Source organism: Macaca mulatta, chromosome 1, assembly GCF_049350105.2.
Source record: "Macaca mulatta isolate MMU2019108-1 chromosome 1, T2T-MMU8v2.0, whole genome shotgun sequence".
NCBI lineage: Eukaryota > Metazoa > Chordata > Mammalia > Primates > Cercopithecidae > Macaca > Macaca mulatta.
Window position 1 is genome coordinate 31,087,563 of NC_133406.1, and position 111,678 is coordinate 31,199,240.

Here is a 111,678-nt window from a genome sequence, read left to right on the forward strand (position 1 = left end):
CTTGCTTCTGTGAGTACACTTTCTGCATCACGTAGCTCGTGGCCACTGACTGCTTAAAAGGTGGCTGCTTTCTTTGTCCGGGGCTCAAACTTCCCTGGATGCTACTCCTACTGAGCCAGGTGATCACCTTTTAATAAAGACCTTTCCTGAACTCACTCTGTTCAGTCTCTCCCATCTTTGATTGTCTCGCCACATTTCTGGCGGCCTGTCCGGGATTGGAGACGGCAGGTTTCTGTCTCCTCTGCTTGTGGGCTAGGGCCCCAGGACATGGGAGTTGTGGGACCCTTGGCACCACTGGGTAAGACTTAGCCCAGAAGGACAACGACTCTCCTAGGTCTTGGAGCCTTCCCCTGACAGTGCAAATGGAACCAACTCGGGAGTTGCAGGACAGTCACAGGAGCAGCGCGCAGGCAGACTACTGAACTGCAGTAAGGTTGGGCCCTAGGAAAGTCCATCCCATAAGGACGGAAGGGAGCTTGATCACCTCCCAGGGAACAACCACTTATCCAACAGAGGAGCTGGGGGTGGTAGGAGTGGCTTGCCAATTTGGATGAACCTCATGTCCCCACTAACATGAACTGGAAGAACGGAGAAAATGGGCCGATAGAGCAGCAAGTGCAGCAAGGTAGGGCTTGCTGGCAGGGTGACAAGAGTGGCTTGCCACCCCAACTGGGAGTGTGTGGGTTTGTGTGCACCTACCTGGGACACAAGAGAGGCTCGTTTCATCCAATGAGGAGTCCTAGGTTAGGAGTGGTGTGTGTATGTGTGTGAATGTGGGAGCCTAACTAGGCTTACCTGGGACATGAGAGAGGCTCGTTTCATCTGATAAGGAGTCCTGGGGCAGGGGAGGTGTGTGAAAGTGTGTAAAAGAGATGGTCTTGGGAGAGGCCAACACAGGGAGTGATGTGGGGAGGTGCAGATCTCTTAGTCCAGACTGTGTCCTCCGAGCTGAGTGTGGGACTAGCCAGACCTAGGTCACTGCGTAAGGCTGAGAGGATTAGCTTCATAGCTTCACAGCAGTAGTTGACTGTGACCTGGCTAAGCAGCATCCTAACCTCCAGTAATAGGACCTGGTCTGGTGAATCCAAGAGTGAAAGTGAGAGTGAAAGTGTGCCGTGAGGGAGGAAATTGGAGGAAAAGTGTCAAAGCCAACTCCATTAGAATATATGTTGAAGAACTTTAAGAAAGGTTTTTATGGTGATTATGGAATGAAGTTAACACCACAGAGGCTAAGAACCCTTTGTGAAATTAACTGGCCCTCCTTTAATGTAAGGTAGCCAGTCAAGGGAACCATAGATAAGGAAATAATTGGCCGAGTGTTTCAGGTTGTCACTGGGGTCAGACAACAGCCTGGGCACCCTGATCAGTTCCCAAACTTAGACTCCTGGCTGAGTGTGATTCAGACCTGTCCAAAATGGCTACAGTCCTGCTTTGAAGATTATTGTAAGACTGTAGTGGCTTGTACAAAACAAGGAACCATAGAAAAGACCCAAATCAGGCACAAGGGCTGCTGAACTTGCTGAGATACCGAGAGGCTCTAATACAAGGAATAAAGGCTAGAGGGAAAAAGGCAATGAACATTGCAAAGGTTTCAGAGGTTCATCAGAAACCAGATGAAAGCATCAGTGAGTTCTATGAGAGGCTTTGTGAGGCTTACCGGCTCTACACACCTTTTGACCCAGAAGTGGCAGGGAATCAGTACATGGTTAATGTGGCATTTGTGAGTCAGGCACAAAATGACATTAAGCGAAATTGCAGAAGCTGGAGGGGTTTCAAGGTATGAACATTTCCCAGCTTATCCAGGTGGCAATCAAAATGTTTGTAAATCAAGATGAGGAAGCAAAGTGGGAGGCCAAGCGTAGAGCAAAGGAAAAGGCAGAGTTCTTGGCCACAGCCCTGGTTGAAAGAGAGACTGGATTTGCAAGAGGATGTGGACGTGGTCGTGGACGCAGTCACAGAAGAGGACAAGCTAGCCCAGGTCAGGAGACCAGGACAGGTCAGGAAGATTGGCCTAGACTAGAGAGAGATCAATGTGCAAGATACAAGCAAAGAGGGCTTTGGAAAGATGAATGTCCAGAGAAAGAAAAGGACAAGGACAACAACCAGGGACAGAATGACTGGACAGGGCCTCCTTCCACTGCCAGGCAAGGTGTAGTAGGATCCGACATGGATCTAACTGGGCTGGCAGGAGCCAATGGCTACCTTGAAGACTGAGACAGACCAGACTCCATCTCACTAGGCCTCAAGGAGCCTATGGTCTCAATGGTGGTAAGGGGCCAAAAAATAGACTTTATGGTAGCCACAGGTGCTGAACACTTGGTTGTGACTCAAACAATTAGGCTGTTATCAAAAGACTATGCTAATATTATAGGGGCCACAGGTCACAGAAAAGACATCTTTTTTCAAATCGAAAAGATGTATGATTGGAGACCAAGAGGTTCAGCACGTGTTTTTATACTTACCAAACTGCCCAGAGCCACTATTGGGAAAATACTTATTACAAAAGCTGCAGGCTCAGATCTCCTTTACACCAAGTGGAGACATGACTTTAAGCCTAAGGCAAAGAAAGGCTATGGTATTAACATTCACGTTCCTGAAAACAGAGGAATGGAGACTTTATGAAAGCAGTTGCCAGGAGTGTGGAAAAAGATAGAGTGTGACTGAAGGAGAAAAACTATTCACAGACTTACTTCTTAAGTTACCAGGAGTCCAGGCAGAAGACAATCCCCCGGGGCTGGCAGTGAATCAAGCAGTTGTCATAGTAGAGCGACTACAAGGAACCTACCCAGTGTGGATCCGCCTATATCCCATTCCCATGGAGGCCAATTGAGGAATTGAAAAACACTTAAAAAGGTTCCTTGAGTTTGGAATAATAGAAAGATGTGTTTCCTCATGGAATACTCCCCTATTGCCGGTGTTAAAACCTTCTGGTGACTATCCACCTGTACAAGACTTAAGGGCAGTCAACAAGGTGGCAGCTATACTGCATGCTATTGTGCCTAACCCGTACACTATGCTTGGACAAATACCTGCTAGTGTTGCTTGGTGCACATGCTTAGACATAAAAGATGCATTTTTCTGCATTCATTTGGCCCCTGTAAGCCGAGATATCTTTGCCTTTGAGTGGGGCCCATCTCAGTATACCTGGACTAGACTTCCCCAAGGATTTAAAAACTCCCCAACTATCTTCGAAGAAGCACCTGCCTCAGACTTAAAGGCTTTCACGCCACCTAGGACCGATGTGTCTTGCTGCAATACATAGATGATTTGTTGCTAGCTGCACCCACCAGAAAGGAATGTATCCAATGACAGAGAGTCTCCTTCAAGTGCTGTGGAAAGCTGGCTATAAAGTATCTAAGGAAAAGGCACAGATCTGTGGCCAAGGAGTCCAGTATCTTGGATTTTACATCTCCCAAGGGTGGTGTGCGCTTGGGCAAGAGCAAAAAGAGACTATAGCATTCCTCAGCCAGACACAAGGTGACTAGTGCAGAAATTCCTAGGGGCAGCTGGTTTCTGCCACATGTGGATCCCCAACTACTCACTCTTAGCAAAACCTTTTAATGAGGCAATGAAAGGTGGGAGAAAGGAGCCCCTCCTTTGAGAAAAGAAACAAGATATGGCTTTCAAGAAAATTAAGAAAGCCTTAATCCAGGCACCAGCACTAGGGCCGCCAGACATGGCAAAGCCCTTTTACCTGTATGTTCATGAAAGAAAAGGAATGGCTACAGGGGTCTTAGTGCAAATGCTAGGGTCGTGGTATCAGCCTGTAGCCTATTTGTCTGAGCAAGTAGACTTGGTGGCTATAGGATGGCCACCCTGTTTCAAGGTGCTGGCCACCACTGCCTTGTTAGCTGAGGACGCTAACAAACTCACATTTGGACAGAAGCTGATAATTTGGGTGCCCCACACAGTTGTCACCCTGATGGAACAGAGAGGACACTGTTGGCTCTCTAACCCTTGGATGCTAAGATACCAAGGCCTCCTATGTGAGAATCCATACATCACCTTAGAGACTGTGAATACCCTAAATCTGGCCACACTGTTACCAATAGAATATGCGGAGCATGGGAAGCCCCCGTTATATGCCCCAGGGTACCACTGCTGTATAGAAACAGTGGATGAGGTCTTTTCAAGCCAAAAAGACTTGAAAGACCAGCCTCTAAAGGACTCTGACATTGAATATTTTACTGATGGAAGCAGCTTCATATCTGAAGGTATCAGAAAGGCCAGATATGCTGTCGTCAGATTAAGCTCAGTGACCAAAGCCTGCCCTCTACTGGTCGGAACCTCAGCACAGAAGGCAGAACTAATAGCTCTCACAAGAGCACCATTTCTAGTGAAGGGAAAGTCAGTGAACATCTATACTGACTCAAGATTTGCTTTTGCCACCTTGTATGCTCATGGAGCCATTTACAAAGAAAGAGGACTGTTAACTACTGAAGGAAAGAAAACAAAAAACAAAAAAGAAATAGAGCAGCTCCTAGAGGCTGTATGGGCTCCAAAGGAAGTAGCAGTTATCCACTGTAAAGGACATCAAACAAGAGGAAGTGATAAGGCTATAGGAAACAGAAAAGCAGACAAGGAAGCAAAAAAACGGCTGCAATGACAGAAATAACAAAGAAAGAAGAGACTTATACTATGCCCTTACTAGAGCCTCCCCTTGCAGAGACTCCTAACTACTCATCCAACGAGAAGGCATGGTTTGCGCAGGAAAATGGGAGTTATCAAAAAGGAGGCTGGTGGAAGTTTTCAGATGGGAGGCTTCCATTCCAGAAGCCATTGCTCCCGATTTATAAAGCAGTTTTACCAAGGAACACACATGGGGAAAACGGCTTTAGAAATTCTTGTAGGGCAGTATTTCTATGTGCCACGCCTAACTGCCATCACTCGAGCCGTCTGCAAGCAGTGTGTTACTTGCGCCCAGAATAACCCAAGGCAAGGGCCTACTCGGCCCCCAGGAATTCAGGAAACAGGAGCAGTGCCATGTGAAAACCTACTTGTAGACTTTACTGAACTGCCTTGGGCTGGAGGTTATCAGTACATATTAGTGTTTGTCTGCACCTTTTCAGGATGGGTTGAGGCATTCCCCACCAGGACAGAAAAGGCATGAGAAGTAACCAGGATATTATTAAAAGACATTATTCCTAGATTTGGACTGCCTCTAACTTTAGGCTCAGACAATGGACCAGCTTTTGTGACAGAAGTAGTACAGCAACTAACTCAGACGTTAAAGATTAAATGGAAACTGCATACAGCCTATCGCCCACAAAGTTCTAAAAAAGTTAAAAGGATGAACCGGACACTGAAACAACTGTTGAAGAAGTTTTGCCAAGAGATACATTTAAGGTGGGATCAGGTATTGCCCATGGTCCTTCTCCGAGTCACAAATACCCCTACTAAATTAACCAGGTATTCACCCTATGAGTTAGTGTATGGCCAACCACCCCCACTTATATCTCAGGTAAAAGGAGATTTAAAGGAAATTGGAGAACTGATCCTAAGAAGACAAATGCAAGCATTAGGTGAGATAATGCAAGAAGTACAAGCATGGGTAAGAGAAAGAATACCTGTTAGCCTTACAGATGCAATACATCCCTTTCCACCCAGGGACTCTGTATGGGTTAAACACTGGAATCCTACCACCATCGGGCGCTTATAGGATGGTCCCCATATTGTGATCCTGTCTACACCTACCGCTATTAAAGTTACAGGTATTACACCTTGGATCCATCACAGCCTACTGAAACCTGCAGTCTCAGTCCAAGACCAGTAGACGAGTCAGCAAGATCCAGATCATCCAACTCGAACTTGCAGAGAAATCAAGGCGCAGCAGGAAAAGATGACTACCCTGCTCCGACCACACCAGAGGCTGGTCAGCCAATGTACGGCTGAAGCTTGAGAAAACGTCAAGCCCTGATCTAGTCACGCAACCAGAAACTGACTAGTCTATGCACGGCCAAAGCCTGAGGAAGTTGGTGCCAGATAAGTAAATGTAGATTGAATTTGCAAGTGTAGTTATACTATTGCTTATACTGATTGTCTTGCTGTCATGCTCTTTGTAATTGTTATCAAACTTGTTGCCTAGGAGGATGCCCGTGCATAGTATAAACTTGATCACACTAATAACAATAATGTTAGCAGTCACAGGAGGAAACCAAGATAACTGCCATTATTGTATAATAGAAGCTTGGTCTGGTAAAAGTATAACTAAGACCCTGTTATATGAAACTTATTATAAATGTACAGGACAGGAACTCCCCTGGAGACACGTGTTTATAATCAAACCAGCTACTCAGTCTGTGACCCAGGAAATGGGCAACCTCAAGTGTGTTATGATCCAGGCCTTCCACCCTATGACTTCTGGTTTGAAATCCAAATAGGGAAACCTTTGTTACCCTCATAGGCCAATCCTAAAGACGCTGGAACTAGAAAACTCATAAGCAAAACACAGGTGTTCCCTTATTCACATAAAGGATCTGTTTCTATATATTTTGATGCCTGTCAGGCTGCACACCTCAGCATCCTAACCAATCTAGGATGAGTCTGCAAGAAGTTAAGACAAGAAAGAGTCAGCAGTAAAGCTGCTAAGATCATAACAGGAGATCCAGAAGAACAATGTCCTGATTGTAACATTCAACGGACCACACATGAGTTCAACCAACACCTATATACAGGGAGAATACCTCTGCTTGCCAGCCAAGAAGCAAAGATTGGTTGTACGACTAAAACATGCAACCCCCTTAATCTGACCATATTAAAGACAAACATAACTTTTTGGACTAAAGGACATCAAGGAGAGCTAAGCTTTGATCAAGAAGGAGCAAACCTAGGTGTTCCATTAGTCATTATTAAAAAGACTCAATGGGCCGAGCGCGGTGGCTCAAGCCTGTAATCCCAGCACTTTGGGAGGCCGAGACGGGCGGATCACGAGGTCAGGAGATCGAGACCATCCTGGCTAACACAGTGAAACCCCGTCTCTACTAAAAATACAAAAACTTAGCCGGGCGAGGTGGCAGGCGCCTGTAGTCCCAGCTACTCGGGAGGCTGAGGCAGGAGAATGGCGTGAACCCGGGAGGCGGAGCTTGCAGTGAGCTGAGATCCGGCCACTGCACTCCAGCCTGGGTGACAGAGCGAGACTCCGTCTCAAAAAAAAAAAAAAAAAAAAGACTCAACGAGCTAAAGTTCAAGTCAGTCCAATGTCACAGTCCAGATTTTTCAAATCCTTCAATAAATATTTTAACCCCAAGGAGCCAAAAGTTCAGATTCCACCAATGTCAGCCAAGAACCTATTCACTTAGCTAGCTGAAAGTATTGCTACTAATCTTGGAGTCACCTCTTGTTATATATATGGAGGTACCAGTGTAGGTGACCAATGGCCCTGGAAGGCTAGAGAACTAATGCCACAAGATAACTTTACCATACTGGATTTGTTACAAAGTTCAATGCAAACCCAAGGGTCTGGCTATTAAAAACCCCCATCATTGGAAGATACTGCACAGCATGATGGGGAAAAGACTTTCAGACTCCAGTAGGAGACACAACCTATCTAGGTCAACAATATTTTAAAGAGTCTAAGAACAAGAAACAGTGGAGAAGCTTCATAGACAATTCCTCTGTACCAGATTTTAACCCTCTCTCTCTCAGTTTCCAGTGCTGAATCAGTCGTGGTATCAACTAGATGCTCCAAACGTTTGGAGAGCACCAGCAGGACTATACTGGATCTGTGGGACGAAAGCCTATCAACTATTGCCCAAGAAATGGACCAGAGCCTGTGTGTTAGAGACAATAAGACTATCCTTCTTCTTGCTCCCACCGAAACAAGGGGAAGATTTAAGTTACCCAGTCTATAATGAAGAAAAAAAAAAGGACCAGAAGAAACATCTTTACTCAGATAAGTACTGTAGAAAAGATAAACACAAACATAAAAAAGGACATTAAGATAGCTAGCTGGAAAGATAATGAATGGCCTCCTAAAAGAATTATCAAATAATATGGGCCAGCTACATAGGCCCAAGATGGATCATGGGTCTTCCACACCCCTATTTACATGTTAAACCAAATTATAAAATTGCAAGCAATACTAGAGATCATAGTCAATGAGACAGCTCGAGCCTTAGATCTGTTAGCCATACAGGCCACTCAAATGAGAGATGCTCTATACCAAAATAGACTAGCATTAGACTATCTCCTAGCCTCAGAAGGAGGAGTTTGTGGTAAGCTTAATTTAACCAACTCTTGCTTACAGATCAATAATAATAGAAGAGCTGTTATGGAAATTACTGCCAGAATGCAGAAGTTAACCCATGCCCCAGTCCAGACTTGGTCCGGGTGAAGCCCAAACTCACTTTTTGGATAATGGTTCTCATGGTTTGGAGGCTTTAAAATCTTGATAACAGGTTTTATAGCTATAATTGGAGGATGTCTAATATTGCCTTGTCTTTTACCTCTCCTCATCAGAAGCATCCAGTCTACTATTGAAACGATAGTGGACCAAACAACTACCACCAAAATGATAGCATTACAAAAATACCCACCAGTCCCCCAGGAAAAATATGTGCCTACACAAGAAAAAATAAACTATTGTGGTGCTCTTTATTAATCTACATTTGTGGTGAACACCAAAGGGGGGATGAAGAAAGAATTCATAAATTTTACAAGCATAATCAAAGACAACCAAAAATTTTTACTTTTTCCTTCAAAAGCTAAGTGTAGTGTAGCTCCCCCATAGTCTAAGAGTCTAAGTTAGAAAAGAATACTAACAGCCTGTTTTTCCTTCTGTGCTCAGCTAACCTTATATGTACTTGCTAGTTTCACATTCCATGAGGCTCAGCGAGTTCCTGCTTCAGCTCTCTAGCGCAACTGCAAAGTTACAAAGTTAATACCAAAATATGGTTTCCCAGGAATGTGGAACATGCAGAAATGTGGAAATGTAAAAGACTGATCAACTGCTTTTGTTCTCACTTCCGTAAGTAGGCTTCCTACATCATATAGCTCCTGGCCACTGACTGCTTACAAGGTGGCTGCTTTCTTTGTCTGGAGCTCAGACTTTCCTGGACACTAGTCCTACTGAGCCAGGTGATCACCTTTTAATAAAGACCTTTCCTGAACTCACTCTGTTCATCTCTCCCATCTTTGATTGTCCCACAACAACATAATAGCTGAAATGGTCAAAGATATTAATGTAGACAGAATCTCCTTCTATATTTTTAATATATACTCTGTATTTCTTATGCCAACACTACCTGGGTCAGCCCTAACCCTCTTCAACACAGTCTTATCTCCCCTCTAATTCTTTTTCAGTCATACTGTTTCATTTTCTTTTTCTACCTCTCCTTCCTTTTCAATGTTTCTCGCTTCTATTTTCCTAACTCCTATCCATCACTGGTTTCTGGTCCTTAATTTGAAGAAACAATGTTACCCATTCTTCATGGGAGGACAAATGCATTCCAAATTCCATGATGCCTGACTTACATACTTCTTGCCTCATATATAATTACTAAAAACAAATACAGTATAAATATTAAACAAATGAACAATAATCATCAATTGGTGGATTACTTTCAAAGAAGAGTTGTTTTGTGACAAATTCTGCTCTCTCATTCCTATACCACATTCATTAAGGTCGCTGCACATCATTGTCCCAAGGGCACCAAGGAGAACATCACAGCAGTAAAATTACACCTTCACTATGTATCAAGAAACCTCTGACAAGTGAGTCTCAATTCCTACTTGATACTAAACACAATTCTAGTCAACAGCTCTATGACTGTGACAAGCAACATTGGTGCCCACATACTAGCTCCTAAAATATTCTTTATGACTTCCTTTTTTGTATAAACTGGTGTGGTTACTTTAAGTCACTGAGCCCATCCCTACTACAATGCCAAGGACTATGTTAAAAAAAAATTGTCTTATTCACAGGTCTGCTCCTAAGAGACCCATTCCTTACTCTTCCCTCTTCTGCCTTTACTTAACTCACTTCATTACCAAGTTCACTACCCTCCCGTTCTGATCTTCACCTAATCTATATACTGGTTGTCACCTTGATTCCTCTCAAAATTAAGTTTGACTCCCTCCTTAGTCAAACTGATCTCAGCACTGCCTCAGATCAGTTTGAGTAATGCCCTTCCAGGTTCTACCTAGTTCCTATCCTACCGCAGTCCCCTCAGACTCACTCGGTTCACCTAAGCCCTGCAGCTAAGACTCCTGTAGATTGAATCTAAGTTTCGAAGTTCAGATTCCCCATGGCCTTTAGAAAAATTCTCAGACTTCAGGAAAACTTGGAGGAAATCCATAAAGTCAGCTAGCTTACACATAGTTCTGAAAACTAAAGAAAGCACTTAACTAAAATATAGAGGTGATCAAATTTTTTATCCTTTCCCATGGAGCTTTTTTTTAAAGCAATAATAAAGTTATATTTCACCATTTTTTATAAATCCAGCTGAAGGAGATTCTGGTCAATTTGGGGAGTTGACTGCTGACAGGCTGCCCAGTGTGTTTTCTCCTAACTCCATCTTCTGAAAAGAGATAATACCATTTAACTGAGATAGACACATAACATAGGGGGGTTAGTCAGTTTCCCATCCTCCTAACATTATAATGGTTCAGGAGTGGACATGGACTCAGACAATACCAATTAGATGGTTCCCTAGATTGGTATATTACATTATTGGGAGACAGCTATTCTCTCTCCACTTAGGTTTAGTGGTGATGATGGCTGCCCAGGGCAGCTAGAGGCCACCTTCCCAGCTGCATGGAGAAAGCCCACCTAAAGTCTGAAAGGTCCTATAAAGCATGACCTTAGATATTTCTGAATTCTTAACAAATGACTTTATAATTCCACCATAGATTTTATCTTTTCCCAGAAACCATTCCTTAGGTGGAGAACTTTTTGCCATCTAGAAAGGATAGGAATGAAAAGCAATTTTATTTTCAAAGCCAGTGAGCACTGGCTCTTTTCTGTATCTTCTAAATTTTATTTGCAAGCTGAAATGTTCCTTCTCAGTTTCTCTCTCTCCTCTCATTTAGTAGAAGCCAGGTGGTATTTGAACACTCAGTCTGGAAATATCCTTAGCAGGGTCATCGAGTTCATTACTTAGACAAAATGTGGCCAAACTTACCGTCTCCTAACAAAGGTTTCTCCAGTTTCCAATAGCATTTTCCTCTCTTTACTGTAAACTCACCAATAGCCTCCTAGAAGGCCCTAGGGCTTCTGCTAAGACTGTACTTGAAGGCCTATAGCTTTCACCCACACCCTCCTCCAGGCCTTTCTGTCCTCTGCCTACCATCCAGTCCCAAAGACAATGACACATATTTTAGGTTTTGTTATGTCAATTTCTCACTTCCAAGTTGTAAAACTTGTGATTTATATATTGTTAAGTAACAAACAAACACAAAACTGAGTAGCTTAAAACAACAACAATCATTTATTTCATTCACAAGTCTGCAATTTTTTGCATGGCTCAGCACAGAAGGCTTGTGTCCACTCCATACAGCATCAGCTGGGCTGGCTTGACTGGAGGATCTGCTTCTAAGATGGCTCACTCATATGGCTGGCAAGTTGGGGATGATTGCAGGCTGGAGCTCAACCAAGGCTGTGGGCTGGGGCCTCAGTTCCTCCCTGTGGATCTTTCTATAGGCTGATCAAGAGTGAGCATCTCAAGAGAAAGCATTTCCCCTAGTTAGGCAGAGGCCTCATCACCTTCTATGATCTAGCCTCAGAAATCACACAGAATCACTTCCACTGTAGTGACAAGCCTGCCCAGATTCAAGAGGAAAGAACAGAGACATCTCTCTCTATGCAAGGAATGTCATGACCACATTGTAAGAAGAGCACGTGGGAAGGGAAATGTGGCCATCTTGGAAAATACAATCTACCACATATTAGATTGAACATGGGCGTAACTGTCAGTCCTTTACAATCTGGGGGCATCATGTTAATCTAAATAGCAACCTACTTAGTCCAGAGCAGTCGTTCTCAAAGGCTGGACCACTGGCCAGTTCTGATTCATGACAAAAGTTCCATCATATATGACAAAATAAGAAAAATAAATATAACATAAAGATATATAATAACACTTAATTTATTTAACTTAAAGGGCAGAGCCCTACACTGAGATCTCTTCCCTTTTCTGGTGTTAAAATGTCTTTTGTTAAATGATAGCGACAGTAGATAGTAGTTGTTTCCTTAATGATGTCCTATCAATCTCCTCCCCTTATTTTTTTACATTTTTTCTGGTTAATTAAATACAGAAGTCTAAAGAACTACTGTCTAAAAGTTATAACATTGAATTTAGCCTTTGATTGACTACTTCCCAAATAATCTGGAGGCTTCATTGATTTATTAGTATGCACTTTGAATAGTAATTACTTTGTGGATGTTCAGAAAAAGCCATGCAGCTACCTATGTAACAGCTCAAACTCAAAGCCTAAGGGCATTTAAATTCTCCTATGAATATATCTATAATTCAGTGCAACAATATGTAACAAGATATACTATATCTCTCAAAATTGACTAAAATTATAAATCCATAGCTATAAATAAATGTTCAGATTCTCACATCAAAGAAATCTTTGACATGAGATCTAGGAATTTGTTGGTAATCACTTGGTTCACATGCCAAAAAGTAAAGTGACATTCAAGGTGAAGGCTCAGAAAATAGAAAGTCAGAGGAGAAATTAGGCATAGAGTTACAATGTTGGATGTATGTATGGCTTATCTGCTAGAGGAGTAGGAGTTAAAACGGGGCAAAATATGGAGATCAGTGTTGGCAGTCATTTTTATAAAGGTGCGCAAGCTCTATAAATTAATGAAGAGGTAATGAGTTCTATGTATAAGGTATTACTAAAAGGTAATTCATTAAGTTATTTACTAACTTACTATCTTACAGACTTTTTAGGTATAAAAAAGAACAAAACAAAGTCCCTACCCTCAAAAAGCTTACAGTTCACACAGAAAGACAAACTTGTGAACAATTAAGTGGAATACAGTATGAGGCTATTTGCACTATGCGTGCCCTAAAGAGGGAAGGACTCATTCTTCATAATACTGGTGACAGGGAAGGTCATGGAATAGAGAATTACAGATTGCTTTACCAAAGGTTAGGATTGAATTTTGAGAAATTCCCACAACTGGGGGCAAGAGGAAGAAGAGGAACTGGTGAAGGAGTTAGAAAAGCAGTTTTAAGAGAGTAGAGGAATCATAACTGGCATAAAAGTGCCAACACAAGGAGTTTAAAAATAGCATCAGCAAATGTATCAAAAGCTATACAAAGTTTGAGGATAAGGATTGAAAGATTAATAAAGAGGGAAAATAGGTTTATTTTATACTAAGGGGTCTCCAGAAATGCCTTGGTCTAATTTAGAAATCTTTGAAGTAAGAATCCAGGAATCCCTCCCTAATCTGGAACACACTCCTGGAAAGTAATGTTGTATTCAAAATCCAAGCTCAGAAAATGTAGAGTTAGAATAGAAAGGACAAAAATGGCACCTGGACTTTTCCTAAATTATTGCAGTGCTTAAGGACACTGGTCTTCGCACAATATACTGTATTAAGAGAATGGGCTAGGCGTAGTGGTTCACAGCTGTAATCCCAGGACTTTGGGAGGCGAAGTCAGGAGGAATGCTTGAGGCCAGGAACTCAAAGACCAGTCTGGGAAACGTAGCAAGATTCTATCTCTGCAAATTTTTATTTGTTTTTATTATTATTATTTTTTTTTGAGATGGAGTCTCACTCTGTCATCCAGGCTGGAATGCAGTGTTGCAATCTCGGCTCACTGCAACCTCCACCTCCCGGGCTCAGGTGATTCTCCTGCCTCAGCCTCCCAAGTCACTGGGATTACAGGTGCATGCCACCACATCCAGCTAAATTTTTGTATTTTTAGTAGAGACAGGGTTTCACCATGTTGGCCAGGCTTGTCTCAAACCCCTGACCTCAGGTGATCCACCTGCCTCGGCCTCTCAAAGTGCTTGGATTACAGGTGTAAGCCAGCACCCAGGCTGCAAATGTTTATTTTTTAATTACCCAAGCATGGTGGGAGGATCACTTGAGTGCAGGAGTTACAGGTTACAGTGAGCTATGATCATGATAACTCCACTGCATTCCAGCCTGGGCAAGAGAGGGAGACCCTGTCAAGAAGGGGTTGTGGGGGTGGGGAGAGAGAAGAGAATAGAAGAGAAAAGAAGAGAAGAGAAGAGAAGGAGGAAGAAGAAGAAGGAGGAGGAGGAGGAGAGGGAGGAGGAGGAGGAGAGGGAGGAGGAGGAGGAAAGAGAAGAAGATGGGGAGGGGAGGGGAAGGGAAGGGAGAGGAAAGGAGGGGAAGGGTGGAGAAGGGGAGGGAAGGAAAGGGAAGGGGAAGGGAAGGGGAAGGGAAGGGGAAGGGAAGGGAAAAGGGAGAAGGGAGAAGGAAAGAAGAAAAGAAAAAGGAGCAAACACAGGTCTTCTTTGTACTGCTCCATAAACACCCACTGGGTCGGCCAAAAAGGTGGGTGAAAGTTATTGCAGTATTCTTTTGCTTTAAAAAATTGAAACTGAATTGCTCATACATTAAAAAGATAAAAAACTTAAAATTTTGGGAGACATTTAAAACAGAGTTATCTCAAAACCATGGTTAAATACATGTCAACTGACCAAGTATTACTGAATTACCCATTCCTTTTCCTTCTCCCATAAGGGAAAACTGGCTTTCAGAACAGGACAAAGAAGAGAAAGTCATAAGAACAAACAATAAATGCTTTTTAAAAACCATTTTCTTTTCTACAAAACTTTTCCATAAAGTCACAACGTAAGAGAAGGTTGAGGCGCCTGATTAAATAAACTAGAAAAAAGGCTTTCCAAACCACCAATATGAAACCAACTATGGTACTTAAAACCTAGGAAATATAAAACAGAATGGGAGGGGAAATGACCTTCAGTCCAGTTACAATATCTGTATTGCCAGCCTTATAGAATAGGAGAACTCTTCTAAATCTAAAAACTATACAGATTTGTGTTAATTAATTGACAGATAGAAGGAGGTCAAAGATAAAGAGGAGTTTTACTCAGAGGTATATCCCACCTCACAGGTGAATTTTAATTTGGACATAAAAAGTGATAGCTGTACCCAGAGGCTCCTAATCTACGCCAGTCTTAATATTTCCTTGCTCCAAGTGTCATTCCATAAGATTTCCTTTTTAGAGAGGGAGAACAATTTTTTTCTCTGGAAATAGCCAAATATGTCCCTTTATATGGAATGCCTCAATTACACAGAAAATCATTAGATTCTCTGAGTAGTTCTTAAAGCCTAATGATTTATACCCAAGTGCTTTCCTGAAGGAGCACGTGAAACTCACATGGGGCTGGGCTTGGAGGAGCAGAGGCGAGGCCAGAGGGTCCAGACATAAGCATGCTGAACAGGTCAAACAAAACAAGGGTGATGTAATGTTGTACTTAAATACTTAAAGAAACCCACATCTGTTTTCTCAATTTCAAATGGCATGAATAGGTTTGTCTTTCAGATACTAGAAGAAAATGTGGCCTTTTACAAAGCGTATGTTCAGTGGGAGGTATCATCTTGACTTCTCTTCTGGTCATGGCTTGTTATAGATTTAGCACTTTTCACTTGACCTGAAAGGAAACAGATTTTAAAATTACATTTAATTAGTTTGCAATATGAAACAAAATGAAGCCACTTTTTAAGACAATAAGCATGGAATAATTAGATTGTCCCGGCCTGAACCAGCTACTAATTCAACCCTGGTGTTGTTGGTATGTCATTCAAATAGTCTCTCCTTTTCATTATATTTAAAGCTGTGAGGTCACATTTCCCATATAATCAGTATTATTATCCTTAGTTCTGCCATTGACGAGAATAATTTTGAATAAACGCTAAACCTCTGTCCTCTTCACTTTCTTCACTGCGAAGTCAGGGTTCATTTCAGAGGTTCCATCAAGATCTAACATTCTATGATGTGAAGATGCTTAGAGAACATGTGATATAGAGGGTTGGGGGGGAGAGGTAAATCTTCATAGGTGAGAAGGGAAGGAGGGGAGATTGCTGGGCCAGGTTAATGGTACTGGTAGAGAGGTGGGAATAACTGTATATCAAACAGTCCCAGCTACTTAGGAGGCGGAGGCAGGAAGACTGCTTGAACCCAGGAATTCAAGTTCAGCCTAGGTAACATAGCAAGACCCTGTATCTAAAAAAATAAAAATAAAAAAATAAAAAAAGTAATTGAAAAACAAATTAAGCAAAACACAAAATCTTAAAAAATAAAAAATAATTCAGGTCTTAATTATCTCACTCCTAAACTATACTCATCTCACTTTCTCTAGTCTCCTCTCCCTCCAATCCATTTTACAAACTAGGCCAGATTATCCTCCCCTACTTAATCTCTCTTCTCTCCCACCCCAAAGCCTTTAAATGGCATCCCGCTGCCCCAAAAAATAAAGCCTAAACTTCTACGTTTACAATTTAGTAGTTTCAATAAAATGTTCACATGTTAACTTTTCAATACCTCTATTTTCTACATTTCTAATGTACCTTGACACAGACTCAACTACAATCAGCCAGATGGGTACTGGCCACTTCCTTATTCCCACATTTCCACTTTTGATCATAATATTGTGTTTTCATTCCAGAATTTCCTTCCTACTTCACGCTGGCTACCCATCCTTTCAGGAAACTCTTCTTTCTTCGTGATGCTTTCTCTTTATACTTAGGCTTCTCTGATCATACAGAGCACTTAGATTATCTTTTCAGGTATGTTCTACTCACAAACTAAGTGGTAGGCTCCTAGGTGAGTGCTATGGGTGTGCTCAACAGATCATATAATTCATATTAGTTCTAGATGGCAAGAAGCATTCTGTCATACTGTAATACCTGGACTGGGTTAAGTGTCTTAACCTTTAAAAATCCACAACTCCTTTTGATAAACATAAAAATCTTAGGTACTGATTATACACATGCAAAAGAATTAAATTGGACCCCTATGGCCTAATACATATATATATACACACACACACATATGTACACACACATTATACATATATGTATATATATCTCAAAATATATCACAGAACTAAACATTAGTGCTAAAACTACAAAACTCTTAGAAGAAAACATAGAATTAAATCTTGGCGACCTTGGATTGGCAATGGTTTCTTAGATATGACACAGAAAGCAGAAGCAACAAAGGAAAAACAGATAAATTGAACTCAATCCAAATAAAGTTTTTTGTGTTCCAAAACATAATTAAGAAAATGACAAGACAATCCAGAGAATGGGAGGAAATAGAATCATATTTCTGATGAGAGACTTGTATCCAGAACACAAAAAGAGCTCATACAACTAAAAAATAAAAAGACAATCCAATCTAAAGGTGGCAAGGGCAGGTGTGGTGGCTCACACCTGTAATTCCAGAACTTTGGGAGGCCGAGGTAGAAGCAAATCACTTGAGCCCAGGAGTTTGAGACCAGTCTAAGAAATATAACAAATCCCTGTCTCTACAAAAATGTAGAAAAATTAGCCAGGTGTGGTGGCACACCCCTGTACTCCCAGCTACTTGGGAGGCTGAGGTGGGTGGATCGCTTGGGCCCAGGGAGGTTGAGGCTGCAGTGAGCTATAACTGTGCCACTGCACTGCAGCCTGGGCAACAGAGTGAGAGCCTGTCGTAAAATGAAAGAAAGAAAAGAAAGAGAGAGAGAGAGAGAGAGAGAAAGAAAGGAAGGAAAAGATTCTTCCCTTTAATGACCAGGAAAAGAAAAAATAAAAATGGGCAAGCAATTCAAATATATATTTCTCCAGAGAAAATACAGAAATGGCCAGTAAGCATGAAAAGATGCTTAAAATTGTTAGTAATTTGGGAAATGCAAATCAGAATACATTAAGATACCACTTCATACCCACTAGGATGGCTAATTTTTTTAAAAAAGATAATGACAAATGCTGACAAAGATGTGGAGAAATTTGAATCTTCATGTACTGCTGGTGGGAATATAAAATGGAAATCAGTTTGTAACTCAGCAATATACCAAAGAAAAAGGAAAACATGTGACCACAGAAAAATTTTCATACAACAGTTCATTGCAGCATTATCTATAATAGCCAAAAGAGTGGAAACCCAAATTTCCATCAATTGATAAACAGATTAAATTTGGGCCAGGCACGGTGGCTCACACCTGTAATCCCAGCACTTTGGGAGGCCGAGGCGGGCGGATCACGAAGTCAGGAGATCAAGACCATCCTGGCTAACACGGTGAAACCCCATCACTACTAAAAATATAAAAAATTAGCCGGGCATGGCGGCAGGTGTCTGTAGTTCCAGCTACTCAGGAGGCTGAGCCAGGACAATGGCATGAACCCAGGAGGCATAGCCTGCAGTGAGCCGAGATCACACCACTGCACTCCAGCCTGGGCAACAGAGTGAGACTCCATCTCAAAAAAAAATAGATTAAACTTGTAACCACAAAATGGAATATTTAGCCATAAAGCAGAATGAAGTACTGATACATGTTACCACATGGATGAACCTTAAAAATATTATGCCAAGTGAGAGAGGCCACCACGAAAGTCAACAAAATATTATATTATTTCATTTATAAAATGTTGAGGGGCATGTCCTGAGGGCAGCCATCCTAACCCAACCTGCCCTGCCCCCAGAAAAAAAAAAAGTTAAAAAAAATGTTCAGAGAAGGTAAATTCATCAAGAGAGAAAGTAGATTAGTGGTTGCCAGGGCTTGAGGAAGGGAAGAATAGGAAGTGACTGCTAATAGCTATAGGGTTTCTTTTCAGAGAGGTAAAACTCAAAAGTTAGATAAGGGTGATAATTACACAACTTTGTGAATATACTGAAAACCACTGAACTGTACTCTTTAAAATGATTACTTTTATGGTGTGAGAATTATAGCTCAATAAAGCTATTATTTTTTTAAAATGCTAGGGGTGTGCCTGCCACCAAGATTCTGATATGTTCACCTTCCTGATTCTTAGGACAGTATTCCCACAGTAGGTTTTTCCCCAAATATAGAATTATAATACTTAAACTGCTTTTTAAAATGCTACCAAGAGGAACTGAGATGGCCGACTAGAAAAAGCTGCAGTCCATGGCTCTCATGGAAAATAAAAACGGTGAGTGAATTCAGCACTTTCCAATGAAATATCCAGGTTCTTCCATTGAGACCAACTAGGCAAATGGCTTGACCCAGAAAGAATGAAGAAAAGTAGAGTGGGGCAATGGCCTACCCAAGAGTGGCACAGAACCAAAGGAACCCCCAACCCCAGCCAAGAGAAGCAGTAAGTGATTGTGTGACCATGCACAATGTATGTGTGGCTTATCTGCTGCAGGAGTAAGAAAAGTGAGAAACCACACTTCTCACACAGATCTTTGCAACCCACCGATCACGAGATCCCCTCATTAGCCTATGCCACCAGAGCCTTGAGTCTGATGCACAGACCTACGCGGAGTCCTGGCAAAGCAGATGCTCAGGCTCACACAGAGACCCAGGAGTTTTACATACTCTGGCCCCAGGAATCCCAGCAAGGCAGGAGATCCATTTGTACACTCCCCTAGGAATAGGGCTGAATCCAGAGAGCCAAGCAGTGTCATTCTGTGGGCCCCACTTCCGCGGCACTTCACAAGTTAAGAGCCACCACCTTGGAATTGCTGCCAGACAGCACAACAGGCTGGAGACTGCCTGAGATGGATGAGTTCCCGGGGGTAGAGGCAGGTGCCATCCATTTCTGCAGTTTGTTCAACTCAGTCCTTCTAGCCTTCCATCTCTGAGACGTTCAAGAAGTCCTCATGAGGAGGAGTACTGCACAATGCAGCACAGCTGCTGTGCCAGATTGTGGGCAGATTGCTTCTTTAAATGGGACCCCAATGTATCCCCCTTCACTGGGTGGGACCTCCCTGCAAGAATTACAGCAACTCTAGCCAGGGTTATACAGACATAACTCTGATCTCTTTTAAGATGGAGCCACTGTGGGGAGGGATGACTGATGTCTCTGCAGTTCAGTCAACAGCCTTTCCAGCCTGCTGGCTCTGGAGAGTCCAGGCAGTCTGGATGAGGAAGGGCTATCCCCAACACAGCACACCTGCTCTACCAAAAAGGAGCCAGATTGCTTCTTTAAGAAGGTCCCTTATCCCATCCCTCCTGACTGAGTGAGACCTCCCAACACAGGTCTTCAGATACCTCCTACAGGAGCTTCCAGGCTGGCAACAGACCAATACCCCACTGGGACAAAGCTCCCAGAGAAAGGAGCAGGCTGTTGTCTTTGCTGTTTCACAGCCTTTACTTGCTGATACCTCCAGGTAGAGGAAAAATCAAGGCAACTTCCAGTTTTCTGGAGCCATCCCCCAGCAAACTGCAGCAGCCCTACAGAAAAGTGGCCTGACTTTTAAAAGAAAAACACACAAACAGAAAGCAACAGCAGCAGCAGCATCAACAAAAAAAGACCTCAAAAAAATTCCATTCAAAGGTCAGCAACCTCAAAACTCAAAGGTAGATAAGCCCACAAAGATGAGAAAAAAATCAATGCAAAAATGCTGAAAACTCAAAAAGCCAGAGTGCCTCTTCTTCTACAAGTGACTGCAACACCTCTCCAGCAAGGGCACAGAACTGGACTGAGGCCAAGATGGCTGAAATGACAGAAGTAGGCTTTAGAAGGTGGGTAATAATAAACTTCACTAAGCTAAAGGAACACATTGTAACCCAATGCAAAGAAGCTAAGAATTATGATAAAACAATACAGGAGCTGATAACCAGAACAGCCAGTTTAGAGGACAGCATAACTGACCTGATGGAACTGAAAACCACGATGCAAGAAATTCACAATGCAATCACAAGTATCAATAGAAGAACAGATGAAGAGGAAGAAAATATGTCAGAGCTTGAAGACTATCTTTTGAAATAGGAAGACAAGAATACAGAAAAAAAGAATGAAAAGGAATGAACAAAACCTCTGAGAAATATAGGACTATGTAAAAAGACCAAACCTATGACTGATTGGGGTACCTGAAAAAGACAGGGAGAATAAAACCAAGTTGGAAAACATACTTCAGGGTATTATCCAGGAGAATTTCCCCCAACCCAGCAAGACAGGCCAACATTCAAATTCAGGAAATCCAGAGAACCTCAGTAAGATACTCCATGAGAAGATCAACCCCAAGACACATAATCATCAGATTCTCCAAGGTCAAAATGAAAGAAAAAGTGTTAAAGGAGGCCAGACTGAAAGGCCAGGTCACCTACAATGGGAAACCCATCAGACTAATGTGGACCTCTGAGTGGAAACCCTAAAACCAGAAGGGATTCGGGGCCAATATTCAACATTCTTAAAGAAAAGAATTTCCAACCCAGAATTTCTTATCCAGCCAAACTAAGCAAAGGAGAAATAAGATCCTTTTCAGACAAGCAAACACTGAGGGAATTTGTCACCACCAGTCCTGCCTTGCAGGAGTTTCTGAAGGGAGCACTAAATATGGAAAGGAAAACCCATTACCAGCCACTACAAAAACAAACTGAAGTACACAGACCAGTGACACTTTGAAGCAACCACATAATCAAGTCTGCAAAAATAACCAGCAAGCATCATGATGACAGGATCAAATTCACACATAACAATATTAACCTTAAATGTAAATGGGCTAAATGCCCCCCATTAAGAGACACAGAATGGCAAGCTGGATAAAGATCCAAGACCCATCAGTACACTGTCTTCAAAAGACCCATCTCATGTGCAAAGACACACATAGGCTCAAAAGAAAGGGATGAAGGAAAATTCACCAAGCAAATGGAAAACAGGAAAAAAGCAGGGATCACAGTCCTAGTTTCTGACAAAACAGACTCTAAACCAACAAAGGTCAAAAAGGACAAAGAAGGGGCTGGGCACGGTGGTTCATGCCTGTAATCCCAGTACTTTGAGAGGCCAAGGTTGGTGGATCTCCTGAGGTCAGGAGTTCGAGACCAGCCTGGCCAACATAGTGAAACCCAGTCTCTACTAAAAATACAAAAATTAGCCGAGTGTGGAAGTGGGCACCTGTAATCCCAGCCACTTGGGAGAGGAAGGCAGGAGAATCTCTTGAACCCAGGAGGCGAAGGTTGCAGTAAGGCGAGATTGCACCATTGTACTCCAGCCTGGGTGATAAAACAAGACTCCGTCTCAAAAAAAAAGCAAAGAAGGGTGTTACATATCAGTAAAGGGTTCAATTCAACAAGAAGAGCTAACTATCCTAAATACATATGCACACAATACAGGAGCACCCAGAGTCATAAAGTAAGTTCTCAGAGACCTACAAAGAGACTTAGACTCATACACAATAATAGTGGTAGACTTTAACACCCCACTGACAATATTAAAAAGATCATCGAGACAGAAAATTAACAAAGATATTCAGGACCTGAACTCAGCTTTGGATCAAGCACATCTGATAGATATCTACAAAACTCTTCACCCAAAAACAACAGAATATGCATTCTTCTCATCACCACATGGCACTTACTCAAAAATTGATCATATATGCAGAAGTAAAAAACTCAGCAAATGCAAAAGAACTGAAATCATAACAAACTGTCTCTCAGACCACAGTGCAATCAAATTAGAACTCAAAGCTAAGAAATTCACTCAAAACCACACAACTGCATGGAAATTGAATAACCTGCTCCTGAATGACTCCTGGGTAAAAACTGAAATTAAGGCAGAAATCAAGAAGTTCTTTGAAACTAATAAGAACAAAGAGACAATGTACCAGAATCTCTGGGATACAGCTAAAGCAGAGTTAAGGGGGAGATTCACAGCACTACATGCCCACATCAAAAAGCTGGAAAGATCTCAAATTAACAACATAACACCACAACTAAAATAACTAGAGAACCAAGAGCAAACAAACCCCAAAGTTAGCAGAAAACAAGAAATAATCAAAATCAGAGCAGAACTGAAGGAGATGGAGACACAAAAAACCCTTCAAAAAAAAACAATGAATCCAGGAACTGGTTTTTTGGAAAAAAAATTAATAAAATAGACCACTAGCTAAATTAATAAAGGAGAAGAATCAAATTGACACAATCAGAAATGATAAGGATGATATCACCACTGATTCTACATCAAAACAACTGTCAGACAATACTATAAACAATTCTATGAACATAAAGTAGAAAATCTAGAAGACATGAATAAATTCCTGGACACATACATCCTCCCAAGACTGAACCAGGAAGAAACTGAATCCCTGAATAGACCAATAATGAGTTCTGAAATTGAGGCAGTAATAAATAAACTACCAACCAAAAAGAAGCCCAGGACCAGATGGATTTACAGCTGAATTCTACCAGAGGCATAAAGAAGAGCTGGCACCATCTCTACTGAAACTATTCCAAATAATTGAAAAGGAAGGACTCCTATCTAACTCATTGTATGAAGCCAGCATCATCCTGATACCCAAACCTGGTGGAGATACAACAGAAAAAGAAAACTTTAGGCCAATATCCCTGATGAACATTGATGCAAAAATCCTCAATAAAATACTGGCACATCAAATCCAGCAGCACATCAAAAAGTTTATTCACCATGATCAAGTTGGCTTCATCTCCAGGATGCAAGGTTGGTTTAGCATATGCAAATCAATGAATGTAATTCATCACATAAGCAGAACTAAAGACAAAAACCACATGATTATCTTGATAGACAAAGAAAAGGCCTTCGAGAAAATTCAACATCTCTCCATGTTAAAAATTCTCAATAAACTAAGTATTGAAGGAATATACCTCAAAAAAATCAGAAACCTATATGAAAAACCCACAGCCAATATCATACTGAATGTACAAAAGGTGGAAGCATTCCCCTTGAAAACCAGCACAAGACAAGGATGCCCTCTTCCACCATGCCTATTTGACATAGTATTGGAAGTTCTGGCTAGGGAAATCAGGCAAGAGAAAGAAATAAAGGGTATTCAAATAGAGAGAGAGGAAGTTAAATAATCTTTGTTTGCAGATGACATGATCCTATATCTAGGAAATCCTATTATCTCAGCCCAAAAGCTTCTTAAACTGATAAGCAACTTCAGCAAACTATCAGGATACAAACTCAATGTGCGAAAATTGCTAGCATATTTATACACCAACAACAGGCAAGCAGATAGCCAAATCATGAATGAAATCCACTTCACAATTGCTACAAAAAGAATAAAATACATAAAAATACAGCAGACAAGGGAAGTGAACAACGTCTTGAAGGAGAACTACAAACCACTGTTCAAGGAAATCAGAAAGGACACAAACAAATGGAAAAACATTCCATGTTCATGGATAGGAAGAACTAATATTATGAAATGGCCATACTGCCCAAAAAATTTATAGATTCAATGCTACTCCCATTAAGCTGTCATCGACATTCTTCACAGAATTAGAAGAAACTATTTTAAAATTCATATGGAACAAAAAAAGAGCCTGAATAGCCAAGACAATCCTAAGCAAAAAGAACAAAGCTGGAGGCATCCTGCTACCCAACTTCAAACCATACTACAAGGCTACAGTAACCAAAACAGCATGGTATTGGTAATAAAAACAGACACATAGACCAATGAAAAAGAATAGAGAACTCAGAAATCAGACCACACACCTACAACCATCTGATCTTCAACAACCCTGACAAAAACAAGCAATGGAGAAAGGATTCCCTATTTAATAAATGTTGTTGGGAAAACTGGTTAGCCATATGCAGAAAACTGAAACTGGACCCCTTCCTTACACCTTACACAAAAATTAACTCAAGATAGATTAACGACTTAAATGTAAAACTGAAAACTACAAAAACCCTAGAAGAAAATCAAGGCGATACCATTCAGGACATAGGCGCAGGCAAAGATTTCATGCATAAAACACCAAAAGCAATTGCAACAAAAGGAAAAATTGACAAATAGGATCTAATTAAACTAAAGAGCTTCTGCACAGTAAAAGAAACTATCATCAGAGTGAACAGACAACCTATAGAAAATTTTTGCAATCTATTCATCTGACAAAGGTCTAATATCCAGAGTCTACAAGGAACTTACACAAATGTATAAGGGAAAAAAAAAAAAAAAAACTCCATTAAAAAGTGGGCAAAAGACATGAACAGACACTTCTCAAAAGACAACATTAAAAAAAAAAAAAAAAAAAAAAAGGCCGGGCATGGTGGATTCATGCCTGTAATCTCAGCACTTTGGGAGACTGAGCTGGGTGGACCACCTGAGGTCAGGAATTCAAGACCAGCCTGACCAATATGGTGAAACCCCCTCTCTACAAAAAATATAAAAATTAGCTGGGCATGGTGGCACACATGTAATCCCAGCTACTCAGGAGGCTGAGGCAAGATAATCACTTGAACCCAGGAGGCGGGGGTTACAGTGAGCATTGCATTCCAGCCTGGGTGACTAGAGTGAGACTCTGCCTCAAAAAAACAAACAAACAAACAACAACAACAACAAAAAACACATTCATGTGGCCAGTAAACAAACATGAAAAAAGTTCAACATCACTGATCATTAGAGAAATGCGAATCAAAAACACAATGACACACCATCTCATGCCAGTCAGAATGACAATTATTAAAAAGTCCAGAAACAACAGATGCTGGCAAGGTTGTGGACAAAAAGGAATTCTTATACACTGTTGGTGAGAATGTAAATTAATTTAACCATTGTGGAAGACAGTATGGCAATTCCTCAAAGATCTAGAGATGGAAATACCATTTGACCCAGCAATCCCATTACTGGGTATATACACAAAGGAATATAAATCATTCTATTATAAAGATACATGCATATGTATGTTCATTGCAGCACTATTCACAATAGCAAAAACATGGAATCAACCCAAATACCTATCAATGATAGACTGGGTAAAGAAAATGTGGAACATTTATACCATGGAATACAATGCAGCCATAAAAAGGAACAAGACCATGTCCATTTAAGAGTCATGGATGGAGCTGGAAGCCATTATCCTCAGCAAACTAATGCAGGAACAGAAAACCAAACACTGTATGTTCTCACTTGTAAGTGGGAGCTGAATGATGAGAACGCGTGGACACATGGAGAGGAACAACATACACTGTATGGGTTGGGGGAGGGACAGCATCAGGAAGAATAGCTAATGGATGCTGGGCTTTAATACCAAGGTGATGGGTTGATCTGAGCAGCAAACCACCATGGCACACGTTTACCTATGTAACAAACCAGCACATCCTGCACATGTACCCTGGAACTTAAAATAAATGTTGAAAGAAAAAAATAAAAATAAAAATAAATAAAATAAAATGTTGCCACCCTATCTCCCAGGAGGAGATACGTCCTAGATGAGAATCAAAATCAAAGACAGGCCCAGTGTCGTGGCTCACACCTGTAATGCCAACACTTCAGGAGGCTGAGGCAGGAGGATTACATGAAGCCAGGAGTTCAAGACCAGCCTGAGTAACATACCAAGACCCTATCTCCATAAAAAATTTAAAAATTGGCTAAGCATGGTGATGCTCGCCTGTGGTCCCAGTTACTCAGGAGGCAGGAGTATCACTTGAGCCCAGGAGTTGGAGGCTGCGGTAAACTACAATCACACCACTGCACTCCAGCCTGGGTAACAGAGCAAGACTCTGCCTCAAAAAAAAAAAAAAAAACAAAGCAAAGCGACAGTAATCACATAAAATTTAATGACTGATAATGGTAACATTAAGATTAGTATTAGACATTTTCTGTAGGAAGAATTCAGTTATTATTAGTTATTACTAATATTGAAAATAATGAAACTAGGGAACTATATCATAGATTAGTGCTTGTAACAATGTTAATGACTACTTAATGAAGATTGTTAAAATCAGAATATCTCAGAAATAACAACATTGAACTTAATTTTCATCCCTTCTGACATTCAAACCACCTTTTATCCAAAACTTACGTGGTGTAGTCATTTTTGCGAAGATAGGAGTCACAGTATCTTCTAGTTGTTGTCTCTGCTCTAAAAGCTCATTAATGGAAGCTTCTGTATGAGTTTCCAACCACTCATTTTTTGCACGGCATGCACTGAGGATGGTATTCTAGGGACAGAAATACAGAGTTTGCTCTCCACTTATTTACTGAAAAATAAAACTCAACAGTATCTCTAAACCAGCACGTGTTCTGCTGGTTTAAAACCAGCAGAGTTCTAAACCAACCAAACTTTCTGTGATGATAGAAATATTCTGTACCTGCATTGTCCAATACAGTAGCCATTAGATATAAATAGCTATTGGGCACTAGAAATGTGGCTAGGGTGACTAAGGAACTACAATTTTAAATTGTAATTAATTTTAAATAATTCAAATTTGAATAGTCACATGTGGCTAGTGTCTATTATATTGGACACTGCAGCTCTAACATTAGTGGAATATGAGCACAATAAAACTCACCATCAAGAGTCATGAAGCCTGGTACCATTCTACACTTTCTCCCTAATTCTTCATTTTTGGTAAGCCCTGTGACTAAAAGAAGTACTTGTAAAGACCAGAAAAGAATAGGTGGATGGTATGAGTTGCATGCAACTCAAAAGACAATGCTGATATTTTATTCCCTCTCAAATGGTTCACAGGAGGAAGTTCAAGAAATACAAGAAAAGTTCCACCTTACTGAAAATCTCTCAGTTTGCACTGTAAAATTATCTCATTGCACATATGCAGCAAATTTCTGATGTCTGATTTAAGATGTTTATTGTACTATGATCTGTAATAATAAAGATAAATAAATACATTTGTGATATGTCCTGTCCACACTGTTAAATAACAAGCAGTAGAATATGCAGAAGTATGTAGAAGGAAGTAGACTTAGAGGTGTCCTTAATATCTTATGAAGAAGAAAAAAAGTAAAATTGAATAATATATATAAGTGTGATCTCATTTTTATAAAAACAAAATCTTTCATAAAATTCCTATTATGTGTATGGATACATATGATTATATAAGTGAAAGGAAAAACATAACACAAAATTGTTATTAGAACCACAGAGTGCGTAATAAGAATAGAAATAGAAAAGGAAAAACTATTAGGCTTGCTTTAGACATTTTGATTTTTTTCTAATTATTACTATGTATACATAATAATTTCTAGTTCAAATAATCAAATTTTTAAAAATTAAAATAAGAATGTTCTAGTAACTAGTTTGACAAAGCACTATTTCTTTGTGTCAGGGAAATTTTGCTTTTTGCAGATCTGATAGCTCCAAAAGCTATTCTAACAGAATTTTTCCTACATTTTATTTGTTTCACAAGAGATTTTGTAGAGTACTCTACAAGACACAAGAGAAAATGTGTAACTTATCAAATGCTTAGAGTTGGTGATATCTTATACTTTTAGCAATACCCAATTCTTTTTCATCTGAATAATAGGTCACAGGAAATTCACAGAGCATCCTGCACAAAAATATAGGAAATAATTTAAAACCAAAACACATTTCTGATACCCTCAGTATATTTTTTAAATGTACATTCGGAGCACTAAACTATTCCACAGGGAATGCTTAGATAGTACTTAGAGTGGGCAAGTGGGCTTTAAAATTACTATGTTTATATCTGTGTATTTTTTTCCCATTCTGGAAAATTTGACACATTAAATAATATGCAATATGTTTGTACATGTACATATATACCAAAATATATAATGTATATCTCAGTTTTGAAGCAAAATAATGAAATGAATATTTCCATTGTATTATTTTGGACCCTACTACTCAACAGAAGAACCAGAACACTACCAGTACTATTAATGCAGCTTCTGTCCCTCCCCATCCCAGCCCCCTGACTGCCTTCAAGAGATAACTATGATCTGTGCTTATCCCTTCGCTTGACTTTTTAAATAGTTTTATTCCCATATGTAGGCATCCCTAAATTATATAGTTTGTAATTGCTTGTTTTTGAGCTTTATAAAAATCTATGTAGTCTTTGATTTTTTTTTTTTACTCAATATTACATTTCTAAGATTCAGCCATGTCGCTGGGTTTGATACTTAGTACATCTCTATGTCACTCTTTAATACTATTTATTTTAGTTTTGATCAGACTATCCTCTATTAGAGGTTTATAAAGAAAGGAAGGGAAGGTAGGAGGGAAGAAGGAAAGAAAGAGGGAGGAAGGAGGAAGTAAGGACCACTACGTGCCTTTAGAACATCAGTGCAAAAATTAAAATATAAGACAAAATTCTCAAAACACCACAGAACAAGCAATAATCACAATACAGTACCTTGTCTTCCTTAAGGAGTTTCCCTGATCCCTTTTCAGTGTCAGTAACAGCTAAAGAGACTTTTGCAATATATTTTTTCAGAGTCAGTCTTGCATCTGAAAGAATGGACAGAAACACACACATGACAAGACAAAGACAAGAGGCAGAGCAAGATAGTCAAATGGAAGCCTCCACTGTCCACCCCACCCCACAGAAACACCAAATTGAACAACTATCCATACAAAAAAAGCACCAACATGAGAACCAAGAATCAGGTAAGCAATCACAGTACCTCATTTTAACATCATATTAAGGAAAGAGGCACTGAAGAGGGCAGGAAAGACAGTTTTGAACTGCCTACACCACATTTCCCCCATACCCCTGGCAATGGCCACACAGTGCAGACAGAGAATCTGTATGCTTGAGGGAGGGAGAGCACAGTGATTGTGGGACTTTGCACTACAGCTCAATGCTTCTCATCATAGTAGAAAGCAACATGGGGCAGAATTCAGCTGGCACCCATGGATGCAGCATTTAGACCAGCACTAGCCAGAGGGGACGCACATCCCAACAGTTGGAATCTGAGTTCCAGCAGGCCCCACCACTACAGGCTAAAGTGCTATGGGGTCCTAAATAAACTTGAAAGGCCATCTATGCCACGAGGTCTGCAATTCCTGGGCAAGTCCTAGTGCTATGCAGGGATCAGAGCCAGTTGTCTCGGGGTGCACGTCACCTAGTGAGACACTAGCCTGAATGGCCATGAGAGTGCTTGCCACCCCTCTGCCAATCCCAGGTGACATAGCTTACAGCTCTGGGAGAGACTCCTTTCTTCTGCTTGAGGAGAAGAGAGGGAAAAGTGAATAACACTTTATCCTGCAACTTGGATACCAGCTCAGCCACAGTAGAACAGGGCACCAAGCAGAGTCCTGAGGCCCCCATTCCAGGCCCTAACTCCAAGGTGATATTTCTAGACATATCCTGGGCCAAAAGGGAACCAGTTGCCTTGAAGGGAAGGACCCAGTCCTGGCAGGATTCATCACCTGCTGACTAAAGAGCCCTTGGGGTCCTAAATAAGCATCGGTGATACCCAGGCAGTACTCACCGCGGGCCTTGGGTGAGACTCAGAGCCATGCTGGCTTCAAGGGTGACCCAGAACATTCCCCAGCTGTAGTGACTATGGGGAGAGACACCTTCTGCTTGACGAAAGGAGAGGGAAGAGTAAATGGGACTTTGTCTTGCAACCTGGGTACCAGCTCAGCCACAGTGGGGTGGCACACCAAGCAGGATCCTGAGGTCCCTGGCTCCTGGAGAGCATTTCTGGGTCTTGCCTGGACCTGGAGAGCCCACTGCCCTGAAAGGAGAGACCCATGCTGGGCAGTATTCACCACAGGCTGATTGCAGAGCCCTTGGGCCTTGAGTGAATATCAGCAGAAGCCAGGTGGTACTTGCTGTGGGTTTGGGCAGTGGTTGCCGCAGGGAGAGACTACTGTGTTAGAAGAAAGGGGAGAGGAAAAGTGGGAAGGACTTTGTCTTATGGCTTGGGTGCCAGCTCAGCTGCAGTAGAACAGAGTACCAGCTAGATTCCTAAGGTTCTTGACTCTAGGACTTGACTCCCAGATGGCATCTCCGGACCCACCCAGAGCCTGGGGGAACTTGCTGCCTTTAGGGAAGGACACATGCCTGGCTGTATTTGCCAACTGCTGACTGTAGACCACTGGGCCTTGAATGAATATAAGCAATAACCAGGCAGTGGTCACCACAGGCCTTGGGCAAGACCCAGTGCCATGCTGGCTTCAGGTCTGACCCAGGGTAGTCCTAGTGGTGGTGGCCACAGGGGTGCTTGTGTTACCCCCACCCCCAGTTCTAGGCAACTCAGCACAGAGAGAGAGACTCTGTTTGTTGAGGGGAAAGTAAGAAAAGAAAAAAAGCGTTTCTGCCCGATAATCCAGGGCATTTTCCCACATCTTACCCGAGACCACCAAGACTGTATCTCTACAAGTCTGCAAGAGCCACAGCGTTACTGAGATTGGGGTGCCCCCTAATGCAGATACAGCCAGAGTAACCAAAAACTTAGACCACAACACCCAAGTCCCTTCAAATACTTAGAAAGCCTTCCCAAGAAGGACAGGTACAAACAAGCCCAGACTGCAATACCTACAATAAATATCTAACTCTTCAATGCCCAGATGCCAATGAATATCCACAAGCAAGGAGATCAGTCAGAAAAACAAGACCTCATCAAACAAACTAAATAAGGCCCCAGTGACCAATCCCAGAGTGAAAGAGATATGTGACTTTTCAGACAGAGAATTCAAAATAGCTATTTTGAGGAAACTCAAAGAAATTCAAGATAACACAGAGAAAGAATTCAGAATCCTATCAGATAAAATTAACAAAGAGTTTGGAACAATTTAAAAGAATCAAGCAGTAATTCTGGAGCTGAAAAATGCAATTGACGTACCAAACAATGCATGAGAGTCTCTTAACAGTAGAATTGATCAAGCAGAAGAAAGAAAGCCCAAAGACAGGTTATTTGAAAATACAGTCAGAGGAGACAAAAGGAAAAAGAATAAAAAACAATGAAGCACTCCTATAAGATCTAGAAAACAGCCTCAAAAGGGCAAATCTAAAAGTTACTGGCCTTAAGGAAGAGGTAGAGAGAGATCAAGGTAGAAAGTTTATTCAAAGGAATAAATTTATTCAAAGGAATAATATTAATAAAAAAGAACTTCCCAAACCTAGAGAAATATATCAATATTCAAGCACTAGAAGATTATAGAACACCAAGCAGTTTTAGCCCAAAGAAGACTACCTCAAGATTTAATAATCAACCCCCCAAAAATCAGGGATAAAGATCCTAAAAGCAGCAAGAGAAAAGAAACAAATAACATATAATGGAACTCCAATACCTCTAGCAACAGACTTTTCAGTAGAAACCATATAGGCCAGGAGAGAGTAGCATGACATATTTAAAGTGCTAAAGGAAAATAACTTTTACCCTAGAACAGTATATCCATGAAAATATCCTTCAAACACATCAGAGAAATATTTTCCCAGGCAAACGAAAGCTGAGGGATTTCATCAACACTAGACTTGTCCTAGAAGAAATGCTAAAGGGAGTTTTTTAATCTGAAAGAAAAGGATGTGGTTGAGCAATAAGAAATCATCAGAATATATAAAACTCACTGGTAATAGTAGGTACACAGAAAACCACAAAATACTATGTATGACATTGTAATTACAGTGGGTAAACTACTCATATTTTGAATAGAAAGACTAAAAGATTAACCTATCAAACGTAACAATTTTCAAGACATAGATGGTACAATAGGATATAAATAAAAACAACAAAGAGGTAAAAAGTTGGAGGGGAATGAAGTTAAAATGTAGTTTTTATTTGTTTTTCTCTTCGCTTGTTTATACAATCTATATTAAGTTGTCATCAGTCTAAAATAATGAACTATAAGATACTATTTGAAAGTCTCATGGTAATCTCAAATCAAAAAACATACAACAAAGCTGGGCATGGTGGCTCACATCTATAATCCCAGCACTTTGGGAGGCCAAGGCAGGTGGATTACTTGAGGTCAGGAGTTTGAGACCAGCTACTCAAAATATAAAAATTAGCTGGCATGGTGGTGCATGCCTGTAATCCCAACTACTAGTGAGGCTGAAGCAGGAGAATCACTTGAAGCCAGGAGGCAGATGTTACAGTGAGCCAAGATTGTGCCACTGCACTCCAATCTGGGTGACTCTGCCAAAAAAAAAAAAAAAAAAAAAAAACAGAGACACAAAAAATAAAAAGCAAGAGATTAAAACATACTATCAGAGAAAATCACCTTCACTAAAAGGAAGACAGGAAGGAAGGAAAGAAGGAATATAAGACCACAAAACAACCAGAAAACAAATAGCAAACTGGCAGGAGTAAGTCCTTACTTACCAATAATAACACTGAATGTAAATAGACTAAACTCTCCAATCAAAAGACATAGAGTGGTTGAAGAGATAAAAATCAAAGATCCAATTATCTGTTACATATAAGAAACACACTCCACCTATAAAGACACACATAGGTGGAAAATAAAAGGATAAAAAAGATATTCCATGTCAATGGAAACCAATAAAGAGCAGGAGTAGTATACTTACATCAGACAAAATAGATTTCAAGAAAAAAACTATGAAAGATACAAAGAAGGTCTTTAGCAAGAGGATATAACAGAGGATATAACATGCATGTATATTCATACATGCACCCAACATTGGAGCACCCAGATATTTAAAGCAAATATTATTAGAGCTAAAGAGAGAGATAGACCCCAATACAATAATAGGTAGAGACTTCAACACCCCACTTTCAGCACTGGACAGATCATCCAGACAGAACATTAAAAAAGAAACATCGGACTTAATTTGCACTACCGACCAAATGGACCTACTAGATATTTACAGAACATTTCATTCAATGACTGCACAAGGCACATTTTTCTACTCAGCACATGGATCATTCTCAAGGACAGACCATATATTAGGCCACAAAAAAAGTCTTAAAAGTTTCAAAAAAAGTTAAAATTATATCAAGTATTTTCTCTGACCACAATGGAATAAAGCCTGAAATCAATAACAAGAGGAATTTTGGAAACTATACAGCACATAGAAATGAAACAGTATGCTTCTGAATGAACAGTGTGTCAATGAAGAAATTACTAATAAGAAGGAAATTTTTTAAATTCTTGCAACAAATGAAAATAGAAACACAATATACCAAAACTATGGAATGCAATGAAAGCAATACTAAGAGGAAAGTTTATAGCAATAAACGCCTACATTAAAAAAATACAAAAACTTCAAATAAACACCTTAACAATACATCTTAAAGAACTAGAAAACCAAGAGCAAACCAAACCCAAAATTAGTAGAACAAAATAAATAAAAAAGATCCTAACAAAAATTAATGAAATTGAAATTTTAAAAAAATTTCAAAAGATCAATGAAATGAAAAGTTGGTTTTTTGAAAAGATAAACAAAATTGGCAAACCATTAGCCAGACTAAGAAATAAAGGCCCAAATTTTAAAAATCAGAAAAAATGAAAAAGAAGACATTACAACCAATTCCACAGAAATTCAAAAGATCATTAGAGGCTACTATGAGCAAATATATGCCAATAAATTGGAAAACTTAAGATAAATGGATAAAGTTCTAGACACAAACAACCTACAAGTTTAAACCATGAAGAAATCCAAAATCTGAATAAACCAATAACAAGTAACGAGATGAAAGCTGTAATAAAAAGCCTCCAAGCAAAGAGAAGCCCAGGACCCAATAGCTTCATGCCGTTTTACCAAACACTTAAAGAACTAATACCATTCCTACTCAAACTATTCTGAAAAATAGAGAAGGAGGAAATACTTCCAAATACATTTTACAGAGCCATTATTACCCTGATACCAAAACCAGATGAAGATACTTAAAAAAAAAAAACAAAAAAAAACCCTCAAAACTACAAGCCAATCTCCCTGATGAACACTGATGCAAAAATCCTCAACAAAATGTTAGCAAACTGAATTCAATCACACATTGAAAAGATCATTCATCATGACTATCATCATGACCAAGTGACATTTATCCCAAGGATGCAAGGATGTTTCAACAAATGCAAATCAACTAATGTGATACATCATATCAACAGAATGAAGGACACAAACCATATGATCATTTTAATTGAGGCTAAAATTTAATATTGTTTCATGTAAAAGCCCCCAAAAAACTGGGTATAGTAGGAACATACATCAACACAATAAAAGCCACATATGACAGACCCACAGCTGGTGTAATGTAGAACAGGAAAAACTGAAAGCCTTTCCTTTAAGATCTGGAATAAGACAAGAATGCCCACTTTCACCACTGTTATTCAATGTAGTGTTGGAAGTCTTACCTAGAGCAATCAGAGAAGAAAATAAAGGGCATCCAAATTGGAAAGGAGGAAGTAAAATTATCCTTGATTCCAGCTGATATAATTTTATATTTGGAAAAGTGTAAAGACTCTACCAAAAAAATTATTAGAACTGATAAACAAATTCAGTAAAATTGCAGGATACAAAATCAACATGCAAAAATCAGTAGTATTTCTATAGGCCAACAGTGAACAATCTGAAAAAAAAAAAATCAAGAAAGTAACCCCATTTACAATACATACAAAGAAAATAAAATACTTAGGAATAAACTTAACCCAAAAAGTGAAAAATCTCTATAATTAAAACTATAAAAGACTGATGTAAGAAACTGAAGAGGACACAAAAAATGGAAAGACATTCCATGTTCATAGATTGGAAGAATCGCTATTGTTAAAATGCTCATACTACCTAAAGCAATGTACAGATTCAATACATTGGTATCAAAATACTAATGACATGGTTTGCAGAAATAGAAAACACAATACTAAAATTTTTGTGGAACCAAAAAGACCCAGAATAGCCAAAGACATCCTGAGCAAAACAAAAACAAAAAAACTGAAGGAATCACATTACTTGACTTCAAATTATACTATAGAGCTATAGTAACCAAAACAGCATGGGACTGGCCTAAAAACAGGCACATAGACCAATGGAGCAGAATGAAGAACCTAGAAATAAATCCATAAATCTACAGTGAACTCACTTTTGACAAAGATGCCAAGAACATACATTGGGGAAAGGACAGTCTCTTCAATAAATGGTGCTGGGAAAACTGGATATCCATAAGCAGAAGAATGAAACTAGACCCCATCTCTCACCACATACAAAAATTAAATCAAACTGAATTAAAGACTTAAATATAAGGCCTCAAACTATGAAACTACTATAAGAAAACATTTGAGAAATGTTGCGGGAAGTCAGGGACCCCCAACAGAGGGACCAGCTGAAGCCACGGCAGAAGAATTTAAATTGTGAAGATTTTATGGACATTTATTAGTTCCCCAAATTAATACTTTTATAATTTCTTACGCCTGTCTTTACCGCAATTTCTGAACATAAATTGTGAAGATTTCATGAACATTTATCACTTCCCCAATCAATACCCTTGTGATTTCCCATGCCTGTCTTTAATCTCCTAATCCTGTCATTTTCTTCATAAGCTGAGGAGGATATATGTCGCCTCAGAACCCTGTGATGATTGTGTTAACTGCACAAATTGTTTGTAGAGCGTGTGTGTTTGAACAGTATGAAATCTGGGCACCTTGAAAAAAGAACAGGATAACAGCAATCTTTAGGGAACAAGGGAGATAAGACTTGGAGCCTGACTGCACAGGTGAGCCAGGTGGAAGAGAGCCATATTTCTCTTCTTTCAAATGCAAATAGGAGAAATATCGCTGAATTATTTTTCTCAGCAAGGAACATCCCTGAGAAAGAGAATGCGCCCTGAGGGTAGGTCTATGAACGGACCCCTTAAGGCGGCTGCCTTTTATGGTCGAAGCCAAAGGGATGAACTAAACCCAGGTCTCCTGTAGTGCTCCCAGGCTTATTAGGAGGAGGAAATTCCCACCTAATAAATTTTGATCAGACAGGTTGTCTGCTCTCAAACCCTGTCTCCTGATGTTATCAATGACAATGCGTGCCCGAAACTTCATTAGCAATTTTAATTTCGCTCCATCCTGTGGTCCTGTGATCTCACCCTGCCTCCACTTGCTTTGTGATATCTTATTACCTTGTGAAGTATGTGATCTCTGTGACTCACACCCTATTCGTGCACTCCCTCCCCTTTTGAAAATTGCTAATAAAAACTTGCTGGTTTTATGGCTTGGGGAACATCACGGAACCTGCCAACGTGTGATGTCTCCCCTGGACACCCAGCTTTAAAATTTTTCTCTCTTGTACTCTTTCCCTTTATTTCTCAAACCAGCCGAGACACCTAGGAAATAGAAAAGAACCCACGTTAACTATTGGGAGCAGGTTCTCCCAATAGGGAAACTCTCCAGGATACTGGTCTGGGCAAAGACTTTTTCAGTAATACCCTACAAGCAGAGGCAACCAAAGAAAAAAATCAACAAATGGGATTATGACATTAAAAAGCTTCTGCACAGCAAAGGAAACAATCAACAAAATGAAGAGACAACCCACAGAATGGAAGAAAACTACCCATATGACAAGGGATTAATAACCAGAATATATAAGGAGCTCTAACAACTCAATAGGAAAAAAATCTAATAATCCTATTTTTTAAATGGGCAAAAGATGTGAATAGACATTTCTCAAAAGACATACAAAATAGCAACCAGTATATGAAAAGGTGCTCAACATCACTGATCATCCAGAGAAATGCAAATCAAAACTACAATGATGTATCATATCACCATAGCACTCCACAGATACAGACACATAGATTTAGATAGATACAATTATTTTCTGTATCCCCCTACTAGAAAGTAAACTCTATGAAGGTTAATGATTCTGTTTTGGGCTACACTGTGTACGTATTCTCAGCTCCTAGAACAGTGTTTAGCACACAGTCAGCACTCAACAAATATTTGTTATATGAATGCTTACACAAAATGTCTTTGCTTACTATGTTTCCCCAATCTTAGATAGCCTCTCTACACTGCCACCTACAAAAATTCCACTCATTCTTTAAAGCCCACTCACATATCTTTTTCTGCAAAATTTCCTAATTCCCCCAAGTGGAACTCATTGCCCTCTCAACGGTTATGTGTTTATAATTTTATTTACTTACAATTTGTTATATTTATTTTTATAATATTTATTTTTTATAATGAAATCAGAATCATTTTAATTATTACATTGGTTTTTGCTTTTACCTCTAGATTGTACACTCCTTAAAGGCAAGGTCTATGTCCCATCTTTTCATCATATACCATGCCACCTTCCTCACCCCTTACCCACTACCTGATAGGACCACATCACCACCACAGGAATATATTATAAGGGATAGGCACTCAATATTTGTTGAACTATTTGAAGGGAAGGACATTCCCAAACAAAAAAATAAAAGCAGATACTAGGTTATGTGAAGTGGTATACTATTTTTTAAGTAAATGTAAAACTGCAGTGCTTCAGAAGAAAGGTTAGAGGTGATATGAGTAAATTATTTCCATAAGATTCTATTAATATGACTGTAGTTGAATTTATTAGCTAACAAAATATTAGTAAAGTGTTCATTTTAAGGAAAATTGAAGAAGCTGAAACCATTCTGGCAAAACAACAACACAACAACAACAAAAAAGTATCTTTAAGAAACTCAATGTGATTGGTCAGGTGACACCTTTTAGTTCCAATGTGGTTCTTTATGACGTCACTGAACTTACCCCTGAGTCACTATGACTGATAATGTTACAGTGATCATCAGTGTATCCTTTGCTGGGCATATTTTGCTGACTGGCAAGGTTATATGAAGTGCTTTTATTGAAGCACCATTTTAGCTAATAGCTCATTAGCTAAATAGCTCATTTCTGCTTCCCTTCATAGGGAATTTAGCTATTTTATTTTATTATTTAGCTAATTTAGCTATTTTAAAATAGCTAAATTTTAGCTACTTTTTTTTCAGTTGACAAAGAAGGATGTCTAATCAAGGACTACCACTGATTTTTTCTCTGTTGCTTATCTGCTTCTTTGGGGAGAGTTTCTGCATTTGTGATGGAACTATCTGGACAAAGGTTGGATGGGAGATTCTTCCAGAAGAAGTACATTATTGGAAATTTAAGGGTTCTCCATCTCACCGTCTGCCTTATCTTCTGGATAAACTATGCTGTGACTTTGCTAACATGGATATATTTCAGGGTTGTTTATATCTCATTTATAATTTATTGCAAGCTCTCTTTTTCATCTTATTTGTTTTGTCTGTGCATTACCTGTGGATGAAATGGAAGAAACACCAAAAAAAGGTGAATTCATGATACAAGTAGTAATAGTTACAAAATCTCTAAGGGTTTAGAAAATAATATTACTCGTTTCTTTGAGAGAGGGTACCGTGTTTTATTCCTCATTGTAACCTTCCCCCAACTTCCCATCATCCTCAGCGTCTAGCACAGTGTCTTGCTCATACTAGGTATTGAACAAATGTGTATTGAATTAGGTCCTTAGAATCATCTAGTTCCCTCTACTTCAAGTTACAAAACACACCAAAAAAAGTAGTGTGCTACCATTTGGAGAATGTATGGAAAATCAAGTTATCTGTCTGGGTCCTTAGGTAAGTCATTTGCTCTTTCTCAGTTGCCTCATCCATAAAAGGATCTGTAACAAGAGATCTCTTAGAACTCTTCCAGATGTATCTAAGAAATCTAAGTACAAAAGTTGTCATGTAATTTTTATATGGGCTATAAACTAATTGCTAATATTAAAACAACTTTCTGGGAAAAGGAGTTTTTAAACTATTACATAATTTCCCACTTTGCCAATAGATGACACCATAGTTTCAGAGGCAACCTTAAAAGCTCTTTGATCAAAAAACAAAACCTCATTGACCTTCAGAAGAATTAGATATTTATAAATGTTTTCTTATTTTTAAAATGACTGTTACTTTATGGTATTGTATCTTGAGGTTCTTTAGTAAAGGAATACATTTTGCTAATCAAATAATTTCTCACAAGAGAGTACCCTAAACATAGAACACACTAATTATTTGCTGATGGTGATAAGGATCATATATGTGGCATATAGATAACATTTCCTCTGCATTTATACCTTTCTTCTATAGTAACCTTCCTTTTGTATAAATAATTGATGTGTGCTGTTTTAACAAAGTTTCTTTACACATTTAGAACACAAATTGAATTTGAACTATATTATTAACTCTGCTATAGTATTGAACTCTACTATTTTATGTAGATAAAATCTATATTGTTTTTCCCCTTTTAGCTGAAAAACCAAGCCTCATTAGAAAAACCTGGTAATGATCTAGAAAGCCCATTCATCTACAACATTGACAAAACACTCTACAGAGTGGCAACCACAGCATCAGCGATATACAAGATCTGGGATCACAGGTCTTACCATCCTTCCTCTAAGAAAATTAAGCACTGCAAATTAAAGAAGAAGAGTAAAGAAGAAGGAGCCAGAAGACACTAAATATATGCATATGCAAATGTAGCTTAGTCAAATATAGAGATCACAAAAGAAATCTATCATCTAAGGATAAAAATGGTTCTTTGGAAACCTTTATAAACCTTTATAAATTTTTTGCCACAATCTTTACTAAAATTTTCCAAAGAAGCCTGGGTTGAAATGTTACTTCCATTCAATTAAAAAAGAACCCGGACTTACTAAAGTACTAGAGAATAAATTGTATACTGTAGAAAATGAAATAGAGGTTCCTCTTCAAAGGGACTTTCCTCCAAGTCTAACTCCAAATAGAAAGTAACCTCTCTTAGAAGCAAAATTTACTCAAAGACCCGAGCTAATATTGTTAAATTCTGCTAATTGTAATAAAGAAATCAATATACTCCGTTCTTAGCTCCCACATTTTAGCCTAGATATTTGCCCTGGCTTGCCTGAACAGGTCCAAGCAAGCATTAGGTCATAGCCTGTTCCTCTTTCCTTATTTGGAAGTGGTTTTGCCTCTCTCAGCATTCCAAAAGTTACTTCCTCTCTTCCTTTGTTCTCCTCTGCTTTTGCCTCTTTTGAGAAGTTCTAAGTTGCTAGCCAATCAGGTTGAGTACAGAATGTGAGGTCCCATTCCAGCCAATGGAAACTGGACACAGCAGTAGGGTGGACACATCAGGTTATAAATGACTCTGTCTCTTTTGTTCGTGTGTGGCAAGACTGCTAGCAAGCAGCACCCTTTCTGCAGAAAGTAAACTAGCCTTGCTGAGAGATCCTTTGTCTCAGTGTTGATTTTTATGACACTGAGCACCTGTTCCCAACAATTTGGTGGCCCATAGGTGATTAACATTCCCCTCTGGGACAGTCTTTGGTCCTCTCTCATGGGGAGGTGCCCTGCCGCCCATTGCAGCAGCCCCAGGAGGAGAGCCAGGACCTACCTGGTGCAAGGAATATAGTTGGATTCTCAGCAACGCGGGGAAAGAGAGAGGCTTGTGGGACTGCAGTGACCAGGTGACTCCATGCACAGGCCAAGGTAGGAAAAGCTGCAAGAGGGTGGCAAAGTACTTCCTTGGTGGTCAGCTTTTGGAAGCTGAGTGTGTGTGTGTGAACGATTACCAGTCTGTTGCTGGACAGAGTGTGTGGACACAAACAGGAAGGGTGTAAGGAACCTCCAAAAGGGAAAAGGAGGGGAAGGTTAACCTCCCAGGGAAAGAGAATCGGCGAGACATCTCTGGTATGAGAGATTGAGCCTTTTGCAAGCCTTTAAGGATGGGACAGCCAAGATATCCCCAGTCTGAAGGATCTGGGGGATTGAGCCTTCCCGGGAAAAGAATAGGCGAGACATCCCTAGCACAAAGAATTGGGCCTATCTAGGATTCAACATGGGAAAAGGCCCTTGGCAAGCCTCCAAAGGAAGGGAGGGCAAGAAGCCTCTAGTAGGAGAGGTTGAGCCAAGCCCCTCTCCCCCATTGCCGCTGCCACCGCACCCAGGAGTGCTAGAAACCTCCAGCAAGGAGCAAGGGGGGTTGAAAGCTCCAGGGAAGGGGCCTATTCTAGTCAGGCACCACCCAAAAACTTGAAGATAGGAAATGTTTCGAGTAAGAGAAGATAAAGAGCTGCAGCTACAGCAGTATTAGTTGAAGAAAGTAAAAAATTAACCTTTGTGGGGAAATAAACTGCAAGCATACCCCACCAAGTTAGAGCTATTTAAAATCAAAAGCAGGAAGGTGGCTTACTAACTCCAGAATCTTGAAATATAAGGCTATTTTAGTAGAAAAAGATGATTTAACCTTGACTACTGATAATTCACTCAACCCAGCAGGTTTCTTGGCAGGAGACCCAAATTTAAAAAACACTTGTGTCTATAGAGTTCACTACCAAACAAAAGTCAGGCCAGATCTAGGAGAGGCCCCTTTTAAAACAGGGTGGCACTGGTTTATAGATGGTTCCTCCAAAACAGTCAAAGTAGAAAAACATAATTGGTATTCAGTAATTGATGGAGAAACGCTTGAAGAAGTAGAGTCAGGAAGACTGCCCAATAATTAGTCTGCCCAAACCTGTGACCTGTTTGCACTCAATCAAGCTTTGAAATATTTGCAGAACAAAGAAGGAACTGTTTATACTGATTCTAAGTATGCCTTTGGAGTGGTACTAACAGTTAGAAAACTTTGGGCTGAGCAAGGTCTTTTTTTTTTTTTTTTTTTTTTGAGACGGAGTCTCGCTCTGTAGCCCAGGCTGGAGTGCAGTGGCCGGATCTCAGCTCACTGCAAGCTCCGCCTCCCGGGTTCACGCCATTCTCCGGCCTCCGCCTCCCGAGTAGCTGGGACTACAGGCACCCGCCACCTCGCCCGGCTAGTTTTTTGTATTTCTTAGTAGAGACGGGGTTTCACCGTGTTATCCAGGATGGTCTCGATCTCCTGACCTCGTGATCCACCCGTCTCGGCCTCCCAAAGTGCTGGGATTACAGGCTTGAGCCACCGCGCCCGGCCGAGCAAGGTCTTATTAACAGTAAAGGCCAAGATCTAGTCCACAAAGAACTAATTGTTCGTGTCCTAGACAATCTCCAGTTGCCAGAAGAGATAGCTATTGTACATGTCCCAGGGCATAAAGGACTTTTCTTTCACAAGTCAGGGAAATAACCAAATGACCTTGCAGGTCAGATAACCAAACAAGCTGCTGTTTCTTCTAAAATGCCTTTCACTTAATTCCTTGCCTTCCTTCCCCTACTGCAGTCCCCATCTTCTCTTCCACTAAAAAAGGAAAAGTTAATAAAAATAGAAGCTAAAGAGAACACAGAAGGAAAATGGGTATTACTAGATCAAAGGAAGATGTTATCCAAACCTCTCATAAGGGAGGTCTTAACCACAGTTCTCAGACTTCGTGGGTGTATAGGAATTCATACCCTAGCCAAGCAAGTTACAAATAGTTGTCTAATATGTAAGAAAACCAACAAACAAGTCATAAAGAAATCACCTCCAAGGTGCAGGGATCCAGGACTAAGGCCATTCCAAAGCGTTCAAATGAACTGCAGTGAAATGACCCCAATCAGTTGCCTAAAGTATTTGTTGGTAAGAGTAGATCATCTCACTCACTAGACTGAAGCTACCTCCTTTTCAAATGCAACAGCTAATTATGTAGTTAAAGCATTAATGGAGAATATAGCACCCAAATGTAGGCTAATAGAGAATATGGACTTGGACAATGGAACCCATCTCACAGCCCATGTCATTAAGAAGCTATCCCAGGTTTTAAACATTAGATGGGAGTATCATATCCTGTGGCATCCATCTTCATCATGGAAGGTAGAAAGGATGAATCAGACCTTAAAGAACCACTTAACCAAATTAGTTCTAGAAACTCGTTTACTGTGGACCAAATGTCTTCCCATTGCCTTACTGAGGATCAGGACAGCTCCCTGAAAGGATACAGGCCTGTCTCCATATGAAATGTTATATGGATTGCCTTATTTACATTCCTCAGCTGATGTTCCTACGTTTAAAACTAAGGATCAGTTCCTCAGAAATTATATACTTGGTCTCTCCTCTACCTTTTCTTCTCTTAAGGTCAAAGGTCTCTTAGCACCAGCCACCACTAGAATTTCCAGAACACCAGCACCAACCCGGGGACCACCTTCTCATCAAAGGGTGGAAGGAAGGAAAACTCGAGCCCAGCTGGGAAGGCCCCTATCTGGTGCTGTTAATCACCGAGACTGCCGTCCACACAGCTGAGAAAGGATGGACCCACCATACTCGAGTCAAGAAAGCATCTTCCTCGTCAGAATCATGGGTTGCTGTACCAGGATTGAGCCCTACCAAGTTAAAGTTAAAGAAAGCTTAATTTTCATGTACCTTCTATATTGCTTCCTTTCCTCTCCTTATTCTGTTATTAGGTCCTTTGTTATTAATATAACTAAGTCTGACCCACCTCAGACCATTGCCTTTAATGCTTGCTCTGTCATACCTTGTGGAGATGTGAAGGATTAATGACAGCTAGCCTTTTCACACAAATATTTATGCCCCAGCCCTCTGACTGACACAGTTACTCCTAGCACTCATAGTTGTGATTGCCTGCAGCTGAGACACCAATTCTCTGCTCCTACAGCCTGGTAACCTTGTAGTAGCTGGAACTATGTCCTTTGAACTACTCAGGAGCAAGGTTAGACTTCCACGGAGGAGGTTTGTGCAAATCTAAAACCCCTCATCTATTTCACTAAAGGGACTACCCCTTCTAACTGTCAGCCTTATCAGTGTAACCCTGTCCTCTCTCTCACCACCTCCACTTTAACTGACTCTAAACTTGCCCTTGCTCACTTCTATGGTATGGGGATTGATGTAAATGGAAAAGACCCCCTAGGCATTTTTAAGATACGCATTATTCCCCCATCTTCCCCTTCTTCAGTATCCTCATTTTTAAATCCCACACCAGTTACTCCGACACCTAATGATAAAACTAGAGTGTCTATTGTGAAAGTGAAATATCTAAGACAGACCTTAGCTATTGAGACAGGATATCAAGATGCAAATACCTGGCTGAAATGGATTAAATATTCCATTTGCACTTTAAATAAAAGCGATTGTTACGCTTGTGCACACGGTAGACCAGAGGCCCAGATTGTCCCTTTCCACTCAGATGGTCTCCTTGTTGACCAGGCATGGACTGTATGGTGGCTGTCTTCCAGAATCCCACTGCTTGGGATAATCCATCACGCCAAGTTCTCTCTGCTGTTTCCTGAAGTTCGACACCCTGAGGGTCAGGCCTGGAGGGCAATCCAGCTTCCACCTCTAAATGCCACGTTTACTTCATGCCTTGCACAGCAGGGGGAGAATTTGGTGTTCCTTGGAAGCATAAAAAGATGCAAGGAACTCAAGCCTATCCAGAAGCTTGCCCATCAGTCCCCGAGCAGATGGATGGTGGTACTGTGGAGGACCTTTACTGGATACTCTGCCTTATAATTGGAGCAGTACTTGTGCTCTAATCCAATTGACTATCCCCTTCACCCTGGCGTTTCATCAATCTGAGAAAGTAAAAACAAGACACTGCAGGCCAAGGGAAACTCCATATGAGTCCTTTGATCCTCAGGTTTACATAGATGTTATTGGGGTCCCATGAGGAGTGCCAGATAAGTTTAAAGCATGGAATCAAATAGCTACAGGATTTGAATCTACATTGTTCTGGTGGTTAACTATAAATCTATAAATAAAAATGCAGACTGGATAAACTATATTACAATCAGCAATGATTTGTAAATCATACTAGGGACTCCTTCAAAGGGATAGCTGAGCAACTAAGACCTACCAGCCTGGAAAAATAGAATAGCCTTAGATATGATATTAGCAGCCAGATGGCCTGGAAAAATAGAATAGCCTTAGATATGATATTAGCAGAAAAGGGAGATGTTTGCATCATGATTGAAACTCAATGTTGTACCTTTATTCCTAATAATACTGCCCCTGACGGAACTATAACAAGAGTGCTGCAAGGATTAACAGCCCTATCCAGTGAACTTGCCAAAAATTCTGGACTAGATGATCCTTTTTCCAAAAGATAGAACATTGGTTTAGTGGATGGAAAGGGATTTTGACTTCAATTCTCACCTCATTACCTCTTGTTATTGGTATACTTATTCTCACAGGCTGTTGTATTATTCCCTGCCTTCAAAGTTTTATACAAAAACTTGTCTCTGCCACTGTTACAAAGCTAATTCCTAACTTTCCTCCACCCTAATCAGAATGATTACTTCTCTTAGAAGGACAAACAGAGCAATTGAGTCAAGACATGTTAAACAAGTTTAAAGAGGAATTATAAAATAAAAGAGGGGGGAATTGTAGAAAATGAAATACAGGTTCCTCTTCAAAGGGACATTCCTCTCAGTCTAATTCAGAATAGATAGTAACCTCTCTTAGAAGCAAAATTTACTCAAAGACCTGTGCTAATATTCTTAAATTCTGCTAGTTGTAATAAAGAAATCAATATACTCTGTTCTTAGCTCCACATTTTAGCCTAGATATTTGCCCTGGCTTGCCTGAACAGGTCCAATCAAGCATTAGGTCATAGCCTGTTCCTCTTTCCTTATTTGGAAGTGTTTTTGCCTCTCTCAGCATTCCAAAAGTTACTTCCTCTCTTCCTTTGTTCTCCTCTGCCTTTGCCTCTTTTGGGAAGTTCTAAGTTGCTAGCCAATCAGGTCGAGTACAGAATGTGAGGTCCTGTTCCAGCCAGTGGAAACCGGACACAGCAGTAGGATGGATGCACCAGGTTATAAATGACCCTGTCTCTTTTGTTCGTGTGTGCCCTTGTGGCAAGACTGCTAGTGAGCAGCACCCTTTCTGCAGAAAGTAAACTAGCCTTGCTAAGAGATCCTTTGTCTCAGTGTTGATTTGTGTGACTCCGACCACCTGTTCCCAACATACACTATCACTGCTACATGTTTAAGTATTTTGTTATTTTTAATGTGTTAGATTACTAATCATTAACCAATGTATATAACAGAAGCTTAATTTAGTGTTTCAATAAATCTCTGATAAATAATAGCTGTGATTTGTCTTATTTTCCTGAGATTTTTTTTTTTTTTTTCTGAGACAGAGTCTCATTATGTCACCCAGGCTGGAATGCAGTGGCTCCATCTCGGCTCACTGCAAGCTCTGCCACCCTGGTTCAAGCAATTCTCCTGCCTCAGCCTCCCGAGTAGCTAGGATTACAGGCTCTTGCCACCGTGCCCAGCTAATTTTTGTATTTTTGGTAGAGATGGGGTTTCACCATCTTGGCCAGGCTGGTCTTGAACTCCTGACCTCAGGTGATCCACCCGTTTTGGCTTCCCAAAGTACTGGGATTACAGGCGTGAGCCACTGCACCCAGCCTTCCTGAGAAAATTTTATAACCACAGAAAGACTTTTAATTTCCTACTTCAGATTGCTAAAATAGCATGGAAATATTAAAGAATATATTAATTTTTTAAGTATAAATGTTTTCATTTTCAGTATAATGATGAATTATAGATTAACTTTTTTTAATTTCAGGCTTTTGTTGAAAAGACAATTCAATTTTTTAAACTATGGTTACCATATTTTTCAAAGAACAACTAGGAGATAGGCCTGAGACTGGGACAGATGATTTGACTTAAAATATCTTGAAAAATCCCAGAAAAATATATCTATAACATATCTGCCATCATTATAAGAGAGGAAAAAAACTTTTCAAAACTAATCCTTGAAACAGTAATAAACTTTACAGTTTTATAAGTAGCAGAAAAGAATAGTACCTGGCTTGGGCTACTATGGATTATGAAAGGTTTATTTTGTTCCACTTTCCAGACTCCCTTTACCTCCATTCCATCTTAGCACAACCCGACCTTCACATTTCTATAAATGTTTGTTTCATACCTTCAGAGTTCTGAAAAGTTAGCTAATTCCCTCTAAAAGAACATTAATATATATTTATTTTAATGGTGAACTATTGAAGACTTAAAAAATCCCCAAACCTCTAAAACCCAAAGAAATTTATCTTATCTCTACTACTGGAATTTTCAGTAGAATGGAGAAGACTATTTGGGGTAGGGATTTCTGAATCCTTTAATTCTCCCCAGGTAACTCCTACTCTAATCACTAGAAGAAATAGAAGTGATATACATTCTTGATAAGACTGAATTAAATAAATGTTAAATTTTCTGTTATTTATGTTTCTGACATTCCACAGCCACATTACTATGAAACTCCATTCTGAATAAGACTGAATTAAACAAATAGTAAGGCTGAATTATATAAATGTTAAATTTTATATTGAGTTATTTATGTTTCTGACATTCCACAGCTACATTTCTATGAAACTCCAATATTAATTTAATCATTGATCTGGAAACACAATACTAGTTTGCTTTTTATAGTTTTCATTTCTTTTCACCACTGAGACATATTAGGTATAATTGCTCCAAGAACCTAAGGACCCAAATTAAACAGATGGATATTATGAAGAAGGAAACCAATAATACCTCACACCCATAAGCCCCAAAAAACTTCTCAGAAAAGTTACAGCAAACTTTGTCCTTGAATTGTGATTTTTAAGTACTATGGGTCATTTTTCCAAAATGGATTTTAAATTATGGGCTGGGCATGGTGGCTCATGCCTATAATCCCAGCACTTTGGGAGGCTGAGGAGGGCGGATGATGAGGTCAGGAGTTCGAGACCAGCCTGACCAACATGGCGAAACCCTGTCTCTACTAAAAAATACAAAAATTAGCCAGGCATAGTGGCGCATGCCTGTAATACCAGCTACTTGGGAGGCTGAGGCAGGAGAATCACTTGAACCCAGAAGGCAGAGGTTGCAGTGAGTCGAGATCACGCCATTGTACTCTAACTGGGGCAACAAGAGCGAAACTCCATCTCAAAAAAAAAAAGAAAAATTATGGAATGTGAATTTCACCTAAAATTACTAATCATGGGGGGATCAACTGAATTATTTGTTATTTGTGTTTTCATTTTACTTACAGATCAAATCATAAAAATAAAAGATATTGACATAAGATTGCTTATAGAAAACAGTTCAAGTGGACAGTTAATTATAATCTACAAAGCACAATTCATCTCTTTCTTCCCAAATGTGTTTCCTTCCTTTAATTTCCTTATTTATACTAATTATTCTAGTCCCTTTCTCATTCTATTGATGAACATGCACCTTACCACTACCAGCTGAATCTTCCTCAAGATCACTTTCATCCTCTTCCTGTTCCACATAAAAACTTTCAGTGGCTCCCAGAATAAAATAAAAACACCTTAGCCAAGCATTTAAGGGTACGGTGTAATAAAAGCAGCAGCATTTTTCAAGTGCTGACCAAATGCCAGGTATTGTGGTAACTGCTTTATATCATCTCATTTAATTTTCACAGTAATCCTCAAAAGGTGGGAACTATATTATTGGCCCCTTTTTCAGAGAAGAAAACTGAGGTATAGAGAATTTAAGCACCTTGTCCAAGGTCACATAAGTTTCAAGTAGGGACACCAGTATTTAAACTCAATCTCAAGAGGACATGTACTTAACCCTTTTATTATTCTACCTACGTTATAGCCTACCTGTGGAAACTATGACCCACTGCTCAATAAGGCAATCTTGTCACCATCCTCCAACACGCCACTTTCACTCACAGCTCTAAGATTTTGCTCATGCCCTTTCCCTTTATATTGCATATTCAAATCCCATCCATTCTTCAAGGCCCAGCTCAAGCCCAACATGCTCTGACTTCCTATTCTCCCACCACCCTGTAGCACGGAATACCGGCTCCGCCAATTTTAACCTTTAATCACAGTCTTTCTGATATTTTTAAACAATTGTTGAATGTGTCCATAACTTATAATCTCCCACCTAACAAATATCCAGAGGGCAGGAACAACCAATTGTATCTACAGCAATACTATACTCACAATGGAAATTCAATAAATGCTTGCTAAAAACAGAAATGCAGATAGCCTTGCAAAATAAATGCTGTGAACTTCATAAGCACTAGCTTAGTTACAAAGGTACATCTTCCTGAAATCTCTTTAAGCTATATTTTACCAGGTTGTGGAAGTATATATGCAAAATATTAGCAACAGACAAAATAGTACTGTTTTTTGAACTTTGTATTGAAGTATAACTTACAAACAGAAAAATACAAAACCTATGTGTACAGCTCAACGAATTTTCAAAGAAACATACCCATGTACCAGCAACCAGATTAAGAAAAAGAACATCACATCCCAGAAGTTCCCCCATGCCATAAGGGTAGCTACTATTCTGACTATTAGCACTATAAATTAATTTAGCCTAAATAAACCTTTCTAAAATTATTGTTACAACCTTTTATATTTGAAGAATCAAATATATTACTCAAATATGCTATTTTTTTAAACATTTAAGAAATGATCTATTTTGCCTGAGTCTCTCAAACAATGGCCTTGAACATATATATTGAACATACAATAATCTTCTTATAGAAATTATTTTCTCATAGAAAATTATTGGTGAGACAGAAGTTGGTAAATCAACAAGCTTCCAATATGTACAGTTCCTAATAAATACAATGTTTATGGCCAATAGCAAAATAAAGAAAGAGGGGGAAATTTCATGTATTATTGTCAACTATGACTGTGGTTGTATCTACAAATAAAACACTGTGAAAAAAGGTGACATATCCTGTAACTCACAGGAGAAAAACTCATCACATCGGTCAGTTTGCCAACCCCTTGTGAGCTTGCTTACCTGCCCAGTCCAGGAATTCAACACACTCAGTCTGAGAATATCTAGCAGCAACGTCTCGAGCCCTTTCTTCCCGGAAGTTCAAAGCTTCTATATCAACATCCAGTTCTACCAGTGCTTTCAAAGTTTCCAAACGACCCCAGGCTGCAGCACAGTGTAAGAGTGTATACCCTAACAAATGGAATGAAGATGGTGAGATCAAACAGACAACACTGTTTTAGGCTAATTTACGTAGTGGAAGATCATAATGGTGATCAAGTATTGAACAATTACCATGGGCCAGGCACTATTCTGTCTTACATATAGAAAACTCATTTAGTTTTATAAAACCACTATGATGTCAGAACTATTACAGTTCTCATTTTATAGACAAGGAAACTAAAGTCCAGGTGGGGTAAGAAACTGGCCCAAGGAAACATCTCTGGCAAACAGTAAATGACGGATGCAAGATGCCAACATAGACTATCTGAAGCCTGAGCTCTTCAACATCATGGGAGGAAGATGGCAATCTCCCTAACGGTCATCTATTCTAAACACAACTGGACTGTGATTGTAAAGAATTTTTATCAAACTCTAACCACTCTAGCATTATTGTTAGCACAATCATACAAATTATTAAAACTGTGTATACCTTAGGTTTGGAAATTCTTTTAATTAAAGCTAAAATTATGGCCCATCAAATTAGAAAGTCATTTCTTAGACTTTCTCAAGTGACTGCCATGAGGTATAATTGTAAACAAGAAGGATATGGAAGGCATCTTTAAATTTTTTTCAGATTGATTTTTAAAAAATTAAATCAAAGATCATTGTTTGAACTTGCCCACAAGGACATACATACTTCTTTTTACTGCAATTCACTTTATTGCACAGAGGGACAATACTCTTAAGCTTTCTAGAGGCTTCCTGGTGTGATAAAGGGATAACCCCAGTCATTCCCTTAATCTCTTGTGTCTAAATTCTCTAAACTATTTTTTCAGACAGGGTCTCTCTCTGTTGCCCAGTTTAGAGTGCAGTGGCATGAATAGCTCACTGCAGCCTCGAACTCCTGGGCTCAAGCAATCTTCCCACCTCAGCTTCCCGAGTAGCTGGGACCATAGGCTCATGCCAGCATGCCCAGATCATTTTTTTTTTTTTTTTTAGATAGAGTCTGTCTGTTGCCAGGCTGGAATGCAGTGGCACGATCTCGGCTCACTGCAACCTATGTGTCCCGGGTTCAAGCTATTCTGCCTCAGCCTCTGGAGTAGTTGGGACTACAGGCATGCCCCATCACATCCAGTTAATTTTTGTATTTTTCGTAGAGATGGGGTTTCCTCATGTTGGCCAGGATGATCTTGATCTCTTGATCTCATGATCCACTCGCCTCAGCGTCCCAAAGTGCTGGGATTATAGGCATAAGCCACCGCACCTAGCCAATAATTTTTTAAACATTTTGTAGAGACAGAGTCTCAGTATATTGCCCAGGCTGGTCTGGAACTCCTGGGCTTAAGCAGTCTTTCCCTGGCCTCCCAAAGTGCTAGGATTACAGGCATGAACCACCGCACCCAGCCACTCTGAACTTTTTGATCCAACGTGTCAACAGAAGGTTGTAGAGTCATATACTCAGTTTTTTCTCTGAAGCATGCTTTTCTGACAGTGAATCTTAATTTTCATGTCTTTGCCATATAGACAGGCTTGCAATTTCCCAAATTATCCTTTTCTCAATTTATTTTTCCTCTGGTATTTTCCTATAAGCAGCAAGAAGAAACCAGGAGCACCTGCAACACTTAGCTTAGGAATCCCCTCTCTAAATAAGGTTTCATGGTGACATACAATCAGAATGAAGAAACAGAATATTTTAGAATGTATCATCAAGTCTTAATAGAGTATACACCTATTCCCACACATTGGAAAATACCTACCAAAAAGATGGCAATATTCATGTCAACCAGTCACAATATAACCTTCCTTGAATAGTGTTAGGGAACACTGCCAAATACTGATTTGGGTCTCTCCTTTTCCTTTATATAGTGTTTTAAATATTACTATTATCCTCATTTTTATAGATGAAGACACCATAGCACAGAAAGGTTATATAATTTGCCCAAGTCACATAGTCAAGTTAATGGAAAGCTGGAGTTTTAACTCAGGTAGTCTGGCTGTAAAATCCATGCTGTTAACGAATTTATTACAGAATCCTTTAGTAACTTGATTTTTGCCTCAATATTTTTGAGAGTTATCCATTTTAATACCCAAAAAGCTAATTCATTCCTTTTAATTATTGTGTAATATTCCATTGTATGAAAATACCATAATGTATTTATCTACCCTCCTATTATTTATTTCCAGTGATTAACTGTTATAAGCAAGGCTTGAATAATCATTTTTACACTTATGTCTTCTTGTAAGCATGTGTGAGAGTTTCCCAAAGACATATCTCTAGAAATGGAAATTAGGATCATCAGGTATGTCCATTAACAACTTGATATAAATGTTCTCAAAAGTGATTACATCTATTTATAATCCCTCCTCAGAGTGAAGGAACTCCCATTTCCTACATCTTCAGCAATGTTTAATACTGTCAAATATTTAAATTTTTCTGACTCTGATGAGTCATGGTAGCCCATTGTTTACATTTGCTTTTATAGTGAAGTTAAACTTATTTTCATTTATTTATTGGCCATGAGAGTTTCTCTCCCATAAATTGCATGTTCCTAACCTCTGCCTATTTTTCTATTGGGTTGAATTCTAAGCCTATTAATTAGTAGACTGTCTTTTACATAGATATATCCTTTGTGGCTTATTTTGTCACTTTGTTTATGAAACCTTTTGGGCATAGTTCAAAATTTAGATAGATAGACTGACAGAGAGATATTTTCCCTTAGTGGTTGGGTTCTTTATATCTCAAGATGCTCTGTGATGTCTCAAGAATATAGCAATACTCCTCTATTTTTCAAAAAGTTTAAAATATTTTGCTTTATACATTCATGTCTTACAATCACCTGTAATTAATTTTTATGTGTGGTAAAAAGTAGGTATATATCAACCATTGTGGAAAACAGTGTGGCGATTCCTCAAGGATCTAGAACTGGAAATACCATTTGACCCAGCCATCCTATTACTGGGTATATACCCAAAGGATTATAAATCATGCTGCTATAAAGACACATGCACACGTATGTTTATTGTAGCATTATTCACAATAGCAAAGACTTGGAATCAACCCAAATGACCATCAGTGACAGACTGGATTAAGAAAATGTGGCCCATATACACCATGGAATACCGTGTAGCCATAAAAAAGGATGAGTTCGTGTCCTTTGTAGGGACATGGATGCGGCTGGAAACCATCATTCTCAGCAAACTATCACAAGGACAGAAAACCAAACACCGCATGTTCTCACTCATAGGTGGGAATTGAACGATGAGATCACTTGGACACAGGAAGGGGAACATCACACACCAGGGCCTATTGTGGGGAGGGGGAGGGAGACGGATAGCATTAGGGGATATACCTAATGTAAATGACGCGTTAATGGGTGCAGCACACCAATATGGCACATGCATACATATGTAACAAAACTGCACGTTGTGCACATGCACCCTAGAACTTAAAGTATAATAATTTAAAAAAAAACCTATCTATATCATAGCCACACCTATACATATGGGGGAATTGGACAACGGGTAGACATTTATCTACATCAATATTATGCTATGGGAGGGTGGCACAAATCATAGTTAGGCATCTTAGTATTTTTGTCATAGCACATGAGCAGGTATCACATGCCAATTTGCAGTGGGTCCTATGTCTGCAAATACAGGCAACGTGTAACAGGAATTAAGCATTTTGTCCTGACAAGTCAGGACTTAAACTATAGGTCAGTCTCTAGCTGTGAGGCTTGGACAAGTTCCTTTTCCTTTCTAAGCCTCAGCTTCCTCATTGATCAAAAGAGATAACACAGAACATCTTTAGATAGTTTTTAAAAGAATTAAATCAGGTAAGACATGTGAAGTACTTTGCACTATATCTGGGAATACCTGATGGCAGCAACTTCTATGAGTCATAGAATAGAAATATTTGCCAATCTATTTACTTTGTGTCTTTTTCTGTTCCCAATGTTTTCTGGTGGCTAAAAGAAAAGAAAAAGCAAGCATGATAAAGACTAATTAAAGAGTTGTTCCTCAAAAGACAAAAAAAAAAGGTATATAATTTTATTTTTTTCCAGATGAATAATAAACATTCTCTGGCATCATATACTAAATAGTTCATTTTCCCCACTGAAATTTAGAGTCAGCTTCTCAGTTGCTTTTTAAAAAGATATTAATTAGATTGACAAATTAATTTGGAAGAAATTAAGAGAAACAGCATTATGAAATTTAATCTCACTATTGAGACACATATACACTTCGTGTGGTCTTTCATATAAATCAATAAAGTTTCATACTTTTTGCCATAAATGTCTTACAATTCTTGTTTTATTATTATTATACTTTAAGCTCTAGGGTACATGTGCACAACATGCAGGTTTGTTATATGTGCCATGTTGGTTTGCTGCACCCATTAACTCGTCATTTACATTAGGTATATCTCCTAATGCTATCCCTCCAACCAGCCCCCCCACCCTACAATGTGTGATGTTCCCCACCCTGTGACCAAGTGTTCTCATTGTTCAGTTACCACCTATGAGTGAGAACATGCACTGTTTCGTTTTCTATCCTTGTGATAGTTTGCTGAGAATGATGGTTTCCAGCTTCATCCATGTCCCTGCAAAGGACACGAACTCATCCTTTTTCATGGCTGCATAGTATTCCATGGTGTATATGTGCCACATTTTCTTAATCCAGTCTACCATTGATGGACACTTGAGTTGGTTCCAAGTCTTTGCTACTGTGAATAGTGCCACAATAAACATACATGTGCATGTGTCTTTATAGCAGCATGATTTATAATCCTTTGGGTATATGCCCAGTAACTGGATTGCTGGGTCAAACGGTATTTCTAGTTCTAGATCCTTGAGGAATCGCCACACTGTCTTCCACAATGGTTGAACTAGTTTACACTCCCACCAACAGTGTAAAAGCATTCCTATTTCTCCACATCCTCTCCAGCATTTGTTGTTTCCTGACTTTTTAATGACTGCCATTCTAACTGGCATGAGATGGTATCTCATTGTTGTTTTGATTTGCATTTCTCTGATGACCAGTGATGATGAGCATCTTTTCTTGTGTCTTTTGGCTTCATAAATGTCTTCTTTTGAGAAGTGTCTGTTCTTATCCTTTGCCCACTTTTTGATTGGGTTTGTTTTTTTCTTGTAATTTTCTCCCATTCTGTAGGTTGCCTGTTCACTCTGATGGTAGTTTCTTTTGCTGTGCAGAAGGTCTTTAGTTGTTGTTGATTTCTTTTCTTTTTTTTTTTTTTTTTTCAGATGGAGTCTTGCTCTGTCACCCAGGCTGGAGTACAGTGGCATGATCTCGGCTCACTGCAACCTCCGCCTCCCCGGGTTCAGTGATTCTCTTGCCTCAACCTCCCAAGTGGCTGGAATTACAGGCACATGTCACCACGCCCAGCTAATTTTTGTATTTTTAGTAGATATGGGGTTTCACCATATTGGCCAGGTTGGTCTCGAGCTCCTGACCTTGCGATATGCCTGCCTCGGCCTCCCAAAGTATTGGGATTACAGGCATGATCTGCTGCTCCCGGCCTGGTCTTTAGTTTAATTAGATCCCATTTGTCTATTTTGGCTTTTGTTGCCATTGCTTTTGGTGTTCTAGTCACGAAGTCCTTGCCCATGCCTATGTCCTGAATGGTATTGCCTAGGTTTTCTTCTAGGGTTTTTATGGTTTTAGGTCTAACATTTAAGTCTTTAATCCATCGTGAATTAATTTTTGTATAAGGTGTAAGGAAGGGATCCAGTTTCAGCTTTCTACATATGGCTAGCCAGTTTTCCCAGCACCATTTATTAAATAGGGAATCCTTTCCCCATTTCTTGTTTTTGTCAGGTTTGTCAAAGATCAGATGGTTGTAGATGTGTGGTGTTATTTCTGAGGCCTCTGTTTTGTTCCATTGGTCTATATCTCAGTTTTGGTACCAGTACCATGCTGTTTTGCTTACTGTAGCCTTGTAGTGTAGTTTGAAGTCAGGTAGTGTGATGCCTTCAGCTTTGTTCTTTTTGCTTAGTATTGTCTTGGCAATGCAGGCTATTTTTTGGTTCTGTATGAACTTTAAAGCAGTTTTTTCCAATTCTGTGAAGAAAGTCATTGGTAGCTTGATGGGGATGGCACTGAATCCATAAATTACCTTGAGCAGTATGGCCATTTTCACAATACTGATTCTTCCTATCTATGAGCACGGAATGTTCTTCTATTTGTTTGTGTCCTCCTTTACTTCATTGAGCAGTGGTTTGTAATACTCCTTGAAGAGGTCCTTCACATCCCTTGTAAGTTGGATTCCTAGGTATTGTATTCTCTTTGTAGCAATTGTAAACGGGAGTTTCCTCATGATTTGGCTCTCTGTTTCTCTGTTATTGGTGTATAGGCATGCTTGTGATTTTTGCACATTGATTTTGTATCCTGAGACTTTGCTGAAGTTGCTTATCAGTTTAAGGAGATTTGGGGCTGAGAAGACAGGGTTTTCTAAATATACAATGATATCATCTGCAAACAGGGACAATTTGACTTCTTCTGTTCCTAACTGAATATGTTTAGTTCTTTCTCTTGCCTGATTGCCCTAGCCAGAACTTCCAACACTATGTTGAATAGGAGTGGTGAGAGAGGGCATCCCTGTCTTGTGCCAGTTTTCAAAGAGAATGCTTCCAGTTTTTGCCCATTCAGTATGACATTGGCTGTGGGTTTGTCATAAATAGCTCTTTTTATTTTGAGAAACATTCCATCAATACCTAGTTTATTGAGAGTTTTCAGCACGATGGGCTGTTGAATTTTGTCAAAGGCCTTTTCTGTATCTATTGAGTTAATCATGTGTTTTTTTGTTGTTGGGTCTGTTCATGTGATGGATTATGTTTATTGATTTGTGTATGTGGAACCAGCCTTGCATTCCAGGGATTAAGCCGACTTGATCATGGTGGATAAGCTTTTGATGTGCTGCTGGATTCTATTTGCCAGTATTACATTGAGGATTTTTCGCATCGATGTTCATCAGGGATATTGGTCTAAAATTCTCCTTTAGAGAATTTTAGAGAAGCTTGTTGTGTCTCTGCCAAGCTTTGGTATCAGGATGATGCTGGCCTCATAAAATGAGTTAGGGAGGATTCCCTTTTTCTGTTGATTGGAATAGTTTCAGAAGGAATAGTACCAGCTCCTCTTTGTAACTCTGGTAGAATTTGTTGTGAATCCATCTGGTCCTAGACTTTTTGGTTGGTAGGCTATTGATTACTGCCTCAATTTCAGAGCCTGTTATTGGTCTATTCAGCGATTCAACTTCTTCCTGGTTTAGTCTTGGGAGGGTGTATGCGTCCAGGAATTTATCCATTTCTTCTAGATTTTCTAGTTTGTTTGCATCATAGTATTCCCTGACGATAGTTTGTATTTCTGTTGGATTGGTGGTGATACCCCCTTTATCATTTTTATTGCATCTATTTGATTGTTCTCTCTTTTCTCATTAGTCTTGCTAGCAGTCTATCCCTTTTGTTGATCTTTTCAAAACAACAGCTCCTGTATTCACTGATTTTTTGAAGGGTTTTTTATGTTTCTATCTCCTTCAGTTCTGCTCTGACCTTAGTTATTTCTTGCCTTCTGCTAGCTTTTGAATTTGTTTGCTCTTGCTTCTCTAGTTCTTTTAACTGCGATGTTAGGGTGTTGATTTTAGATCTTTCCTGCTTTCTCTTGTGGGCATTTAGTGCTATAAATTTTCCTATACACACTGCTTTAAATGTGTCCCAGAGATCCTGGTATGTTATGTCTTTGTTCTCACTGGTTTCAAAGAACATCTTTATTTCTGCCTTCATTTCGTTATGTACCCAGTAGTCATTTAGGAGCAGGTTGTTCAGTTTCCATGTAGTTGTGGGGTTTTGAGTGAGTTTCTTAATCCTGAGTTCTAATTTGATTGCACTGTGGTCTGAGAGATAGTTTGCTGTGATTTCCGTTCTTTTACATTTGCTGAGGAGTATTTTACTTCCAACTATGTGGTCAATTTTAGAATAAGTGTGACGTAGTGCTGAGAAGAATGTATACTCTGTTGATTCAGGGTGCAGAGTTCTGTAGATGTCTATTAGGTCTGCTTGATGCAGAGCTGAGTTCAAGTCCTGGATGTTCTTGTTAACCTTCTGTCTCGTTGATCTGTCTAATATTGACAGTGGGGTGTTAAAATCTCCCATTATTATTATTATGTGGAAGTCTAAGTCTCTTTGTAGGTCTCTAAGGACTTGCTTTATGAATCTGGGTGCTCCTGTATTGGGTGTCTATATATTTATGATAGTTAGCTCTTCTTGTTGAATTGATCCCTTTACCATTATGTAATGGCCTTCTTTGTCTCTTTTGATCTTTGTTGGCTTACAGTCTGTTTTATCAGAGACTAGGATTGCAACCCTGCTTTTTATTTATTTATTTATTTTATTTTTTTTTTTATTTATTTTTGCTTTCCATTCGCTTGGTAGATCTTCCTCCACCCCTTTATTTTGAGCCTATGTGTGTCTCTACACATGAGATGGGTCTCCTGAATATAGCACATTGATGGGTCTTGACTCTATCCAGTTTGTCGGTCTGTGTCTTTTAATTGGGGCATTTAGCCCATTTACATTTAAGGTTAATATTGTTATGTGTGACTCTGATCCTGACATTATGATCTTAGCTGGTTATTTTGCCCATTAGTTGATGCAGTTTCTTCCTAGCATCGATGATCTCTATAATTTGGCATGTTTTTGCAGTGGTTGGTACCAGTTGCTCCTTTCCATGTTTAGTGCTTCCTTCAGGAGCTCTTGCAAGGCAGTCCTGGTGGTGACAAAATCTCTCAGCGTTTGCGTATCTGTAAAGGATTTTATTTCTCCTTTACTTATGAAACTTAGGTTGACTGGATATGTAATTCTGGGTTGAAAACTATTTTCTTTAAGAATGTTGAATATTGGTCCCCACTCTCTTCTGGCTTGTAGAGTTTCTGCCAAGAGATTCGCTGTTAGTCTGATGGACTTCCCTTTGTGGGTAACCCAACCTTTCTCTCTGGCTGCACTTAACATTTTTTCCTTCATTTCAACCTGGGTCAATCTGATAATTCTGTCTCAGGGTTGCCCTTCTTGAGGAGTATCTATGTGGTGTTCTCTGTATTTCCTGAATTTGAATGTTGGCCTGCCTTGCTAGGTTGGGGAAGTTCTCCTGGATAATATCCTGAAGAGTGCTTTCCAACTTGGTTCCATTCTCCCAGTCAATTTCAGGTACACCCATCAAATGTAGATTTGGTCTTTTCACATAATCCCATATTTCTTGAAGGCTTTGTTCATTTCTTTTTACTCTTTTTTCTCTAATTTTGTTCTCTTGCTTTATTTCATTAATTTGATCATCAATCACTGATACCCTTTCTTCCACTTGAACGAATTGGCTACTGAAGCTTGTGCATGCATCACATAGTTCTCCTGCCATGATTTTCAGCTCCGTCAGATCATTAATGTCTTCTCTACATTGTTTATTCTAGTTAGCCATTTGTTTAATCTTTTTTCAAGGTTTTTAGATTCCTTACGGTGGGTTCAAACATCCTTCTCTAGCTTGGAGTAGTTTGTTATTACCGACCTTCTGAAGCCTACTTCTGTCAGCTCATCAAAGTCATTCTCTGTCCAGCTTTGTTCCGTTGCTGTTGAAGAGCTGCAGTCTTCTGGAGGAGAAGACGTGCTCTGGTTTTTAGAATTTTCAGCTTTTCTGCTCTGGTTTCTCCCCATCTTTGTGGTTTTATCTACCTTTGGTGTTTGATGTTGTTGACCTACAGATAGGGTTTTGGTATGGATGTCCTTTTTATTGATGTTGATGCTATTCCTTTCTGTTTGTTAGTTTTCCTTCTAACAGTCAGGTCCCTCAGCTGCAGGTCTGTTGTAGTTTGCTAGAGGTGCCCTCCAGACCGTGTTTTCCTGGGTATCACCAGCGGAGGCTGCAGAACAGCAAATATTGCAGAACAGCAAATATTGCTGCCTGATCTGTCCTCTGGAAGCTTCATCCCAGAGCAGCATCTGCCTGTATGAGGTGTCAGTTGGCCCCTACTGGGAGGTATCTCCCCGTTAGGCTACATGGGTGTCAGGAGGCAATGTGTCCATTCTCAGAGCTCAAACACTGTGCTGGGAGAACCACTGCTCTCTTCAGAGCTGTCAGACAGGGATGTTTAAGTCTGCAGAAGTTTCTGCTGCCTTTTGTTCAGTCATACCCTGCCCACAGAAGTGGAGTCAACAGAGGCAGCAGGCCTTGCTGAGCTGTGGTGGGCTCCACCCAGTTCGAGCTTCCCTGGCTGCTTTGTCTACCTACTCAAGCCTCAGCAATGGTGGATGCCCCTCCGCCTGCCACGCTGCTGCCTCACAGGTTGATCTCAGACTGCTGCTCTACCAGTGAGCAAGGTTCCATGGGTGTGGGACCCACTGAGCCAGGCACGGGATATAATCTCCTGGTGTGCCATTTGCTAAGACTGTTGGAAAAGCACAGCATTAAGACAGGAATGTCCCATTTTTCCAGGTACAGTGTGTCATGGCTTCCCTTGGCTAGGAAAGGGAAATCCCCTGACCCCTTGTGCTTCCCAGGTGAGGCAATGCCCACCCTGCTTCAGCTCACCCTCCATGGGCTGCACCCACTGTCCAACCAGTCCCAATGAGATGAACCAGGTACCTCAGTTGGAAATGCAGAAATCACCTGTCTTCTGCATCGATCATGCTGGGAGCTGCAGACTGGAGCTGTTCCTATTTGGCCATCTTGTAATGGACCCATGTCTTACAATTATTTTGTCAGATTTATTCCTAGTTCCTTTATCATTTTGTTATGAATAAGATCTTTATTTTTATCACATTCCCTTGTTGTTGATGGTATATAGAAAGTTACTGATTGGGATATTGGTCTTATGTTCATATTCTTCCTAAACTCTCTTAGTACTAATAGTAGATTCCCTTGAATTTAAGTCTATGTACCTATGAATAATCAGAGTTTTGTTTCTTATACTCTGATCTTTATATCCAGTAGTATGCTGGTAAATGTATAACTAGTTACCTGGAGAGAAAAGCCCTGATTTGTATCATTAGCCAATTACTGTGATGTATGGCCCAACATGGCCAATTTCAATAGCTATCAACATGACATCAACCAATTCACAAAAACTCTGAAATTTTAACAATCAGTTCTTCAGAGCTCATAAAAGCTGGCTCTAGCACAATACTGTGTTATTTCTCTACCCTTCTTACTGCTATTGCTGGAAACTCTATTATAATGATAAATGGAAGCCATAATAACAAATATCTTAGTCTTATTTCTGATTATAAAGAATGTTTCTGAAAAATTCAATGTTGGGTAAGTTCACTTCAGGTTTTTGATAGACAGCCTTAAGGAAAGTTTCTTCTATTCCGCTTTCCCTAAGAGCTTTCATCACAGGCCAGATGCAGTGGCTCATGCCTGTAATCCCAGTGCTTTGGGAGGCCGAGGTGAGAGCACTGCTTGAGCCCAGGAGGTAGGGAGGCTTGTCTCAAACTCCTGGGCTCAAACTATCCTCCCACCTTGGCCTCCCATAGTGCTGGGATTACAGGTGTGAACCACAATACCTGGCTCTAATGATTTTTTTTAAATCTTACTTCTTTTCTGTGTTAATGTTCTATGTTTTCAATTCCAAATATTATTTATGCTGTCTCTCTCTGATAAATATTATCAAAGGTCGGCTGGGTGCGGTGGCTTACACCTGTAATTCCAGCACTTTGGGAGGCCAAGGCAGGTGGATCACCTGGGGCCAGGAGTTTGAGACCAGCCTGGCCAACATGGCGAAACCCCCTCTGTACTGAAAAATACAAAAATTAGCCAGGCATGCTGTTGCATGCCTGTAATCCCAGCTACTGAGGAGGCTGAGGCAGGAGAATTGCTTGAACCCAGGAGGCGGAGGCAGTAGTGAGCCAAGATTGCGCCACCGTACTCCAGCCTGGGTGACAGAACAAGACTCTGTCTCAAAAAAAAGAGAACGACAACAAATATGTGTGTGTGTGTGTGTGTGTGTATACATATATAAAATCAAATGTTTTTCAACTGTCATTTTCACTGAACCTGATTTTGGTATTGTCAATCCTTTCCTTTCCATCTATTCTGTTTTCTATTTCTTTTCTTTCTTGGTTTTCTTTCTTTCTTTTTTTTTTTTTTTTTCTTTTTTGAAACAGAGTCTTATCATGTCACCCAGGCTGTTGTTGAACTCCTGACCTCAAGCAATCCTCCTGCCTCGGCCTCCCAAATTGCTGAGATTATAGGTGTGAGCCTCTGTGCCTGGCCTCTGGCCTATTTCTTTATTTTCAACGTCATTAATTTATTCAATTATTTTTCTTTTACTTTCTTTGGTTACTCAGTTGTTCTTTTTCTAACTTCTTCAGTCAAATGTTTTGTTTCCTAATATTTTTATGTTTTGTATATTCTAATATAAATATTATACTAGAATTTTAATTTTAGTTGTATCCCATGGGTTCAGACATAGTGATGCTGTTGTCACTTGAACATTTCATAATTTTCATTATTTCTTCTGTGACCAATAGATGATTTAAAGTGTGTTCTTGGTTGGGTGCAGTGGCTCACACCTGTAATCCCAGGACTTTGGGAGACCAAGGTAGGTGGATCTCTGGAGGTCAGGAGATCGAGACCAGCCTGGCCAAAATGGTGAAACACTGTCTCTACCAAAAAATACAAAAATTAGCCAGGCACGGTGACCCATGCCTGTAGTCCCAGCTACTCAGGAAGCTAAGGTGTGAGAATTGCTTGAAGCTGGGAGGCGGAGGTTGCAGTGAGCTGAGGTCATGCCATTGCACTCCAGCCTGGGCAACAGAGTGAGACCCTGTGTCTCAAAAAATAAAAATGAAAATAAAAAATAAGTAAGTGTGTTCTTGGTTTCAGTTTTCAGTTATCTTTTTGTTACTACTTTTTAATTTTATTTTGTCATAGTCACTGATCAAAGACTATATGCTATAGATTCTCTGATAGTTGTTAAGACTTCCTTTATGGCTTAACATACGATCAATATTTTTAAAATGTTCCATGTGAGCATGAAGAGAGTGTATATCCTTTCTTTGCTGAAGATCATGCTGATGATCATTTTTTTGTTTTCTACCACGACCACATATTATATTTGCAATCTGAAAAAGTAATTACTGAATTTAAAAAGCTAATTAGATGATTGCTAACAATTAATAAATCTTCAGGGGAAAGAGATAACAGTAAATTATTACACATTTACTATATATCAATTTACAATATGCCAAGCACTAAAATATTTATTTTATCCTATTTAATCCTCATTATACCCTGTAAGGAAAATATAATTATTGTCCCCATTTTGCAGATGGAAAAACAGAAACACAAAAAGACTAGGTAACTTGCCAAGTCACACAGCTAATAAATAGTGAAGTCTATGTTCTAAAATACTATACTATGTAATATCAACATTGACATTTACATGTATACACATACATATACCCATATAGATGTATATACACATATATGTAAAGTATAAAACAGGCACATCAAATATATCTAACCTGAAATATATTACATGGCATCTTTAGGTCATCATAAGTAATACTGATGAGAGAAAAAAGACAAAATACCTCTGGTGGTTTTTTCATTCAGATTCACACCGTATTTTGCCAAAGCTCTAATCACATCACTTTGCCCAGCCATGCAAGCTGCATACAACAAATTTCTCCCAACGATGTCTTCTTCTAAGAGAAGCTGCATGGCCTGTTCATGATGAGGATTCTCAGGATCTTCAAAAATCTTCTGCAAACCCTCTACATCCCCTGTGAGAGCAGGTTGTAAAAGGGGGTTCCTGGGGCCTGTTTCCTCTGGTTCTTGGACTTCTTCTTCTTCATCTTCCTCTTCCTGCTGTGAGAAAAATTCTGAACTCTCTGACTCTGGAGGTCCTTCTGACTCCATTAACTCCAAAAATACCTATGACCAAAAAAATTAAAAAGTGATAAAAATCTACTCAAACACATCAGTATTTGTTTATTTATTTGCTCAGTCAACTGACAATATAGATGGTATAAAAATACTTAACTAGTTGAAAATAACTATAAAGTAAGATACTTCAGCAATTCCATCAATAAAGTTTATTGTGTACCTATTATGACTAAGTACATATAACACGGCTCAAGTATATACTAAAATGTTAAATGTGTGAAATAAATAATAAATTCAATAGAAACAGAAGATCGTATGATCTAAATTCATTAGGAAGAGATTGAAAAAGAATGTCTAAGAGACCCACCTGCCTAAATAAGGGTCCCTGTATGAGAGAAGTGAGAAATATAATAGGGTTACTGGAACCAGATTATAAAGACTTTAAAAATTAGGCACCGACATTTAAACAGAATTCATTCGCTCAGTAACACATACTGAAAGCACTGTGTAAATTGTGAAAACCGGAATCAGATTTATTTCCTACCCTCAACAAGTTACTATTTCAAGGGAAAAAATATGAAATGCACAAAATAAGTGTAATAAAAGGTGACAAGTAGTAAATACCATAACGAAAGAAATGCTATAGGAGTTTAGAAGGGATAAGATTAATTCTAGATAAAATTATTCAAGGATGTCTCTTTTTTTTCACATCAGACAGGAAACGTGCCCATGTTGTAACAAGGTTTGAAGGAGGTACCTCTCAAACATGAGCATGAAAACCCAATAATCACACCTATGAATTACGAAAGGATCTAACTAAGGATGTCTTGCTAGTGCTTCAGTCTGTCAGAACACAATATTAAACCGGGAAAGATTCAGAGAAGAGTACCAGAGACCCTTCACACATACAAGAATGTTTGTGGCATCACTGTTCACAACAGCAAAAAACCCAGAAGGGAAAACCAATGTCCAAGAAGAGGAGCATAAACTGGTATATTCAAACAAAATGGTATATAACTGTTAAAAGAAATAAATTACAGTGGTATGCCATACGGTAGGCAGCTTCTGACAAGGCTCCCAATGTCCCACCCCTGCCTCCTGGTATTCATACCGTTGTGTAATTTCCTCACCTTGAATGTGGGTTGGACCTAGTGACTGGCTTCTAATGAAGAGAATACAGCAATAGTGAGGGGATGTAAATTCTGTAATTCAGTTACAGTAGACTGTGATTTTGTCTTGCTGATATTCTCTCCCTTGCTCTTCTCATGCGCTGTGATGGAGAAGGCCACCTTTCAAGGAAGGAGGGTGATCTCTGTTCAACAGCCAGTAAGAATCAAGGCTCTTAATCCAATTCCATAAGGAACTTAATTCTGCCAGCAATCACCGAGTGAGCATGGAAGTAGATCTGGCCCAGTTAACCTTGAGATGACTATGGCCTCAGGCAACACCTTGATTATAGCCTCATGAGAAATCTTCAAGTAGAGGATCCAGCTAACCTGTGCCTAGATTCCTTTTTAACCTAACAAGCTTGGGGCTAATTTGTCACACAGCAGTAAGACACAGAACAATATAAATGAATCTTATCAATATATCACATGAAAAATATAAATCCAAAAGATTTTATATATATATAGATATATTTTTGTCAAGTGAAAAGTAATTGAACAGACTTTTTAGGAATACAAGTAGATGCAGTAACACTACACAGAAATAAAAGACAAAAAGCAAGATTGAACACAGATTCAAGATCATGTTTACCAGGATGAAGGGTAGTGGGAGAAGACGAGATGCTGGAAATGTGATAAAGGGAATCATATGTTTAGTAAAGAATATTAACATTTAAGTTGAGCCATCAGGAATGGGCAAGACTGTCATTCAGAAGTCAGAAGGAAAGAAATTCCAGATGGAATAACTAAGTTAAAGCACCAAAGCAAAGATCACAGGTATTTTTGGTAATGAGCATGTTGGCCAATTTGGTTAAGTATAAGCCATTCAAAATAAGCAAGAAGTCTGCTCTTAAAAAGAGCCTGGGATTGCATCAATAAGTCTGAACTTGATTCTGTAGGCAACTGGTAGAGCAAGGAACAATTAAGGACAGTTAGCTGAAGGTTTTAGTGCTAGGAACTAAGTAGGTTTCAAGGAGATTGGTCTGACAAGCCTGAGTGACATAGATTAGAGGAGTAAGAGACTAGAGGCAAAAAAGAAAAATTAATTAGACAGTTATTGGAGAAGTCTAAATTAGTGTGAATTAGGGCTTTAATTATTCACTCATATAATTCAGTGTTTAATGGATTCCTTCCTCTATGCCAGGCACTATGCTAGATCCTGAGGATTCAACAAGTTAGGAAAGATCCCTCCTATCATGAAGCATATATTCTGATTGTACGCAGGCAATAAAAAATAAAACAAACGTGATAATTTTAGACTGTTATAAGTGTTTCCAAGGAAATAAACATGGTGAAGCACTAGGAAGTAACAGGGAAGTGAAGAGAAAAAACTTGAAAAAGAAAAATCAAGGTGATATTGAAGTAGGACTGCAGAGAATGACAAAGACTATGAAGGCCACAGGAAAATGGAACAGAAATCCAAAGCAGGGGTTAAAGGCCAGAGAGCAAATATTTTAGGCTTGTGGGCCCTCTGTCTCTATTCTAACTACTCAACTCTGCAGTTGTTGCTTGAAAGTAGTTATAGACAATACACAAATGAATGGGTGTGCCTGTGTTTGAAGAAAACATTATTTACAAAACAAGTGGTGTTCCACAGGCCATAGTTTTCTGACCCTGTTCTTAAGAAATAACAGTCCTAAAGAGTGCTGAAAGAAAAGAAAACTGTCATTTACTTCTATGGTGAAGTAAAGAAAATAAATAGGATAATAGTTGAAAGCTCATTGTGATATGCATTTTAAATTGGTAGAATATTACAATCTTCTCTATTACTACACTACATTAATCCCTTCCTTCTATAAATGTGTATAATGCTTGTAAGCCATTAGGAATTCTTTGGCTGTAAATAATAGAAAAGCCAAATAAGATTGGCTATTTAAAAGTAGGAGATTCTTTTCACACATAATGAGAAATTTAAAGATGGAGATGGTTCAGCAGCTCAAAAATATAGATTCAATCTCTATCACTCCATCATAGTTAGTGTGTAAGACTTTCATCTTCACAACTCTTGCCTCATGTTATAACTCCTGGAATCTCATCTTAATTCATGGCAGGAAAAATGGGGAATCTCCTAGAGGACACCAGTGATATCAATCCCTCCAATCCCTCTTAAGGGGAAAGCAAAACAAAAATCTTTCCTAACAAGTCCCAACAAACTTCCAGTTAATATCTCAAAGGCCAGACTGTACAATGTGGTGTGGCTACCCCATCTTTAAGAGGAGAGGGGGAGAAAAAAGCAAGTTTCTTGATTTTCCAGTCTCTATGATAGAGGCAAGCAAGGTAGACAGGGATTGGAAACGGGAGTTCAGTTACCCAATCAACAATGACTCAACCATAAGATTCGGTGCATGTCTTGTATTTGAGATGGTTTAGTTCAACTCTTTCATTTTACAGAAGAATTACAGTGGAAACTTGTAATTCTTCAGTGTCTGACATCCAACTCCCTACCCTTCCAACACACACACACACACCTTCTTTAAAGCACACCTATCTCAGTTTCAGATAATTCTAATAAAAGATATAGCTAACTTCCCACACCAGAAGATAAAGAAGCAGGATTCTTCTTTTCTCTCTCTCAGTACAAGCCTGGGGGCAGGTACATTATTTAAGCTCAGCCAATCAGGGGCTCCATCCTACGATCTTGACTCTTAAACAAGGGATACAAGAAAATGAGGCTAGTTGAAGGGCATTCATCACAAGCGACAGAAATAGTATGCTGATCAAACTTCCTGCTATGAGAAGATGCTGTGGTTCTTGTGGTCTGATCCTCCACAGTTCCCTTGGTTTCCTCATTTTCAGCCTCCCAGTAATTACTAGTTGTCTTCCCCAAAATCTAATCTCCTTTTGTTTTGGAATAGAACCCCACCCTCTTCTTTTGGAATAGAAGCCCACCCTCTTTTCTTTTAACAAGACTTTTTTAAAACTGATCTTTACGGTGGAATAAGACTATTTTCCAGTCTCTCTTGTAATATTGGTGTTGCCACATGCCCAAATAGTAAGCAATAAGATCTAAGCAGATATATAGAGTGCAAATTCCAGGAATGCTTAATTCCTTCTCACTGGATTTCAAACATAATAGCTGGAGCTTGAAAGGATAATGGTTGGTCTCTTCAAATACATATGTATTATTTTATATCTTGTATAAATTATTTCTGTTATAATACATAATATATATTAGTTTGACATTTCATTTTAATTTTATATGTAAATATATGTAACTTCTATCAATAGAGTGACCACATAATTTATTGATTGGTAACAATGGACAATTTTACCATGGATACATTGCATATATTTGTACATATATATTTCTTTTTAAAACAAAGCAATATTTCTCTTTACTATAGGTAACATATCACTGTTTTTTGTCCCATTTTTATTTTTTTAAAACTGGGTGCCACCTACTAAATTGACTGCATCACCCACTAAATGGGATGCAACCCACAGTGTGTAAAAACATGGGTCTTGAATAAGCACTATGGAGACTATACCAGGAAATCAACAAGAAGAACTCTAACAGAAGTTAAACAGCTTGTGTTTATGGTTAATAGCTTGGGTGACATATGTCCCAATGTATGCAGGACATTTCCCGTTTTATCTGTTTTCCTGGTATAATTTTTAATAGCATCTACTTTCACTCTCAAAAGTGTCCATTATTATTAGACAATAATTTTGTCACTCTATTAATAGTAGTCATAATCTTTTGAAACATTTCTGCTAAAGATATCCATATTCAAACCTTGCAGAATAGAGGCAGGATGTGTTAGGAATGGCTTTCACTGGCACACCAGGGACCCAGCCATGAGAACTTGAAGATACTGAGAAATTCCTATTTTTGTTTCACAGGTATTCCTGTTATGAGACCTAAAATAGCTTTACATCTCCGACATTCCAACTACCCAAATCCTATTTAGGCCGAGCTATAAACCCACTTTCTTCCTAAAACTTTCCTTAATTCCTCTCTTGAGTGCACACTGGCCTCTCAATATTCTGAACTCCAAAGGCCATTGTGTATAGTCTATACAATAGAACCTACCAAATATGATATTATATAATTTTCTAATTGTTTCAAGTATGTAAGACATCTATCCAATTACGTTGTAAACTTGCTGGGGGCAGGAATGAAGCTTTACATTTCTTTGTGTTACTTTCAGACTTACCACAATTCTTAACAAGTTGTATATATTCAATAACTCTTAAAGTCAAGCTTGCAATTCCCAGTGCTTCTTTTCGTAGCCAAGAGCAATGGGTTTTGGAGTCAGAGAGACTTGAGTTCACAATCCAATCCTGCAATTTATTAGCTGCAAAATACTGGGCAATTTACCTACTCTCTTGTAGGAATAACACTAGAGTCTAGACTATGATTGTTCTAAGAATCAAAATAAATTAAATGATGTACATACCAAGCACATGGGGAACATTTAGTAAATACAAGCTACCATTATAATTATTAGGTCATCATCAAACCTCCAGCAAAATAATCCATGAAGCAAAAGAAAAGATGGTAATGCTACTATTTATTTTCTTTCTTTTTTAAAAAAAGAAAACAACAATAACAACAACAACAAAAAAAAATTAGTTCCTGCTATATTGCACAGACTGGTCTTGAATTCCTGGCTCAGGCTATCCTCCTGCCCTGGATCCCAAGTAGCTGGGCTCACAATCTTCCTGCCTCCACCTCCCAAGTAGCTAGGACTACAGGCCCATGCCACCAGGCCCAGCTCTTTCTCTTTTTTGAATATTCCATAGTTTATTCCTATGCAGGCTATGAATAAATAATTTTCTACCCTACCACCACCAGATATTTGATTACCAACATATCATTCCACATCTAGAGATCAGTCTGATCCCAGGTTAATTCAGAGATATGCAGACAAACTAGATCAAATCTTGCACTATGATTTGGGCCAGAATACTCACAGCTACTCTTGTTATACTCTTAAATGGAGCTTAATTTCTATATCAGCCCAGAACCAACATAATGAGGGCAGCGGTTCTCATATTCTTTGATCTCAGGGCTCTTTACAGTCTTAAAAATTAAGAACCCCAGGGAATTTTTCTTTATGTGGGCTATATCTAAATTAATATTTATATGAGAAATTAAAACTGAGGCCGGGTACAGTGGCTCACATCTGTAATCCCAGCAGTTTGGGGGACTGAGGTGACTGGATCACTTGAGTTCAGGAGTTCGAGACCAGCTTGGGCAACATGCTGAAACCCCATCTCCACAAAAAATACAGAAAAGAAAATAGCTGAGCATGGGGGCACATGCCTGTGGTCCCAGCTACGTGGGAGGTTGAGGTGAGAGAATCATTTGAGCCCAGGAGGCAGAGGTTGCAGTGAGCCATGATCACGCCACTGCACTCCAGCCTGGATTACAGGGCAAGATCCTGTCTCCAAAAAACAACAACAACAACAACAACAAAAACATAAAGTACATATTAATTCATCTTAAACACATTACCTGTTAACAAAAAAAAAATAGTTTATGAAAAATAACTAGGCCTGAATACAACCAAAGATTAAGTAAGGGAGAACTCACTCTCTCTGCCTATTTTCAAGGAATAATGACAAGAAAAAAAGTATGTATATGTTTAGTATAAACAGAACCATCCATGTTTTTTCCAAATATTTTAGATCCAGGGCTGGTTTAATCCACAAATACAGAGGATTATATATATTGTATTGATTCTGTTTCTCTGAAGAACTCTAATACAAATAGCATTTTATTTTTATTTTTTCTTTTTTTTTTTTTTTGAGACAGGATCTCACTCTGTCACCCAAGCTGAGGTGCAATGATGCCATTACGTCTCGCTACAGCCTGAACTCCTGGGCTCAAGCAATCCTCCCAACTCAGCCTTCCGAGTAGCTGCGACTATAGCTGCATGCCATCACACCAGGCTAATTTTTAAATTTTTCTGTAGAGACAGGGGGTCTGGCTATGCTGCCCATACTGGTCTCAACCTCAAGCGATCCTCCCACCTCAGCCTCCCAAAATGCTGAGATTACAAGTGTGAGCCACCGTGCCCAACTGCAATTTACATTTTAGAAAACTCCTATTGGCCATGTGTTGGCCAACAATTTCCCAATACTTTCATGATGAGATCAGAGGTGATATTAATGAAAGTGGGCTTTTAAAAATATTACAGCATGAAACATGTTAACATTTGGAAAACTGATATAACTAAATGAAGCAACATTTTGCTAATGACTGCTTTTCTCCTTTACAAAATCAGCTACACTCCCCCTGCCATTTTCCATTATGTTACAATATCAAGCATGGGTAAAAGATCCAAAGTATAGAACAGATCAATAGATTTTAATGTAACACAGTATGAAAAGTTCATTGACATGGCTTCAGATTCCACACTGCAAGTAGCTTTTAAGAAACTACCACTTGTGGCCGGCTGCAGTGGCTCACACCTGTAATCACAGCATTAGGGAGGCTGAGGTGGGCAGATCACAAGGTCAGGAGTTCAAGACCAGCCTGGCCAATATGGTGAAACCCCGTCTCTACTAAAAATACAAAAAAAGCAAAAAAAAAAAAAAAAAAAAAAAAAAATTAGTCGGGCATGGTGGCAGGCACCTGTAGTCCCAGCTACTCAGGAGGCTGAGGCAGGAGAGTCACTTGAACCCAGGAGGCAGAGGTTGCAGTGAGCCGAGATTGCCCCACTGCACTCCAGCCTGGGGCAACAGAGACTCCGTCTTAAAAAAAAAAAAAAGAAACTACCACTTGTAGAGTTTTGGTGCAGTCACAAAAAATGTGCACAATTATCTGAAAAAGCTATTAAAATACTCTTCCCTTTTCCAACTATATATCTATGTAAGGAGGAATTTGCTTTACACATTTCAAAACAACTTATTGCAACAGATTGACTGCAGAAGCAGACTTAAGAATCTGTCTCCCATTAAGCCAGAAATTAAAGACATTTGCAGAAATGTAAAATAATACCACTTTCTCACTAATTCTTTTGTTCTGGAAAATAGTTATTTTTATGAGAAATACATAATTTATGTTAACATGTGAATTTGTTATTTTTTAAGGAATTAATAAACATTTTTTAAATCCTCAGTTTAATTTCTAATTCTTACATCTAATACTGTATTAAAAGATATAACTCACATAAAGGAAAGCTCTTTTTGATCATTTTTTAAGAGTAAAATGGAGTCCTGAGACAACAAAGTTTCAGGGCACTGCCTTTGGATATACATGAGACCTAGAAATAGGGAAGTCTTGCAGGATGCTTGCCCTACTCAATTGCTATAGCAGGGCAAGGAGGCTTTGCAGGGAGGGAGGGCTGTGGTGCAAACCACTCCAGTCAGGGCTGAAGGGAAGTCACAGCAGGAACTCAGTGCAACTGAGTGAGCCAGGGAGCTCTACTGAGTCCTGACCAAACCAGGAGATACCTGTTCACAAGGTATATAAGCCAAAGGTTAACAAAGAACCACGAAAGCCCTAGGGAGCACCCGGTATACCAGGAACATCACCCCCCTCCCCCCGCCACAGCCAAGGGAAGGCAAAGGGACCCTGACACGTCCCCATAACTGATTCCATGAGCTATCCACATGCATCCACATAGCCGGGGGACCATCTCAAGGAAAGAATCCAAGAAGATACCTGAAAACCTAAACATTTGTATATAAGAGAAATTAAGCACTACCCAAAGAATTCAATTCTAAATTGAGCTAAACTTGAAAACCAATTGGACAGTTAGATTCTTTCCTAATAATCAATATGTAAATGCTCATGAAAGGAACTAGATCAGTCATATACAAAAATAAATTACATTGTCTTTGCCCACAGAAGTAATAACATACATCAAAATTGTAACCCTGCTACATATAACTAAAGTTTCACATAGAACATGAACATGGGAGGGAAGAGGGAAAGCTGGAACTATGAAGGCAGAATGGCATTGCTTTAGTCTTGATTCTGTTACTAATTACGTGACTTTTCTGAAATGAGGATAGCACCTGGTCTGCCTTACTAAATCAGTCTAGAAAAATCTATAAACCTTTTTAAGTATAGAATGTGAATGCTTTCGAGGCACCCACAATAGAAAATCACATAGGTCATAGTCCCTACCCCGAAGGCTCTCACATTTTAGTAGGGAAGACACAAGTAAATCAGTAATGACAGAGTGAGATCAGGGATTCAATGGAGGTAGGCAGAGTGCTTTGAGAGTTAAAACGTGGACATCTACATTCAATTCTGGGTGGCGGTCTCAGAAAGGTTTCCCAGAAGAGGTGAAACCTTCATATTGAAGAGCAGGAGTTTTAAAAGGAGGAAAAAAGGACAATCCAGGTAACGGGAAGAACATAAACAAAGGGCAAGGAGGCAGGCGACGCAGCCTGAAGTTGTGATACAGGAGTAGATCCTTACGTGCCTTTTAAGCCAACTGATTTTTTTCATCAAAAAAAAAAAAATGTAGTCCCTTAAGGATTTTAAGTCCCAGCTCAAGGAGAAGGACCCCCAAGGGCAGCCCCGGGTACACAGGATTAAACAAAGAGAGGGCCTGAGGAACAGGATACAGAAAGTGTCAGCGCCGCCAGGTGATCCAGGAGGTCCCGCGAGGGAGCAACGGACTCTTCTGGGCACCAGAGTTTGCTCTTCGGCCTGAATTCCCTGGGGACCTTCTGCGATTCCCTCGCGCCTGCCCGCGGGGTAGGGGACCGGTGTGCAAAGCTCTGGACAGAAGCAGTTTGAGGACGCTGAGATTGAAGCCCACTCCCCTCCAGCCCTGCCCCAGCAACCTGGAGGGAAGATGTCCGTCTACCCCCTCGTACCCTTCCCGGAGTGCCCACCCGGCTCACGGCGCCAGGACCCCTAGACTCACCACACCCGAGCCCCAGCCTCCTCGGTTACCATGGCAACGGCGCACCGCGCGAGGCAGCGCCTCCCCCTGCGCCGCGGTTCCGGCAGCGCGGGAAGGTTATGCTTGGTGGCAAAGGCGCAGGAAGCCAGAGGGGAAAAACAGCCAGGAATTAATCCAGATAATTTCAGTTTCTGGGTGGCCTGTCGGTTTTTTCTTTGTTTTGTAAATTTTCTGTAATACTGTCTGTATTTGTTTTACAGTTTAAAAATAAGTTGTGCGTATTGGTTGTTGGCCCGTCTAACCTTTGGCTTTTAAACGAAAGAATTTTCTGGAAATAGGAGATTGCATTCTAAAAACTACAAAAGATTGTACGAATAACCCCTTAATTTTCCAGTTATTGGATCTCTTTCTCCCATGGTTTATGGTCATTGTCACCAGCAAGGAGCGTTTCAGGCGACCTCACAAGTGCCAGCTACCTTAGGAGCAGAAGAAACTTGGAGACTATATCCCTCTTGATTCAGAAATTCAAGATGCAAAACGCAACTTTAAAAGGGGGGAAGCGAAGGAGGTGGAGGGACAAGGGGTTTGAAAGAAACAGCAGGGAAGGGTCAGGCATACCTAGTAATTATATCAATGTTCACCTGAATCACACAGTGAAAACAGGGAAGTTTTTGTGCTGAAGGCAAGTGTGAAGGAAAATATTCATTTCTTTAGTGCTTCTACCAGGAATCCATTAAGGAGTAGGTGAATGTTTTAGAGGGGCTCTGAACATTTGTGCTGACGTTCGAATAGCCTAGTTTTGAAATGAATATTTGACCAAAGGCCCAAGCAAAATTTCACCATTGTTACAGTAGGTAGGTAGTCAGGCATGAGCAGAGCAGGCTCCCCTATCCCCCACCAGGAATGTCATGTGACCGTCAGGTAATAGGCAGTTGTTAACTGTCTCTAAAATAATAATTGGTTGCATCCAATGCCAGGAAAAGGCGCTCTCCCAATAGACAGAAAACACCTGAAACTGGTTATCAGCAGCTTCCCCATAAGATCTCAGGAGTTAGGTGATGTGAGAAACATACTCACCTGTCCAAACCCAAAGAATGGACTTAGAGGCATGAAGAACAGCAAAAGAGAGACTTTTCAATAACAGTCTTGCAAGATCAGGTGTCTGGTGAGCAGGCACACCCAGTGCAGTTTTGTCAAGGAATTTATCACCTAGTGTACAAGTCCCTACCCCGGTTCCTCATAGGCTGAGTACTATGGGGTTACAATCTTCCATTACCTAAGTTTCATTATCCCCTTACAAGGTTACATCTTGTCTCCTTCCCCACTTTAAGTTTTGATTTCCCAATGACAAAACTTTCTTTCCTTTTATGGATTAGCCACCCCACCCCCTATTCTTTTTCTCCCTCCCCTCTGACTTCCGTGAGTCTTATCACTCTTCCCAGATGTCTGTAGCGCACGGCTTGTCATGTCTGCAAGGGAGCTGCCCGGATTTGCCGGGGCCTGTTTTCTGAAAATGGACCACTTAAAAAGTACTTCTTGGGGCCGGGCGCGGTGGCCCAAGCTTGTAATTCCAGCACTTTGGGAGGCGGAGGCGGGCAGATCACGAGGTCAGGAGATAGGGACCATCCTGGCTAACAAGGTGAAACCCCGTCTCTACTAAAAACACACACACACACAAAAAATTAGCTGGGAGTGTTGGCGGGCGCCTGTAGTCCCGGCTACTCGGGAGGCTGAGGCAGGAGAATGGCGTGAACCCGGGAGGTGGAGCTTGTAGTGAGCCGAGATCGCACTACTGCACTCCAGCCTGGGCAACAGAGCGAGACTCCGTCTCAAAAAAAAAAAAAAAAAAGAAAACGAAAAGTACTTCTTACTGGTGAGTGGGCTCAAGGATACACATTAAGAGTCAAAATGGCAGAGTTTAACTAGTATATGACCTTCTTGGGTACATTCAACTGGTGAGAGAAGAATGCCTCAAGTGATCATGCATAGAACTGCAGTAAACACACTACATGTGCTCCTCTCCCAAGTGCTAGCAGGTCACTGCACATGCGGACAGCCCGCCCCAAGAGAAGAACCGGGGAGAAGGGACGCAAAACCCCAGAAGTATGCCAACATATAAAACCCTAAGGCCGGGCACAGTGGTACACGCCTGTAATCCCAACACTTTGGGAGGCTGAGGCCCGCCAATCACGAGGTCAGGAGATTGAGACCATCCTGGCTAAACACGGTGAAACCCCATCTCTACTAAAAATACAAAAAAAAAAAAAAAATTAGCCGGGCGTGGTGGCACGCGCCTGTAGTCCCAGCTCCTTGGGAGGATGAAGCCGGAGAATCTCATAAACCCGGGAGGCGGAGCTTGCAGTGAGCCCAGATCGCACCACTGCACTCCAGCATGGGCGACAAAGCCAGACTCCGTCTCAAAAAAAAAAAAGAAACCCTAAGTCAAAGGTCAAACTGCACTTGATCTCTCAAAGTCACCCACTTGGCCCTTTCCAAGTGTACATTACTTCCTTTCATTCCTGCTCAAAAGCTTTTTAATAAACGTACACTCCTGCTCTAAAACTTGCCTCCATCTCTTCTTATGCCTTATGCCCCTCAGTCAGATTCTTTCTTCTGAGGAGGCGAGAATTGAGGCTGCTGCAGACCCATACAGATTCACCACCAGTAACACCACCATAAATCTGAACTTCTGAAATACAAGAATAAATTTGAACTTTTTCAAATGTGATTATTAAATTTTTCATATTCAAATAAGTTGTGGTAATCAAAATTTTGGAGTTTGACATTACAGACAGGAATGATAATCTGTCAGTTGCAAGCTTGCTCCTGCTGTCACTATACAACACATTTGTTCTACTCAACAATCATTTCTTACTGAAGGTGATGAAGAGCAAGGCTAAGTTTAGGTATTTCAGTTTTAACATGCCATTTTTTCATAGTCTTTGTTTTTTAATATCTGGATGGAAGATGACTTATGATGCATAACTGTACAAAACTGTACATGATTCTGTTTTTCATTCATCTTCAGGGGATACGAAGAATTCCCACATATAACTGTTTCTTGAAAGTCTGAAGTGGAATTAAATAACTAAAAATTAAATAGAGTTTTTAAAGTTTTTTTTGAGTGCTCTGAATGCTAATATTAGAAAGGTAGCAAGATACAAAAGGTTTGAGACCTAAAAGCAAAGATGCCCTGAGCTCCCCTTGAACTCCACGTCAGAAACAGCTGCGTGATGCATCTAGGCAGACCAGGTTAGAAACAGACAGGAGATCCATGGCAAGAGTGTGGCCTAGATGCAGCAGAAAAACTCCCATGACACCCGCTCTTAGCCATACCCTCTGCAAGCTTGACCTGAGAGTACTGGAAAGAACCACTGGATTTGAAGGGGCTGAGTGCCCATGTGTAAGAGACATCTCAGCAATAACCTATGGGTATTAACGGAGGTCCAGATAAGACAGTGGAGGCCTGGTGAACAGACAGCTTAAGCAGCAAATGATTAAGCACCATTCAAACCCCCCAGAAATTAGATCCCCTCTAGAAAATTATGGTGAGAGGTTTCCAGAATGATTGAAATTAGTTTTTTCCAACAGGAGAACAGGCCCTCAGAATAGAAATTATTGTATAAAAAACTATATTTCTATGCCTTTTTTTTTTTTGAGATGGAATCTTGGTCTGTCACCCAGGCCGGAGAGCAGTGGTGTCATCTCGGCTCACTGCAACCTCCACCTCTTGGGTTCAAGCGATTCTCTGGCCTCAGCCTCCCAAGTAGCTGGAATTACAAGCACGTGTCACCATGCCTTGCTAATTTTTGTAATTTTTTAGTAGAGATGGGGTTACACCATGTTGGGCAGGCTGGTCTTAAACTCATGACCTCAGGTGATCCACCTGCCTTGGCCTCCCAAAGTGTTAGGATTACAGGCATAACAACCACACCCTGCCATATTTCTATACTTCATAGACTAAGAGTCATGTTCTTTGTACAATACCAATTTCTGATGAAAAACCTGGATAAACTAGTAGAGTAAGTTACTGCATGGTAACTTTATGTGCTACAATAATCATGTCTTGTTGTTTGAAAGCCCATTATATGCTGAGTATTGTGTTAAGTGATTCATATAAAAATTATCTCTAATCCTTATAGCAACTCTGTGAAAGTGATTTTTTTTTTTTTTTTTTTGATATTATTCTTGAAACTGACACTTAGGAAGGTTGAGTCACCTACCTAAGACCACACAGCTAATAGGGCCAAACCAGTATTTGTACCTAGGTTAGTCTGGTTTAAAACACCAGAGGACTGCTACTTGTTAGCTATATGCTAATTAAATATTATAGAAAATCTGCCAAAAATAATAACTATTTCAAAATAATTTACTTTGTGTCTTTCTGGCAATAATTAGATAATATTAAAACTACTCCCCTAGTATACAACAAAAGAATTATTTCTCCATGCAGCTAATCTCTACAGTTGAGAAGAATGACATAGTGAACACCCATGGTTTTCACCCGCCGGTCCCTCCTTTTCTGGTTAGTGAACTCCCATTTTCTATGAAGGAACCTTTCTTTTTTTTCTGGATATAGCATCTTACTCTGTCACCCAGGCTGGAGTGCAGTGGTGTGATCACAGCTCACTGCAGTCTCATTCTCCCCAGGCTTAGGTGATCCTGCCACCTCAGCCTCCCAAATAGTTGGGACTACAGGCACCCGTCACCATGCCCAGCTAAAATTTTTTTGTATTTTTTTGTAGAGACAGGGTTTTGCCATGTTGCCCAGGCTGGTTTCCAACTCTCAGCCTTAAGTGATCCTCCTGCCTCAGCCTCCCAAAGTGCTAGGATTACAGGCAGGAGCCACTGCACTCAGCCCACCTTCATGGTTCTTTTGGGATGGGGATATTTTTGACTTTTTTTTCCACATTCACCATGCTTTTGTGAACCTCAAAAATCTGAGACAGGTGTCTATTGATTTAGAAAGTTTATTTTGCCAAAGTTGAGGATGCACGCCCATGACACTGCCTCAGGAGGTCCTGATAACATGTGCCCAAGGTGGTTAGAGCAGGTTGGTTTTATACATTTTAAGAAGACATGAGACATTAATCAACATACATGAGATGAACATTGGTTCAGTCTGGAAAGGTGGGACAACTCAAAGCAGGGGGGTGGGAGGTGGGGCGTGCTTCCAGTTCACAGAGAGATAAGAGACAAATGGTTGCATTCTGATTAGCCTCTCCAAAGGAGGTAATCATATATGCATTTATCTCAGTGAGCAGAGGGGTGACTTTGAATAGAATGGGAGGCAGATTTGCCCTAAGCAGTTCCCAGCTTGACTTTTCGCTTTAGCTTAGTGATTTCAGGGACCCAAGACATTTTCCTTTCATATTTCCCCCCTTTTCTTTTATAAAATCTTTTGGAAAAAGCATATTAAAAGAAAATGAGTCTCTGGTCTCAGGTTTTATCTGATCTCTTATGACTAGGATGGTTTATTCCTAGACTGGTAGGTCCCAAGTTATTAGGAAAGCTCGTTTTTAGAAGGTTGTGAAGTCTTATGTCCTATGAAGAGAAAATAGGGGGAAGAAGGAGGAAAAGCAACAATAAACAAAAGAACAATCCTGGAAAATCAATATAGGCCATATTGCTCTGAAGTCCATACATTAATAGGCAGGTATGAAAGTGGCTTATGTACGTAAATAGGTTGCTATTATTTTCTTCTGAAGTTTAAGTTCTTTAGCTTCAGTTTGCAGGGCTTTAAAAAAAGCATAGCTTAGTTTTCAGTGACTCCAAATTAGGAAAAATGGAGAAAAAAGAAGGAAAAAAATTGAAGACATTATTTTGCAGGCTTGTAGCCAAGAAAAATTAGAATTCAGGCCAGTCATGGTGGCTCATGTCTGTAATCCCAGCACTTTGGGAGGCCGAGGCAGGTGGATCACCTGAGGTCAGGAGTTTGAGACCAGCTTAGCCAACATGGCAAAACCCATCTCTACTAAACATACAAAAAACTAGCTAGGCATGGTGGCAGGTACCTGTAATCCCATCTACTTAGGAGGCTGAGGCAGGAGAATTGCTTGAACCCAGGAGGTGGAGGTTGCAGTGAGCCAAGATCACATGATTACACTCCAGCCTGGGGGACAGAGGCAGACTCTGTCTCAAAAAAAAGAAAAAAAAAAAAAATTAGAATTAGAATTCAGTCCAAACTGTAGAAAATAATAAAAATTGAAAAACAATAGGTGAGACTAGAATCTAACAACGGGTGTACTATAGTTTTTGAAAAATAATTTTTCTTTATCCACTCTCCCATTTTTATTAAAGACAAATCATGGTAGGACTGATTTGCTTTATTACCCTTCGCCTGATTATTTTTATACACTGTATCAAGAATAATTTTATTTTACATAGGCATTTAAATTGGCTTTGATGGAACTTTAGTCCATAGAAGGAATTTCAGATATGACTTTTTAAAAGCCAAGCCCAGCCATGGATTTGTACCATCAAATACCTATGAGGTAGGTGAATTCCTCTCCTCTTGATGTTCCAATATAAACCTGGGGCTCCTGGGCCTGTCAGAAAGTGACATTCTTTACTTACCACAGGTCAGGAACCCTGTAAAGGGACTGTATAGAAAAAGGTATGAGGCCAATTTTTCCAAGGGGCTTTTATTGGCTCCATAAGTGAAGTTTGATTCCTTAAATGAAAACACACCATTTCAGTCAAAGCCTTGGTAAAATAACAAGTTTCTCCAACTGTGTCCTGTTAAAAATGAAAAAAGATTCTTATTCATATGCAAATAATTGTATTGTCGTAAGTTAAGAATACTCACAAATATTTTCCAAATTCTGTAGAAATCAGGTAGACAGAAACACATACACTCCAAATTTTGTTCATAGGAGTATACTTAACTGTTAAAAGCTATAAATAGCTTACAAGTTTTCTTGACTCTGAAAAACAGAACAGAGGATCAGCAACGTTTTAAGCAAAAAGTTTAAAAGATTACTTTAAACTTCTATTAGTTTAGTCCCTGCAGTTAATTCCTGTTGTGCTTGATATTCATAACCATTTCAGCTCTTCATGAGTCCTGAAAGTTTTTCCTCTGTTCAAATGTTACAATCTCCAAAGTAATCAGAAACCTGCATTCAAGAGCACCTGTTAGAGTTCATAGCTGATCATAAAATCACCTTTTAAAGAGGACCAAAACAAGACAACAATCATCCATGGATGACAAAAAGTTTTAGGGCAGCCATAAAGATTCAATTGACAAGGAAATTTGTTACCTCTGTGGCACACAATAATTTACAAAAAAAATTATAATTACTTATAACATACACTAATTCATGTTAGAATTATAGGAGTTTCCCACCTGGGTGACAGGGTGAGACTCCATCTCAAAAAAAAAAAAAAAAGAATTATAGGAGTTTTCCATAATTTTTGAACACATGCCAATAATACAGCCCAAAGAAAACCAAACATCACTGTATATTTGACAATGCTTCCTATATAATTTTTATACCAAATAAGCCAAATATGTCATTTTTGGACTTTAAGGAACCAGTAATATCTTAAAGGATTAATTAGGTCAGAAAAAGACATAATTTATAATTTGATTTTGGAAAGTTTGTCAAATATCAAAGCTTTAAAACACTTGATATTACTAAACAGGATCACAGGTCATTGTAAAATAAGTCATTCATTTAACTAAAGTGATAACTGAAGGATTTCAAAAAAGAAAAAGTGCAAAATGTATTTTTTGAGAGAGGAAACTTAATTTTCCAAACAATAAACTATAATAAAAACAACATGAAGTCAATTAAATTTGTTTTTCAAATTTTTATAAACAATATATAAAATTTTAATCTTGATCATAAGCTATAACTTCCATAAGCCTTTTATAATCATTATTAAAGTTTGGGTTAATGCTTAAAAAAAAAACCGTGTTAATCTGACATAGGGGCTCATATGCAGGGCTTGCATCAGTGTGCCATTGGTATTAATGGTTAATTTGCAGAGAAACTGTACTTATTTTATGTCTTAAAATTGGCCCTTACAATCTCACACCCACCTCTTCCACAATAGTCCCTGGACCTCTAGGAGTTGAATGGCGTTAACTTCTGGCCCTGTGTCTCAGCAATGCAGTTTATTTTGATTGGCATTCTCTATGGGGCCTGAAGATGAGGATTTAACTTCTATCAGTGTTTAAGATTTAGCAGGGCTTTGTGTACATTTTAGACCCAGGAGTCAAAGCCCTGTAACTTAATGTTACAAGTACATTAAAAGCACATACAGAAAGATACACGGATGTAATAACCTTAATTTAAAAAAAATATATCAGTTTTTTTCCTAAGCAAACAAAAACTTAGTAATAATGGCATAGGAATTATTTCAATAAGACGTAAAATCTGTGAGTCCAGTTACCAAAAGGCAAAAGAGTGTACAGGATATTATGTTGGAAGAAAACATTTCCTTTAGACCTTTAAGAAAATATTGTTAGCACCAGGCCACAACAAACAGAACTTTGGGGAAAAAAAAACTTAAATGAGCTGAAAATGAGTTGAAAGAGAGCTTTATTATTTCACACCTTTTAAAGGGGGAGAAAAAAACAAAAATGGTGAAACCAAAAAAAGTCCAGGACCACACAGATTCGCAGCTGAATACTACCAGAGGTACAAAGAGGAGCTGGTACCATTCCTTCTGAAATTATTCCAAACAATAGAAAATAGAATCCTCCCTAATTCATTTTATGAGGCCAACATCATCCTGATACCAAAACCTGGCAGAGACAAAACAAAAAAAGAAAATTTTAGGCCAATATCCCTGATGAACATCAATGCAAAAATCCTCAATAAAATACTGGCAAACTGAATCAAGCAGCACATCAAAAAGCTTATCTACCACAATCAGCTCAGCTTCATCCCTGGGATAAAGGGTTAGATCAACATATGTAGATCATTAAACAGAATCCATCACATAAACAGAACCAATGACAAAAACCACATGATTATTTCAATAGATATAGAAATGGCATTCAATAAAATTCGACAGCGCTTTATGCTAAAAACTCTCAATAAACTAGGTATTCATGGAATGTATCTCAAAATAATAAGAGCTATTTATGACAAACCCACAGCCAATATCATACTGAATGGGCAAAAACTGGAAGCATTCCCTTTGAAAACTGACACAAGACAAAACTGGCACACTCCTATTCAACATAGTATTGGAAGTTCTGGCCAGGGCAATCAGGCAAGAGAAAGAAATAAAGGGTATTCAATTAGAAAAGGAGGGAGTCAAATTGTCTGTTTGCAGATGACATGATTGTGTATTTAGAAAACCCAACTGTATCAGCCCCAAATCTCTTTAAGCTGATAAGCAACTTCAGCAAAGTCTCAGGATACAAAGTCAATGTGCAAAAATCACAAGCATTTCTGTACACCAATAACAAACAGAGAGCCAAATCATGAGTGAACTCCCATTCTCTATTCCTACAAAGAAAATAAAATACCTAGGAATCCAACTTGCAAGCAATGCGAAGGACCTCTTCAAGAAGAACTACAAACCACTGCTCAAGGAAATAAGGGAGGACACAAACAAATGGGAAAATCATTCCATGTTCATGGATAGAAAGAATCAGTATTATGAAAATGGCCATACTGCCCAAAGTAATTTATAGATTCAATGTTATACCCATCAAGCTACCACTGATTTTCTTCACAGAATTGGAAAAATCTACTTTAAAGTTCATATGGAACCAAAAAAGAGCCCACATAGCCAAGACAATCCTAAGCAAAAAGAACAAAGCAGGAGGCATCATGCTACCTGACTTCAAACTATACTACAAGGTTACAGTAACAAAAACAGTATGGTACTGGTACCAGAACAGATATATAGACCAATGGAACAGAACAGAGACCTCAGAAATCACACCACACATCTACAACCATCTGATCTTTAACAAACCTGACAAAAACAAGCAATGGGGAAAGGATCCCCTATTTAACAAACGATACTGGGAAAACTGGCTAGCCATATGCAGAAAGCTGAAACTGGATCCCTTCCTTATACCTTATGCAAAAATTAATTCAAGGTGCATTAAAGATGTAAATGTAAGACCTAAAACCATAAAAACCCTAGAAGAAAACCTAGGCAATACCATTCAGGACATAGGCATGGGCAAGGACTTCATGTCTAAACTACCAAAAGCGATGGCAATGAAAGCCAAAATAGACAAATGGGATCTAATTAAACTAAAGAGCTTCTGCACAGCAAAAGAAACTATCATCAGAGTGAACAGGCAACCTATAGAATGGGAGAACATTTTTGCAATCTATCCATCTGACAAAGGGCTGATATCCAGAACCTACAAAGAACTTAAATTTAAAAGAAAACAAAACAACCCCATCAAAAAGTGGGCAAAGGATATGAACAGACACTTCTCAAAAGAAGACATTTATGCAGCCAACAAGCATATGAAAAAATGCTTATCATCACTGGTCATTAGAGAAACGCAAATCAAAACCACAGTGAGATACTGTCTCACACCAGTTAGAATGGCAATCATTAAACAGTCAGGAAACAACAGATGCTGGAGAGGATGTGGAGAAATAAGAACGCTTTTACACTGTTGGTGGGAGTGTAAATTAGTTCAACCACTGTGGAAGACAGTGTGGTGATTCCTCAAGGATCTAGAACTAGAAATATCATTTGACCCAGCAATCCTATTACTGGGTATATACCCAAAGGATTATAAATCATTCTACTATAAAGACACATGCACACATATGTTTATTGCAGCACTGTTCAGAATAGCAAAGACTTGGAATCAACCCAAATGCCCATTACTAATAGACTGGATAAAGAAAATGTGGCACATATACACCATGGAATATTATGCAGCCATAAAAAAGGATGAGTTCACGTTCTTTGCAGGGACATGGATGAAGCTGGAAACCATCATTCTAAGCAAACTAACACAAGAACAGAAAACCAAACACCTTATGTTCTCATTCATAAGTGGGAGTTGAAAAATGAGAGCACATTGTTCTCATAGGGAGGGGAAAAACACACACTGGGGCCTGTCGGGGGGTGGGGGGCTAGGGGAGGGATAGCATTAAGAGAAATACCTAATGTAGATGATGGGTTGATGGGTACAGCAAACCACCATGGCACATGTATACCTATGTAAAAAACCTCCACATTCTGCACATGTACCCCAGAAGTTAAAGTATAATTTTTTAAAAAAATGGTGAGATGTGATAAAAGTTGAACTTTGGATTTTAAAAAAATTAGAATCTCTTATAATTTATTAAAAGTAAATCAATTCCTTAAGAAAATTTTACTGTTGTAATCAGTTCTTTAGTGTATGTGTTTTTTATGTTAAACCCAATCTCTAGAAAAACCATTATAATTTCCCTTTAGACAACTTGATAGACATTTCTAATATTACTTTATGAATAATGTTAAAGCTAGCTTATTTATTAAAGATCTTACTTAACTTATGTAACTTAAAGCATTTGACTAGTCTTTTTTCTTGATAAAGTATTTTATTTCACCACTTTTATTTTCTTAAGCTGTATAGAGCTCTTTTGTATATCTTCAGTAGTGAAACATTGTGTACACAACACATAAATATATAGACGTATTAGGCATGCTGATAGAAGTACATCTCATAGTCATAAAAATCTTTTGTTTTCCTATCTTTCTCAGATTCCTGATAACCTGTTTCATAATCCCAGGCAGTTGTCAGCTAAATAGCCTTAAATCTGCATACTAAAGGAAATAACAAAGGTGAAAATCAAATAGAAAAATTTACCAAGGACAAGTCTTGTATGCTAATGGAAGATTAAAGACGAATATCAAGGCCAGGTACAGTGGCTCATACCTGTAATCCCAGCACTATGGGAGGCCTAGGCGGGAGGATCACAAGGTCAAGAGATCGAGACCATCCTAGCCAACATGGTGAAACTCCATCTCTACTAAAAATACAAAAATTAGCTGGGCATGGTGGCGCACACCTGTAATCCCAGCTACTTGGGAGGCTGAGGGAGAATCATTTGAACCCAGAAGGCAGAGGTTGCAGTGAGCCAAGATCATGCCACTGCACTCCAGCCTGGCAACAGAGTGAGACTCCGTCACAAAAAAAAAAAAAAAAAAAAGATGGATGTCAAATCAAATATAAAATTATAAAAATCTATCATAGGATTGTATAAGGAGACCAGTTTTATTTAAATAGGGACTACCTATCTTTTAACTGCATCTCTGAGTTCTGGGCTGAGCCTACACTGAATCCTGGGTTTCCAAAAAGGGAGAATTATTATGAGGCTAGACCACATGATCTTTTTACAGTGCACTTAAAAAAATTTTTTTAAACAAAGACATTTCTAAATGTCTAAATTACATTCTTCTTTAAAAACCCAAGAGTAAACTCTGTTGCAAAAATGACTTAAGTCAACAAATCAGGTAACACAATACCAAAGCAAGCAGTTTAAGAATTGAGACCAACTTGCCTGTTTACATTCTTGGAGTCCCATAAGGAAAAACAGGTTTCTCCCCCAAAAGGAGTCTGACTCCTTCGTTTTCTTTAAGGAACCCCAGGCTATTATAAACTATTTAAGGTCTCTCATGCAGCAGAGGGTGCAAGAGAAAGGAGAGGCAGCAGAAGTAAATGAAGAAAACAGAATTTAGTCAACTGAGGAAAAAAAGCTTTTGCTCAAAAAAAAAGGACAAGTTTCTAGGAGAGGAAAAAAAACCATGAAGGCCTTTTAAATACACACACACACACACACACACACACACACACACACATATCTTGGATGCTAGTTTTTAATTAAGCTGACTTTAACCATTGAGCTCCTTTAAAAAAAAAAAAAAGTCTTTTTAAATCTCATTACCATATTTCACTAAGACAAACTGCTGCTATTTCAGAAGTACATCCATTGCTCTTTCAGTTTGGCCTGACTAGCAAAAAGGTAGGCTTGTTATGTAAATAAGGCCCTTCTAGTAGTCAGAATAAAAAATCTCGCATCTTTGTTTTTCTTTTTCCGAGCCATTTTTCTCCCTTCACCCACCATCTTTGTGTTTGTGTGGGAATTTAGCCACTGCAGAGGCCTTGTTGCCCATAATTTGGAACTTTCCTTCGGATTTGATCAAGTCGGATGGAGTTGATCAAACCCAATGGGAAAAAGACCAAAACAACAACAAAAACAAAACAACAAAAAACAGTTAAGCAAAACAAATGATCACACAACTTATATGATTACTGAGCACTCTAACGGTAAGGAGAAATTAAGACCAGCTGGTTGTTAATCTTAACTTTAGCCAAGTTACTCACAGTTACTTACCTAAGGATGGGTCTCAGGCTGAAGGCTGCTCTCTACCATCCTAGCAGCAGGAAAATATTCATCTTCCCTGTTGGAAGTGAGCTCAATCTGCATAAAGGAGTTACCTACCTCCATCATCATGGAAGCAGGAAAAAACTTGCCTTCCTTGTGCTGAAAGCAAGTAAAACTCCACCAAAAAAAAGAAAAAAGAAAAAAAAAAAAAGGCGTACAGCAAAATAAACTAGATCTCAAACAAATTTGAGATCAGGGATTCTCTGAAGGGGTGTTTCCAGGCCTCAGCAAATTGTCCTATTTATTTGAACCATAAAGATAGCTCAAGTTGGTACCAAGCATTGATAGAAGATTTGTCAAAGGTCAGCGGCACCTCCAGTGAGAATCCCTTTGTGGTTGCCAAAATGTGAACCCCAAAAATCTGAGACAGGTCTCAGTTAATTTAGAAAGTTTATTTTGAAAAGGTTGAGGATTCACCTGTGACACAGCCTCAGGAGGTCCTGACGACATGTGCCCAAGGTGGTGTTACATACAAAGTTTCAGTGCCGCAAAGGTAATAGCACTCAAATATAAATTTTCTTTTTAATTGTCAGCAAGGCCAGGTACTTCTATAGAAGAGTGCACCCTTACAGATGGAGCAATGGCGAGTGCACACTTGGACAACGGAGGGGAAGGGGTTCTTATCACTGAGGCACATGGCCCCTGCTGCTGTGTCGTTCCCCTATTGGCTAGGGTTAGACCCCACAGGTTAAACTAATTCCGATTGGCTAATTTAAAGAGAATAATGGGGTGAGTGCTTTGGCGGAAGTCAGGGCAGAGCAGCTATCAGGTGATCAGAATGAATTAGGGTGGAGTAGGTGATTGGAATGAGTCAGGGTGGATTAGGTAATCGAAAAAGTTTGCTTTATGAGGAAGTTAAATTTAAAAGTAGAAGGCAAAGGATTGAACATACTGACATACTAAATCTTTGAAAAGAAATTTAGAACTCATACCTAACAACTCCCCTTGTATTTCCTTACAGCTTTCTTTTCAAACTTTTTTTTTAACATGTCTTGGCTTAGTTGTTTTGCTTGATTTTCCAAAAGAAGAAACTTCTCTGGGTAAGGTGGAGGACAGTTAAGGGAGATTTTATTAAGTGCTGTTTCTGTGAACCTCTGCACCAACCCACGAATGCATGGTGTGACATAGCACCTGACAAGAATAAGTACACCCATTACAGCCGTGGGGTAAGTAAGAATTGAGGCTATTATTCTTTTGCATTTACCAAACCACTTTTCTAGCCATTCTGTAAAAGGGATCATTTACCCCAGGGTTGTTGACTAACTCATTGGACAGAGCAGTTAGACCCTGCAATGCCTTTGTTATACTTCCATTAGGGGCTGTGTTGTTTGGGATGAAGGTGCAACATTGAGTTTTAATCATGATGCAAACTCCTCCACTTTCTGCTAATATCATGTTTAAGGGTATCCTATTTTCCCAAGCTATCTGGCTAGCAGCACCTAATTGTTCAGCTATTCCTTTAACAGCATCTCCAGTGTAGTTAATAAATCACTGTTGGTTGTAGTAGATGTAGTTTATCCAATCTACATTTTTATTAATTGTCGCCTACCAAAATATTGACTTAAATCCTGCAGCTATTTGATGTTTGGGCTTTAAATTGATCAGATATTCCCTGTGGGACTTTAATTGTGTCTAAACAGACGTGAGAGTCGAAAGACCCATAAGGGGCTTCTCTTGCTTTACGATGTTTTATTTTTCCTTCCTCTGGTTGATAAAATGCCAGAGTGAAAGGGATAGCCAATTGGACTAAAGCACAAGTGCCACTCCAGTTATTTGGGAGAGTGTCCAGTAAAGGTCCACCACAATACCATCACACATCCACTCAGGGATGAACAAGGGCTGACTGATAAGCTCTTGAAAATGCTTAAGCTCACTGCATCCCTTCAGGTCTCCAAGGAACGCTGTTTCCTCCCTGTCATGAGAGAAACGAAGTGAACTTAGTGTTGGGAGACAAGCTGAATGGCTCTCGGGGGCTGACCTGCAGGATGCCGGACTTCAGGATATAGCAGAGAGAGAGCTTGGCATGACTTATTACTCCAGGCTGTAAAAGTTCGGAAAAGAGCTACCATGCAGCCCACATCCAGTTGACTGAAGGACCACCTCAGTGGAAAGGGAACAATCTGGGCCTCTGGTCTGCTGTGTGCACAAGCATAACAATTGCTTTTGTTTAACCTGTGGAGGGAATATTTGATCCATTCCAATCAGGCATTTGCATCTTGGTATCCTGTCTTAATTACCAAAGTTTGTTTTAAGTCTTTAACTCCTGTGATAACTATAGCTATCTTGGTCTTGTTGTTAGATGGAGGAGGAGCAATTGTTCCATTGTGAGAGGTTTTGGAAGAAGGCTTAGAGGAATTTGCAGGGGGTGGGGCATCAAAGAAATGCACTTCAAAGAATCTAATAGGGTTCGTCCCTGAAACCTCAGCCCCCATACCATAAAACCGGCTTAAAGAAGGGAACTGGCTTAGAAAAGGGGAAGAACTTTGAGGGTTTGAGATAATAACCTGTATAGAATTACACTGGTTTAGCTGACGGTTAGGGGGGAGGGCTGTCGCTTTAGTAAAATGAATGTATGGTTTTAGGAAATTACAAAAACTGGTTGGGGCAGTCCATTCTTGCTCTTTAGTGGTCCACAGAACATTGGACCAACTATGGCATAAAAGCTCTATATCAGGGAGCAAGACTCCTGATTGACATTGGGGTCTTTATCAAAATCTCCCCAGATTAAATGGTCCTAATTCACTAATGCTCAGTCTGAGGAGAGTCAGGAGGGACAGAGGTACTTTTCTGAAGTAGAGAGCTGTCTTTGACTTGACAAGTCCCCACATGGTATAACAAGGCAAGCATTAAATGCAACAGTTTGAGGCAAAATTGACTTGGTTATGTTAATAACTAGATGGTCAGCAAAAGAACGAGAAAAGGAGGAAGAGTAATAGAATAGATGAAAGTGAGTTAAATTTTTCTTAGCTTTAGTTTGGTAGGGTTTTCCCCTGGGACTATGGCCCACGACTCTGGAGAGGATGGCGCTTTCTTGACTCGGGTGTGATGAATCCATCCCCTTTCCGCTGTATGAACAGCAGTCTCAGTGGTTAGCAGCACAAGTTAGGGTCATTCCTAGGCTGATTTGAGTTTTCTTTCTTTCCACGCTTTGATGAGAACATGATCAAATCCTCAGGTTGGTGTTGGTTTACTGAAAAATCTAGGGGTGGTATCTGTGCTAAGAGACTTAGTTTTGAGGGAAAGGAAAGTGGAGGACAAACCAAGCATATAATTTCTAAGAAATTGACCTTTTGTTTTAAATGTGGGGACATCAGCAGTGGACTTTATAGTCCTTGGTGCCTTCTTACTGAGAAATTTCCTTTAGCACCTATTTTCATTAGTTTTTAGACCAAAGAAAGCCAAACACCATTTTATATTTGACAATGCTTCCTGTATGATTTTTATACCAGATAAGCTAAATTTCACCTCTATATTAGTGTGTTATCAATGTTAAACTTAATTTTTAAAAAACCTTGTAGACATATTTATCCAATTTTTAAGATCTGACCATAAGGTAAGATTTTTATAGACTTTTTTTTAACCTTTTATAATTTTTGTTACAGAGCAGGTTAGTGCTTTAAGAAAAACCTGTTGTGGCCGGGCACGGTGGTTCAAGCCTGTAATCCCAGCACTTTGGGAGGCCGAGACGGGCGAATCACAAGGTCAGGAGATCGAGACCATCCTGGCTAACCCGGTGAAACCCTGTCTCTACTAAAAAATACAAAAAACTAGCTGGGCGAGGTGGCAGGCGCCTATAGTCCCAGCTACTCGGGAGGCTGAGGCAGGAGAATGGCGTGAACCCAGGAGGCAGAGCTTGCAGTGAGCTGAGATCCGGCCACTGCACTCCAGTTTGGGCCACAGAGCGAGACTCAGTCTCAAAAAAAAAAAAAAAGAAAAAGAAAAACCTGTTGTGCTTTTATTTTAATGTCCAGTTCACAGAAAAACTGGATGACACCCCCTTAACTTTAGCCAGTATGTTTACACACAGAATTTCCTTTACATTTAATGTTTTAAAACTTGGTTAAACCTTTAAAATAAAATATATATTTTTAAATCTTTTAATGTAGATAAAAATCCACATTCTTATGCCTCATTATAATCCTTTTACCAAAAGTATATTTTACTTTCCTTACACACCTTGCACATAAACTGTTTCTTCAATAGTTTTACATTCAGGAGGCCTAATTACTTTTAAATTATACAACATTTCTTGCATAAATTCCCTTTTATAACTTTTTTTTTCATGACTTTCACAGACAATTCTTCAACATAGCTCAACTTTCTGACTTGTCACAAACATCCCTTTTATTTAAACAACCAGTTAATTTATTTTAGGACAAGAATTTACCATATAACAGTCCTTTTTATATAAATTCTACACCCCCCCCCTTCTTTTTTTTCTAAGATAACCATTCTTTTCCAAAGCGAACTTCCTTCATGTCTGGGGACTAGACTGTCTAAGGCCACAAGATTAGAAGTTAAGATAATACATGTTACACTGTTAACTTTTAGCAAACTTTACTTTTGTTGAAAACCTTGTAACTTTGGGATTTCAATTATTCTTTACTATTAATAAGATCTTGTTTAGTCCAAATTAGAATTTGTATAGATGGTTCCTTCCGGGTTCTGTATTTTAAGGCTTGGCTGAGTGAAAACAGCTCGCACGTTTGAGCGGACCAATTATTAGGCAATTTTCCTAACTCTCCGTCTACAAGAGTTTCCTTATCACTTACTGAATACCTATTGTGTCTTTTTCCCTCAATCACCCAAGAGGAACCATCTATAGTCCTGTCCTGAAGGGAGTTCCTCCTAGGTCTGGTCGGACCTTTGTATAGTAATTAAGATTTAGATCACCTGTTAGGAAACTTGCTGGGTTAAGGGAATTTTTAGTGGTTAATGTTGAATCATCTTTTTTTTTTTTTTTTTTAACAGAATAGCCTCATACTTTCTTCTGTTAGCAAAGCAGTTGGCACTACAGATTGAATGTATTTGGGCCATCTGCAGGTTACTGGGTTAAGGATTTTTGATAGGAAGGGTATGGGTTGTCAGTGTCCTCAGTGCTTTCAGGCTATGCCCTTGTTTACACTGACAACAAGGTGGTATTGGAGTGTTATATGGTCACGGAGAAGATCTTCAATTACCAATTATGGGTTTTTAATTTACTCTGGCTTTTAAAGGAATAGGGTACACTGTTTTGTCTTTACTACTTCTATCTCTCTCTGTCTTTGACTGTCTCTCTCTTTCTCTTTGACTCCCTCTTTGTCTCTCTGTCTCTTCCTCTCTCTCTGCCTCTTTCTCTCTCTCGTCTCTCTCCTTTCTGCTGGTCTTTCCTTGTCTCTGCCAGCCACTTATGCTGTTCTCCCCTCTCCTTCCCCTTTTACCCTGGAAACTAAAAGTTCCTCTGAGGAGGAGACATTAGATGGGGGGGGAAACAAACAGAGGAGCAAGCAGTGTCTGAATCAACTAAAAAGGTGATAAACTCATATTTAGATCCCATCTCCAAATTTATCAAGGGCTCCTGGTGGGACTCAAGATAAAAGAGACAGAGCCCCTGACCCCCCTTATTCTTCCTCGAAAGTCATGAGTGGAAGGGCTTCTTTCTCCTTTCTTAGTTCAGGACATCCTCTCTTGAAGTGGCCTATTTTTCTACATCTATAGCACCTATCTTGTCCTTCCTAAAGGAACCTCTTAGTTCTGGGATTCTTTAACCCTGCTCCCCCACACTCTTTAGGAGGCTTGATAGATGAGGACCTTCGTCCTCCAGATAGAGGCTGGGGTCCTTTAAAAGAGGGTTTGGACCCTTTATAGTTTCTGGCTCCCTGGAAGCTCTGTCTAGAAGTACCTGGGTTTGGAGCCATCTGTTGGAAGATGGAAAACATAAGTTTTGTCTTTTGTTTCTCTTTTTCTTCATCCCTTTTCATGTATACTTTCTGAGCTTCCCTGAGAAGCTCACTTAGGGGAAGGTCTTCCCAATTGTCTCTCTTTTGTAACTTTTTAAAAATGTCTGGCCAACTTTTAGTGACAAATTGGAGTTTCAACATTCCTTGCCCAAGGGGATCATCCAAATTGAGGCCTGCATATTGCCTCATTTGCTCCCTCAGTCTAGGAATCTCATAGGCCCTTCATCCTTCTCCTGTTGTATAAAAATGCTTTAGAAAGATTTCGGGTTCAGGGTACTGATTCCCAAATTCCTTTTGTTATTATCTCCCTTACGTTCTGCATATTTTCCTGGTGATCTGCATTGTTATTGTCCCACCAGGGGTGTCGGGTGGGGAATTTCTGGTCCGTGGTAGGAACGTTTTCACCAGGAGGGTGCTCACGTTCCTGAACTACCATAGCAGCCCTACAAATCATACTCCTTTCTTCCCCTGAAACAAGGATGCCCAAAATGGACATTAACTCGACTCAAGTGTATAACTGAGGTCCTAAGAATTGGTCAATTTGGTCTGCCACTCCATAAGGGTCATCTAGTAGCAGTTTAAGCTCCTTTTTAAAATTTCAGACTTCTGAACTGGTTAAGGGAGCATTTACAAAGCCAATGCCCACCCCCACCCCCCACCCCTTGTGGTATCTCTTTCAAAGGGAAGAGGGTTGGGCTGACCCCTTAGGTACAGAGGGAACTGGGAAATTCTGAATATCTTTTTTACATTGTTATACCTCACGCTGGAGTCCTTTTAGAGAGGGGTTTTTAGGTTGGGAGGCAACAGGCTGGTGGGGAGGTAATTTCCAAGAGTCAGGGTTGTGAGGAGGAGGGATAATGTGAGTAGGGGGGGAATTTGGAATGGGATCTGAGGCAGCAGTGGCTGTCTGAGGGGAAAGACTGGGGACACTGAGTTGGAGAAGATAGTCTAGGGGATCCCATGCACTGGAGTCTTTAGGCATGAGAGCTGGCTCTTCTGATTTTTTCATTTTGAGGTGCCAGTTTGGGTTCTTCCCTATTTGTTTTTAAGGAGAAAAGGAGGGTAGGTCCTTGACTCCAACAAAGGGCATAGCCTAGTTCTTCTAGATACTGGACTTTTATCATTAAAATATCGGATTAGAAACTGACACATTACATCCTCATTCGACCCAAACTTTGGCCAGAAGATTGAGGGATTGAGGATGGGTCCCTGAGTCCAAATAAAACAGCAGTATTTTATCATTTGTTGTTTTTTCCTATGTTTAGTCCACTCATTTCCTTCCAGTATTTTAGCATGAGACCTAGGAGGTTATGTGGAGGAATATCTTTGTTACCATTTTTATCCTTCTTACTCCCTGTCTTGCTTGGGATATTTCCCACCTCGATGGTTTTGGGGTAAAGTTCAAGGTTCAATTTCCCTTCCTGGAAATTTCTCACCTTTTGGGGTGAGGCTCAATTTTCCCACTGGAAATTTCTCGCGTTTTGGGGTGAGGCTCAATTTCCCCACTGGAAATTTCTCGCCTTTTGGGGTGAGGCTCAATTTCCCCACTGGAAGCTTCTTGCCATTTGGGGTGAGGCTTAATTTCCCCACTGGAAATTTCTCACCTTTTGGGGCAAGGCTCAATTTCCCCACTGGAAATTTCTCAACTTTTGGGGTGAGGCTCAATTTCCCCACTGGAAGCTTCTTGCCATTTGGGGTGAGGCTTAATTTCCCCACTGGAAATTTCTCACCTTTTGGGGCAAGGCTCAATTTCCCCACTGGAAATTTCTCAACTTTTAGGGTGAGGCTCAATTTCCCCACTGGAAGCTTCTTGCCGTTTGGGGTGAGGCTTAATTTCCCTACTGGAAATTTCTTGCCTTTTGGGGTAAGGCTCAATTTCCCCACTGGAAATTTCTCAATTTTTAGGGTGAGACTCAATTTCCCCACTGGAAGCTTCTTGCCGTTTGGGGTGAGGCTTAATTTCCCCACTGGAAATTTCTTGCCTTTTGGGGTACAGCTCAATTTCCTCCATGGGAAATTTCTCAACTTTTCCACTACTTGAGGTTTGTATGAGGTTCAATCCCCCCCAATGGGGATGTCTCACTTCTTTTTAACCTCTAAGCCACCCCAACCAAGGAGTACTTCACCGCCCCACCCCAACAGCTTTCTTACCTTGGTCCTGACCACCAAGGAAATACTTTCCCACGGCTTCTCCTTCCTAGGTCTGTGCACAGAGTCGTTACTGCAGTATGTAAGGATCCTTTAAGCTAGGTTGCTGGCTAGTTTTTGTTTTGTTTTGTTTTTTTCTGCATTGCTGAGAGTTCAGGTTATTCCTCGCATGGGGTGGGTCTGGATTTCTCACCCCTGAGGCCGCCACAAGGTGGCGGGGCACACCTCCTCACTAGAGAGAACCAGAGACTTCCCAGAGGGGAATGTAATCATGGGCGAGCCCCCAAATTATTATATACAAAGTTTTGGTGCCGCAAAACAAATAGCACTCAAATATAAAATTTTCTTTTTAATTCTCAGCAAGGCCAGTTACTTCTAGAGAATGGTGTACCCTTACAGATGGAGCAATGGTGAGCACACATTCGGACAACAGAGGGGAAGGGGTTCTTATCCCTAATGCACATGGCCCCTGCCGCTGTGTCATTCCCCTATTGGCTAGGGTTAGACTACGTGGGCTAAACTAATTCCAATTGGCTAATTTAAAGAGAATGATGGGGTGAGTGCTTTGGTGGAAGTCAGGGCAGAGCAGGTGGCAGGTAATCAGAATGAGTTAGGGTGGAGCAGGTGATTGGAATGAGTTAGAGTGGAGCAGGTAATTGGAATGAGTCAGGGTGAAGTAGGTAATCAAAAAAGGTTGCTTTACAAGGATGTTAAGCTTAAAAGTAGAAGGCAAAGGATTGAACATACTGACATATTAGTTCTTTGAAAAGAAATTTAGAATTCATATCTAACAGAGGTCAGAGCACAGTGTGGTTTCATACATTTTAGGGAGACATGAGACATTAATCAACATATGTAAGATGAACGTTGGTTCTGTCTGGAAAGGTTGGACAACTCAAAGTGGGGAGGGGGATTCCAGATCATAGGTAGGTAAGAGACAAATTGTTGCATTCTTTTGAGTTTCTGATTAGTCTCTCCAAAGGAGGCAATTAGACATGCATTTATCTCAGTGGGCAGAGGGGTGACTTTGAATAGAATGGGAGGCAGATTTGCTGTAAGCAGTTCCCGGCTTGACTTTTCCCTTTAGCTTAGTGATATTGAGAGCCCAAGATCTTTTCTTTTAACACTTTGATACAGGGAACATGATGGTGACGATCAGAAGGCTGTGTTTCTGAGAACTGATGCTGCTTCATTTCAAAAACGTAAACGGTCTCACAATAATAAGAGCTATTTGTGACAAACCCACAGCCAATATTATACTGAATGAGCAAAAACTGGAAGCATTCCCTTTGAAAACTGGCAAAAGACAAGGATGCCCTCTCTCACCACTCCAACGTAGTGTTGGAAGATCTGGCCAGGGCAATCAGGCAGGAGAAAGAAGTAAAGGGTATTCAATTAGGAAAAGAGGATGTCAAATTATCCCTGTTTGCAGATGACATGATTGTATATTTAGAAAACCCCATCATCTCAACCCAAAATCTCCTTAAGCTGATAAGCAACTTCAGCAAAATCTCAGGATACAAAATCAATGTGCAAAAATCACAAGCATTCTTATATACCAATAACAGACAAACAGAGAGCCAAATCGTGAGTGAACTCCATTTCACAATTGCTACAAAGAGAATAAAATGCCTAGGAATCCAACTTACAAGGGATGTGAAGGACCTCTTCAAGGAGAACTACAAACCACTGCTCAATGAAATAAAAGAGGACACAAACAAATGGAAGAACATTCCATGTTCATGGATAGGAAGAATCAATATTGTGAAAATGGCCATACTGCCCAAGGTACTTTATAGATTCAATGCCATCCCCATCAAGTTACCAATGACTTTCTTCACAGAATTGGAAAAAAACTACTTTAAAGTTCATATGGAACCAAAAAAGAGCCCACATTGCCAAGACAATCCTAAGCAAAAAGAACAAAGTTAGAGAAATCATGCTACCTGACTTCAAACTATACTACAAGACAATAGTAACCAAAACAGCATGGTACTGGCACCAAAACTGAGATATAGGCCAATGGAACAGAGCAGAGCCCTCAGAAATAATACCACACATCTACAACCATCTGATCTTTGACAAACCTGACAAAAACAAGAAGTGGGGAAAGGATTCCCTATTTAATAAATAGTGCTGGGAAAACTGGCTAGCCATAAGTAGAAAGCTGAAACTGGATCCTTTCCTTATGCCTTATACAAAAATTAATTCAAGATAGATTAAATACTTAAACGTTAGACCTAAAACCATAAAAACCCTAGAAGAAAACCTAGGCAATACCATTCAGGACATAGGCATGGGCAAGGACTTCATATCTAAAACACCAAAAGCAAAGGCAACAAAAGCCAAAATTGACAAATGGGATCTAATTAAACTAAAGAGCTTCTGCACAGCAAAAGAAACTACCAGCAGAGTGAACAGACAACCTACAGAATGGGAGAAAATTTTTGCAATCTACTCATCTGACAAAGGGCTAATATCCAGAACCTACAAAGAACTCAATAAAATTTACAAGAAAAAAACAACCCCATCAAAAAAGTGGGGAAAGGATATGAACAGACACTTCTCAAAAGAAAACTTTTATGCAGCCAACAGACAACTAAAAAAATACTCGTCGGCCGGGCGCGGTGGCTCAAGCCTGTAATCCCAGCACTTTGGGAGGCCAAGACGGGCGGATCACGAGGTCAGGAGATCGAGACCATCCTGGGTAACACAGTGAAACCCCGTCTCTACTAAAAATACAAAAACTTAGCCGGGCGAGGTGGCAGGCGCCTGTAGTCCCAGCTACTCGGGAGGCTGAGGCAGGAGAATGGCGTGAACCCGGGAGGCGGAGCTTGCAGTGAGCTGAGATCCGGCCACTGCACTCCAGCCTGGGTGACAGAGCAAGACTCCATCTCAAAAAAAAAAATACTCGTCACTGGCCATCAGAGAAATGCAAATCAAAACCACAATGAGATGCCATCTCACACCAGTTAGAATGGCAATCATTAAAAAGTCAGGAAACAACAGGTTGAAGAGGATGAAGAGGATGTGGAGAAATAGGAACACTTTCACACTGTTGGTGGGACAGTAAATGAGTTCAACCATTATGGAAGACATTGTGGCAATTCCTTAAGGATCTAGAACTAGAAATATCATTTGACCCAGCCATCCCATTATTTGGTATACACCCAAAGAATTATAAATCATGCTGCTATAAAGACACATGCATAGGTATGTTTATCGTGGCACTATTCACAATAGCAAAGACTTGGAACCAACCCAAATGCCATCACTGATAGACTGGATTAAGAAAATGTGGCACATATACACCATGGAATACTATGCAGCCATAAAAAAGGATGAGTTCATGTCCTTTGTAGGGACATGGATGAAGCTGGAAACCATCATTCTCAGCAAACTATCGCAAGGACAAAAAACCAAACACCGTGTGTTCTCACTCATAGGTGGGAATTAAACAGTGAGAACACTTGGACACAGGGCGGGAACATCACACACTGGGGCCTGCCGTGGGGTGGGAAGAGGGGGGAGGGGGGAGGGATAACATTAGGAGATATACCTAATAGAAATGCCATTTTAATGGGTGCAGCACACCAACATGGCACACGTATACATATGTAACAAACCTGCACGTTGTGCACATGTAACCTAGAACTTAAAGTATAATAATAAAAAAAAAAAACGTAAACAGTGAGAAGCAATTCTTTTAATAAAACATGAATAAAAAATCATTACCACTACGTCTGAGTGTTTAACTTGTGCTTCTAGTGAAAGTTAAGAAGTGGCAAATGAGTCAGGGCCTGGAACATGAGTGTTAAACAGGGCACTACCCAGCTGAGCTCTTTCTCTCAGGTTTTCTGGGGAATCAGTGATTATTTCACCAGGCAGCATCACTCTTCTCCTTGTTCATCTGTGTGAAACCATGTTCACCCTAATCCAACCCAGGCAAGACAATACAACATGATAGTGAGAGCCCTGGCTTTGTGGTTCTGTTGTTATATTTTAACATTAAAAATATGGATTTCTTGGCCGGGCATGGTGGCTGACGCCTCTAATCCCAGTACTTTGGGAGGCCAAGGTGGGTGGATCAACTGAGGTCAGGAGTTCGAGACCAACCTGGCCAACATGGTTAAACCCCATCTCTACTAAAAATACAAAAATTAGCTGAGCATGGTGGCAAGTGCCTATAAGCTCAGCTACTCGGGAGGCTGAGGCAGGAGAATACCTGGAACCTGGGAGGTTGCAGTGAGCCAAGATCATGCCATTGCACTTCAGCCTAGGCAACAACGCAAGACTCCATCTCAAAAAAAAAAAAAAAAAAAAAAGAATTTCTTGTTAATTTCCCCATTTGTAGCACTATTCTATTTTGTTATGTTTTTCTTTGTATTCTTTCTATCTCTCTATCCATCTATCTCCTTATTCATCCAGATGGTAAACAAGCACTGGTTATAGAAATGGATGAAAATGTGTACATATTCAGGCTGGCAAATGCAAACCACTTGTATTTAATCCAGAACACAGCTTTAAAGCCAGATTAAATCATGGCTTCAGTGCTCATTAGTTGTGAGACCATCAACCATCAACATCTCATTTTCACCTATATAATGACATACTCTCTTCTTTCTATCTCAAGTATGTAGACAACATAGAATAAAAACGTATCTAAGAAAATAGACCTACTAAATGCAGTTCACATAGAGAGTGAAGTAAGACCAATTAAATGGATATAAAGAGATGTCACAGAATCCCAAAATAAGACGTTAAGTGCAGCCAGTCCTCAGAAGGACTCTGTTCTCCAGCTTTTTCTTTGCTCATTGATTTCTTCTGATTACTGGTCTGCTGGCATAAACTTCCTTAACCCCCACATCTCACAGTCCAGTGGCCATCAGTAAATTTTATTTTTAATACCAAATTACTGGAAGAGCAATCCGGCTGGTTTAACTTATCTGTTTTAAGTGAAGGCATCTACGCAATAGGTTGCTGGCTAGAAAAGGGCTGCCACTGGGTTAGATTTCTGCCCTTTGGCAAATAAGTTATGGTTGGAGCAGGAAAGGAGGAGTATCCCAGGGAAATAGCACTGTCTAAGGCACTATTTCTCAGAGGTAGCTCTTTATAGTAGACAATAATCTAAAGGGCCAAGTGTAGACCAGGTGCTCAATATGTAGGATTTCAATTTTTTTTTTTTTCTTTTTGAGACAGAGTCTCACTCTGTCACCCAGGCTGGAGTGCAGTGGCACTATCTTGGATCACTGCAACCTCCACCTCCCAGGTTCAAGCAATTCTCCTGTCTCAGCCTCCGAGTGGCTGGGACTACAGGTGCATGCCTCGGACACCAAGCTAACTTTTGCAGTTTTCGTAGAGATGGGATTTCACCATATTGGTCAGGCTGGTCTCAAACTCCTGACCTCAGATGATCCACCCGTCTTGGCCTCTCAAAGCCCTGGGATTACAAGCGTGAGCCACCGTGTCTGGCGAGAATTTCAATTTTTATAAACCAGATGGAAGGTAGTGTTTTCTTGACTTTTACCCATGAAACTTAAGAAGTTGTTTTTTATTATTATTATTATTATTTCAATAGCTTTAGAGGTACATGTGGTTTTTGGTTACATGGATGAATTGTATATTGTTGAAGTCTGGAATTTTAGGATACTTGTCACCTGAATAGTGTACATTGTACCCAATACATAGTTTTGCATCCCTCACCCACTTCCCACTCTTCCCCCTTCAGAGTCTCCAATGTCCATTATACCATTTCGTATGCCTTTGTGTATCCACTGCTTAGCTGTCACTTATAAGTGTGAACCTGCAGTATTTGGTTTTCCATAACCATGGAATTTAAGGAGAGAGTTCTATATGTCCAATGAATTGTCTACTTCTCTTGTATTATTTTTATTAGGAAATTTTAAAATTATATAGAAAACAACATATTCTAATATAACTGAACATCTGAATTTAAAAGACATTATTGGCTGTAATATTTTTCAAATCATTTTAATAATATGAATGAAATATTACTGATGAAATTGAGAAACTTTTATTGTCATTTTCAGTTCTCTGGCCCTTCCTACCTACATAAACAAAATCACTATCATCCTTATATCATGTGTATATTCTTCAATCATGCTATTATAATTTTATCACATTAATGTGTGTTCCTAAGCAATGTATGGTATTTTAAATGCTTTCTTTTTTATGTATATTTTAACTTTTATTTTAGATTCAGGAGTACATGTACAAGTTTGTTAGGTGGGTATATAGCATGATACTGAGGCTTGGTGTATGATAGCCAATAAGTAGTTTTTCAGCCCTTGCTCCCATCCCTCCTTCCCTCCTCTAACATTCCCCAGTGTTTATTGTTGCCATCTTTATGTCCATGTGTATTCAATGTTCAGCTCCCCCTTATAAGTGAGAACTTGCAGTATTTGGTTTTCTGTTCCTGTGTTAATTCACTTAGGATATTGGCTTGGACTGCATCCATGTTGCTGCAAAGGACACGATATCACTCTTTTATATGGTGCCATAGTATTCCATGGTGTATATGTATTATATTTTCTTTATCCAGTCCATCAATGATGGGCATCTATGTTGATTCCATGTCTCTGCTATTGTGAGTAGTGCTGCAATGAGCACATGAGTGTGTGTGTCTTTTTGGCAGAATGTTTTATTGTCCTTTGGGTATATACCCAGTAGTAGGATTGCTGAGTTGAATGGTAGTTCTGTTTTAGATCCTTTGAGAAATCTCCAACTGCTTTCCACACTGGCTGAACTAGTTTACATTCACACCAACAGTGTATAAGTACTCCCTTTCTCCCCAACATCTGTTATTGTTTGACTTTTTAATAACACCAATATCTGTTGTTTGACTTTTTAATAGTAGCCATTCTGACTGATGTGAGATGGTATCTCATTGAGATTTTGATTTGCATTTCTCTAATGATTAGTGATGTTGAGCATTTTTTCATGTTTTTTGACCACTTTTATGTCCTTTTTTGAGAAGTGTTTGTTCATGTCCTTTGCTCAATTTTTAATGGGGTTGTTTTTGTTTGTTGAATTGTTTAACTTCCTTCTAGATTCTGGATACTAGGCCTTTGTCAGATGCATAGTTTGTGAATATTTTCTCCTCTTCTGTAGGTTTTCTGCTTACTCTGTTGATAGCTTCTTTTGCTGTGCAGAAGCTCTGTATTTTAATTCAGTCCCACGTGTCAATTTTTGTTCTTGTTACAATTGCTTTTGAGGACTTAGTCATAAATTATTTGTCAAGGCCAATGTCCAGAATGGCATTTCCTAGGTTTTCTTCTAGGATTTTTATAGTTTTAGGTCTTACATTTAAGCCTTTAATCCATCTTGAGTAAATTTGTGTCTATAGTGAAACGTAGGGTTCCAGATCCAATCTTCTGCTTATGGCTAGCCAGTTATCCCATACCATTTACTGAATAGGGAGCCCTTTTCTCATTGTTTGTTTTGCTGACTTTGTCAACAATCAGATGGTTGTAGGTGTGTGGCTTTATTTCTGAATTCTCTATTCTGTTCCATTGGCCTATGGGTCTGTTTTTGACCAATACCATGCTGTTTTGGTTACTGTAGCCTTGTAGTATAGTTTGAAGTTGGGTATTGTGATGCATCGAGCTTTGTTCTTTGTGCTTAGGATTGCTTTCACTGTTAGGGCTCTTTTTTGGTTTCATATGATTTTAAGAATAGTTTTTTCTATTTCTGTGAAAAATGAGGTTGGTAGTTTGATAGGAACAGCATTGAATCTGTATATTGCTTTGGGCAGTATGACCATATTAACAATATAGATTTTTCCAATCCATGAGCATGGAATATTTTTCCATTTGTTTGTGTCATCTATTATTTCTTTCAGCAGTGTTTTGTAGTTCTCCCTGCAGGGGATTTTCACCTCCTTGGTTAAATGTACTCCTCAGTATTTTGTGTGTGTGTGTGTGTGTGTGTGTGTGTGGCTATGGTAAATGGAATTGAGTTCTTGATTTGACTCTCAGCTTGAATGTTATTGGTGTATAGAAATGCTACTAATTTTTATACATTGATCTTGCATCCTGAAATTTTAATGAAGTAGTTTATCAGTGCCAGAAGCCTGCTGGCAAAGTCTTTTGGGTTTTCCAGGTAGCAAATCACATCATCCAGAAGAAAGATCATTTGACTTCTTTTCTTATTTGGATGCCTTTTATTTCTTTCTCTTGCCTGATTGCCCTGGCTAGGACTTTCAGTACTATGTTGAATAGGAGTGGTGTGAGTGGCATCCTTGTCTTGTTCCTGTTCTTAAGGGGAATGCTTCCAGCTTTTTTTGTTTGTTTGTTTTGTTTTGTTTTTGGGAGTCTCGCTTTGTCGCCCAGGCTGGAGTGCAGTGGTACCATCTCGGCAAGCTCCGCCTCCTGGGTTCACGCCATTCTCCTGCCTCAGCCTCCGAGTAGCTGGGACTACAGGCACGCACCACCACGCCCGGCTAATTTTTTGTATTTTCAGTAGAGACGGGGTTTCACCGTGTTAGCCAGGATGGTCTCGATCTCCTGACCTCGTGATCCGCCCGCCTCGGCCTCCCAAAGTGTTGGGATTACAGGCGTGAGCCACCGTGCCCGGCTGCTTCCAGCTTTTGTCTCTTCTGTATAATGTTGACTGTTGGTTTGTCATAAACGGTTCTTCTTATTTTGAAATATGTTCCTTTAATGCCGAGTTTGTTGAAGGTTTTTATCATGAAGCAATATCGGATTTTATTGAAAGTTTTTTCTGCATCTATTGAGGTGATCATATGAAGGGAACCTCCTTGGTACACTCTCTGTCAGTGTGTATTGGTACGGCAGATCTTACTCCAGATCAAGTGCTGGCAAAGCAATGTTTTATATGCCCCTGGCCACAGTGATTGAGTTGGGAAAAATCATGGGGCACAGATAAGTGTAATCAAAGCTAATCCTGAATATTTGCCAGAGCAGCAAGTAAAGAGGCATTCTGTTTTTCAGCAGGAGTTAATGAGAGGAGGGTGGAGTGCGGTAGCATGATCTCAGCTCATGGCAACCTCCACCACCCAGGTTCAAGCAATTCTCTTGCCTCAGCCTCCTAAGCAGCTGGGCTTGCAGGCGCACGCCACCAGGCGTAAATGGGTCTCAATAGAAACAATTTGCATTTATCTTATTATGAGCAAGATTGCTCATTATATATTTAAATGATTAAGGACATTTTCTTTTTCTGTAAACTGGCTGTTCATATATTTTGCCCATTTATGTTATTTGTTCTTACTCTATTTTTAGGAGCCATTTATATATTACATTATGAACCCTTTATAATATACTAATATATTGCAAATATGTTTTTCCTAATTGTCATTTTTTTTTTTACTTTATTTATCTTTGTCCCATGGACATTTTTTAATGCGGTCAAATTGATCAATCTTTCTGCTTCTAGATTTTGAGTCATATTCAGGGAAATGTTTCTCCTTTTTTTTTTTTTTCTTATTTGAGACAAAGCCTTGCTCTGTAACCCAGGCCGAAGTGCAGTGGTGCAATCTCAGCTCACCGCAACATCTGCCTCCCAGGTTCAAGTGATTCTCCTGCCTCAGCCTCCCAAGTACCTGGGATTACGGGTGCCTGCCACCACGCCCGGCTAATTTTTGCTTTTTTTTTTTGAGACAGTCTCCCTCTGCCGCCCAGGCTGGAGTGCAGTGGCCAGATCTCAGCTCACGGCAAGCTCTGCCTCCCGGGTTTACCCATTCTCCTGCCTCAGCCTCCTGAGTAGCTGGGACTGCAGGCGCCCGCCACGTCACCCAGCTAGTTTTTTTGTAGTTTTTAGTGGAGACGGGGTTTCACTGTGTTAGCCAGGATGGTCTCGATCTCCTGACCTCGTGATCCGCCCATCTTGGCCTCCCAAAGTGCTGGGATTACAGGCTTGAGCCACTGCGCCTGGCCAATTTTTGCATTTTTAATAGAGACAGTGTTTCACCATGTTGGCCAGGCTGGTCTTGAACTGCTGACCTCAAGTGATTAGCCCACCTTGGGCTCCCAAAGTGCTGGGATTACAGACATGAGCCACCATGCCCAGCCTCTCCACACTTAATAAAGAAATTCACCCATATTTTCTCATATTATTTTTATACCTTCATTATTACCTTAAGATTTCAAATACATTTGATTGATGTGGGGTATAAAGAACTGGCCTTCTAACTCCAACTTTTGACAAATATGAAGGACCATCCCAGGCTCAGATCTTCCCACAGCGTCTTCAGAGGACTTTGTTAGACTGTAGTGAAGTCTCACTCATTATATAAGGAAATAAATCCAATTTCATATGTTTCCATAGTTGTATCAGCAACTGTTGGGAGCAATCTCCCCAAAATCTGGCCATAAACTGGCCCCAAAACTGGCCATAAACAAAACCTCTGTAGCACTATAATATGTTCATAAGGGCCTTAATGCCCATGTTGAAAGGTTGTGGGTTTACCAGAATGAGGGCAAGGAACACCCGGCCAGCCCAGGGCAGAAAACCACTTAAAGGCAGTCTTAAGCCACAAACAATAGCATGAGTGATTTGTGCCTTAAGGACATGCTCCTGCTGCAGTTAACTAGCCCAACCTATTCCTTTAATTCCGCCCATCCCTTCGTTTCCCATAAGGGATACTTTTAGTTAATTTAATATCTATAGAAGCAATGCTAATGACAGGTTTGCTGTTAATAAATATGTGGGTAAATCTCTGTTCGATGCTGTCAGCTCTGAAGGCTGTGAGACCCCTGATTTCCCACTTCACACCTCTATATTTCTGTATGTGTGTCTTTAATTCCTCTAGCACCACTGGGTTAGAGTGTCCCCGACCAAGCTGGTCTTAGCAAGCATCATTTAATAAAGAACCCCTATTGCCCCACTGATTTGAGATCCCATACTAAATTTCCATATGTTCTAAGGTCTATTTCTGGATTTCTTACCCTGTTGTATTTATCTGTTTATATGCCCAAACCACAGTTTTAATTATTGAGGTTTTAGAACATGTTTTAATAATATCTCTTAGGGTTAACCCTCCTCTCAGCTATTTCTATTTTTAGGGTAAGTATTTCTGGTTATTTTCATTTGTCTTTTCTTCCATATTAACTTTATAATCAACTTATCTAGTTCTGTAAAAACTCTGAAGTTGATTTTATTTGGTGCTATGGTTTGACTAATGGATGGTGTCCTCTCCAAATTTCATGTTGAAACGTAATCCTAAATGTGACATTATTAAGACATATGGTGTTTGGAAGGTGATTAAGCCATGAGGGCTCCATACTCATGAATGGGATTAGCTCCCTTATGGCTCAGGTTTGAAGGAACATTCTCTTGCCTTTCTGCCATGTGTGGAAACAGCATTCATCCCCTCCAGAGGAGGTAGCAGCAGGACAACATCTTGGAAGCAGACAGCAGCCCTAGTCAGACACTGACAATGCTGGTACCTTGATCTGGGGCCTCCCAGCCTCCAGAACTATGGGAAAATAAATTCTGTTCTTTGTAAATTACCCAGTCTAAAGTATTTTGCTATAGAAGCACAAACAAAGACACTGGATTGCATTAAATTTATAAATTACTTTATGGGGCACTGTTATCTTTATGAAATTGAGTCAACTTATCCAATAACTTGGAATGACTTTCTATCTGCTCAAATCTACTTTTTTTTTTTTTCAGGAATGTTTTATAGCTTTCCCCATATAGGTTTCATGTAACTAATAACTCTTGACTGATAAATTATAAAGGATTTAGATTCCATCTTATAGATGAGAAAACTGAGAACAAGAATGACCAAGTGATGGCTTGAGATCACAGGATTAGCACTGGGACCCCGGTCTTCTAGCTCCCATCATAGTGCTCTCTGCTGTAGCATCCTATAAGCACCCTAGAATTCTATAGCAGCATCAAGAAAACTAGGAAAATGCTTTGACATTGTCTTACTTGTGCACATTCTTCCTGCTCTGTTCCTAAACTTTCCAAAATACTTTCTAATTTCACCAGCTTTCTGTCATGCTACTCTCCCCAGTGCACCCTGGCCAACCTGTCCTTGCCTCTCTGGCTTTAGTGTCTTTCCCTAGAACATTCCTCCTTCCCTTCCAACTCATGAGGTTTTAGTCAAGTTGTCGGCAAAGTCTGCAGTTTTATCTAGAGGCTCAACTGGGAAAAGATTCACTTCCAAGCTCACTCATGTTGCTAATGGCAGGATTCAGCTCTTCATGGGCTATCAGACTGAAACCTTCAGTTCCTCTCTGATGGCCAGAAGCCTCTCTCAGTTTCTTGCCATACAAGGCTCCTCACAGGGCAGCTCACAACATGGTAGCTTATTTCCCTCAGAGAAAGCTAGAGAGAGATGACATCTGAGACAGAAGCCACAGTCCTTTTATAACCTAATGTTAGAAGTACCATTTCATGGTTTTTGCTATATTCCATTTGTTAGTCACTAGGTTCAGCCAACACACACTCAAAGGAGGGGATTACATGAGGGCATGAAAACCAAGAGGCAGAGAAGACTTAGAGCCATCTTAAAGGCTGCACACCATACTTTCTGTTACCCTCTAGACCATATCTGGGCACCCTACTAAATGTTTTCTTTTTTTTTTTCTTTTAGACAGGGTCTTACTCTGTTGCCCAGGGTAAAGTGTAATGGCACAATCACAGCTCACTGCAGCTTCAACCTCCTGGGCTCAAGAGATCCTCCCACCTCAGCCTTCCGAGGAGCTGGGACTAGAGGTGTGTGACACCACGCCCAGTTAATTTTTAATTTTTTTGTAGAGACAAAGTCTCCCTATGTTGCCCCAACTGGTTTCAAACTCCTGGGCTCAAGTAATACTTCTGCCTTGGTCTCCCAAAGAGCTGGGATTACAGGCATGAGCCACTCTACTAGATGTTTTCTTAGCACCCAGTAGATCACTTTCAATTACCTCAATCATAATTGAACAACTAATTGTGTAATTCATGGTTCAATTTTATACTGTCTGTCTCCGCAAGAATAAAAAGTTGCTAGGTACGGTGGTTAATGTCTCTAATCCTAGCACTTTGGGAGGCCAAGGTGGGAGGATCACTTGAGCCCAAGAGTCCAAGACCAGCCTGGGCTACATAGTGAGACCTCGTCTCCACAAAAAAAAAAAAAAAAAAAAAAATTTAGCTGGGCATGGTGGAACATGCCTGTGGTCCCAGCTACTGAAGAGGCTGAAGTTGTTACCAGTGGTGAATCCGTGTGGGTCTGCAGCAACCTCAATTCTTTCCTCCTCAGAAGAAAGAATTTGACTGAGGGCCATGAGGCAGAAGAGACGGAGGCAAGTTTTAGAGCAGGAGTGAAAGGAAGGAAAGTACACCCGGAAGAAGTCCAAGCAGGCAACTTGAAAACAAGTGTGAAGTTTGACCTTTTGACTTAGGGTTTTATATGCTGGCATACTTCTGGGGTCTTGCATCCCTTCTGCCCTGATTCTTCCCTTGGGGTGGGTTGTCCACATGTGCAATGGCCTGCTAGTGCCTGGGAGGGGAGCATGCAGAGTATGTTTACTGGAGCTGTACACATGCTCAATTGAGGCGTTCTTCCCATTCTGGTGGAATGCCCCCGGAAGGTCATATACCAGCTAAACTCTGCCATTTTGCCCTTTAATGCACATGCTGGAGCCCACTCACCCAATTCCTGAGATCTTATTGAGAGGCTGCCACCAGTTTCAGGTGTTTTTATCTATTGGGAAACTGCCTCTCCCTGGTGCTGTTTGCAACCAATTATTGTATTAGAGACACAGTGTGACAACTGCCTGGCCTGACATTCCTGGTGAGGTGTGGGGGAAGCCCTCTCCTGTCTCGCACATGCCTGGCTAGCCACCTACCGTAACAAGATGAGAGGATCATTTGAGCCCAGGAGGCGGAGGCAACAGTGAGCTGTGATTGCACTACTGTACTCCAGCCTGGGTAACAGATTGAGACTCTGCTTCAAAAAAAAAAAAAAAAAAAAAAAAAAAAAGAAGAAGAAGAAGAAGAAGAAGAATGAAAATTCCACAAACAATGGGTCCTGTGGATCTCACCTACAACTAAACCTTAAGTTCAACCACTGTATTTTATACATTGGAAACAAGACATAATTTTTGATTGAAAAACTATAAGGTAAACTCAGCAACCCCTTAAAAGAATTATTTGGCTGTTGTCACTACCTCACACCCATGAACCCCAAAAATCTGAAACAGGTCTCAGTTAATTTAGAAAGTTTATTTTGCCAAGGTTGAGGATGCACCTGTGACACAGCCTCAGGAGAGGTCCTGATCGCATGTGCCCAAGGTGATCAGACCACAGTTTGGTTTTATACATTTTAGGGAGACATGAAACATCAAACAACCTATGTAAGATGAACATTGGTTCGGCCTGGAAAGGCAGGACAACTCGAAGCAGGGAGAGGGCTTCCAGGTCATAGGTAGATAAGAGACAAATTGTTGCATTCTTTTAAGTTTCTGATTAGTCTCTCCACAGGAGGCAATCAGATATGCATTTATCTCAGTGAGCAGAGGGGTGACTTTGAATAGAATGGGAGGCAGGTTTGCCCTAAGCAGTTCCCGGCTTGACTTTTCCCTTTAGCTTAGTGATTTGGGGGGCCCAAGATATTTTCCTTTCACACACCCAATCTAAGTAAAATCTATTTTATGTATATTTTCAACTAGAAATTCAGGCTCCCGTAGGGCATAGTCTTACTCAGGTGGCAGAAAAACTGTAATTACTGCAAATGCCAGGTTTACCATATACACATTTCTAAATGGAGTTCTCTAGTTCTTGACATAAATAAAAAGGGTTGATTCACACTGAACTTCTCCACTTTAAAAAGAAGCAGAGTAGCAGAAGCACAAACCAGATTGCAGTGGGTTGGGGAGTGAACCACAGATTTATGGAAATAGGAGGGACTGCTCTTATGCTAGACAGGAGTTTTAAAATCAGTCTTTGGTTAGCAGCATTTTTAGTAACATTTTTATATCATATAGTAACATTTTCATACCTATACTATGAATTATAAATATAATTCATATTACAGAAAAAATAAAAGTCACTTTGAAGGCATCTTTTACAATAAGCAATTCATAGAAGGGAAAACTGAATACCACTTTCACATATGAAAAACGTTTGAACAGTGATGAGAGAAATAAACATCTAAACCACAGTGAATTACCATTTTATACCCATCCAATTGGCAAAAACAAATTTAAATTTGGAAAGCACCAACTGTGATGATAATATAGACCAACAAAAACCCTCAAACACTTGTAATGGAGAGACAACACAGCATTGTAACTGAAAGCACAGACTCTAGAGCCATTGTGTATTGTTTTAAGTTCTTGCTCTACTTCATAACTAGCTGTGTGACTTTGGGCAACTTACATAACATCTTGGTGCCATCTGTGAGACAGGAATGATAATAGATCCTACCTCGAGAGGACTAGTGTGAGTAATGACGAGTTACTATAACATGCTACATAAGTATTTGCTAGTATTATTATTATTGAAATAGAATAATGACTTTAGAGAGCAATTTGACTAGTGCTAATACAGTTGAAGCTGTGCATAGCAAATAACCCAGCAATTTTGCTTCTGCGTGCACACACCAAAGAAACACTTACAGGTGTACACAAGGCGGTATATGCAAGAATTTACATTGTAGCACTGTTTGTAATAGAGAAAACTGGAAATAGTCAAAATCTGCAGAAAAAACATTTTTTAAAATCTATGGTATATTCATATAATACTATATAGCAGTGAAAATAAATAAATTAGTGCAGTAGTTCTCAAACTTTACCATG

General features: G+C 39.8%; 2 protein-coding genes, 1 long non-coding RNA gene and 1 other non-coding gene across 4 annotated transcripts; 2 read left to right on the plus strand and 2 right to left on the minus strand.

Annotated features, from left to right (window-relative positions):
• Positions 1 to 11,405: 11,405 nt before the first annotated feature.
• Positions 11,406 to 74,507, minus strand: ANKRD45 (ankyrin repeat domain 45). The gene is made up of 6 exons (XM_015123867.3): positions 74,473 to 74,507; positions 64,178 to 64,520; positions 50,445 to 50,612; positions 29,213 to 29,307; positions 26,902 to 27,040; positions 11,406 to 15,603 (listed from the first exon to the last, which is right to left on the minus strand). Exons 2-6 carry the CDS (start codon positions 64,503 to 64,505, stop codon positions 15,533 to 15,535), a joined length of 801 nt encoding a protein of 266 aa, XP_014979353.1. The 5' UTR covers positions 64,506 to 64,520; positions 74,473 to 74,507; the 3' UTR covers positions 11,406 to 15,532.
• On the plus strand, positions 38,546 to 40,339 carry TEX50 (testis expressed 50). Its single transcript, XM_015123888.3, has 2 exons — positions 38,546 to 39,063; positions 40,037 to 40,339. The coding sequence occupies exons 1-2, from the start codon at positions 38,740 to 38,742 to the stop codon at positions 40,244 to 40,246; spliced, it is 534 nt and encodes a 177-aa protein (XP_014979374.1). The 5' UTR covers positions 38,546 to 38,739; the 3' UTR covers positions 40,247 to 40,339.
• LOC144338108 (uncharacterized) lies at positions 40,914 to 46,744 on the plus strand. Its single transcript, XR_013411927.1, has 2 exons — positions 40,914 to 41,252; positions 43,783 to 46,744. It is a non-coding gene; the product is annotated as an uncharacterized LOC144338108 (long non-coding RNA).
• Positions 65,181 to 65,284, minus strand: LOC114675361 (small nucleolar RNA U13). Its single transcript, XR_003726407.1, has one exon. It is a non-coding gene; the product is annotated as a small nucleolar RNA U13 (small nucleolar RNA).
• Positions 74,508 to 111,678: the final 37,171 nt, after the last annotated feature.

Bases quoted from the DNA above. Each gene is read 5' to 3' on its own strand.
- TEX50 (XM_015123888.3), top strand. From the start codon at position 38,740: ATGTCTAATCAAGGACTACCACTGATTTTTTCTCTGTTGCTTATCTGC. The intron at 39,064-40,036 runs GTGAATTCATGA...TTCCCCTTTTAG, and splicing joins GGAAGAAACACCAAAAAAAG to CTGAAAAACCAAGCCTCATT.
- ANKRD45 (XM_015123867.3), bottom strand. From the start codon at position 64,505: ATGGAGTCAGAAGGACCTCCAGAGTCAGAGAGTTCAGAATTTTTCTCA. The intron at 27,041-29,212 runs GTACTGTATTGT...TTCTGTCCCTAG, and splicing joins AACTCCTTAAGGAAGACAAG to AATACCATCCTCAGTGCATG. The intron at 15,604-26,901 runs GTAAGTTTTGGA...GTTTCCTTTCAG, and splicing joins CGCAAAAATGACTACACCAC to GTCAAGTGAAAAGTGCTAAA.